The sequence below is a fragment of the Euleptes europaea genome, chromosome 16 (assembly GCF_029931775.1).
Source record: "Euleptes europaea isolate rEulEur1 chromosome 16, rEulEur1.hap1, whole genome shotgun sequence".
In the NCBI taxonomy this organism is placed as follows: Eukaryota; Metazoa; Chordata; class Lepidosauria; order Squamata; family Sphaerodactylidae; genus Euleptes; species Euleptes europaea.
In genome coordinates this window covers 33,716,637-33,860,815 of record NC_079327.1, presented here as the reverse complement: position 1 = coordinate 33,860,815, position 144,179 = coordinate 33,716,637, and the positions used below count along the sequence as shown (strand labels likewise).

Below are 144,179 nucleotides of genomic sequence, written 5' to 3'. Positions count from 1 at the left end.
CAATGCAGCAGAATTATTTGCCCCAGAGGAGGTTGCCCTTCATGTCTCTGTATAAGTCACTGCTCTAGGCTTGCCTGAAGTCATACCTTCATTGGTGTAGGTTTCTCTTAAGAGTGGTGATGGTGAAAAGTGCTGCCAAGTCACTTATGGCAACCCCTATAGGGTTTTTAAGGCAAGAGAAGTTCAGAGGTGGTTTTGCCATTGCCTGCCTCTGCGTAGCAACCCTGGACTTGCTTGGTGGTCTCCCATCCAAGTACTAGCCAACCCTGCTTGGTTTCCAAGATACGACAAGATCAGGCTAGCCTGAGCCATCAGGTTCATTGATATTGCAGGGTGTGAGAGAAGTGCTTCCAATTTTAATTATGAAACAATGCTTCAGCTATCAGAAATCTGGGAAACAGTGGAACTAAAAATTAGCTTTGTTCCTGGCTACAAATGGCTTTTCTATTAAGTCTGTAGCCTTAAATCTAATACAAATAACAACATAAACAATCTATCATAATTGGAACAAATAGGTTTCTGGTAAGGCAGAAGTAAAACCTTTTTTTTTTAACTAGTAGTCCTTATATTTTAAAAGCTGGTTATTGAATTCAGGTATTGCCCTAATGGAAGCTCATTTGGGTAGTATTGCTTAGTGGTTGGAATGGTATGAATCCCCATAGACAAAGTCATAGAATCATAGAGCTGGAAGGGGTCCATCCAGTGTAACCCCCTGCCCAATGCAGGATCGGCCTAGAGCACTGGTTCCCAACCGGGGTTCCGCGGACCCCCAGGGGTCCGCGAGAACTAAATTAAGGTCCGCAAAACAAAGTTATAAACCCATAATAAATTAATATTTTCAATTAAACATTCTCTATTATAAAAATGTATTCAAATATTATTCTAAGTTTAATGTTTAACTAACAGTTATGATTAAAGTTTATTTTCAAATTCTCGGAATTTTTATTTTGAACCTTGGGGTCCCTGCACCAAACAAAAAAGTCCTAGTGGTCCCTGGTCAAAAAAAGGTTGGGAACCACTGGCCTAGAGCATCCCTGACAAGTGTTTGTCCAGCCTCTGCTTAAAGACTGCCAGTGAGGGGGAGCTCACCACCTCCGTAACTAGCTGATTCCACTGACATCAATCAATCTTAATTTTAAAAAAACAGTCATAGACCAGCACAGCTCTTCACAATTTACCACTAAAACCCTTAGTATTAAGCTCTACCCACAGGTTTATACAAATAGTAAAAAAAAGTTGTTTGCACTCTTTGCAAACTATATATACTACCCTTTAAAATTATTGACCTACCGATGTCCACTGTCAACTCTTACCGTAAAAAACTTTTTCCTAAGATCCAGCCAGTACCTCTCCACCTGCAATGTAAACTCAAGATGTTGGTAAACTACAAGTTTCATTGTAGGCAGTTTAAAAATCAGCACCCGATAAGGGGGAGGGGGACCCTTAGTAACAGATAATGAAATCAGACCTTGTTTTTCTAATAAAAACTGCCTTCTAGTAAAAGTAGTTTGCTATTGTGTGTAAACTCTCACAATTTCTTTGCCCATGGGACAAAACATTCTCTTTGGTCTTTGTTTTTCAAGAACACTGTGCAATTAAAACCAGACCTGAGTGGCTGTTGATTACCTAAGGAAACAAAAGTTGCTTCTCACATGTCTGTTGTTGTTTGTTTTAACTAGAAAAGTCTCTGCAGGGAAATTTCCCCTCTCCTGATTCATTAGTTTAAGTTGCCATGAAAACATGATAAAAACTAGTGATATATAATACATAGCCAGTAAACAAAAGAGACCAGCATAAATACACTAGTGACCCTCAAACTGCACCAGAGTGCAGATTTTCATACTAAAAAATGCAACTAGCAAGTGATTGTTCCCTTTTACTGATGAAGGGAGCTTTGACTCTTGAAAGCTTATACCCTAGAAAATCTTGTTAATCTTTAAGGTGCTACTGGACTTAAATCTTGCTCTTCCCTTTTCCTGTATGAGAAAAGTGCGATCCTAAACAGAGTGTAGTCAAGGGGCTTAGAATGGTACTATAATGAAAACTCAGTGGTGTTCTGTGGGTTGCTGCTTTTTTCCTGGCAGAGCTACAGTGTACTTAGCTGCATATCAAGTGGAAATTCAAGAATTGCAGCTTCCCCCCCCCCAAAAAAAAAAATCATTGTTTTTTTGTATTTTTCCATGCCAAGGAAAATGTCACGGGATTAATTTTTGATTGCCATACAATAGGAACCCTGCCAGGAAAAATAGGTGGCAAAATTTAGGTATCAGCCACTGACATGCAGAAGTGGCTGACATACAAGGCAAAGTCCTGTATATTTGTAGAAAAGGGCAAGAGTCCAGTAGCACCTTAAAGACTAACAAAAATATTTTCTGGTAGGGTATCTGAAGAAGTGAGCTGTGGCTCACGAAAGCTCATACCCTACCAGAAAATATTTTTGTTAGTCTTTAAGGTGCTACTGGACTCTTGCCCTTTTCTACTACTGCAGACAGACTAACACGGCTACCCACTGTGAATTATCCTGTATATTTCGGTTAACTTAGGAAAGAAAATCAGAAAAGTGACATATTTCAATATGTGGGGGAGTCACAACAGTATTTACCAAGTTTCCACGTTTAAAATACTGTAATCTGTCCTCCACTGAGTTTCATGTCAAGCTGACTAAGTTCGCAAACAATCGGAGGGGGGGGGAGAGAGATAACATTCTGTTGGATCCTGAACATTACATCCCAAATTCTCCTTGAGTACATATACTCAAATTCATGCAGATCAGCAACATAGGTGATGAACTTCACTCTAATGAGGCCACTTCCTCTCATTATATTATATTAAATAGGTATGAATCACCATTCTGCCATGGAAGCTTGCTGGATGACAGAGACCCAGTCACACACTCTCAGCCTAACCTACCTCACAGGACAGTTGTGATGATAAAATGGAGGACAGGCGAATGACGAAAGCTGCTTAGAATTGCTGTTGAAAAGCAAGGTATAAATGAAGCAAAGAAACACGGACATGCATGGTAAATGTGTTGTGTAAGGGTGCCATCATCTCTTTCTGGCAGGGCTCCTGTGCCTTAATAGCTGCATGATAGACATTTAACAGGTGAAAAAATTTTTTTGCTGCATGAAGGATACAGCAGTTGGGCAAGCAGTACCTGTTTCATTTTTGGCCTATCATGCAGCTATTAAATGCTCAGCATCTTGCTAGAAACAGATGATAACAGCCATATATGAAATCTCTGTCTCAAAGCTTAATCGCCTGAGCTACCGGACCATCTACTATGGCCTGCTACTGTCTTCCGATGAAACGACAACGGAAACCAAAAGAGAAAATTAAAGGGTGAAGAAGAGGTTACAGGACAAAAACAGGTATGAAAATCGGTATAGAAAGTTATTCCTCTCCTCCCATTAACTCTAATAAACATTTTCCTACTTTGATAAACACCATCAGCTGTGAAATGACTCAACCCTATCCATGTGTTTAATAACAGCTTGCTAAAAATAACTAAGAGGGACTTTGTTTCCCCCCCCCCCCCCAAGAACCTTTCCCTGTTCAACAACGCTACTGTTCTCTGCCCGTAACTCACAAATCTGGGGACGCAAGAAGGCACTAAATAAACTGCTGGGGAAAAGAAAGAAAAATTCAGAGAAGCACACTGTTAGATAACAGCTGGTCAGCACAGCAGTTAATTATGGGGCAATAAGAAAAGGAGGGCAAACCAGAGCCCAATCCCATTGTAAACTGAAGCAGCCAAGCAGGGAAAGTGCATTTACTTCTCAACAATCCTGAAATGAAAGTGCTCGCCTGCTGATAACAGTACCCGCTATGTTCAGTTCACTGGTGCAAATCTCAGAATGAAGAAAGATTTCGAGTGATTCTGATCAAGGAAGAAACCTTCCTACAAGGCTTCCTCTTCTCATGAAGAACAAATGCATTCTGCCAGCCGTATTCGCTAGATCTTTTTTAGTATCTATTTTCGGTTCTAATGTAAATGAATAATCTGTAAAAGGTATAACAGTTTGCACAAATGTAATCTCTTGGGTGACTCTTTGGGACTAGGGTTCCCAGGTCCCTCTTCACCATCAGCAGGAGGTTTCTGGGGCGGAGCCTGAGGGGGGCGGGGTTTGGGGACGGGAGGGACTTCAATGCCATAGAGTTCAATGGTCAAAGCGGCCATTTTCTCCAGGTGAACTGATCTCTATCGGCTGGAGATCAGTTGAAATAGCAGATCTCTAGCTAGTACCTGGAGGTTGGCAACCCTATTTGGGACAGCGTTTACACTTTGGTGTTCCACTCCAGTACTTGGCTTCTGAGGCTTCCAAGTCAATTAATTATTTTGTTAAATCAGCACAAAAGCCCAGCTAAGGCAGGATTCCTAGGCACGCTTAGGAACGTGCCCCGTCGACCTCAGGAGGACTTACTTCTAAGTAAACAGGAATCAAATTGAACTGCATGAGGACTAAGACTTCCAGTGCCAACAAACAAGAATCGAGGGGAGGTTGTACTGTTTGTTCCAGCAGCATGACAACATAGACCATGACATTTCCCCACTGATGTTTTGAGTTTGGCACTAAAATGGTATGGAGTCAGAGGTGAACACTACAGTACCTAAATGTGCAGATTGTTCAGCATAGTAAAATCCCTGGCAACGACTGCCAAAAGGGTCTCTCCAAGCTGAGTGCGTAGTAAATATTAAGCAGATGATATATTTTAGTTTTAGTGTCACATTGGCACCTATTAGTGTCGTGAAATATGTGAGGATCTCACAATATTAGCAAAGATCCAAAGTCCCACTACTTTACCACAGCCTAAATATTTACATTGGTGCAAGAGCTAGAGAGGAGAGAGCTGTAGAGTTATTTATGGATGCATGGATATTTTTATATGTTACCCTTCTGTTTCAAAAGCATTCTAAACAACCTACAACAAAATAATATAAAAAAGAAATATTATTTACCCAACAAAATCAACAAACATTAGCAACAAGCAAAAATAACCAGGAAATCCAGGTCCAAGGCCGTGACTTGAAGGCACTTTCCACCACCAAGACTGCCTCTTTTCAGATGGAAAAGAGAGTTTTTCCCAAGCCCATTCCAGCCTAGCAGCTTAGAAGGATATCATGGCTGCTAGTACCACCAAGGAATATTAGAGTAGCTAAGCCAAGGCAGGCAATGGCAAACCACCTCTGAACATCTCCTGCCTTGAAACCCCCACAGGGTTGCCATAGAAGTCAGTTGTGATTTGATGGCAAAAAAAAAAAAACATTCAAAAGCTGCTGAGATATCCAAAGGCACCAACACTCCTCCACCAGCTGCCCTGTGAAGGTCATGTAACAGGGCAACCAAAACAGTTCCTGTCCCAAAGCCAAGATGGAAACCACACTGCAAGGGATTAAAATAATCAGATAATTCTTCAAACAGTTCCAAAAGTTGGATGGGCTCCCCTCCCCCACACACCATTCCTATACAATTCTAGACCCAGGTACCCTGCACCAGCCAAAGGATCAGGCAGGTTTTATTTCATTATTTATTTAAACATTTCCACGCTGCCTTTCCACCCAATTCAAGTCCCCAAGGTGACAAACATTAAAACATTATAACATGCTCAGGATAGCAAATATTAATATTTTACAGCATAAAACTACAACACCGTAATCAAAAGCTAAACAGTATACAATTACAAACTAATCAATTTATAGCTAAAACAACTTAAAGCTAAAACAAGTGGTGCACAACATTTGTCATAGGGCCAATTGTGTACCTGGGGAAGCCACAATCCTTGATCTATGTTATAACATTTTGTTGTCAAGGTATCCTATTTATTTTGAGACATGGTAACGTTTGATAAGAATACAACATGAAACAAATATGAATAGCTAATGTGGTATAATGGAACTATGACCAGGGGGTCCAGGTTCGAATCTGCACTTAGCCATGAAGCTCACTAAAAGGGCCAGTGACTCTCTCTTAGCCTAACCTATCTCACAAGGTTGTTGCGAGAGCAAAATGGAGGAAGGGTGAATCACACATGCAGTCTTGAAAGCAGGCTGAAAACATGATAGATATATTTATAACTCATACTTCAATATTATGTCCTCCAAACTTATAAATGTATTAATTGTTTCAGTGCTCTGCATTTTCTTCCTTAATGTCACCACTGTTACCTACCCACTGGCATTATTAAATATTGCATTATTGATATTGCTATGGCTTTTGAGGGGGATGTAGAATGTTATAATATAGCCCAATCTTGTCAGATCTCGGAAGCTAAATGGGGTCAGTACTTGGATGGGAGACCACCAAGGAAGACTTTGAAGAAGGCAATGACAAACCACCTCTGCTTAATCATTTTGCCTTGAAAAACCTATGGGGTCACCATAAGTCGGCTGTGACTTGATGGCACTCTACACACATACTTCTAATATGTTCGGTGGCTCTCATTTTTCCTTTTGTAGAGCTTTATTAATTTAAAGAACTGCATCAAGAACTCAGTGTCCATGGCCTCATTGCCCCTTTAGCTTCCTGACCCATACCTCCTTTACCTCTCCACATAGGCATAAACTATGGGGGGGGTGAGGGGCTCGAGCCCCCCCTGAACTTGGCCGGGGGAGGCTGAGCCCCCACTCCGGGCAACCACTGCCCACATGAGGGGCTCTGTTACAATGGCAGCTGAATCACAGTCCTGTCCTACCTTCCCGTTTTATCATATTACAATTTCCACGATTCTTTGGAGCTTTGTTCCTGTTTGCTAGTATGTATCCATGTGTTTATTAAGAATTTATACACTGCCTTACAAGACTTGTTCCTATGGCCCAAACAAAGGATCTTACCACTGAACTCTGCAGGTTTGTTCTTACCCACAACTTTGGGGAGGAGTTATACCTTCAAATCGGTGGCACAGCCATGGGCACCCTCAAGGCTCCACAGTATGCCAACATTTTTATGGCAGATCTAGAACAGCATTTTCTGAACGCCAGTCCATTGGCACCTCTCCTTTACTTCAAATTCATTGATGACATTTTCTTTGTCTGGACTCATGGCAAAGAAGCCCTCAGAAGATTTCACCAGGCTTTCAACAACTTCCACCCCACCATCAATTTTAACTATGAATTTCTCTGAACAAGAAATAAATTTCCTGGACACCACAGTAAGGATACACAAGGGACGCACAAGCACCACATTATATTGGAAGCCAATAGATCAGCGAACATATCTACATGCCTTCAGGTACCATCCCAACCATATCAAACAGTCCATTGTCTATAGCCAAGCTCTAAGCTATAGTCACATCTGCTCCAACCCCTCAGACAGAGATACTCAAAGGAGCTACAGCGAGCATATTGCAACTACAATATCCTTCTGATATGGTAAAAAAAGATGATTGGAAAGACCAGAATGATACCCAGGCACAGCTTGCTAGAAAACAAACCCAAAGAAAATGACAATAGAACTCCTTTGGTGGTCACATACAGCTCGCATCTCAAACCAGTCCAACATATTATTAATGACCTACAATGAATGCTGGATTGTGACACTTCCCTCTTCAGAGAAGAGAGCTTCTAATGCAAAGCAAAGGCCAGGCTGACAGTAACAAAATACTTGGAAAAGACCCTGTGAATGGCTCTCTTATGATATGGAAATGGCAAAAGCATATTGTGACGTCTGTTGCTTAGCAGCAAATAACATGAATGTTCCTTTTCCAAACACATCAAGAGACAAGGATGCACATAAAACTTGCTCAAAATGGCTTCTCAAACTGGAAGAAGTCACTGTTCAGATTTCATACCCATCAGAATTTTAACTTACACCGTGCAGCTGTCCAAGCTCTGTTAAAGCAAGAGTAAATGTACAGCGCAAGTTTTCAGAAGGCCAGCAGAAGCAAATGCAAGGTGCTGTCAGGGCATTGCAATATACCTCTATCATGTCTCCCCTTAGCCACCTTCTTTCCAAGCTAAACAGCCCTAAGCATTTTAACTGCTCCTCATAGGGCAGTCACTCTAGCCCCCTGATCATTTTGGTACTCTTTTCTGCACCTTCTCAAACTTTGCAATATCCTTTTTTAGGTGTGGTGACCAGAACTGTACACAGTATTCTAAGTATGGTGTCACCACAGATTTGTACAAGGGCAGTATGATAGCAGCAGTTTTATTCTCTATTCCTTGTCTGACTATGGCCATCTTCTGAGGAGAGAGGAGATCCTGGGACAAAAGCAGACAGATATGCACAAAGTTTGCAGAGATTTACTACTTAACTCGTGCTACCGTTACTAGTTTTTGTGTTTGGTTGTTTGGACACATTAAACACAGTTCTTCAAAAAAGTAATCTACAGTTCCATCAAGCAGAGAGAGCTTCTTCTTGCTTCCATAAAGGAGAGTACAAAGCGACTGCGGAACAACTTTGAACAGTTCTGGTCACAGCCAGTCATGACAGCAAAAGACTACGATTTACTGAGTCTTACTGTTCCTAGGTGCAAAAAGCCAGCACAACGTGTTGATGCCGGATGTGATCCTCACCAGTGGGGAGGTGAAGGAAAATTGGGAAGGATAGGTGGGATATGGCAGGAGAGGGTGCTTGTGGGAGCAGCAGAAGGGGTAACAGGATTAGGAGAATATTTTATTTTACGTTATTTTAAAAATGTAAATAAAGAAACAGTTGGCGTCGTTAATTAAAAGTTAAAGTTGTATTGTATTTCAGCTGTTGGAAGATCATTTGTTGAAGCCCCACTAAATTTCTGGGAAGCCCCCCCTAAATTTATGGGGAGCCCCTCCCTAAATCCCCCATGGCCCTGCCTCCATAGATAGTGGCAACAGAGGCCCCACCCTGTGATGTCACTGGCTCCTCCCTATGATGTCATAGCAATGCCTCTGGCCCAGCCCCCCCCCCAGGAAATTGGAAAGTCTACGCCCCTGCCTCTCCAGCTGTATTTCCTGTTCACTCCCTTCCTACAAAGAGCCCAAACAGCTCTTTCTCTTCCTGTTGTAAGATTATCCCATTCTCCATTCTCATTGGTTCCTGCTTCCATTAAATGCTTACCAACTTCATCACAATTTTCTTTAGGCAACTACCTTCTATACCCTTCTTCAGGTTTTTCCTGCTGCTCAGCAACCCAGTCCCCACTGTCTCCTTTCCTTCAGCTAGCCCAAATACAGACACATATGAAGCTGCCTTATACTGAAGCAGATTATCAGTCCATCAAAGTCAGAATTGTCTACTTGGGATGGCAATGGCTCTCCAGGATCTTGGGCAGAGGTCCTTCACACCACCTCCTACCCAATCCTTTTAACCGGAGATGCCAAGGATTGAACCTAGGACCTTCTGCATGCTAAGTAGGTGCTCTACCATTGAGACAAAGTCCCTCCCCTAACCTCTTTCCTTAGCCCCCTGGCCCTCAGCTCCCACACTGTCTGGTGGTCCTTCTCATGGGTTGAATGCTGCTACAACCCATTTAAACTATGGGGCATATATACAGCTGTACTGCCTCAGAACAAAATGGAGAAGTCAGTGCTGGGAGACAATAGTCCCTGGCTACCCCTTCCTCCCAAGACAAGCAATGGTAGCAGGAAGGGGCCAGTGGATAATGTTGGGCCGAGACTAAGACTCCATGGTTTGACAGCAAAGGGACTTTGCTCCTCCTGCTGATTGGTCCTTTGTGAAGACACAGGGGAAAAGAAAGGCCTGAGATTTCTCTCAGTGGTGTTGGAGTGGGAATGCAACAGAAATCCCCTAACATACCAGAGCAACCGCAAATTATATAAAGTCTGAGTGTCACAATATCCAGGCAGGCATAAATGACAGAGGGAAACCAAGAGCTCTCTGCTAATGGGAAAAAAAATACTTGCGGTAGGAAAGGGAGGGGAAACACAGCCCACAGCTGCCTCTTGTAAGGTGCAAGTGGCTGATCGCCATGGAGGAACTGAAAGTTTTTTTGAGATTCTATGAATGCTACTAAATAAACTGCAACAGGAATTTGGAAAAATAACACTGTATGGGAGATTCCTGTCCTTGAGCTCATAGGTGCAGAGTCATTCTGCACTGCAAGATACGAGATCTGCCCTGAGGAAAAACTTGTCTCAAAAGGATACTCTAGAATGGTGATGCTGGTCAAGATGATCCACTCAGACACAAGCAATGAAAGAAGTGACACCAAAGTGGGGAAGAAGCCATCATCCTTACTTTAGCCATCCTACAATTATAGTTACTACTAACTTTTTCTTTACACTTTATGACAAAGAAAATGTAGATACAGAAGGGGCATTGCTTTTGTATATGGAAATGCTTTTCCTGTCTGAATGATGTTCTTATTAATAATTAACAGTCCGTATTTCTTGAGACATCTGATACTTAAGGCTGTATATATGATGATCAATGCAATAATAGGACACTGAAATTGTGGCATGCACACAGCCCTGCCCTAAGATGGCCTTTGAAACCCTGAACAATAATTATTGTTGTGGGATTCTCCAAACACGGCCACCCCCAAATGAGCATACACAATGACTGTTATATGGTTGCTCTGACATTAACAAGGCAATGCTAAATAGAATTCCACCCATTGACTTAATAGTTAGAATGTTGTATCACCACTTAGGATAGTGTATGCATTTCCACAATTCCTTTTTAACAAAATCTATGGAGGTTTATTTTTAGCTGTTCCATTCTAGCAGTATGTCCTTGTCCCATGGTATAATCAATACATATCTTGCCTCCAGAAAAAAAAAGAACATGCATAATTATCATTGCATCAAATATGTCCAATTATCTTAGCAATGACAACAAGGATGTTTGAGCCTTCAATATCATTCTATTCATCAGTACCAACTGTGACTGTTTTACAATCAAGGAATGGCTATAACGATGAGAAATGTTATTACAGTGATACTGTCGACAGTTCATGCGCTATGACTGTGCATTTCTACAAAGCGAGCCACTTAATAAGCATTACTCTAAGCAATTATTTTATCCTATATTCTAATAGCAGTTGGCCAAATCTGAGGATACTTAAATCCTGTGACTGGAGCTGTGAACAGGCAATATAGACCTTTCTACAAACCTGAACAACGCCCCAGGTTTGCAGAAAAATGTGAAATTGAAACAAAAATACATCGGGGGGTGTTTAAAAACCAAAATGATAAATGGAGCATCTGTAGCTTTAAGCAATGGATTCCCTCAGTGATCATTGCTAGGCAACCACAGCATTCCAAACTGGGTTCTGTCAGTAAAAGGCGGGGGGGGGGCTTTCCATACCTATTTTAGCCTTTGAGAGAGAACTCCTTGGGGCCAGGCCTGACTAAGGTTGCCAGCTCCAGGTTGAGAAATTCCTGGAGATTTTGTGGTAGGTCTGAGGAGGGCAGGGTGAGGCCTCAGCCAGATATAATACCATACAGTCCACCCTCCAGAGCAGCCATTTTCTCCAGGGGAACAGATCTCTGTCATCTGGTGCTTAGTGGTAAGGCTGGGAGCTCTCCAGGCCCCGCATGGAGGTTGACAACGAGAGGCCTGGCAGCAACCTCTGGGTGTCTTGATCCCATCTGACTTGCATGACTGCTTGCTACTGTTCAACAGCAGTGTGGTATAGCAGTTAGAGCTTCAGAGTAGCTTCTGGGAGACCAAGGATCGAATGCCCATTTTGCTGTGGAAGCTCACTGGTGATTTGGGGCCAGTCACATACTTTCAGCCTAACCTACCGCACAGCGTTGTTATGAGGAGAAAATAGGACGAGAGGCTAATAATCTAAGCGGCTTTGGTTCCCACTGCGGAGAAAGGTGGGATAAAAATGCATAATAAATATAGCTGAAGATGGGAGACAGAACAAAAGTAGATTAGTGAATGGCGGAGAAGGCAAGAATGTGGCAGGGAAAGGGGAGAGGTTATGGGGGTTGACAGGAAGAGGGAAAGGAAATAGTTTGGGAGATGATACAGGTGAAATTGAGATCCCCCCCCCCCCAGTCCTTGAGAAAAGTGCTTGAGGGAGTCCCACCATGCAAGTGGGCCTGGCCAAGTACAAGTACCACACAACTGGGCCATAGTTTTCCTAAGCAGAGGCTGCTGGGGGTGGGGGAGGAGACCTGAATACAAAGAGGCAGATAAATGTAGGTTATTACACCCTGCTGATGTTGCTTCTCCCCCCCAAACCTCACCTCCCAAGTCCCCCCCCCCCAATCTCCTGGCATTTCCCCACCAGGAGGTTGGCAACCCTAAGGTGAGAAGGAAGCAGGAAAAGGGGAGAGGCTATGGGGACTTTTAGGAAAGGGGAAATAGTGGGGGAGGGGAGAATGAGATGCCTCCCACAAGTCGTTGGAGGTTCTTACTTATTTTACTGTTTTATCTGTAACTCCAGTCATTTGTTACACATTCAGTCCTGTTTCCCTTCTCTTTGTTTGTAAGCACAATGTGACTTCACATAAAACACGTTTTGTATTATCCCGGGTTACATCACCCCTTCTGGAATTATGGACGCTCTCACCCAAACACGTGCTCAAATGAATGCCTAAGAGTCGCATGTTGAAACGCCTGCTACGTAACACCTTCCTGTGCTAGCATGCAGTGACAGAGGCACTGGTTGCTAGATGAGTCATCCCTCAGCACAACTTACAGCATTTCAATCTGCCCTGTAGTTGATCAGCAAATTTACAACTTCTAGTGGGAGCAAACATGGATTTGGAGAAAAGGATTTGGAGAAAAGCAGAGTAGAAAAGAAGTTGAAAATTTCCTTTCTGTCATTTAAGGCTGATTTTTTTTTTAATCAAGAACAAATAGAGGGCTTTCTCATTCCCATTTATTTTATTTGTATTATGCTTTCCAGTTCTCATTTATTTTATTTATATTGTGCCACCCAAGTACATGATGTTTTAAAGAGTTCTATCCCAAGGACTTTACAATACAAATTTTGATCATGGAAGAGATTGACTTAGAGAGGGGAAAGTGACAAAGGCCATCAAGAGAAGGAAGGAATAAAAGAGACGAGGATGAATATGACAATGTTGTCACAGCATGTGAATCTGTCTTATGCCCAGTTAGATCCATCTGGGTTAATATTCTACTTTACCCAGATCGCATGTTCAACAAGGCTTACCTACCCCCCCCAAACCTATTACCTGAGACCATTATTGAGTTGCTTGGTGCTGAACCTGAGACCTGTGACATACCAAGCATGTGCTGTGCCACTAAACCACAGTTTTCCCCTGTTTTGAAAACAACTGAGTCATAGAATTGCCAACTGCCTAGAGAAGATAATGTCCTCTCTATTCCTTTACCATGTGATGCTATTTACCTCCATGCAATGAAAAGCTACACATTGCACCTCTATTAAAGGAAAAGGACATTGCTCTTCAGGACTGCTGGCAAGCCTATGCAGTCGCAGGTTTTCTTTCGGCTGGAAATGGTGCCTGAGGATTTCAGTCAAAGTTTTCCCAGAAAGAATGAGTTTTAGGGAAAACATTTGCTGGGGAAAATTGTCAGCAGCACCACATTGGTGTCTGAGGTGAGGGCATTCCAAGCACAGGGACAGTGAAAGAGACCACATAAGAAAGCCGGAGACCTTCACGTTCATAAATATTGATCACAAACCACTTGAGCTGTCTATTGCTGACTTCAGCAGCTGTAAAATTATTTTGGCCCTTATCTCAGTCATGTTGTAATTAATACCTATGTAAAGCACTGAGTGCTCTGAAATACAACATTTTGTGATGTATGCTACACAAATAACAAATTATTTCAGTGGCAGGTTAAATGGACAGAGCACATAGCATGTATAAATGAAGGTTTCTAGATACCAGCTCCTTTGCAGGGTTGTCCCACATTCCATCATAGCTCCACGGAATACAGTGCTAGAATCCTTATACCTTCTGTTATGCCCTTCCTTTTTAAATTTTGATTTGGCAGATCTAATTTTATCATAGAACAGTAGTGCTCAAACTTGATCAACCACAGAACCCCCTATTTTGACACGAAACTTTTCACAGACCCCCCCCCCCCATCCCTTCTCTTATTCCTCCTTCATGGGTGCCCACCAAGTGCCATACAGCTCCTAGACAGAGGGAAAGATCAGTATCTGGTATTCAGCTGAAAACTGCCACAGACTATTATTGGGGAGAGACATATTTACTTAATTAAATATTTATAACCTACTTTTCTCTCCAATGAGGACCTAAAGCAGCTTATAACACCACTTTCCCCCTCACAAAACAGACTATTATTGGGGAGCGACATATTTACTTAATTAAATATTTATAGCCTACTTTTCTCTCCAATGAGGACCTAAAGCAGCTTATAACGCCAATTTCCCCCTCACAAAGGACTCAGGGAGAGCCTAGAGTACTCTGGCAGACCACAAGGAGTCCCTGGATTCCAGTTTGAGAAATGTGAGCACTAATGGTAGAGTCTATGGGAGTGAATGCTTGGTTTCTGAAATCAGTTTCTCTCTTAACAGCTTGACTAGGCATTTAGCAGTAAAAGAAGACAAAACATCTCTGACTGAACTTGCTTTAGAATTATATTGTGCAAGTAGGGGCCCGCAAAACTCCACTGCAGATCCCTTTGGCGCCCGGTTGCAGCAGCCAAGCCCAGAATGGATCCTCAGCCACCACTGCTGGGTTCTAAGGGGGTAGGTTTGGGGGAGATTTAACCCTCTGTTTGTTTTTAAAAACTTTTTGGATTTTTCTGCAGACCCAGGAGATCTCCCGAGTCTGCAGAAAAAGCCCATTGGGGCAAGTGTGTCCCCATTTGTGAATTTAAGTATCTGCAGGCAGAAGGCACACGTGGGGATTAGAGATATAGTTGCAAAGAGGATTGAATTTTAACAAGTACAGCTTTTATCTATGCATGATCAAACTCCATCTTCTACACATCTGTGGAAAAAACAAGAGCCCTACTCTCCTTTGCTTCTGGTCACTCGAAATTTCATTAATCTGGTTGCTTTCTGTCATTTGCATGGATTTTGTGTGAACAAAATTGTGTGAACATTAACATATTATGTGACAAGATCAAAGTCTAGAAATATTATGTGACAAAATCAAAGTCTAGAAAAGTTAGAAAAAGGTCTAACTATATCTTTGCTCTTCATCATTATTTTTTGCCATCTATTGGCATTTATAAATGACTGAATTAACTGTATAAATCGTAGAAGGATTAAAATTCTAAAGAAACATTAACTTGACTCTGCCATTCAAAGATTTGCTACTGGTGAGTTGTGAGAAATTTTGCCTTAAAGGTCTAGACCTCCTTATAATAACACTTATGCACATAGAAACAATGACAATCATATGATAATCATCTGGTGACTCTTAACAGATATTCCTGCCCTACAAAATGCTCCTTGAAGCATGACTTAAATGAGTCACTGATTAATTATATTTCGACAATACTATTCACACTACGTCAGGCTATTTCCAAAACAAGCATGTAAACACATGTCAGTTGTTAAAATCTAAAGAACGTCAGCTGCAGGGTGACTTCTCACATGACTTTATTGTGATTTATTAGGTTTATTTCATACTTCCCATTCAAGAATCCCACCTCTAAAGCTTCCTGCACTGGGTGTGTGTGAATTGTTGAACATCATGCAGGCATTTATATAAGAAGGCACAGCAAACCTTTGCCATCTTCACATATAGTCATCTGCATAGTATCAGGCTGAATCTAGTTCACAGAGATACAAAGGAATGCTCCTTCGTATCTTAACAGAGAAGCATGCTACTGTGTTCGCAGTACTTCCTGCTCTTATCCAACAGGAAGCAGGAGGAGATCTTGCTAGGACATTCCAATGTTCTTCCTTAAGCAGGGATACTGCTGCACATTACCAAGTATTGACCCCACTTTCTTCAGCCATGTAATCTACACTTCTATAATTGTACCAATGATTGTTCTGGACTGATTAGCAGTTTGAAACCTGTTTTGTCAGATATACAACCAGTTCACAGCATGGCTAGATGTCTGCAGCAATGCACAACTGCTCTTACTTATGAGTCTCATACTAAAAAAAAAGTAACAGAATTCCCCCACCCACCCAGTCCTGAAGGGTTATGGGCAAAGGGATGGAAAGAAGGAGACACAGCTCACACTTGGAAAAAGATAAACTTAGAAGATAACGATTCTGGCCACCACCACTCAGGCGAGTGGTGGGGGAAACATGCTGAGGAGGCAATTGGGTCACCATGATGTCATTTCCAGCATACCCTGGAAGGGAAGTTATCACACTGATTAAACAATGCAGTTTAGGGAAATGCTACAGCATCACCACTTTGCGATGATGTCACTTCTGGTCACACCAGAAGTGACACCAACTTGTTGCTAGCAATATCATGACAACACCAGTGAGGGCCCCTCCATGATAAGTCTCCCACTGGTTGTAAACTTTGGGCTGGCAACTCTATGACAGGTGAGGAATTATCATTAGGAAGCAATAGGAGGCGACCACAAATGCAGAAGAGAACACAAGATGGCAGAAAGCATTCCATCACTATAATTGGCCCTCCTCCCTTTTCATGGGTCGGTATATTTTTATATATGTATGTTTTGATTATTTTATACATATTTACCTGTATTTTACTACTGTTTTGACAGTTCATCACCTTGGGGGCCCTAAGCAGTGCCGAAAGGTGGCATACAAATATTTTACATTAAAAAAAAAAAGGAAAAAGAAATCAGTAAAGAAAGATGTCAGTGAGGTAAAAAGGAAAATCAAGACTGCAAGGGGAAGCACAGCGATGGTAACATCAGAAATGAATATGGGTGGTTCTGTCATTCCCTTCCCACACAGGAAATTGTGTGAGAACGTTTTGTTACTACCTTCTTTAAGTAGTTGGAATTTTGTTTACATTCTGTGACATCACAACACTGGAACCAATTCTTATTGGCAGCATCATCGCAAGATCAGTTGCTACAACACAAAACGGAATAGCCTTCCTTTTAAGTCTCAATTTTCAGAAGTTTAATGTTCATAACCTCAGAGGGCAGATGAGGTAGAAAAAAGGGGGGCCAGGATCAAAGAGCACACGAAGAGGGGAGGAAATTAACCATACATTCACCAGCACAGATGTTTCCAAGGGGCTTATTTTTAGACAATAATAAATTGCTTACCACCCTATGTATTTTCTAATATTGGTTTTATTTGCAAAAAAACCTAGAAGTGGAGCACATTTGAAGAGACACTCCTAAAAGGCAGCAGGGTTGTTAACCCTCATCAGATAGAGGCCTAAGGGACATCGCCTTCAAACAGAATCAGAGGTCTTTCTGATTCTGCCTATCTCAATTTAAAACTTCAGCTGGCAGGGTGGTCATCTTCTCATTCAAGAACAAGCCATCTCCTAACAGTCAGCACTGACTGGGAAAACATCTACATCCTTTAAGAAATATTAGCATTTTTTCATCATAGAGCCTTGGTCTAGCAGTTTTGGGCACCACAATTTAAGACAGATGTAGACAAGCTGGAACATGACCAGAGGAGGACAACAAAGATGGTAAGGGGTCTGGAGACCACGCCCTATGAGGAAATGTTGAAGGAGCTGGGTATATTTAGCCTGAAGAGGAGAAGACTAAGAGGGAATATGATAACCATCTTGAAATACTCGAAGGGCTGTCATATAGAGGATGGCATCGAATTGTTTTCTGTTGCCCCAGAAGGTTTGACCAGAACCAACAGGTTGAAATTAAATCAAAAAAGTTTCCGTCTAGACATTAGGGAGAATTTTCTAACAGAGTGGTTCCTCAGTGGAACATACTTCCTCAGGAGCTGGTAAGTGCTCCTTCCTTGGAGGGTTTTAAGCAGTGGCTGGATAGCCATCTGTCAGCAGTGCTTGGCTGGGCTCAGCTGTGTTGAGCTTGAGGCTCTGCTCCAGGCTCCGTCCTTGTTCCTATTGAACTGTGCTTTGGGCCAGCCAACCACGGACTTGGTGGTGGGGAATTGTATATAGGGTTGTTTTGCCGTTAGCCAGTTTTTTTCCCCTCTCCCTCTTCCCTGTTAGTTGAATAAAGGGGTTGATGTTGGAACTCTTGTCTCTGGCCATGTGTACGACCTACACATACATAACACTTTCTCTTTTGCATGGCCATTTTGTGGGTTCATAATGCTGCCTAAGAATGCTTGTCTAGTTGTGACTTAAGTATAATGTATATCAAAGTATAATGAACCAGGGCTTATTTGGGTGATGAGTAATCCAAATCCCTCCCACTTTTTGGGGAGGAGCAGTCCCTCAATTTTGAGTGTTGCAAGGGGAACTCAGGGAGGTATGCGTCAAATTCTAAGACGGGAGATAGCACATGAAAATGAGTCTATCCAGTGGGTGGATAAAAGCGTGTATGAATCAAAGTCTGAACTTGAGTCTAGCCAAGCAAACTGGACTGGTTTTGGCATTCTTTTATGCTCTTGTGTGCACTTTGATCCTGGCCCCCTTTTTTCTACCTCATCTGCCCTCTGAGGTTATGAACATTAAACTTCTGAAAATTGAGACTTAAAAGGAAGGCTATTCCGTTTTGTGATGTAGCAACTGATCTTGTGATGATGCTGCCAATAAGAATTGGTTCCAGTGTTGTGATGTCACAGAATGTAAACAATGTAACAAAACGTTCTCACACAATTTCCTGTGTGGGAAGGGAATGACAGAACCACCCATATTCATTTCTGATGTTACCATCGCTCTGATTGATTGATCTCGTCCTGCTGGTGTGGGCTCTCTGCTACTAGAAATTTAGCTGCCTGTTTGGTATTAGTTAATTCCTCTTTTAGTTCCTCATTCTCTTGTCTCAGCTGCTTCTATTCTAGCTAAGGCTGCTTCTTCTCTGTGTTTACTTACTGCTGAGGGACACTCAGTTTGGCTTGCTCCATGCTGAATTCTCTCTGGTGACACAGGGCTACTCAACAATATTATGTAACCAGAGAGAAATGAATGTCAAACAAAAACACAAAGAAACAGAGATCAAATCTGGAACATTGATGATGGGAACAACAAATATAGTTTTACCAATTATATCGACAGCTAAAAGATTCCTTAATGAAACAAGTGAAGCAAGAACAGATCAGATCGATATGCTGGAGAAGCAAGCAAGGAAACAGTATGAAATAGGTGGTAGTTAAATGTGCTTGGGGGAAAAAAACCCATGCAAGGTCAGTCTGAGGTATAGGACTTTGCATTCACGTCCGCAGTGAATCACATCTCCTACCTGCAGACCAATTGAAAGGCGCCACATTAGCATTCTCAAAAAGAGATAGCAGCAGCCCCACATTCTTTTCCCATGAGATATTTTTGCCCTGAGCAACATGGTGTGATTCATAGGGCTTGGTCCTACTGGGAGACCACACATGTGGTTTATGTACCTCTTGTTCCTTTCCATGATAAAAACTGTTCAAAGCATTAAGAGCCAAGCAATTCCCTTGAAAGTGGTTCCAGATTCAAGCAAAGTGACTTCAAGGCTTATCCATCCTCACAAGCAAGAATCCTATTAGACAGAGGAAAGAGATCCATTGTGGTAGAAGAAGAAGCGTTGGTTTTTATATGTCTACTTCCTCTACCACTTAAGGCAGAATCAAACCGGCTTACAATCACCTCCCCTCCCCACAATAGACACCCTGTGAGGTGGGTGTGGCTGAGAGAGTGTGACTTGCCCAAGGTCACCCAGCTGGCTTTGTGTGTAGGAGTGAGGAAACAAATCCAGTTCACCAGATTAGCCTCAGCCGCTCGTGTGGAGGAGTGAGGATTCCAAACCTGACAAGACTATATTGTATTTTTGCATACTTTCAGATGCTAGGGCCTTTTTAATCTTTTGGTCCAGCTCTGGTGTCCTGTGGCTGTGACAGATATTGGGTAATTTACATTGTAATTGCCATATTGGTACAGTTATAGTCACTGAGAGGAGAAAATGATCTCCCTCTAGATAAGGTGATACTTGAAATTTTTCGACCGTGGCTAATAAAGACTCACAGACTAGCATATAATCAATGGTGGAGAATTTCCGACCAGCTGTGAATGTAAATTCACCAGGGTAGTCTCCATGAAGGGAGCCATTCAGAATATATAAATTAAGCCTGTTTGCCAGTTTTGAAAGGCAAAACCCTGCAAAGTTTGATCCCTAGAAAGGTGTGGTATGATGTTATTTGGTGCCTCGTCCTCTGAGGAACTGGGGATCCACTTATACTTGTTATAGAGAGGGGTCGTCCGGAACTAGTCTTGCATTTAGATCCCCTGCCAATAAATTCTTGGGTAGTGGTCTAACATGAGAGTCATTACATAACTCTCTAATGCTTGCCAATTAGCGGTTAAGGCATTATTTATTTGGGGGGGGAGGTAGACGTTAATTGCTAATAGCCTGTCCTTACCAAAATAAAGCAGTACTGCCATGGCTAGGTGGTTCAGAGGGGGCAATGCAACACATTCCATTTTTAGCTTAGTTGATACAAGAATACCCAGACCCCCCCTTCAGCCTCCCTGGCCCCTTCCCTGAGGTTGTTGCCACTTTATATGAGTGATATCCATCGAGCTCCAAATCCTTGGTAGTCCATGTTTCTTGGATTAAGATTATATCAAAATCCTGTGAAATAAAAGGGTTATCTGGACAACGGTGAAAGCATTGGGCCCAGCCTGTGATATTCCATGAAAATATGGCTAGCAGTTTTGGAAATCTCCTGGCATGCTGTGGTCTCCTTTGTATGAAGTTGCAGGGAACTATCTTCAGTTCTTAGATGAATGCCATTTTCTAGGGACTTATTTTGTGCTTCCAGTGTATTAGGTGCTGCATAGACAGTATCGCCCTCCTCTCTTGTAGTAATACTAGTGTCTTTCGTGCAATGACCGGCCAGTAGGGAAGAGTGTGAGAGCACCCTTGTCAGTAGGGAAGAGTGTGGTCGCACTCATTCCCTGTTGGGAATAGTGGAAACCACCCTTGCCAATGGGCAATCATGCATTCTGTATGTGCAGTCATGTATTGTCTATGGGCAAGTGCTGTTCCTAGTTTTAGGGCGTTCCCTTTCACCAGAAGATGAAGACTTTTTTGTTTTGTCTGGGATTCCTCTAATAATGGTTACTTGTCCTCCTTCTGGTGTTGTTTATGTGTTTTAATTGAAGTATTTTATAATTTTAAATGTATTTTAATTGTTCACGTTTTAAATTTATTTTTAATGTTTGCCACCTTGTAAACTCTGGTTGGATGGAAAGGTAGAATAATTTTTTAAAAATAAATATATATGATCTGGAGCTAAACAAGTTTGCGTTTCTTGCATGAGAAAATTAATACTCTCCATAAATGTGCAACTTGTTTTTGCTACAGCTTGCTAGTAGTCTATGGACTGAGGGCAAAACTTGCCCATGATTACACTATATCACCACATATTGATGTTACTGAAGAGGTCTGAGAACAAGCCTTTAAAAGTTTTTATGTATAACCAAGTTATAGATTAGAAATTCAGGTCACATTTTGCTCTAAGATTTGGAATAAATGGCCCTAGGACAACAAACCCATGGCTGTCCTGACTCTTATCTTATTCTAATTATCACTGGGCTGTTTCAGTATCAAGGGTTGTCAGCTTTTAAACTAGTCCCTCTAGCTGTCCCTTGATCTGCAATCAGTTATCAGGTGATGTTGTTTAACTTCATGCCATGACAAGCTTCAACAGCCTATTTCCACTAATTGAAAGGACAGGGCGTGTCCCCTCCTTGTTCAGGTGGCAAATTTATTTTCCAAAAATATTCTTAAAAAACATATGGGTGAACATGGAGGAGAATGACATAAGTTGCCTTTGGTCCCCATAGGGAGAAAGGCAAGATATAAATAAATAATATTGCACCAATCTAGCCAGTAAACAGTTACTGTATAAAATGCTGTACCAATGTTTGCACTGTGTGAAATAGATCCCCAAACAATTCTGAAACTACTTGTATCGTTGCAGATTCATTTGACATACGTTTTGTCATTTCTAGCTGCCATTACTGCAGCAATCCTCTACACACCCTTCCCTGCGAGCAAATCCCATTGAACGCAGCGAAACGTCTGAGTAAAGACACGGTTACTGTAAAGTACTGATTTAATGATTATTTTCCGTGGATGACATGACCACATAACCCAACCCAGAATTGCAGACCTCTGGGGGTGAATTCCGTTTCTGTCAGGGGAACTTCAAAAGAGGGTGCAAATATTGCAAAAGTAGATCTGAGGAATATGTCAACGCAATGTTCTTGTAATCAATTTCTTCTTGATTTCACTCCTGCTCTCCAATACAGCCTTCCAACCATTCAGGGGGAAAAAAAGATGTGTGGGGGAGGTGATTGTGAGTTTCCTGCATTGTGCAGGGGGTTCGACTAGATGACCCTGGGGGGTTCCTTCCAACTCTATGATTCCATGTGCCCACAAACAAAAACCACCGATACTGGTTATTTTCCTTTACCTCGGTTGAGGCAAAGACCTGCCCGTGTAATACTACTATTCCCATCTCCTCCTCCTTCCACAGAGAAAAACGACAGTGGGTAGCCGTGTTTGTCTGTCTGCAGTAGTAGAAAAGGGCAAGAGTCCAGTAGCACCTTAAAGACTAGCAAGAATATTTTCTGGCAGGGTTATGAGCTTTCGTGAGCCACAGCTCACTTCTTCAGCTACAGCTAGAATGTGAATCCATCTGTCTTTAAGTAGACACTTGAGCTCACTCTCCTCTACTTAAAGACAGATGGATTCACATTCTAGCTGTATCTGGAGAAGCGAGCTGTGGCTCACGAAAGCTCACACCCTGCCAGAAAAGATTCTTGTTAGTCTTTAAGGTGCTACCAGACTCTTGCCCTTTTCTACTACTGGAAAAAAACATACATGCTAGAAAAAGTTGAAGCCAGCAGGAAAAGAGATGGATTGACTCTATAAAGAGATGGATTGACTCTATAAAGGAAGCCACGGCCCTCAGTTTGCAAGATTGGAGCAAGGATGTTAAGGATAGGACGCTTGATTCGTTTCATTTCAGAAAGCTTTTTATATGCTATTTAAACCAAGGTTTATAAATCAGCTAGAATGTGAATCCATCTGTCCTTAAGTAGACACTTGAGCTCACTCTCCTCTGCTTAAGGACAGATGGATTCACATTCTAGCTGTATCTGAAGAAGTGAGCTGTGGCTCACGAAAGCTCACACCCTGCCAGGAAATATTTTTGTTAGTCTTTTAAGGTGCTACTGGACTCTTGCCCTTTTCTACATTTGTCTTTAAGTATAGGAGCGTACTTATATACTATATTTCTATACTATACTTAAAGACAGATGGATTCACATTCTAGCTGTATCTGAAGAAGTGAGCTGTGGCTCACGAAAGCTCACACCCTGCCAGGAAATATTCTTGCTAGTCTTTAAGGTGCTGCTGGACTCTTGCCCTTATCTACTAGAGAAAAACGAGTTCGTGGGACAGAGCGGCCGAAGAGCTTGTTGACATAGCGGGCTAGAGCGTCGCCCCGTTTAAAAAGCCGGGCCTCTCTGAACGCCTGGCCGACCCGGTTGGGAAAAAAGGCCCAGCCCGCCCAAATCTGGCGAACCGCCTGAAAAAGTGATTGGGAAGAGAGCGGGATGATCGAACTCGGGACGCTTCAGCCCACAGAAATAAAGGCTTCTTGTATTTAAAACAAACAAACAAACAAAAAATACAAAGCGCCCTCTTTGCCCTTACCAAAGATGGCGGCGTTTCCACTCGCTGTTCTATCTTGGCTGGGGAGGAGGAGAGTCGCCGGCCCTTCCCTCCCCCTCCCGCGCTCCCGGCGTCCTTTGCGAGGGGGCGGTGCGTGGTGCGCGCGCGCCGAGCGCTCGACCTACCGCCGCGGCCGGCGCCAGCACGCGCCCCGACGGGGGGGGAGGGGCGACGCGGCGCGGCCAGAGAACCGCTTCGGGCCGAGCGGGGCCCTCGCAGGCGGCGACGGGATCCTCGCGGCTCTCTCGGGAGGGGGGCGGCGCGATGGCGGCAACGGCGGCGCAGAAGCGGGAAGCGTCTCCTCGTTCCTCCGGGTCTCGTCTCCTCCCTGAGGCGGAGAGCCCTTGGCTCGGGGCGGCGCTGCGACTGCTCATCGCGCTGGTCCTGAACGCGGCCCGGGCCGAGAAAGAAGGTAAGGGAGGCGTGGGGGGGGGGGGGAATGGGGCAGCTCTTCTCACACACCCAGCTCACTATCCAGAGCAGGGGGTTGTCAACAAGGGGGGGAATTGGGACCACTGTTCAGCAAAGGGCGATGTCCTGTAGATTATGTACTACGTGTAAAATTGTAGGGTTGTTTTTGTTTTGTTTTTTTTTTGAGTTTAGCATTTTTTTTTAATTAGGCTATTTTGGGAAGGGGGGATTATCCACTGTTCAGCAAAGTCCTGTAGATTATGTACTACCTGTAAAATTGTAGGGTTGTTTTTGTTTTTTTTGTTTTTTTTTTTTAGTTTAGCTTTTTTTTTTTAATTAGGCTATTTTGGGAAGGGGGGATTATCCACTGTTCAGCAAAGTCCTGTAGATTATGTACTACCTGTAAAATTGTAGGGTTGTATTTTTTTTTTTTTGAGTTTAGCATTTTTTTTTAATTAGGCTATTTTGGGAAGGGGGGATTATCCACTGTTCAGCAAAGTCCTGTAGATTATGTACTATCTGTAAAATTGTAGGGGTTTTTTTTTGAGTTAGGTTTTTTTTTTTAATTAGGCTATTTTGGGAAGGGGGGGTTATGTTCTGAACCGCTGTGACTTTGTTCCTACCCTCCAGTACCATTCCCCCTCTAACCTTCCGTGATCTGCCCTGCCTTGCCTTTTGAAGACCAATATACACAGTGACAGTACATATCCTAGAACCCACTTATCTCAGTAAACCGCTCCTCCAACCACACAACCGACTTCCCAATTCTCATTTCAACCAACAATGGGGAAAGGGGGGGAACGGAGCAAAAAAAGGTTGAGAGCCATTGATCTCCATCCTCTCTTCTACTGTGACTGACACCCCCCCCCTCGTCCACCCAGTTTCTGTTCTCATTTTCACGGGCGTTTAAATGCCTGATCTCATCAGATCTCGGAAGCTAAGCAGGGTCGGCCCTGGTTAGTATTTGGATGGGAGACCAAGGAATACCAGGGTTGCTGTGCAGAGGAAGGCACTGGCAAACCACCTATGTTAGTCTCTTGCCATGAAAACCCCCAAAAAGGGGTCGCCGTAAGTCAGCTGCAACTTAAAGGCACTTTACACACACTCACACACGGGTGGGCAGATGCAGTTCCCTTCCTTTAGCCTCGCTCAGCCCTTCTCCCCTGGTTGTTTAGGTAGTGCCTCTTTTTCTTCTCTCCCCTTTGGGGCTGAATCTTTTTCCTGGTGTCTCTCTCCCCACGAGTGCTTGCCTTGGCTACATGATACGGGCCGCTTCTGCCCTCCATCCACTTTCTGCATTCACATATGAAGTTCCTGATTCTTTCCCCGTCTCTTCCGAAGCTCTGTGACCTCCCCTCTTCTCTTTCCTTCTCTGGGTTCTCTCTAGAGCAGGGGTGTCCAATCTTTTGGCTTCCCTGGGCCACAAAGAAGAATTGTCTTGGGCCACGCATAAAATGCACTAACACTAATGATAGCTGACTCATAATGTTTTAAGTAAGTTTACAATTTTGTGTTGGGCCGTGTTCATAGCCGTCCTAGTTTGGACAAGCATGCTCTAGAGCTTCCCGGGTACCTCCTGCCCTTCCTTTCTTCTTTCTTTTTCTGCCCCTTCCCTCTCTTCCCCACCACTCTGGATCCATCTTGTTCCCTCTCCGCCGGGCTGCCAACTCACTGCCTTGCTCCACCCGCCTTGGGACCTGTCATTTCGGGGCCTGGCTCTCTTTCCTTCTCTCTCCACCCCCCTTGCTTCGTGGCTGGCCACGGAAGTAACTGCTGAAGCGCTGCTACTTTGTCCCTACTCACCCCAAATGTATTCGATAGTGAGGTAGAGATGCTGTTTTTAACCGCTTTGTCTTTTTAAAACGCTGGAGTCAAAAATGGGACACTACTCCCTCACCCGGTCAGGAACAGCCATCCATGGCCAAGGCTGGATTTGGCTTTCTTGTTAAAGTGCCTCTTATCTCAAATATCTATCTCGTGCCCCCTACAAACTATGTATGCCTCAGCAACGTTACCTGTTGCTTTCTTTCTTGTTGATTCTTCTGAACATCAGGGTATATTAAAAGAAATCCAGAGTGCTATGTTTAATTTGGGGGGGGGGTGATGTCTCTATATGCCTGTAATGAGAAATGCTTTGGAGGAACCTCTGGAAAACTTTACATGTGGAAATACATATAAACTAAGGCTTCTCCGCTTGACTGTAGAAATTTTGTACTTCCTATGCTGGTGGCTATTGAAGCACACTGGGAAATTCAAGCCTATCAATACAATTTTAATTTTGGGAACTGGTTTGGGGCTTTGTCTGCCCTTTTGCAGCACTTCCAAGACCAAGCAAATGTTAGTGATGGGCTTTCGGCAGATGATAACCAATGCACTGTAAAGGGCAGCAGAGAAGTGCTTTTAAGCTAGGAATTTTGGCCACTGAAGGAGAATTATAGCAGAAGGACTACTGGTATGTCAAATACATTGCTAGATAGATGTGAAGAGGATCCATAGGTATTTAGCACCTCACTTGCAACAGTGTTAGTAACTTTATAAAGACAACATTAATACTAGGCATTTAAAATGACATTATATGATAGCAGTAGGTTCTCTGAAAACCCATCTCCTTACTTTTAGTTCACATTTTTGTCTTGGATCAGTCTGCATTGACCAGCAAAATAAAAAAGTCACAATGTGCTGACATTTTTTGTTTCCCAGTTATGCAGTCCATAGTGTTGGTGGCGAATTGGTATAATCCCTTCAATGGTTTGTGTGCATAGACACTACTTATGTTGTAATCTTGCTGCTTCATCCTGTCAAATTGTGCCTTCATGTTTAGCCTAAAACTTGCAAGGTCAGCACTAAGTCTTGCAGTGTCACTGGCAGACTTTCATGACTTACAAAGATTAACATCTGCACTCATTCTGTAACAATTATCAACACGACTGGCTGGTTGAAATTGTTTTGTTTTCTGTAAGTAAGGGAGGTGATTGCTCTCTATACTTAATGTGGTTAAAGTCCTTTAAAAAATAGAAACTGTATGAGCAAGGCTTACACTTACTTGCTGCCTTCCCAGTGTCTTTCTCTCTAAGGATAGGCCATTTATTTAGGCAAAAGATCTTAGGTTCTCTGCACATGTGTGCATGCTTGCCATGCAGCTCTTATTAAACTTCTGACCTGTGGCACCCCATGGCTTCACTGGATACTTGCCCTACAAGCATGCTCAGCCTTCTGACAGCTACCTCCCTTCCAGTTTTGCCTCTCCCTTTTTAGTGCCCATGGAGGAGGAGGTGGTGGTTGTGGTTGTGTGAGTTGTGGTAAAAGTTCCTCCCAACGAATGCTTGTGTGTTGCCGTCTGGTTTTCTCACAGCCTCCTTTGTACTTGTGTCTTGACAGTTTGCCCCCTTCAGTCTGTTGTCAGTGCTTATGTAGGAACTACCTATGATAGGATTTTGGTTGTTAGATGTTTCAAGTATGAGCTGCTAGGAAATGGATAGGGTTCCAATTTTATCAATTTTTTGAAGTATAGTTTAGATCTGCACACATGCGAGAGAGGGGAGCGGAAAGCTGAGAATTTGGATTTCTTGCTGTGGAGAGCCGTAGCCTACGATCTGATCAAGTGTTCAGATTTATACTATCTGAGAAGATTGAACTTTTTGTTAGAGCTGTCACTGTATTCGTAAAGATGTCAAAATGAAAGTTTGCACCAAAGTAGTGGATTAATTGAACTCATGCTGCTGTCAACTAGTTCTGGTGAAAAATCCCTTACTCTGAACAATGCTCAAACTTTATTTTTTGTCCTATTCTATCTAATTAAAAAGTAGCTAAATTTTACTGTGTGTGTCAGTTTTCATGTTTTAGAATGCCAACCTGAATGTAACTGTTGTTGGCTCATAGATGAGGTGATAATTATACTTGAGTAATGTTTAGACATTTTACTTTCCATTTACAAGAAAGTTGAAATGAGAGTCTAGGCCTTTTGCTGAACTCTGCATCAAATATTGTGAGAATCTCATGTGGCCTGGAACTGCAGGCTGGCTGTATGCTGTCGTTTGGTCAAACGTATTTGTGGTGATATTCTGAAAATGCTCTTCAGTATTGGAGATTCTGAGACTCTTCAAAGTGCCTTGATTGCACTCTCACCTGCTCTCTTCATGTGCCCTTTAAAACTATCATGATTTAATTTCTTTCACTTTTACAGTGACTCTCTTGGTCTCAACATTTGTATATAAGTTGGGCCTGTAGAGCCCTGTGGATTTTGAGAAGCAAGTGCCCACAGACGTTCTCTGTGTGCAGTGCCTTGTTAGCTGAAAGTTTTGCTGGGTTTGCAGTGTAAATGCCTATTCATATTTCAGACTGGCAGCTTGCCACTTGCCTGGCTGTCTGCAGGGAACAGCATTTGCCCCCAGGCAAGCTGCCAAGTGGCAAGTACACAACTCTTCCTCCATCCTGTTTACTCATGGCACTCCCACCGGTAACCATAGTGCTTTCTCTTCTCACGCCCCATTCCTGTCCTCCAAGGTGAATAAATGCAACACTTTCTGTTTTCAGTGTGTGTGTGAAGTGCAGTAAAGTTGCAGCTGACTTACAGTGACCCACATGAAAGAAAATGAGACCAGCCAAGGAAACTTGGTGAGGCTCAAAAATTGCACTTCTTCCTCTTGTACACAATTGAGGAAGTCAAGCAACTGGCTTGAAATGGGGTGGGTGACCACCTTTGCAGTACATATTTGCAAAGCTTTACTTCTTGCAGTAGTTTGTTGTGGTTCCTATGAACCTGATTCATTACTGCTGCAACAGTAACTTCACAAATGCAGTAATTTCAATGACATTTCCTGCAGTATGTATTTCCTACAGTATGTGCTGAATCTTGCTGCACTTTAAAGCTCCTACTATATCTTCACAAAAGAAAAAAGTTAACTTTGAAAAACTGCAGCCATTGTCTTCGTTCTCAAATTCTATATAAGGGAGCTGTACCCAGGAATATTCACTGCCAAGGGACAAAGATGCAGTGCTTCTGAAAACTATTTTATTTATCCTTCTAGCCCAGTGGTTCCCAAAGTGGGCAGTAGCACCCCCTAGGGGGCGGTGGGATTACCCCTGGGGGGCACTAAGAGGCAAGAGGGCAGCAGGGGGGCGCTAGAGGTGGGCCCCTTCAACTGTGTTGTTCATTAATTTACAATCGATCGCGCTGTAGCACCATGCTGGCAAATTTGGTGGAAACTATCAGAATTTTTTTCCAGACTGAAGAGATGGTACCACTGAATCAAGTTCATCAGTTTTGTTGAATAAATTTCAACTAAAAAGTTTTAATTTGATTTTGAATAGATGTGCAATTAATTGTTACTGTTTTGAATTTTTATTGTTATTATCTTTAGTGCGTCATGCAAACTCCTATTTTGAATACTTTTTATAGGATAGGGTAGGGGGTGCTGGGGTTGAGTTTGTGGAACCAAAGGGGTGGTGGCCCAAAAAGTTTGGGAACCACTGTTCTAGCCTATTGCCATTCTTCTTTTCCTCTCTTCCCCACTATCTGAAAATGGTGGTTAAACCTGTAGAAAGGCACTCTGTGTGTCTGTGCTGTGCCACAAAAACAGTGTTGGAGAAAGAAATTGACCAGTAAGTAACTTTTACAACTTACACTTAACACAACACAGAAAAGTATCTCATTGATATCTTTGAACTCCTAGAAATATGCTACTGTGGGAAAGTATATCTAAACTTTCCCTACCCTAATTTCTCCAGCGTAGCCAAGGTACTCCAGGTTAGATGCTTCTCAAAAAATATATTACTCATTGAAAGATCTCCAAAAGAGACTGCAAACCATTTATTGAGTGATTCTTGTTGTGTTCTATATTGTCATCTGCTTCTTTATGGAATACCATGTTTCTTATGAAGACTTCTAGCCAGCTCCTGGCTTCTGTGCAAATGACTGTGTTCTGTTGAGGGGCTTGTCTGAGTTGGCTGGCAAATATCCAAGGCTAATTTTTAGCAGCTATTGAAATCTCATAGTGGCAGCAGAGGGCAGTAGAAACATTAATATATGAAAAGCGTAAAGCTTCCAGACTCCTTATACAACTTCTTATGTATGACTATACTCTCTCCTCTGCATATGTGTGCTGAACACTTATGGTTAAATAACGTTAAGCCATGTTTAAATAATGCTGGTAGACAACTGAAAAATTCATATGATCTACTTTTATAGTGATATGTTTACTGAAAGATCACCCCACTGTATGACATGAGATATTCATGAGCATACCAAGTTGCACCTGTGAAAAGAATTAAAGTTCCACCTTGTCTGTCCCTTCATATGCTAATATATTGCTGTTGGAAAGAAAATTAGTGTAGGTAAAGCACTGAGGGGGTGCTGCTGCGGGGAGGCAAAAAACCCACGTTCAAGGGGTGGAAAAATTTCCACCTGTGGAAGTGTTCAGCTGTATGCAAGCCATTGAAATGATCATTCTAAACATACAAGTGGCTTTTACTGACTAGGATTGAATGGGCTGCCCATTCCTGAGAGGGTGGATTGATCAGCGGCGGCCAGGCAGCCACGCCACCTTTTCAGAGGCTTCCTGGACATTGCAGAGGGAAAAAAGTAAAAACGAAAAAAAGGGGGAAATGCCCCATGGCGAATAGCAAGGCTGTGCCACCAAAAGTGACATCATCAAAAGGTGGCACAGCCCCGCTGCTGCTCAAGGGGGCATTCCCAGGACAAAAGGGGCTAGGAAGCTGACTAACATAAACTCCGCCCCTTGGAATGCCCTGACGCTGGCGCAGCCTGCCACTTCCAGGATTTGGGTCCTGGTGCGTTAGTGGCGGAGGCCTGTGGTGCACCAGGTTGCCCAGACACTGGCATGTGTACCACCCAGTATGGCGTAAGGGCCCGTTATCCTGGGTTAAATGGGCACTTACACCGGAGTGGAGTCATGCCGGCTCCTATGGAGCTTTGCCTCCCCCCCCCCATGTGCTCTAAGTGAGGTGCTGTGAGAACATGATTGCTATTTGAAACTAGTCTCCATGTGGATGGTGGATTTTGGGCCATTTTTATATTCTGAATATTACCCCTGCAACTGAGAGCGGCTGTGTGTCCCATTGTATTGCATGGGTATCTGGTTATCTAACTACTCTGTATCAAAACTCGGGCTTCTGAAAGATTCGTTAAACTGTTAGTTATTGTACGTTCCTATGCATCATTGAGAAGTAAAATTTCTTGGGAGTTATATGTGTGAATCTGGGCTCTGTGACATTTGTGAAAACTGGCAAATTCATATCTACAATGCTTGAAAGAAAATACTGTAGTAGATGGAAGAGGTCATTAGGACAGGGCCTGACAAATTTTCTTTGGCTATAGGAGCCAGCCAAGAAATTTAGAAGTAGATTCTTTTTAACCTTCAGGGTTTCATTTATTGATAACCATTTTTTAAAATCACTGCTACAACTAAAGCTAATCCCAAACTCTTTAGTCTCTTGTAATTATATTAAAGCTATGACAGAAGTGTTTTAGGACATAAATGTAATAGTACCTCTGGTTGTCATTTCCACAAGGTTGGCCTTGGCCGAACTTCTCTGGTTTCTCATAATTCCATTATTACTTTAATAAGCTGCATTTAATCGAATGTTGGAACCAGTATAGCAGGTAACTAGTTAAGAAATAAATTCATCCACTACCACTGAATGTTGTCATGTTTATATATAAACAAGCAATGACAACAACTTCATGCATGTCTGACAAAAATAACAACATCACATTTTGACGATAGCCAAACTTTGGGCTTGGTCCAGTCATGTTTTTTGTTAAATCTTGGCCAATTCCCCTTGTTATTAGAACCCCTGTTTTACATGGCTTTTGCCCATACAGGTTCCATGATGCCAAACTTGGCTTTTTTGGTGGTCCAAGAGGTTGATTTCCTTTTTCATCAGTGTACAAACTGATTGGATCTAACCCTTTGTACATCCACTGAGAATCGCTAAGAGATTCTACACTAAAATTGTTGCTGAAAATACTAGGAGCCCTAATAAAGCCTCTCACTGTTATGGCAACTTGGTGCCTGGGATTTGTTGAGCCAAGATGTGCATCTGAGTGGCAAATCCAAGGCAAAACCTCCCATTCATAAATGGCCAATAACCCCCACATGCAGAGTTTTGAGAATCTGGATGGGGAAAATGTGCATCTGAGTGGCAAATCCAAGGCAAAACCTCCCATTCATAAATGGCCAATAAGCCCCCATGCAGAGTTTTGAGAATCTGGATGGGGAAAATGTGCATCTGAGTGGCAAATCCAAGGCAAAACCTCCCATTCATAAATGGCCAATAAGCCCCCATGCAGAGTTTTGAGAATCTGGATGGGGAAAATGTGCATTTGAGTGGCAAATCCAAGGCAAAACCTCCCATTCATAAATGGCCAATAACCCCCCATGCAGAGTTTTGAGAATCTGGATGGGGAAAATGTGCATGAATCAAACATGGCTTCCCCCCCGGGCCCCGACCTCCTCCTCGCCGCTGCCTGTGCTCCTTCCTTCCTTCCCTCCCCGGCCGGCATGCCGTCCGCCCGTCCTCAGCGCCTCAGCCTCCTCCGCCAGCCAAAACCAGCGTGAAAAATCCCGCCCGCTGATTGGGTGCCGCCGCCCGCCTTGGCACCGCTGGCCCTCGAGCGCCGCGTGCAAAACCCGGCCACGCTGGAAGCGGAGGGAAAGGGGGGGAGGAGGAAGAGGAGGGCGCTTTCCAGAGCCGCACTCAAGGGCCCGAAGATCCGTATGCGGCTCGGGAGCCGCGGTTTGCCGACCACTGACCTAGTTTTCAGTGAGATACATGACTGTCCTGAGACACTTCATTCAGTTGTGTTTGCTGACCCAGCTTTAAACACAACCCCCCTAAAGCTCCACAATTTTATTCATAATCCTCATGGAGCGGAGTCTTCCCACTGCAAAAGTGTTCTGAAGGGAGGCTCCAAGTCTACATTGCTGTTCTTGAGAAGGCAATGAGGGAAGTAAAAGGCGACAGAGTTGCCAACTGGCCCGGAGAAAAACATCTTTTTAGTAGATATGTAATATGTGGAAAGACAGTTGAAGTTTTTAATGTCATGTGGCAGTAAAGCACATTACCTGGAATTTGCTGCAGGTCAAACTCCTAAGACGCCTCAGTTAAAGAGACAGGTTAGTTTTCTCCAAACCAGTTGGCAATCCTAATTGCTGGAGCCTGCTCTGTGCCAGCCAGTGGACATCTGATCAGGCACCTACAGCAGTGACGTCTGCTCACCCTTTGCTTCGCTTTCTTGCCATTTTGCTCTGTTTCCAGCATGAGACAGTGTGAGATGGCCCAGGAGCCTGAAGGGCAAGTTGTCTGTGGAGAAAGGAGAATTATCTCTCTCACACTGTCCAACTTGTTTTCATGGGAAGGGGGTTGCAAAGTTTATGAGGGGATTTACTCTGTTTTCTCTACTATCAGCTTGCTAACATCCAGGCAGCTGCCTGGGTTGTGGGATCAAAGCACAGAGGATGTGGAGAAAGGTGTTGTTGTATGGGGGGTGGGGTGGCGGCTTTACTTCCATCCCCATCATAGGATCGATTATTTGGCTGTTATCATCCCCAGAGAGAATCATGGTGGGCCAGTGGCCTGGAATGCTGCCTTTCCTAAGCCTATTTGCCTGGCCCAGGAGGCAGCCAGGCTGGTGAGGATACTGCTGCTGGTTTGGTCAGGAACTGGGCTCCGCTTCCAGGCATAGACCAGTGGTGAGGTGCCTGGCCTTGCCACCCTCTGTCTGGTCCCACTGCATCCATCAGGCATGGAGGAAGGCTGATGGGGAGGTAAGCAGGCTTGAGGCCACTGGCCTCACTACCCTTTTCCTGGGGTACCATTAGTTTGGGCAGTAGGCAAGCAAGCTGCTGGGTGGAAAGCAAGTGGACTGATGAGGATGCCTTCTTGCCTGTTCATCCTTGCCTGACTGGCCCCACAGGTGATTGTCCCTGGCTGTGCTGATGGAGGGCAATTCCCAACAGGAGCATTCAGACAAGGGCAAGTAAAGAAAGGCAGCCTCAACTGTGCACAAGTTGCCCTCCTTTAGGAGAGACAACAGGCCCCTTCTGGCCACTCCCACCTGTACCTGTTGTCCGTTATCCAGTCTCTCTAACAGTGACCTGTTCAGTGCAGAAGCCATCTCCAAACTGAAAGTCCACTTTCCTATAACATGGGGCAGGAGCTGGGAAATGTATTGGTAGTTATCACTCTGCTCAGAAGAGCTGCAGGGGATTATTAAAGAGCCACATGTGGCTCATGAGCACAGAGCAAGCATCACTGGTGTAGGGCATGCTGTGTGACCAGCTGCTTGGAAACTGTCCTCTGTGGCAGTTGAAAGGCTGCTTAAAAGATCTGGGTTTGTTCTTGTCCAGGCTGTAAACGTTCCCACTTAGGATGACATTGAGAGCAGCTTTAAATATGTAAATATTTAATATGTAATATGTGCAGACTCTGCCCCCTTCCTTTTTTGACGATTGCTTTACCATCAGTGATGTACATGGTTGCCGTCTGCTTTATTAATGCCTACTGGTCTGCTTCTTAGCTTGTGTGTTAAATATGCAGGTTTGGTTGGACTTCCCTTTGAATTGAGGAGAGTAATAATATGCCAGGAGCCCCATGGCACAGAGTGGTAAACTGCAGTACTGCAGTCCAAAGCTTTGCTCACGACTTGAGTTCGGTCCCAACGGAAGTTGGTTTCAGGTAGCCAGCTCAAGGTTGACTCAGCCTTCCATCCTTCCGAGGTTGGTAAAATGAGTACCCAGCTTGCTGGGGGTAAAGGGAAGATGACTGGGGAAGGCACCCCGTAAACAAAGTCTGCCTAGAAAACGTCGGGATGTGACGTCATCCCATGGGTCAAGAATGACCTTGTGCTCGCACAGGAGACCTTTACCTTTTAATAATATGCCAATCTTCAAGCTGCCTTTGGTATGGCTGATTAGAAGTAAGCTGTTATAATTGTGAAACCTCCTAGATCTCTTGTTGAAGAGTTGTCTGTTCCTTGTAGTTAATTGTGATAAATAGTCTCCCATTTCCTGTGGAATACCACATTGTTTCAGATTCTTATCTTGCTCCACTGGGTAAGGTTTTTGGTTGAGATCCTGAATTGGTGGATTGAAGGCGGGGAGGCTGACTGAAGATTAATTCAAATGAATCTGAAATAAGTGTGTTGACCAGGGATGGGAGAAAGGAACCTTCATTATAAATGGCATTGTGTACCACCTTTCCTTATTGTTTGGCCTTGCAACTTGTGATTAATTGTTGCTCCTGAAATGTTAAAACACATTTATAGTTGTGTCCCTCAGTTGCAGGCAGAAAGTGTTCAGTCACAGAATACAAACATGCAAGCCTTCACATGTGCTAAAGGGGAAGGCATACTGGCTAATGTGTACCTTTGCACTATTCCTCTACAAAGGAGTATTCCTCTACAATGTTAAAAAAAAAAACTTTGCTACCTAGTGATTCTTGAGATGGCTTTCTGTATAACTAGGAGAACCCACACAACAAAGTGGAATAAAACCACAAGACTACTGACATGATTGGTCAAGAGAATAAAGGAGAAGAAAATCAAAATGGGGAAAAGAAGAATTGGCATCTAACCCCATAGCACATTCCTGTCCTTGAGGGTTGAAAGTCCTTAGGAGGAGTGCTGGGCCCTGCACTGGCAACCGTGCCCCTTGCGCTGGCAAGACTGGCATGGATACTGGTGTCAGGCCTCTAACACTGCCCTCTTCATGCTGCCCTGGGATGCCGGCTCAGTCTCCCACCGGCATCCTGATGGTGCACTTCTGTGCACTGTTTCCCAGGGGGCATTCCTGGGGTGGTCCAGGGGAGGAGCCACCTTTAGGCGGCTTCCTAAGTCCTTTCAGGCTGGGAACGCCCCCTTTGCCCTCACCTCGATGTACACCACCTTTTTAGGTAGTGTATCCCTGTGAAACCCTATGGAGTAGTTCCTCGGGGCTCAAGGGTAAAGGCAACATTTTTAACTTGGGGGAGAGGCAGAATCCTCCTTTGGAGGTGGCATGGCGGCTCTGCCTCCAGCCACCGGCTCAGCCCTCCCCCTTAGGAGTGGGGTATCAGAGAAGGTGCCAGGTGAACAGATGTATATAGAGTTCCACACAGGAGATCTCATGGCAGGATTGGTGGCAGGATGTGCATTCAGATGCTAACCAGACTCTGAGCAAAACAACCGTTGTTTATAAGTCTCAGAAAGGTAATTAATCCAAATGAAATTTCTTCTCATTCTGAACCAATTAAGCCACTTCTGGTGTGTCCCCCCCCCCCCGATAGCACTGTGATGGCTATAGCTGCACACTTTCCATTTCACTGTGCTATTTTTAAATGTCTGTTTTTCTCCGGGGTGCGGGAGGGGCAGCAAGGGGCGGGAATGACTCAGCAGGCGCATATTCTGACTGGCAACTTGACCAACCATAACGCTTTGCCTGTCTTTGCACCGCATGTGACACTTCTGTGCATCGTGTTTTCCCCCAATCACATTGTTCATTCTTTGACGTGGGGAAGGCTCTCATTCTGTAGGACGGTGGGCACTATTTGCTTGATCCATTCTGGCTGTCTGTCATAACCCCAAAATGCCTTGCTTACAGCTGATGTCAATATAATGCCTTGCTTGCAGCTGATGTCAGTATAGCAGAAAGTGGTCTGGGGGGATTGAGAATAGTGGCACACTCATTTTTGGCTTTATTTTCCCCTCCCACCCAAAAGACTGGTTCCCTGGTGGGGAAAGCTGAAGGCTTTATTTGTAATCTCTAAGGCAGGAAGAGCTGCCGTGCAACTTGCTGTGTGTGTTTGTGGGGGGGGGGAGTGGGCAGCCAGCAAGTCAGAGGCCTGTCTTGCTGTGCTCCTTTTTCTTCCTGCAATAGACAGCCTGCCTGTTTTGAGTGGAGGCTATTGGACTCCCAATGGAGTCTGATGACCGGTTGACAGAGATATTTTTCTGAAGCAGGACAGTGTGAGGCTTGATGAAACACTCCCTAGAAAGTTCTGAAACTAGGATGCTGTGAGACCAATGGTTTGCTTCCAGTAACTTAACCAGAATGATGTAGGAGAGCAGTGTTATAGGTCAAAGAAATTAGACCATGGTCTCTTTGACTTGGGTTCTACTGTATCATGAAAAGTGCCACCTTTGCCTTGGACCCTAACCATGTACCATATGGTGCTTGGCAATACAAGTCTGGTGGCTATTCTGTGGACCTGAGCAAGGCAGCAAGAAGGCTGGGGAGAGCTTCTGACAGCCACTGGAAATTAGCAGGGCAGGAAGGTGCTGATACCATCTGCCTGGTGAGGCCTAATCTCTTGTTGACAAAGACAGCAGGAGAGAAAGGTAGTGAAAGCAATACAGTTGAGGTGGTGTAACTGTTCAGTTTCATTCTGTTAAGTGCTTGGAGAGCTTAACAAAAATACGATTCGTAAATATTAGGGTGGATCCAAATGTTTGTGAACTCTGTGCATCTTGTGGACCAGAACTTTCCTGCTGCAGCCCCCTACATTCCCTGAAAAAAATCTCCCTAAATGGGTAGGTGCAGTATATGAGGCTGTACTTGGAACTGGTGGAAATTACTCTCTCCCCCCCACCCGTGTTTTTGCAGCATAGGCACTTTGTCTCTCACTCATTGTAAACAAAATTTTATTTGAAAATACATGAGTGCTTTTAACTGGCTGCCTATAGAGAACATTATTAGTATTTCTTGATTTGAACCTCAGTACTTTGCACATTAGGATTGGTAAGTAAGACTTTTTCCAGGAGCTCTCATTTGAAACAAACAAAAAACCCTCAAGTGTCACAGTGCAGGACAACAAAAATTCTGCTCTCAAAGGGATTTCCTGGATGATGTAAAATTTGTATTATTAAACGCAAGACAAAGTGGAAACATGGATATGTGCAGTTAATTGGGGTCATGGCAAATAGCTGCATTTCGATTTGTTTTGAAAAAGCTGGCTTATTTTGTGCATATCTAGAACGATAGGAAGTTGCTGAGCTATAAATATAAACATAACATTTATGGCTTCATTTTGAAATGAAATTAGGGGTGGCCTAACTTTTTCATGGCTTTAATGCAAAACATTTTTCCTACTTGGTGTTTGGATGTGATTTTATCTGAGACCTTAAGTTGTGGTAATGTTTTTTACGTGTCAGAACACTCATGTACTAAGAACTCCATTTGTGGTTTTGTGTGGTGAGTTTTTTTAAATCAGTATTGCGGCATTGAAGGAGAGTGCTGAAGTTGTTAGTATTAATGGAATCTGGTTATTGATTGGGTAATGGTGGCGTGCAGTTCCCCCCTGCTGTTGGTATAGCCATCTTTGGAATCTATTTTAGTTCTGATCACAGCAATTACTTGTGTTTCAGTATGATTCTTGTATTCGCACATACTAGCACTTTATCTTGTCGTTTTATAAAGAGAAAACTGATGTAAAAAGACAGGTTCTTCATCTCTGTTTTGCCACTGACTTACTAAATGTGGGGATGTTTTGTGTACTTCTGTCTTCAAATAGAATTGCTGAATTGTTACTTGTATATGTTGGCCTGAGTCAGAATTCACTTGCCCTGGATCAGGAGGGCGGTTCTGCCTTACTCTGCTCTGTTGCTCTTAACAATTCAGCAAGTTGCTCTTAGCTAGTTTGAACTTGCAGTCTGCCATCTGCTACTGGCGTGTGCTTTATCAGTCCTTGATTAAAGAAAATAATGGAGCTTCTGACTAGTCTCTCCACTAATTCATTTTTTGGGTGGAAATGGATTTATTGGTCAATCCTTTTTTTAGCAAAAACAATTTTTTTTCTTGCTCTTCACAGTTTATATTGTGAAGTCATTTGATAAGACTGAAGTCATTAATCAACTTGAGAAGCAAGGGTTAAGAAGAAAATTAATTGTGAAGACATGGCAACTAGAAAGTGCATGTACAGTATTCGGCATCTTCCATGTACATTAAACTAATGTTGTAAAAGACTAACCAGATTACAGCAAGCCGGTGTGCTGTTTAGCAGAGGTAGGAGCCGTTTCCCCTTATGTAATACCTCCAATGTTTATTCTGGTGCTCACCTGCTGTTTTCCCAGTGTAACGCTTCCCTAAAGCAAAATGCCTTTCCTGTACATCATTGGAGCAGGAGGCATCATTTCTGGACCTGCAAAGGACACCTATTTGAAAATATCTGTGTTCAACATAGGGCACTTGGCTAAGAACCTCCCAGTGTTTTTGTGGGGGAAAAACCCCATTTTATGTTGGCGGTGCTTGCTATACTTCAATATTCCAAAAGTGCCTGCAAGTTCAACTAGGTTGGGGACTCCGATACTAGAAGCAGCATGGAAAGAAAAACTACAGCCACTGGTCTTGGGCTGAGGGATTTTCATAGGACACAGGTGAGCATTTAGCTGGAAGCAAATCAACTGTTAAGCAGTTGTTCGCTGTTCAAACTAGATCAGTGATTTACAGGTTCTCAGCATGAACCGAACAACTTATTTCTGGCATTGTCCAACTTGAACACATCAATTTCGTACCGACAGTTGCATGAAGTTTTGCTTTATCTCCCTGTAACCTCCTACCTCCATATTATGTATTGGGTTCACTACAGTGAACTCCACCTCCAAAATCAATGAACAGGTTTAAGGGTAGTTGAATTTTACTCACTGAGATTAATGGTTCAAATTGCTCCCATATTTGAAACCCTCCAGGTATCTAGGTGGCATTTTAAGACTGCTGTTCAAATTAGCTTTTGAAGACAAAGAATGGGTGTTCCCTTCATGAACTTCCCATTAGTCCCTTGCTCTTTGATCAGCCACATCAGCACTGTGATAATAAGGTAATGTAAGAATTTGACCCCAGCTAAGTGCCATTTTATGTGCCATGTAAGATCCTATCCAGTTGCAAGCCAAATCAAGGGTAACCTATTTAGAAAGTTTTTTAAATTTTATTCATAATATTTCTATCCCACCCTCCCCCTATCAAAGCGGGGCTGAGAGCGGCTCACAATTCAACAACAAACAGTGAGATATAATTTCAACAAAACAGCAACAAATGATTTACTGTCATAGTCAGTCTAAAATTTGATTACCTTCCAAATTCCATAAAAAATACATAATGATGACGCTTCTCTTTCCCTTGATGGAGTGGAATCTAAGAACAGAACAAAGTGGGGCCCTGCAAAACTTGGGGGTTATCCTATTCCCCCCCCCCAACCTCTTACATTTAGCAAAAAAGAGCAGGGCTATGGAGGGGGGAGGCTTCACCCACCCACCTTGAGCTGCTTCAGGTGAGCTAGTGAGATTTGGGAGGGGAGGAAGGCCTCCCTAGCTCGCTGGCTGGCTGGCTCAGAGAGCCTTCAGGTGAGCTGGGGGAGGCCTCGCCTGTCACTCGGCCACCCACTTGCAACAGCTTCTGGTAAGCCAGAAATGGGAGGGGGGGCTTGCTTGCCTGCTCGCCCACCCACCCAGGGCAGCTTTGGGTGAGCCAGCAAGAGCGAGCCTGTGTACGTTGGGGGAGGCCCTTGCTCACCCACCCATGAATGAGCCTTGCTCGCCTGGCCCCAGCAGGGATCCCTGTGGCGCCATCACTTCAAAGGTAAGAGCATTGTCTGCACATATGCAGACACTTTTTTAAAAATCAGGGGAAGCCCCTTGGAGTACCCCAAGTTTGAAGAAATATCTCTTTGGGGTGAGTGTGCCCCTGTCTGCGGATTTAAGTATCCACAGACAGAAGGCACATTTCACTATTAGATATATAGAATAGAATAGACTAGAGAACACCAGTTGCACTTTTTAAGATATTACTTGTTGAAAGAGCATGATCCTATGTTGGGCATTATGTACTTTAGCAGATGCTAGAATGGAACTGGACTCTTGATGATGACCACTTCCCCTTGTGTAGCATTTAAAAAGAGGTTGAAATTTAAGTTAATAGTAGATGAATGATTAAAAAATAGTTTCTAATTGTAGGATTTTGGTCTTTCAGCATCTTATAAAATTTAAATCAAGCCTAATAGGCAGCTGAAAGGTTAATTTTAAAAGCCACATTGTCAGACCTCAGTGTAGAGGGAGCTATGTTCTTAGGGGTAAGATATGCAGGTTGAATACCTTCAAGTTCTAAAGGTGTCAAATAGTTCAGATTTTACATTAAGATTTAGTTCTCATTTGACTCCGAGCCAAATTCTAAATTTAAATGCAGCAGAGTAGGCCAGATTTCTGAACAGGTATTGTAGGATTATGAAGTATCACCTCCCTCCATTAAAAAACAACAACCCCAAAGGGGTAGCCACTCATTGAATGTTAGCTACAACAGTACATTGACATAGAGGCACTGTAGAGCAGGGCTGGACAGACTTCAGCACTGAGAGATCTTCTTTATACCAGAATTACAGCGTCTAACCAGCCAGAGCCAATTTCAAAAAGGCTCCTTTCGTGGGATGGAGTTAATCACAATTACTTGTTGCATCATGTGTACATACACAAAGTAATCTGCAAGTACAAATTCGCATCTGAGTTACTATGCAGCAAGACATCAAACATCAAACCCTAAAATGCTATGCGAAGACCTGGTCACAGGCAGCCAATTAATACTACTATCTCACAGGTGACAAGCACAAAGGCTGAGTAGTAAACATTTATTTGCAACTTTTTAACAGCATGTGTGTTGGTATTCTTTTTTTATGCCTGCATCACAGAGGATCATTTGTAGAGTGGCCAGCCAGGCAGGTTGCCATAGGGTCCATTCTTACAATAGGGAAATCTTTCTGGAATTCAGCATGGGCAGGGGGAGGTTTCTACGCTGGTCCTGAAAGATGTTTCAGTTGGAGACTTTCTATGGTTTCTCAATCGGGCATTAGGAGATCTTCTGTCACCCAGATTGGGGTCTACCAGGAGATTGTGATCTTCCTACCCCAACATAGAGTAGCTCTGGGTATGCAGTTAGAGCTTATCTGTGAGCACTCCAGTTGTAGAGCATGCTTGTAAGGCAATACAAGAGTGTGGCTTGCATATGCAGTAAATCTCAGCTAACAGAAGGTGTTCCTTGCATTTCAGTGGGGTTTCCTTGCCCCCTTCCAAATGCCACTTGAAATACTGCTCCTTGGGGACAGAGAACCCTCAGGAACAGCACAAGGTGGGAGTTGGGGTCTGCAGTGGGATGGGGAAATCAAGAAACGTCTCTGTTCTGTGAACAGAATTTTATTATGGGGTCCAAGCCTGTGCCTTCTGGGAGAGGAGGTCAGGGGAGTGACAAGAGTTCAAGCTCATACACCTGACTGTCAGCCTGGCTTCAACCCACTAAAATAAGAAGCCAACTTTCTTAACCTTACCAGCAAGAAACCAGTTTTTAAAGAGATCATTAATATTAAGGCTGTAGGGAGCCAACAAGAAGTGGGGACTATCCGGTGTTTTGCGCAGTGTGTTGCCTATGACTGTCTGGCAGCTGTTCTCTTCAGATTAAGTTGTCTGATCTGAAGAAGCTGACTTTTTCAAAGCTATTATAAACTGGTCTCACACTTCGAATGATAGCTGTTTCAGCATTGTCTTGTGGGGCTGGCGGGCATCATGCTGGAGAAGTAGAAAATAATCCCATAGAAACATTCTAAGGATGCATCTGTACAGTCTTAACAGCAAAGATACTTTTAGGAGTGGGAGTCCTTGTACTAGATCTGATCATAGTAACCATAGAGAGATGAGTTTTGCATGTTAACTACCAGATGGTTTGCCTTCCTGATGTGAAGCTTGCAGATGTTGGGTGCTTATTATGTGTGTGTGTCAAGTGCCGTCAAGTCGCAGCCGACTTATGGTGACCCCTTATGGGGTTTTCAAGGCAAAAGACTAACAGAGTTGGTTTGCCAGTGCCTTCCTCTGCATAGCAACTCTGGTGTTCCTTGGTGGTCTCCCTGCTTAGCTTCTGTGATCTGACAAGATTGGGCTATACCATGTTGCCTTCCCTCCCAGGCACTTATTAGATGCCTGATATATTAGTCCTGGTACACATAAGAGGCGCTGTGACTTAAACAGCCTTTTCCACCACCACATGCAGTATAGCATTTTCAGTGACAACACCTGTTGTTTGCAGCCAGAACTGCAAAGTTACAGTGGAACAGACCTTGCGTGGATCAGATGATTAGAAAGAAGGATTTAGATTTAAGTCTGGGGAACAGGCTGGAAGAAGCCAAGCCTGGGTAAAAGAGATGGGCGCCACTTGAACCAAAATAGGTCTAGACTGCTAGGCACTTGAAATAAAAAAAAATCTAAAGGGTTGCAGAGTAGCCTTTAAACTGATGTAGAGAAAGTTGACTCTTGAGAAGCATTTGGTTTGGGATGGATGATATGAATGTTCTACACCTAAACTAATGACAGGGCAGAGTACAGTAATGACTATATACCAACAATACAGCCCGCTAATAGTCAAAAGTTATAATAGCAAAGGGTCAAATGAATAAAAAAGGGGGAAAGATATATAAAATCTCCTAAGATTTTAAATTATTGCACACAATCCATACATAAAACACCACCACTGCCATACATAAAACACATCATAAGAGACCCATTCATAGGTTCTTTTCCAAGTATCTTGGTACTGTTGGCCTGGCTTTTGCTTCACATTAGAAGCTCTCTTCTCTGAAGAGGGAAGTGTCAAAATCCAGCAGTGGTTGTAGGTCATTCATAATATGTTGGACTAGTTTGAGTTTTGAGCTGTATGTGACCACCAGAAGTGTTCTATTGACATTTTCTTTGGGTTTGTCTTGTGGCAAGCCTGGGTATCATTCTGGCCTTTCCAATAATCTTTTTTACTATATCAGCAGGATATTGTAGTCACAAAAGTGCTCGCTGTAGCTCCTTAAAGTGAGTGTCTCTGATTGAGGGGTAGGAGCTGCTGTGATTATAGCATAGGGCTTGGCCATAGACTGTTTGATATGGTTGGAGTGGTACCTGGAGGCATGAAGATATGTTTGCTGATCTGTCAGTTTCCAGTATAATGTGGTGCTTGTGTGTCCCTCGTGTATCAGTACTGTGGTGTCCAGGAAGCTTATTTCTTGTTCAGAGAAATTCGTAGTTAGATTGATGGTGGGAAGGAAATTGTTGAAAGCCTGGTGAAATCTTTTGAGGTCTTCTTTGCCATGAGTCGAGACTCAAGTAAAGGAGAGGTGCCAGTGGGTAGGAGTTCAGAAAATGCTGTTCTAGATCCACCATGAAAATGTTGGCATGCTGTGGAGTCATGCGGTGTCCGCAGTAGTTGTGGATGACAAACCTGCAGAGTTCAGTGGCAAGATCCTTTGTTTGGGCCATAGGAACAGTTCTTTTAAGGCAGTGTATAAATTCTTAATAAACACACAAATACATCCTAGCAAACAGGAACAAAGCCCTAAAGAATAATAGAAATTGTAATATGATACAACAGGAAGGTAGGACAGGAGTGTGCTTCAGCTGCCATTGTAACTGAGCCCCTCATGTGGGCACAGGTGGCCCCGGGGGATCAGCCCCCCTGGTCAAATTCAGGGGGGCTTGAGCCCCTCAGCCCCCCCCCAGTTTACATCTATGTCTGCCACACCCACACCACCAAAGTACTGTTCTTTTAATGTGGTAGATTTACCACTGTAATGTTGCTATTGGGGTATACCTACTGCTGTTAACAAAAGAAGGGGGGAGGGAATGGCAGACATGAAGGGAAATGAAAGAGGAAATCAAGATGCGGGCAGGGAGGTGTGTGAAAATCGGCACCTTCTGGTTCACACTTTTTGCAAACCCACCCTCACTCTGATCTTATAGGAAAGACAATACCAATGCAGGTTTGAGGGGGAAATGCAGCAAAGCCAGAAAAAGTGGCTTCACCAAGAGTGGGTGAAAAATGTACTGAATGAATACAGAGCAAGTACAGAGGGGCAAAATCAACTCTTGGTATCAGTCTTCACTGTGAGAAAGTAGATGAACTGATGTTCTTAAAAAAGTAATTGAGCCATGAGTATCTAGATAACAAATTCAAATAAAGACCATGAAAAATACTTGTTTGTAAGGCAAGATAATAAATTCACAATTTATAAAACTTAGAAACAAGAGTTGTTGGTGCATTTCCTTTTGTGTCTACACAGGAGAGGCCTGGTAGTGCTTGTGGGATGTGCCCACCCACGGAGCTTGAGGTTGCCACAACTGACAAACTAACATAAACCTAGATTAGGGAACGTCTTAATCAGTGGTTCCCAAGGTTTTTTGGGCCACCGCCTCCTTGGTTCCATAAACATCTCCATTGTCCCCTACTCTACCCTATGAAAAGCATTATTCAGAATAACTGTTTGTTTGTCCCACTAAGGAAGATAATAATATTCGAAACAGTAAATTAATTGTACATTTATTCCGGATCCGCTTAATATATCTTAGTTTTATTTATTCCACAAAATTGTTGAACTTGATCTAGTGATACACACATGAAGCTGCCTTATACTGAATCAGACCTTGGTCCATCAAAGTCAGTATTGTCTACTCAGACTGGCAGCGGCTCTCCAGGGTCTCAGTCAGGTGTCTTTCATATCACCTACCTGCCTCGTCCCTTTAACTGGAGATGCTGGGGATTGAACCTGGGACCTTCTGCATGCCAAGCAGATGCTCTTACCACTGAGCCACGACCCCTCCCACCCTGCCATTTTGTTGTGATAGTATCTTGACTGCTTGCAGTCCTGTCTGGGATCAGTTCCTTTGCAGGCAGATGGTTTGTCCTATCTGACTGCTCACAAATGCTTTTGGTTAGAGTTACACATCTTCCATTTCAAATCTGTTATGCCCAGAAAGGGAGGAGATTTGAGTGGTATGTCTGCCATGGATACTAGCAGCTCTACTGACACCCTCAAAACCCAGTCTGCTCAGTGAAGAGGGGCGTGGATGATGGGTAAATCGTCTGTCAGTCACTTGCATGAGGTGCTAGATCCAGGAAAGCCTTCCAGCTCATGTAATAACTAAGGATCTTTAGTTTAAAAGAAATGAACATTATGTTGGGGATAGGTTTATAGTATGGAAACAGGATATCTTTCTACTCCTCTCATGGTTATAGAACTTGAAATTCACTCAGTGAAATCTGAAGCAGATTGAAAAGTATTTAAAAGTATTTTTAATACACCACTTAATGTACAGGTTTTACTACCACAAGATGTCTGGCTTCTATCTTTAATTGCTATGGTATGCTAATAGGCCCTAGGCTACCCTGGTATACCCAGCAAGGTGTTCATGACTGGAGGTAGTGTGCAAGGATGGAACACTGCTCTATAGCCAGAGACAAAAGACATCTCCTGGCCTATATCTTGTTTTTGTTAATGCTGCAGAAAGCTGGCTGGGCTAAGTCCAGACTTGTTTTACTCTGCTTTCCCCAAGAAGACACTGGAGGTAAAGTGCAAACAAAGAGTCAATGGACAAGCATTTAGCATTTCTATAGTCCTCCTGCAGTAGAGGGCACAGACCCTGCCAGATCTCATCAACTCCATTCAGATGGACTCCTAATCTCATCCTGTAGCCAGCCAAGCTACTCTGACTCACCTTTTCAGATCCTATCTCATGACTCACCTTTTCAGATCCTATCTCAATGTCCAATTCTGTAACTCAATGCTTGGGTACTTAAATCTCAAGTATCTAGACATTTCTGATAGCCTTGCATCCTGGCTCTATTTTTCTGCACCCTCCTAATCCAATCTCGAGCAATCAAGCCTTTGGCACTGGCAACCCTAAGGGGTGTGTTGGGAGGTCAGGAGGTGGGAACAGAGGAGGGGAAGGAAAGGGGAGCAGGTGACAAAGAGGTGGCTTTTGGGAGAGGTGAGAGGAGCCGCTCTAGATGGGGAGGGGCTGTGGCTCAGTAGTAGAGCATCTGCTTGGCATGCAGAAGGTCCCTGGTTCAATCCCTGGCATCTCCAGTTAAAGGGACGAGGCAAGTAGGTGATGGGAAAGAGCTTTCTCTGTCTTAGACCCTGGAGAGCCACTGCCAGTGAGTAGACAATATTGATTTTGATGGACCGAGAGTCTGATTCACTATAAGGCAGCTTCATGTGTTCAATTACCAGCCATTCCCAGACATTGCTAGTGGCTGTAAGACATACTCTCCAGCTACATTTAGGGGTATAAATGTAGCCTTTATTTGCCACAGCAAATTGCTACCAGTTTTCCTGGATCCAAAGTGAGCCACAATACTTGCATGTTTTGTTTTCCTTACTAGTGGCACTGGTCATTACTTGCCTTTCACTCAGTTGCCTCTATCTGGGACCTCCTCTTCAGAAGGTAACTAACCCCCCTGGGAACCTCATATCATAGCACAGGCACCCAATACTAGAAGCATTTGCCTGGCAATAATATATATGCCTGACTATGCCCTTTACAAATCTTAATCCAAAACGCATGGGGAACTTGCCTTTGTGGGATCTGGCCAGTCCTGCAGAGTCAACTGCCCCTCAACCAAAATAATAAAACATGTTTAGAATGAACATCTGGCAAGAAAAAATTTGAAATATGACAAGGGCATATGCAATGGTTACTCATGTTTGAGTTTTAAAACAGCTTTTCTGCTACTCCCCAAGGTACCATGGGGAACAAAGTCTTATTTAATCAAGGTTGATTTGTATTTGAGCAAAGTTTTGTTGTCAGCCCCTTCATATTACTGTTGCAGTCTGATTATTTCCCCTTACTTCACTTTGCATTCTTCAAGACTGACCATTTCCATTTTTAAAAAACTGCATTGAGGTGGCTTAAACCACCTCTCCCATTTGAATACTGGGGGTGGGGAAGCTGTGCTTTTCAATGTCTTGCTCTCATCCCACTGTCCTCCTTTTCTTTTTAAGTATGTACACTACGCATACAACATGGGTTCAAAACAACACTAATAATAACTTTGTTGGAATATGTACAAGAAATTATGAAGGTTAAGTTATGAAGGGATGTTGTATTTTTGAAAGTGATAATATGATAATTGAAGGTGTGTCTGGTGCCATGAGACTGCAGCTCATGGTGTGAGCCACAGGATGGGATTATTTAAACAGAAGGTTTGTGGGAGATTTTTGGATTGTGTTGAGAATTAGATGGTTAAGAAGTGGAAAGGAAGTAAAATTGGGCTGTGTTTACTCATGCAGCAACAGGGAGAGCTTTTCCACCTATACATTTATACATGTGTGTATATATATCTTGATTGTGTTATTTCTACTGGAAGTCGTAGGAATATACCTACACGTTATGATTCCTTTTTACAATGATTTGTGTTCTCTGTATGGGTACAGAGTAATGCTGCCCCCCTTGTCGACCATAACCCAAACCTCCCTTTTTCTCATGGAATAGTTGCTCCTTTTTCTTGCAGAATTTCTCCTTTGGTCTGCCCCAATTTTTATATGGTGAGGCATTTTAGTTATGGGTGCATCATACATTCAGGTTTTTTTTGTTTTTTTTTACTAATTTGGTCACTGTTGATTTTGTGTAGAATGGGACTCAGGCAACCCATTGCATCCCTTTATTCGAAGTCAGTTTAAGTCATTTTTAGATGCTTTCTTCCTTTTTGAATTATGTACTGCAAGGAAAATGTATTCAGCTTGTGTTTATATGCTTCAGGCATCATGGAAGGGAGGACTAGCCTCAGAGATTTTTTGATCTGCTCCCTTCATTCTCAGGTTTTTTTCCCCTCTTTGCCTTACCACCACTGCTATAATCCCCCAGGGAACCTCATATCCTTGTGTCCAACCCCTCAAACCTTTACTTTGTGAGTTCTGTATGTGTTGGGCATTTTGTGTGTACGTGCAAACTAAATTGACTGTTTTAATAAAATCCTTAAAATTCATAAAAGCCTCTTTATTAGGAACCTTTCCATTGGTGTACTCATCTGGCGTATAAATTGGTTTAAAGATCCCCCCAGATGTTGCAAAACTCTATCAGTCTCCAGCTAATTTCCCCCAATGAAAGGAGACCCCTGTGCATGGTGTAACAGATTGACTTTTAAAAGATTAATATAAATTGTTGAGGATAAGGCTGACAACTGTTTTGGGCTGTGATGGCTACATGAAACCTTCACATTCAAAGCTAAGGCTGTTGCCTTCATGCCCTGCTTATAGGCTTCCTAGAGGCATCTGGCCAACATCCTGTGCCTAGCAATGGCTAGAGTAAGGTGAATAGTTGATCTGATCCAGCAGGGTTCTTACTACTTAGTTTTAAGTTTTATGGTTGATCTGTTCATCTTGATTTAGGTACTTGACATGGAAAAAGTTGGATCACAGTATCATAATTCTTGCTAAGTGAACAGCGCTAATTCATTTGATCAAATCTTTTAATTCATGTTTCTCTCTCCTTTCACAGCTTTCATCCAGTCAGATAGCATAATAGAAGTTTTGCGCTTTGATGAAGGAGGCTTATTACAGGTAAATATTTTCCATAAAACAAAACATGCCTGTTCGTTATTACTTATTATCCTGCTAAAGTATGTGCAACATTTTCTTAATGAAAAAAAAAGTTTGCAACATCAAGTCTGCAGGTCAGATTTTCTGTTTGATCCTTGTAATTTACTGCATTTATTATTTAATCTATAATCTGCTTTTGATAAAGCCTTAGCAAGACTCTTCTCTGCACACTAGTTGGCTAAATTTGGCATTTCTAATGAACAGAGTGAACCTGTGCCAAAAAGGCTTCCCTGCTACAGGGCTGTAGGCTTCCCTACGCTAAAATTCCCAAGTGAGTTCCTGGCACCATAATTCTTTGTCATGCAGCTTCTGTGTACCACTTTTTAATCTTCATCCCCCTCTGGGTAAATCCATTCCTCTTTGTTCATTATGGATCTTCTGGATCTTGAGTGCAAAGAGAGTGATGAGCAATCGATTTGTGTAGTGAAGTTGTGTCTTCAGGATGTCGTTGTCACCACATGAAGGGCATTCTCAGTCATATCATATTAGTCATATGTTTGTGCATTAAGTGTTCATCTGAGCTCACTTAGTGGTCACTGAAATTTTTAACTACTCATTTTCAGTAAATTCTGATCTAGTTCCTTAAACTATCAGGATAGGGATGAGCCTATTCAAGTATGTTGGATTCAGAGTTAACGTGGTTTTATTGTCCTCCTTATTCTTTTGTTTCCATGTTGCTGCTCTTGGATTTATTTAGGAAATAAACAGCACACAAACTCAATATTATTCACAATACTCCTACTTTTATAGGTTCAAATTTTCAAAATTTTCACACAGTATAAATACTCCCTATATTCTACTATCAAATAAATATACACACATACAAATATTTCTCTTAACTGTGGCAATGTCCATAAGACAAAAGAGACTCCGAGTGTCAGTTCCAATGAAAGTTGGTATTTGTAAGTTCAAAAAGGACGCTGAAGACAAGTGCAGTCGCGTCAGTGAAGATCCTGGCAGCGTCCTGCAAGTGCCCCAAGGCTACTGGTACTCTTCACCTCCGACGGGAGGAGGAGTCGGGAGACCGGGAGGTCCCGGCGTGGCGGATGTGAGCCGCGCTCCGAAACAAACACAGGGAAAGTTCTCGCTCAGAGGGAGAAGGGCATCTTCATTATGGGTGTTTCCTTTTCCTCTTATCTCGGGAGGCAGGAACCAAATATTTAAATTTTTCTGACCTCTGATCCGGAAACGCTTTCGCCAATCAGCTTCATCAGCACAGTTTTAATCATGAACAGATTTTCATACACAGTGACTTGTGTGGTGTCGACCCGACAAGAACCCTTTCTTGTTTCCAAGAATTTGGATTTATAGCACACGCATCTTGGATTTATAGCACACGCATCTTGGATTTATAGCACACGCATCTTGGATTTATAGCACACGCATCTTGGATTTATAGCACACGGATGCAGAGAGCACTGGAGGCACATGGAAGGGGGGGAAGAAGACTAGGCACAGTGATTGAGAGCATACACACTAGCTTGTTGTATAAAAGGCAACCTAACATGCTTTTAATGAGTACATCTGAATGTTATGAAGCTGCCTTGTCCAATAATTAGACTTTCTAGCTCAGTACTGTGTATTGTGACTCAGCTTGGTTCTCTTGGGTCTCAAGCTGAGAAGTTCTTTCCTGTCTTTTGCTACCTGAGATCCTTTCACTGGAGATACCAGAAATTGAGCCTTCTGCACACAAAGCATGATCATCTGCATTCAAAACATGTGCTCTGCCACCAAGTTATGTCCTCTTCCCCTAAACTGATGTACTTGATGTGGTGCTGGAAATGTCAGTTGTGAGTCTGGTGTGCTGAAAAGGCTCAGGTAATTATCTTGTAGATACATAGTCTCCAGCATTTTCTCACTCAACTTCAATAGTAGCTAAACTAATCTCAGTGTTCTACCTCCGTAATATTTATTCATTTAGCATGAATAGAAGAAGAGGAGTTGGTTTTTATACCCCGCTTTTCTCTACCTTTAAGGAGTCTCAAAGTGGCTTACAATTGCCTTCCCTTCTCCTCCCCACAATAGACACCTTGTGAGGTAGGTGGGGCTGAGAGAACTGTGACTAGCCCAAGATCACCCAGCAGGCTTCATGTGGAGGAGTGGGGAATCAAACCCGGTTCTCCAGATTAGTTTGCTGCTCTTAACTGCTACGTCCTGCTGGCTCTCAGAACACAGCAGAAACTGGCTAATCCAGTGGATGCTAAAGTTGGAAATTGCAAAGTGAGCTGGGTAGTTTTTCAAGGGCAGTTTATATGGTGTTTGATCCACCTATGTTTTCTATGCATTTAAGCATGCTTTCTGAGCTTTTGTCCAAAATTACCAGGTACAGCTTTGTAGGAGTCTGTGTGCATAATCATACTAATGGAGCATATTATGTAAGACCTTGTAGTTACTGCAAACACTGAGACTATGGCATTCATAACATCTGTGGGGAGTTTGGAATCTGGCTGCATGACAGTTGTATATGAAAAAGCTGGCAATGTTGACAGGTATTCAGGCTGCAGTTAAGTCATGGTTCTGGGCTAAGGGCCAAGTTTACTGGGTTGGTCTTTTTTTTTTTTTTGGAATTTCTAAGTTTAGACTTGCCCACTGTCATTTGTCATCATTACAGCAGATGTAGTCTTATACAATTGACACCTGGGAGTAATCTGAGTAGGTCACATTCTAAAGAATTTTGCATAAGAAGGTCTGTTTGTATAAGGATGGCACATTTCTGGGCTTGAGGTACCAACAGGCCCTCCAGAGCAAAGATGCAGATGAGCTGTTGAAGCAGAGTACGAATTTTCTATTTCTGCTACTCTAATGTAATTCTTACATCTACTTAAATTCTGACTCTTGGTGGCATAGGTAGCACCTTGAATAGGCTTTCTTTTTAATGCTCATAATGACTGAAACACATAGCTTGCATGGATGCCCCAAGTAACCCATCTTTGCTTATTACTCAGCAGCCATGTACCTCAGCATGTTAATGTGGAATTAACTAGTAATGGTAGCCAGAGGGGACTGATACATAATGACAAATTCTCACTAGTAGTATTAGTTCTAGTTTGGTGACTGACAGCATTTACAAGACTCTACTCTCCTGTTCAGCCTTGCCCAATAATGGTATATATCTGCATGAATGCAGGGATCTATAAACACAGGTTGCCATCCTGTTCTGATAAGGATGACTGAAGGATAGGATTAAATCTGCAAACAAATGCTTCTTAAAAACCATTGAATCACTGAGCAAAGAGTAGAGACCTGAAATCAAAATGTTGGCTGATACATTCCTATGCATACCACCTAGTCAGCCCAAAAACATACATGTTCACTCAGAAATAAGTCATGTTGAGTGGAGCTTATCTCCATACAACTGTACATAGAAGGGCAGTCTAAGTGGCTAACTTCTGCAGCTGCCTTGTGCTGTTTCTGGAAGGGATAAGAAGCAGAAGCTGCTGCCCCCTCCCAACCGTCTGGTCCTCATCGGTTGTGCCTATCTTTCCAGAAAAGCTGTTTGTTGCTTAGCAAGGCACCAGCTTCTTTGAAAGTGACTGCTAACTGTGCCAGTGTCAAATGGCTTCTTTGTAAAGATACCCAGAATCTCTGAGGGACCAGACAGATTTTTGTGGGGGAAGGGGGAGTAGATAGAGGGACATGCAACAGCAGCTTCGGGGTCTGGGCCTTCCCAGAGAAAGCGTAAGGTAATTGGAAGATTGTACTCCTGTGTGCAGTAACATGAGGGTAATCAACATGGCATTCAGTGTAAGTTGTTTCCTAGTAAATATTCAGAGGATTGGACTGTCTGTTCAAGCTCTCTTCCAGTCGACACATGTGCAGTTAGCAGGGCCAAGTAAGCAAAGAGGAATAGGAAATGAAGGCTGGCATTTGAGAGGGAAAGTCCGATGGAGGAGTCTTAAAGTAGGGGAGAGAAAGAATAGTGCAGAGTGCAGTAGGTAACCTGGAGCTCCTGAGATTAAAAATCTTCAGACTAGACGGTCTAGTTTAATTTGTGGTGCTTGCTTACTCCTGACCCTTATGTATGTTTTCCTGGAAATAAAGTTCCACTAAATTCAGTTGGGCTAAAGCTCAAGTAAGGGTACCTATGACTGCAACCTTAGGGAGCAATCCTAAACAGGTCTGCTTGGAAGCAATTCCCATTTTATTAAGTGAGGCTTAATAAGAGGAAAACCCAACATGAATAAGAGGAAGACCCAACATGAGATGGATTGACGCTATAAAGGAAGCCATGGCTCTCAGTGTGCAAGACCCAAGCAAGGCCGTTAATGATAGGACACTTTGGAGGACATTGATTATAGGATCGCCATCATTCATAGGGTCGCCATGAGTCGGAAGCGATTTGTTCCCTGAGTGGATCACAGCAAAGAACCCACCTGTCTCTCAGAGTGCTGGAGAATACTGACTTAACATTGTACCAGGTTTTGGTCTTGTAAAACTATAATCCCATTCTGGGATTTTCTGCATAAATCAAGTATTATTCAGTTTGTGTGTTTACATTGAAGCATCTTATATCAGACTAAGAACCATATTTTCATTATTCAAAGGTATAATAGACAAATGTGTAGCTCTAGCTATTCAAGAGTTTTGTACTAGGAAGATGTTAACTTTGTAGATTCAACCTTAAATTGTGGCTGCTGCTAGGAAGGGAAAACAGGTTTATTTTGGAAGGAAGGGGAAGTTATGGTATGCTAATAGACCCTGGTACACCCCTCAAGGTGTTCAGGACTGGAGCTAGTGTTCAAGCGATGGAACAGTGCTGTTTAGTCAGACCAAACGGGTCTCCTGGCATCCATCTTGGTTGTGCCAATGCTGCAGAAAGCTGACTGGGCAAAGTCCAGACTTGTTTTACCATGCTTTCCCCAAGAAGACACCGGAGGTGCAGTGCAAACAAAGAGACAATGGACAAGCATGTAGCATTTCTATAATCCTGCGGTAGAGGGCACCCGCCCTGCCAGATCTCATCAACTCCTTTCAGATGGATCTCCAATCCCATCATGTAGCTAGTGTAGCCCTCTTACTCACCTTTTCCAGACCCCATCTTAATTGCCTAATCTTACCTTATCTCCTTTTTCGAGAAAGTTACTACCTTGCTGGATCGGGAATGCTGTAGACATAGTTTATCTTGATTTCAGTAAGACTTTTGATAAGGTTCCACATAGTATTCTTGTTGACAAATTGGGAAAATGTGGTTTAGATCCTATTACTGTTAGGTGGATCTGTAACTGGTTGACAGATCGCACCCAAAGAGTGCTTCTTAATGGTTCCTCGTCCACTTGGAGATAAGTGAATAGCGGAGTGCCTCAGGCAGGGGTCTGCCAACTGCGGCTCCCGAGCCCCATGCGGCTCTTTGGCCTGTTGAGTTTGGCTCTCCGAACTTGGTTCGGAGTCCCTGCTCTTGCACCTGCTCGCGCCGGCAGCCGGGCTGCGGAGCTGGCGTGCCTGAGAGAGAGAGAGAGAGCAAGACAGCGCGGGCGAGCGGGCGCTCTGTCTCTCTCCCCCCCCCCCTGCCGTGGAGAATGGCCGGGTCCCTCTTTCTCTTGGGAGGCTAAAGCCTCCCCTCCCGCCGTGCGATTGCTGGGCGGGCGGTTCAGCGGTTCCTGCCCCCCCGCTTATCAGCTGTTGGGCGGGGCAAGCTTCCTTTGGTAGACCTGGCCTCTGGCTGAGTCCCATTGGGAGGCCATGTCTACCCACTGGCTTTCTTGGCGGTAGACCTGGACTCCGAGAAGGGGGAAAAGTCCCCCTTCAGAGGCCAGGTCTACCAATTGGCTTCTATGGGCCTCCGGAGGCCAGGTCTACTGCCAAGAAAGCCAATGGGTAGACCTGGCCTCCCAATGGGACTCAGCCGGAGGCCAGGTCTACCAATAGGCTTTTATGGCGGTAGACCAGGTCTCCAGACGAGGACTCCGGACGGGGAAAGGACAGGGACTTACAATTTAATTTTTTATCAATAAATAAGATCACTATTAAGTATGATATCAAGTTTTATTCAGTGTACCTATAGTTTAATTAAGACTTAAAACTTTAATTAAAGTTTATTAAGTTAATAAACAGTGTACCTACCTATATAGTTTAAGTTTTAAGAAATTTGGCTCTCAAAAGAAATCTCAATCGTTGTACTGTTGATATTTGGCTCTTTTGACTAATGAGTTTGCCGACCCCTGGCCTCAGGGATCTGTCCTGAGCCCTGTGATGTTCAACATCTTTATAAATGATTTGGATGAAGGAATGGAGGGGATGCTTATTAAATTTGCAGATGGTACTAAATTGGGAGGGGTAGCAAATAAAGTAATTTGGGCTGCATTTAACCCATGCAGCATCAGGGAGAGCTTTTCCACCCATATATTTATACATATGTATGCATATATTTACATATATATAGATTGTGCTATTATTTCTACTGGAAGTCATAGGAATATGCCTATGTGCTATGATTCCTTTTTAAAATGATTTATTCTCTCTATATGGGTACAGAGAAATGCTGTCCCCCTTGCCTGTTGTGTCCCAAACTTCCCTTTTTATTCAAATTACTATAGGTCCCATATTGGGTAGAGGCAGAGGAGCTTTCTGATAGTAAGAAGTGCTTAATTTTGGATTTTAGATTTCTAACCTTGTTGAAACATGTTGAATCATTTGAAAGATTTAGTCTAATGATCCTAAAAATACCAGTGCTGCAAAATATGTGGTGATGGATAACCAAACTGTTATTTTCATTCATATGTGAGGGTTGTTTTTTTTAAAGGTAGTTGGTTTTCTGGATTCAATCTCCTAAGCCTTTTAGCTAATGTAAGGGTCTTTTTTGTTACCTGGAGCTGACTGTTGCCTTCATTGCTTCAATCGTCTCCTAACTCTTGTGGAATCCCTTGTAGTGATAGCTAGAAGCAAAATTCTGTCTGTCAACAATCAGTCTGAGAAATTATTATCTGAGGTTGTCACAAATTACTTCGTATTACTGTAGGACTAATTGATTTCTACTGGCTGCTAGGCTGTTTCTAGCTGCAAGATTTTTTCAGTGTATTTGCATATCACAGTATTTCATGATAGCACAGACATTTAAAGACAATGAGTAATTATAGAAAGTGTCATATCAAATTTCCTCTGACTTAGTTACATAGTAACTGAATTATTCAGATAGCTTTGTTCTGTCTTGATTCACTGATTTAAAAAGACAGTTAAATTGTGTCAATGTCACATAGCTACTTAATGCATGAAATGTGATGGAAGCACACATCCAGGATTAATTATGCATCTTTGTACCTAAACTTCTGCTTCATAATTGGCTTTGTTTGGTTTTCAGACATTAAATTAGCAATCTCAATACATAGAACTAATGGTATTTTGTTCATAAAATGCAATGAACTCATTAACTGCTTCACAACTTCTTTTTAAGAAGTTGTCTTCTTACCTGTCTTTTCATAATACCTGTTTTTTCACATACAAACTGTTTTTTCACATTTTTAAAAATCTAAAATTCTAGTGATTGTATCCCGCATATGTTCTGTGGTGAGGTGAGGGGACACCCCAGCGCCCTGTGGCTTTTTATGCAGAAGCGTCCAGTGACCCCCTCTTCACCAGTTCTAGCTTTTGGAGGGTTGCGGGTGCTGTTGGCTGAACTGGAAGGCAGGGGAACAGTCCACAGCTGATGGAAGGCTGATCCAATCCTCAGATTCCTGTTGCAGAGGTACTTTGTCCAGGTTAAATATTGGCCATTTTACCTGTTTTCCTGTGTACAAGCTTTTTTTTTTTTTTTTTGAAAGAAGTGCTATAGGCCAGTGCAGATTGAAGACTTTTGGAGTGCTGACTCCTATGAGCTCGGGCTAGCATTCAAATCGGTTACCTGCCTATTGTGTCACTATTATCAGGTAATGGCAAATATTGCATGGAGCCAAGAATTCCACTGTATAGGTGGCAATTTGGGGCTCAACTCAGGATGTATACTTCATATGTTGAAGGTCTTGATTGCTTATGCTTTGATACTAAAGTTTGCAGTTTTTTCTTTTTAGACCGAGACAACTATTGGCCTTGGTACATATCAGCAGAAAAGGTAAGATACTTTTTATGATGTATTCATTTATTTTGAGTGAACTACAGCAATCCTGCTATAATTTAAAGTTTTGGATACTTTGTAGTGTCTGCTAGAAAATAATTGTACATCTTACAGATACAATTAGTTTAATCTAAGCTGATCAACACAGTCAAGAATATTATGTGCATATTGTGTGTGTTAATTGCCGTCAAGTCACTTCCGACTCATGGCGACCCTATGAATGAAAGTCCTCCAAAATGTCCTATCTTTGACAGCCCTGCTCAGATCCTGCAAATTGAAGGCCGTGGCTTCCTTTATTGAGTCAATCCATCTCTTGTTGGGTCTTCCTCTTTTCCTGCTGCCCTCAACTTTTCCTAGCATGACTGTCTTTTCCAGTGACTCTTGTCGTCTCATGACGTGACCAAAATACGACAGCCTTAGTTTAGTCATTTTAGCTTCTAGGGTCAGTTCAGGCTTGATTTGATCTAGAACCCACTGATTTGCTTTTTTGGCAGTCCACGGAATCCGTAATCCTCTCCTCCAACACCACATTTCAAAGGAATCTATTTTCTTCCTATCAGCTTTCTTCACTGTCCAGCTTTCACATACATAGTAATAGGGTATATGATGGCATGAATTAATCTAGTCTTGGTGGCCAGTGACACATCCTTACACTTCAAAATCTTTTCTAGCTCCTTCATGGTTGCCCTTCCCAGTCTCAATCTCCTTCTGATTTCTTGGCTGCAGTCTCCCTTTTGGTTGATGGTGGAGCCAAGGAATAGAAAGTCTTGAACAATTTCAATTTCCTCATTGTCAACCTTAAAGTTGTGTAATTCTCCTGTAGTCATTACTTTTGTTTTCTTGATGTTCAGCTGTAGTCCTGCTTTGGCACTTTATCTTTTAACTTTCAGCAGTAGTCGTTTCAAATCTTCACTATTTTCTGCCAATAATGTAGTGTCATCAGCATAGCTCAAATTATTAATGTTCCTCCCTCCAATTTTCAATCCACCTTCATCTAAATCTAATCCTGCTTTCCTAATTATGTTCTGCATATAGATTGAAGAGATAGGGAGATAAAATACATCCTTGTCTGACACCTTTGCCAATTGGAAACTATTCCGTTTCTCCATATTCTGTTTTAACTGTGGCCTCTTGTCCAGAGTACAGGTTGCGCATTAAAACGATCAGATGTAGTGGCACACCCATTTCCTTTAAAACCAGCCATAGCTTTTCATGATCCACACAGTCAAAAGCTTTGCTGTAATCTATGAAACACAAGCTGATTTTCTTCTGAAATTCTCTCGTATGCTCCAGTAACCAGCGTATATTTGCAATATGATCTCTAGTGCCTCTTCCTTTTCTGAAACCAGCTTGAACATCAGGCATTTCTATGTAATAAATTAGCAGTGCAGTCCCAAGTGGACTTAAGCCCTTTTAAGTCCATTGAAGTCTGTGTGCTTAGGAGGGTGGAACTCCATGTAAGACTGTACTGTTAAGTTTTGTAAAATTGCTAGGTTCTTAGTGATATTTTCCAAGGGAATCTGGCAGCTCTTGGTAGAGGTAAATTTATCATAATAGGTTTTATGTTAACTGTCACCTCATGATCATGTTCAAATACCTGTGGATGTGGTGAAATGCCCAGACTAAATTATACCAAGTTACAGAAGATCCCACAATTTGAGTTAGCATGGATGTGTTTTAAGCAAACAGAAGGGGTTAACTTGGAGCCACTGATATGGTATCCTGCTCCAAGATATTGTGCTGTTGTCTTCTACCAGGCAGGTGAAAGGAACTTCTCATATATAGTTGATCAGTCCTGTCATTTGATTTGCTTGTTCACAGCAAAAAAAAAAGTGGTCAAACAGTTCAGCAGTTACTGACCAGTGTGGCAACAGTAAACTGTTTTCTCTTCTGCAGGCATTTCTCCTGCAGTCTACTGAGTTAACTCTTTCTGCTTCTACCATAAACAGTTAATATGTACTACAAATGTGAGCTGCATTGCGTAGAGCTGCCAAAGGGCAAAATCTTAAATTAGGCGACTTTAAATATCTCCTGCCTGTGGCTTACATCTTCTCCGATGAGGCTGCCTTTTGTAAAATAGATTTAACAGTGGCTTTTTCCCAAGCCCTTTGTATCTGTAACTGTCAGTTTGCTTCCAAAGAAGCAATGTAAATACTTTGTATAGTTATGTCTTCAAAAAGAGAAATGTGTGGTTAATACAACTTAAGTTGATTTACTGTGCAGGATAACCATTGTGACAGTAGCATATCTGCAGATTGAGATGAGTCATACTCTGCCTCCTCAGTTATTTGACTATGGGAGGGGAATTGTAGATATGGACTAATGACCTGAAGGTGGTTTAGACCAATTCAGTTGCACCAAAGCATTTTTAAAGTATATTAACACTTTAACAAGTTAGCATTCATCTGGAGAAGAAATTCTTGGCCTATGGTTAGAAGGGGCTATGTGCTATTGAAGGAGGAGTAGATGGATGCATTTAATGTGTATTTTCCATTTTCTTGGCTGGCTAGCGTTACTTAATGTCAGAAATTCATGACTGGTCCTCAGATATATCTTGTAACTTCTAATCTCTAGCTCCCTTATGGGACTGGGAAAGCAGCTTCCAATAAACTGTTCCACTGAATTGCCTGAATAGAACAAAAAATATGTCAGTAGGTTACAGGAAGCAGCAGCATGTTGTATTGACTATAGAGCACCCTGCAAGCTGTCTCCTTTACTACCTTTAGCTTTCACTAACCATCTGCAATTCAAATTTCCTAGTGAACGTTTCCAGACATTGCTTGATATCCAGCCTAGCTCACCTCATGAAGTGGTGAAAGACATCCCTTGTATTGGATTTCCCACAGATCCTACAACTTTATTTGCATTTTTGGTTTTAAGTGTTGTAAGCTCCTTAGATTGCATAGGGCTGGGTAGAAAGTAAAATACTTTCGTAGTATTGTTGTTGTCAATGTTTTCTGACCACCACCCAACCCAGAGTAATTGATAGTATCTCTTCTCCTGTCTCCACATGCTGTCTTCCAAGCCCAAACTCTGCTGCCCTGTGTCTCTCTCTTTCTTGTCACAGCTCAAATTTTGATTAAAACATGTATCTTTGAGTTGTCAGCATGATATAAATTTTAGGTTATTTAAATGTGCCAGAGCAAACTGCCAGCTAGTGTATATGAATATTTAGTTTTGAAATAGACAGCAAAATGCAAACTTGGCTATGACAGAGGTTTCACTTCCTACTTATTTCTGAAATGGTAAATTTGCATTTGTGAAGGCATATGAACAAATACAATGAAAGTGAGACACTTTCAGCCGCTATGCTAGCTTGCTACCACCTCTTTTGCATCAAATAGTATTTTAAGAATGATGGGAGTCTACATTTACTTTTGTAGAAGTTGCTAAGCAGGAAAAGGAAAGAGTAGTCAAATGCAAAATGTTGTGGTGCAAATGGACATTGTTTGTTAACAGATTGGGAGCAGGTGTTGCTCTATATATAAACTATATTCAATCAATATTTTAAAATCTTTATCTCTTGATTTGTATTTCGTTTTTTGTTAATCTCTATCCATCCTTTCATGGTCAGTAAAATGAGTACCCAGCTCGCTATGGGTCAAGCGTAGAAGACTGGGGAAGGCAATGGCAAACCACCCCGTAAACATAGTCTGCCTAGTAAACTTCGTGATGTGCCGTTACCCCATGGGTCGGTAATGACCCGGTGCTTGCACAGGGGACTACCTTCACACACACATACATATATATATTTTTTGAACTTCACGTGTTTTCTATTTCAAACAGTTATTGAAAATAGCTAAGACATAGTTAATTGCAGGAACATAAATGACAATATGTTTGGTAGGCCATTTGAAGAAGAATGGGGAGGGCTGATAAGACAAGCCTGTATCCAGCATGGCCAGTAATCCCCCACACTATCACCTTAATTGTTGTCATCCTACTTCTCCAGGCCCCACCTTCCAGTGAGATAAAAGGAGGCGCCTACTGTAGCCACCTTTACTTATACCAGGGGTCGGCAAACCGCGGTTCTTTGGCCCGTTGAGTGCGGCTCTCCGAACTTGGTTCGGAGCCCCTGCTCTCGCGCCGGCAGCTGGGCTGCGGAGCCGGCATGCCTGAGCGAGAGAGAGAGAGCAGGCGAGCGAGTGCGCTGTCTTCCCCCCCCCCTGCCCTTTCCCTTGCCCTCAATGGTTGGGAGGCTAAAGCCTCCCCTCTAGCAGCGCGATTGCTGGGCGGGCGGCTCGTCGGTTCCTGGCCCGCCCCACCCGCCTATCAGCTGTTGGGCGGGGCGGGCTTCCTTTGGCAGCGTGTCCCCGGCAGTGGCACTGGGCCACGGTGCCTTCTGCGGCACTGACTCCGTTCCCCCGTCATCTTCTGGGCCTGCGGGTCCCTGTAGGGAAGAGGCACACTTTGGAGCCAGCAGGGGCTTGTCTGGTAAGTGGAGGGTGGCGAGAAAGGCCCGGGGTGCGGGGTGGGGCCCCCGCCCCGGGACACACGTAATGGTACAACTCGGGGTCGTCTACTGAAGCTGGAGGGAGGGAGATTCAAAACTGATAAAAGGAAGTATTTCTTCACACAATGCATGGTTAAATGGTGATGGCTGCCCCAGGAGGTGGTGATGGCTGCCAACTTGGAGGGCTTTAAGAGAGGAGTGGACCTGTTCATGGAGGAGAGGGCTATCCATGGCTACTAATCAAAATGGATACTAGTCATGATGCATGCCTATTCTCTCCAGGATCAGAGGAGCAGGCCTATTATATCAGGTGCTATGGAACGCAGGCAGGACAATGATGCTGCACTGGTCTTGCTGGTGGGCTTCCTGGAGGCACCTGGTTGGCCACTGTGGGAAGACTGCTGGACTTGAAGGGCCTTGGTCTGATCCAGCACGGCCTTTCTTATGTTCTCATGTGTTTACTGTGTCTGTGAATCTAGAGAAAAGTTTGCTCACATTGTTCACATTAAGTGTTTGTCAGTCATTGTCATGATTTAATTTTATGGATACCTTACTTACCTCAGAGGCCATGTCTACCCACTGGCTTTCTTGGCGGTAGACCTGGACGAGGAGGGGAAAAAGTCCCCCTTCAGAGGCCAGGTCTACCAATTGGCTTCTATGGGCCTCCGGAGGCCAGGTCTACTGCCAAGAAAGCCTATGGGTAGACCTGGCCTCCCAATGGGACTCAGCCGGAGGCCAGGTCTACCAATAGGCTTTTATGGCGGTAGACCAAGCCTCCAGACGAGGACTCCGGATGGGGAGGGGGAAATGGCAGGGACTTACAATTTAATTTTTATCAATAAATAAGATCACTATTAAGTATAATATCAAGTTTTATTCAGTGTACCTATAGTTTAATTAAGACTTAAAACTTTAATTAGTTTATTAAGTTAATAAACAGTGTACCTACCTATACAGTTTAAGTTTAAGAAATTTGGCTCTCAAAAGAAATCTCAATCGTTGTACTGTTGATATTTGGCTCTTTTGACTAATGAGTTTGCCGACCCCTGACTTATACAATGTGTGTCCCTTCTGTTTATCCTCTCTTCAGTCAGGCAAGTATGATTGACAGAAGCGTTCTACAGCTTCTGCTCCATCAAAAGAAGCTGAATCTGATCCTGCCCCCATACAGGGGAAACTGCACCATAAGTTTCCTCATTTTGTGCTTGGCAGATATAGCAAGAGGCACCCATCAGGTTACTCTCTGCCCTACATCTGCAGCCACAGTACTCTTTATTTCACATGGACACCTGGGAAGGGAGGCGTTTATGTTGCTACTTCTGTTCTGAGGGGTCTGGCATAAAGTTATCTACCCCAGAGTAGGGAGAGAAGAATCCTCTCACATATGCATAGTTGTCAGGAAGTGAGGAAGAAATGCTTATGCAAAATAAAAGCATTGTTGCTGTATCTGTGGGATACATTTATAAATCCTTCCCAGGAAGAGGCAAATGGAAACAGCCCTTTCTGCTGGCAAGAACCTGATTAGCCGTGCGGCCTACACAGGAACCGCGGGCAATGAAATTATGGCAGTTGGGGTCACTGGGGGGGGGGGGGAGACCTAGCATAGGTGAACCTGCTACAGTCACTGCGGTGGTCACATTCAAGGCCAGTTCTTGAAGCAGTATTCGTTATACTCTCCTGAATTCGACTTCTTACTGGAAAAGTATTGGGGCCCCTATGCTTCCTTCCCCGCCCCCCCAGACCTTAAGGTTTTAGATTCTGACCTTATGGAAAGTAGTCTTTTTTTTTTTTTCTCGTTTTGAAACTGTAAAGTGTTGTCTGAGGAAAGATTGGCATTATATTCGGTTTTAGATTTTGAATTTAATATTTTTATTAGATGCCCTTCAAATGTAATCTGGGTTTAAAATATGTCAATATAATACAAGCATATTAAAGTCTACACTCATAATTTCTCAGAACTGATCTAAGACCTTCTGTTAAACTCATTCAGTGAAAAACCAGCTTTTTGTGTAAAAGAATGAACTTGGACAAAAATGCTCAACTTTTGAGGTCAACAGTTACAAATATTACACAAAGTCATGCATTGTATAAATGATTTACACTGTCAGCTAAACTTTCTGACTTGGAAGAGGAGGGCCAGAGGAGGGGTGGCAGCTCTGGTGGCAGGTAATAGGCTGCAGTTTTCTGACTCTACTGTCAGGAGGGGTCTTCCTTTTCCTCCTTTTTCCTTCCTTAGCACTGAGCATGAATTTTTGAGGACTCCTTGTTTGCCAGCGTATTTCTGGTTCTTTAGAAAAAAAATTCTGGCTGAAGATTCACCTCTTCCATCTTCTCTCCTTTCTATCCCATCCCCCCTCCAAGCCTTCTCTGGCTCTGCTCTTTGATTGTCCGTTCTTTTCTTTCCCTTTAATTGAACTTCCAGGTTTTCCCTGCCATGGCAAAGGCACACTGCAGTTGATCAGAGGAAGCTTCCAGAAAGCCAGCAGGCCCTGCCGGAGAGGAGTCTGAACAAATAATTCCTAAGCCACCATGTAGGAGAGCTCTGCAGCCAACGAGCTCAACACTTGTGGCAGCAGATCTCCAGGGAGGAAATTCAGACTGTGAATCTTTAGGCTCCACATCTGAGGAGGAGGCTAGGACTGATCTCTCAGACTTTGGCACTGAACAGAAAAGCTACGATCCAACCCCAGCAGGAGCCAGTAAGCCATTGCACCAATCCAGGACCTGACAGGAGCAAACAACACAGTTGGTGGTGAGTCCTTCCATGTAAGAGGCCCCTGAGTCCAGGAATTAGGAAGATTACTTATGGTTCCCAAGAGGGTCAAGATGGGCTACAGCAGTTTGTAGCCAGACTAATTACAAAAGGTGCCTTGCCAGGGCAGGAGAAACAAGGAAAGGTGAAATTTTCCACCCCATTCTCTTCGGGAGGGAAAAAAAGCCAGGCTTAGATGTTGATCTAAAACCTCTTCTTGTTCCAAAGACATCCAAGAAATTTCTCCCTGACAGCCTTCTCTGTCAGCCTCTTCCAATGCAGGTAAGCTTTAGGAAATGGAAATGTTGCTGCGTCACATGACTCAGAGGGCACGTTTGAAAAGAAAGGGGAGCTTTCCAGTGAAGAGATCTCTGTTCAGGAATAGCAAAGCAAGTGCTTTCTCCTTGTGGGGGGACTTCTTTCCTCTTACTGGTAAACCCATGAAGATTCTGGAATTATCAGAGAACCACAGAGACCCCTAAGGAAGATCTGAGGCTCGGTGCAGAGGGATAAGGGCTTTCTCAGATCCTCCAACAGCATGTTATTTGAAGAGGAAATGAAAGAGGAGTGGATGTCTTCCCCTAGCACACAAGCATCAGCTGGATCATGCATTTAAAAAGTAAGCCTAATTCAGATACCTTCTACTGAAACACTTATGACTCCTTTGGTTTCAAGAACTGTGGTTCATCTGCGTGGCTTCTATGCAGTCCCACATTGGGACTGTGCAGGCGCAGGCCAGCCTTGGATAAGATTTGTCAGCTTCTAGCAAAAACGAAAGTGAAAGTGTTCCCCTCCCCTCGGGGCATGTAGCCTTCCCGCCCAACGGTCACACGACCCAGGGGGAAGGAGCACTCTGCCCTCCAGTTCTCTTTCTGCTGCCACGGAGAGAGAACGTGTCTTTAGCTTCTCTTTATTATGGAGTCTATGAAGGCTCCTCTCTTCAAGAAATAATTAAGTCCGACTGTCACAGAAAAACTGCCTTCCTCATGTAAGAGCTGTGCTAGATCACTCAGAGGGCATTGAAGACTCGGACTGATCACTTTTACATGGAGTCCTCTGAGGTGACCTCCACTTTGAGGAAAATTCCCCGTTCGGAAACTCGGCAAGTCATCCGAGGAACGTCTGGGCAAGACAAATCCTCCCTTCGGACCTCTAATCGGTGAAAACCCTCATTAAACCGGACAAGTTTTCTTTCCCCCGTCACTCTGAACGCGGAGTCGCGTTGGCGCCAGCCCGCGCCAGCACCACATCGGTACCAATCGGCATCTAACTCACCTCGGCATCTCCCATCGTCGTCGATGTCTCTTGGCACCGAGCGACGACGTCTACGGAGCTTGAGGAAACGTCTCATGATTCCCTGGTTAACCCCTCTGCCTGTTCAGAGCAGGTCCCAGGATGAGCAACAGCTCCACACTCAATTCCTTTTGCAGCCGCATAAGGGTTTTGCTATTCTGACTCTGGACAAGCGGCGCCCACGGCTTCTCGGCGGCCACAGCCTCTCGGCGACCTTCTTGGCGCCCACGGCCTCTCGGCATCTACGCTCTTGGCACCTACGCTCTCGGAACCTACATTGCTGAGGCAAAGACTCCCCCTGGAGACTCTTCCAACCAAGGTCTCCTTCTACATTCCGAGTCCGATGCAACGGCTACTCAGGTCTCTGACTCGGAATGCCGCACCTCGCAACCCTCACCTGTGGACATTGCAGGAGATACTATGTAAAATTGACCCGTCTGGCTAAGGTTCTAATATATATTCCCCCCCTCACGTCTCGGATGATGACCATCATGGGTATATTACTTTCCTCTGAAGCAGGTCCTGTGGTCCTTCTGATGATACAAGCATTTGGAGGTGGTGGATTCTAACCTGACCAAGCCATTTTTGGTTCCCTCTTCAACAGAGGAATTGAGAACCTTTACAAGATCCGCTGTGAGGACGGTGATTTTCCGTACCAGTAGCCTGTCCCAAATTTTGTGGTGGTCGAAGCCCTGTCGGGCAAATATAAATCGTGTTCACATTCCTTGCCCCTAACCGGGAGGGACGCAGACTGGAGACTTTACCCAGAAAAGTTTATACTTCCAGTGCCATTGGCCTTCACATTTCTATTTCATGGCAATCATGGCCAGATACTAATATGCCCTCTGGGATGGAATTCCATCTCAAATTAGTATTCTACCAGAGGATCAACGCCCATCACACTACACTGCTTGGAGCATAAACATGACCTTCGACAGACAGCAGTTTATTTCAGCACGTCACGCAAGGTCATGTTTTTATAACATTTCCAAACTCTTGATACATCGCTGGGAATACCTAGTGCGGTAACAGCCTAAGGGGGTTACTGCACTTTGTATTCCCAGTGATGTATTAAGAGTTTGAAAACGTTATAAAAAACATCGCTTTAAAAGGGTTTTTGGATGCCACTGCTAAAAAATGGTTGGAAGACGTCTTCACAGCTAAAGGTGCCAAACAAAGTGTGAACAGTATATTTTATAAGTTTCAAACTCTTAATGCATCGGTGGGAATACATGGAAAGTGCGAACAGTATTTTTTATAACGTTTTCAAAATCTTAATACATTGCTAGGAATACTAGTGCGGTAACAGCCTTACTTAACTAGTTTAAGGTGTTAGCAATCTGCAGATATATTATACTCGGGTACTCTGCGGTGATCACCTGTTCAATGTTGAAAATTAGAATCTCCTCAATGAGGAAGTCACTGAGGTTGGAAATGTTAGTGTTTTCATAGTTTAAGCAGTAGAGCCTCCACGGCCTGGGGAAGTATATCTAGATCAGCAGAAATAGCTGTTTAACATGTATGACAAACATCACTGTAAAAAAAACAAGGGAATGCTCTTTGGGAATGAGTGCCTGTTTGCTAGCACGGGCACCTGTGACCAGAAGCATTTGCCTCACAAATGAGACCTTTCACATGATGTCTCTTTTCTAGCTTTAACATATATGTTTCACTATGCCCTTAAAAATCTTAATCAGAAACGCTTCAGGTACTTGTCTTTGTGGGACCTGGCCAGTCTCATGGAGTCAACTGCCCTCCAACCACAAAATTAAAATGTGTTTAACGTGAAGTTGGCAAGAAAAAAATTTGAAATATGGCAAGGGCATGTGCAATGGTTACTTAAGTTTGAGTTTTAAAACAGCTCCCCATGGTACCAGGGGGAACCAAGTCTTATGTTAGAAAGGTTGTTTTGTATATGATCTAAGTTTTATTATCAGCCCCTTCTTGTTCCGTTTGCAGTCTAATTATGTTTCCCTTACTCCATTTTGCTTTCTCTGACTATTCCCTTTTTTTTTGAAACAGCATTGAGGTGGCTTAAACCACCTCTCTATGCATTTCAGTCTCTTGCGTTCATCCCACTAATCTAATCCCCCACCATCCTCCTTTTCCATTGATTGTATGTACACTATCCATACAACATGGGATGCTCAACACAATAGGCTAAATGCAATAAATTATGAAGATTAAGTTATGAAGGAAATATTGTATGGTGGAGAAGGTATTTTGAAAGTGATAATATGATCATTGAAAGTGTGTCTGGTGCCATAAGACTGCAGCTCACAGTAGCCTGTGGTTCTTGAGCTTCATTCACCTACATCCACTCGGCCCCTATGGAACTTTCCATTTACTCCAGCGGAACTGACACATGGTCAGTATATCATGCAAACCCATGTTGGTTATAGAACTTGAAAGTTCAGCCTATTTTACATGAGTACTTGGAAGACAAGAGCCCCGTGGCGCAGAGTGGTAAGCTGCAGTACTGCAGTCAAAAGCTCTGCTTACGACTTGAGTTTGATCCCGACGCAAGACGGTTTCAGGTAGCCGGCTCAACATTGACTCAGCCTTCCATCCTTCCGAGGTCTGTCAAATGAGTACCCAGCTTGCTGGGGGTATAGGGAAGATGACTGGGGAATGCACTGGCAAACCATCCCGTAAACAGTCTGCCTAGTAAATGTCGGGATGTGACATCACCCCATGGGTCAGGAATGATCCGGTGCTTGCACAGGGGATCTTTACCTTTACTTGGAAGACATGACATAAGTCATGCTGGTATCCATAGGTCCTCTGCCTTGAGGTGATGTGGAGAGTGTGTGATAAGTGGTACAGGGAGAAGATATTCAAGGCTGTGAAGACCACCTTCCCTCAAGTCCTGGTACTTTTCCTGAAGATAACCTGACATGAAGTCTGCAATCAAACATTATCCAAAGATACGCAGCCATGTTGACATTAATGCTTTTGCTGTATGAGAGAGTACTTTGGCATTTTCACATACAATCTTTTCTGTAGGGAGTATCATATTTTCTGCAGGTCCTCAGCTGCCCTTTGAATCTCTTTTTGACATCTTGTTGAAACTGCTGACAAAAGTATTTTTTTTCTGGTTGTGTCACCATTTGTAAGGAAGGTCTCAGAATGGAGCCTGTGACTGTGCACTTTAATTTGCAGAGGGCATTGTGCAACTACTTGTGTAAGAATCGCCCTTTAGCAAGTTGGATGCCATGTTTGTCACTTGGTCACATGCCAGAGGAAAGAAGGCTTCTAAGTTGTCTCTAAGCAAATGATAGAATTCATATGCATTGCCTATTAAGAGCAGAGCCTCAACATGCCAGAAGGCATCACAACACATTAAACTAGGAGTGTATCAACCAAAGCTGCATTTGATAGTGTTTGATATCGGTATAGGATAGTTGTAAAGCTGCCGGATGGGCATCTGCAACTACATTTATCAGTTGTAGCATTGCTGCATTGTTTCAGCTTTCATGGCTTTTGAGACACATGGTTCTACAACTAAACAGTCAAACCATGCCTGCATTTTAAACCACAGCTTTTCAGCATCCTATTCAAAAAGGATGTCCTTCTCCAAGTGTGAATGTAACATTGGGGTTACCAAGGAGGTTAATTCTGCTTGAAGCATGAAGGACATCCTCGCCTTACTCTGCTGTTCAGCAGGGAATGAATGTCCTCTTAACGGAGTCGTAAAGAGCAACATATGAATTTTTTTTCTTTTTACATAAATATATATAATTTCCCTTCTCTTAAAATTCTTCATCTTGGTGGCTTTCAACTTTGTACTTTTGTGTGTGTGAATATAGATACGCCCAAGTGCAGCTCCATTTTTGAACTGATAGTAGGTTTCAAGTGGAAATCTCTGAACAGGAGAAGGAGAGTGCCACCTGGCGGCAGAGAGAGAGAACTTGGCAGCCGATTTCATGTCTTCAGAGCCCACACAGGAAGCCAGCATGTTCAGTCAATCAAGGCTGGCCTTTATCCTCCCCGCAGAATTAAACTTTGTGGTAAGCCCAGTGTTACATTCCATGTCATGGAAAAGTACTGTTGTAGTCAGTGGTCACCAGCATTCTTTTATGGAAAGCTCTGGGCACTTAATCTTCAAGGAGGTGATCTTGCTTAGTGTTCTTTTTTTAAAAAGGCACAGTTCACATAGCCATTTAAGTTTGTTCAGCCCAATTGAATTTGCAACAAGTCTCGACATGTGTTAGTGGAGACACTGCTATGCTCAATTGCACTGTGCATTTATTCCATATAACTTTCTGCATTTGGTATTGGTTCCCCATAGTCTAGCATTCTTGTGTGGCCATGATAAAAATTCATCCTATCGGTCACAGATACTCATTGTTTGAGAGTGATAACCACAAGGGCTACTAGTATAAAGGCATTATTATGTACACATGTTCGGAGTACCCACACCACCTCTGTCTTTGCCAGAAGTGATTCAGTAAAACTTCGTTATAGGTTTTTACCTCAATATAAGCCTGCAGACACCTTTGGAATTGACACAAGGTGATGGGTGCAATCACAAAATGGCTGCCACAGGAGGTGGAGCCAATCACATAAGTCAGAGAATGAGGTTATAGATAACTCTATAATGTATAGCTCTTCAGCATTTCAAGCAGAAGCTTTGCTTAACAGGATGCCTTCTTAAATGAATATATTGTTTAAAAAATATTTTTAATATTGCTTACATGCAGCTTTCAGTTATGCAGAGAAGATTGGTAACCGTTGCTGAAACAATATGTTTTTGAATCTGCACAGCCCATCTCCAGTCAGAAACTCTGCTAGGCAAAAACTACACCTGGCCCTGCTCATTTTCTGAAAACACTTGACAGATGCCATGAAAGTTGTTGACGAGTGCCATGTGCCTACAGGCACCAAGTTGGGGACCCCTGACTCAGTGCATCTTAAAATAATCCACTGAGAACTGTGTTTTCCAATGTGTGGTGATATTTTGATAATCAATGTTAGTGTGCTTAATTTTAGAGTATGTTTCGTTCAATTCATGTACAGTCCTGGTTTGTATATAGACTTCTTCCATACAGTCTCCACTTCAGTTGGGAGAATTAGTTGGGGAGGCAGAGCGAGAGGGGATAACTGGGATTGATAACCTATGTATACCAGAATAATCCTGGGTGAAAACTCTCAATTGAACAGGTGATGGTACAATTAAAAGGGTTTTATTAAAGAATAAAATAATAGGAACAAGAAAGATATTGTAAGCAATGAACAAACACACACACACAAGGCATACAAGAGCTAACTAAGAGAAAAGAGGAAGTTGGATGGGGTTTCAGGAATGTGTGATAGTTACCAATCTTGAAGGGACGTCCAGGGAAATCAGCGGTTAAGAGGAAAACGACCAGCATTTCTGGGAGCAAAAGGAAGAGCACACGCACACAAGCTGGGGTGCATGCATGGATCCAGAACACATAGACACTATGAATGGCCAAAGGACCAATATTTATACCCCAATATGTGTCCTGAGGAGGAAAGCTGGCAGGAAAGCCAGAGACAAAGAATCGATTTCTTTACCAGGGTCTGAACAAAGAGATAGGAGAGCCTTGATGAGTCGTCAGGACCCAAGAGAATGCCTCGGCTATTCTCTTAAATACTGATTGATTGCTAGGATGGGTGCAGATAGGGTAATTAATGGTCTGCTCAGAGCGCTGATTAAATCATCTTAGGGTGACACAATGGAGATTAGCTAGCCCCATTGTCCAGCCAGGCACACCTGAGGGCCATGGGGAAAGTACAGCTGCCAACTGCCTCCCTGCCCAGGCTTGACACACAAGATGGATCCCAAAACTCTCTGACAGGTATCCATTTTGTGGAGAACAGTGTCTTGTTCTTATGCCAGTCTTTGGCCCCTGTGCCTTCATGGCATCCCTTAGAGGGAGGAGGGGTCCGACCGCTTACAAATACCAGTGCCGGAAGTTCATGTAGAGCTAATCTTTATTGCTTTTTTGCTATGCCAAAATAAGTTAAGGGAGAAATAAGTTCAACTGGTTTGTTCATGGATGGTTATGTTAAGGAGACCCATTGAGGAATTACCAGTCAGCCGCTTCTGATTGCAAGCCGTTTGGGAATGGACTGTGTTGCTTATGTTCTGTTGCCGTCTAGTCTGCTGTTGATAAATATTTAGTACTAGGAAAATGCTACTTTGTCAATGGCTGCGTTTCTAGCACTTGTGAGTTAATAATAGAGGGCATACATCTAAGCATGAATGAAAAAAGTGTTTCTTTGTTACTTTTATTTACACTCATTTTGTTCTCCCAGCAGTGTATCAATGTATCGAGGGAATTGCAGACCGATTCGGTTTGAACCACCAATGCTGGATTTCCATGAACAGTAAGTTGTACTAGTTAGTATTGCCAGTTGTTACTCTTCTCCCCCCCCCCATCAAGTCATAGCTGACTGAAGGTGACCCTGTAGGGTTTTGAAAGGAAGAGACTTTGGGAGGTGGTTTGCCAATGCCTGCTCCTGCGTCACAACCCTGGTATTCCTTAGAGGTCTACCATCTAAATACTAGCCAGGGTCAGGGCTGAGAGTGTGTGACTGACCCAATGTCACCTTCCGTGGCGCTAGTGGGGATTTGAGCCTGGGTTTCCCAGGTCCTACTCTGACACATTAACCACTATACCACACTGACTCTCAGCTGATACTACAGTTTCAGAAATTAACTCTTATTTGAAGAACTTCTGCGTTGGTGGGCGGTGGGGGGTGGGGGATGATGCTTGCTGTTAAGTGTTCAGAACCATGGCTGTGTAAGCAGTACATTTCATGGACTCAGGCTCACTCTGTCAGCTAGCTGGAAAGTGATAACAAAAGGTTTATAAGTAGATGAACACTGCTGTCAGATCACGCTAGTAGCAAGTACACGCACTGAGTTTCAGACAAATTCCCTGAATTTTGATTTGAAGAAAAAGGTAGCATGTAGGGGGAAAGGTAGAAGACTTAAAGGATATGTACTGGACAAATGTCGCTGTGCTTTCTCTGACAAATTGTTTCTTTGGTGAGTGAAAGCTAATATCATACAGTTTTCTAAGGGCATTTTTATTATATAGAGAGATATTTAACAACTTCAAATCTCAGTAAATACAGTCACATAAATACACATTTCTTATCAGTTCTGTAAATCCAGTGTGGTGTAGTGGTTAAAGTGTTGGGCTAGGATCTGAGAGACCCAGGTTCGAATCAGCACTCTGCCATGGAAGCTTTCTGGGTGATCTTGGACCACCCCCAGGCTAACCTGGGCTACGTGGCTGCTGTGAGGATAAAACAGAGGAGAGGAGAATGATGTAAAGCACTGAGTCCCCATTGGGGGAAAAGGTGGGGTATAAATAAAGTAAATAAAATAAAATCCATGGAATGGGTTCAGGAAGAAAAGGTTCATACCACTTGTCCTAGTCCATGTTCAGTTTTATGTATGTTTTTAATGATATTGGTTTGTGCATTTTAAAATTATTGTATAAGACCATAGGCCATTACAATAGAACAGCAAACTACTACTAGCAGTAGTCCTCGATCAGTGAGATGAGCAAACAATTAAGATGCATCTTAACTCTGAGACAAGCAAACTTTAAATTATTATATTTGCAACCACTGGTACCATGAAATTTCATTTGCATTCATTGATACTCTAAGTACAAAAAGATTGCACAGTTGAAAATAGCAAAATATAAATGGATTTCTCTTTTACAAAAACTCAGAGAGGCTTCCAGCTAACTAAAAAATAGGGCCAGTGAACTTGGCCATTGTTAATTTAGTCTATAGTCTGTCAGATTAGAAATTTTCTCTATCTTCCAGACTTTGTTGTTGTTACCCTTTGTGTATAATGAAAATAAACCATAGATTCACTTGTATGTTGATAACCATCACTTACTCGGGCAGCATCCAATCACTAGTAAAATAGTGGTCACATTGATGCAACGTCACTTAAATATAATTCACAGTGGGTAGCCGTGTTAGTCTGTCTGCAGTAGTAGAAAAGAGCAAGAGTCCAGTAGCACCTTAAAGACTAACAAAAATATTTTCTGGCAGGGTATGAGCTTTCGTGAGCCACAGCTCACTTCTTCAGATCTGAAGAAGTGAGCTGTGGCTCACGAAAGCTCATACCCTGCCAGAAAATATTTTTGTTAGTCTTTAAGGTGCTACTGGACTCTTGCTCTTTTCTGTCACTTAAATATGTTTGTAGAAGCCAAAACACTGTACTGTTGGGTACATTAGAATGATTAACAGTTGCAAGTTAGACCAGTTATAGAATAGAGAGAACCTTGATTCCTGCTATCCGTAACAAATTTAGTCTGTCATAACACAGAGTATTTTGGTAAATCACTCATCTGCATATCATTGCCCACTAATCTTCTGGTCTTTTCAGCTGGAGCAGTTGGCTTAATTGATATATGCTTGTTCATACTTTAGTTTTTCTAGTTCCGTGTACTTATACAAATCTTTATTACACACAAGAAAGATTGAGAATGCTTGTGCATGTGCAAAACTGAGTTTACCATGCAAATACAGGACAGGTTTCCCCCCTACCTCTAGAATGTTGTTATTGTTGTTGCAAAGTGCAAGCGTTCTCTGTGTTAAATGGCACCAGCAAGTGTACACTGGTCTAGTTTTAGAATATTATTTGACTGGGCTTGAGTTGAAAGCCAGTCTACTTCTCTGAGCTGCCTGTCCTTGGCCACAAGCAACCACTGTGAAGCTTTTTGGACCAGGAAAGCATTAGGTGTTCTGTTCTAGAAACTGTCGCTTCACACGAGCTACCAAACTTGGGACCTTCTGAGCAGATGCTCTACCACTGCAGAAGAAGAGAGGATGATTTAGTTGAATATTTAGCCTACTCCATTGAGCAAGGTTTATTTGCCATTTTTAAACACAGGGTAAAAAAAATATTATTTTTGAATGCTAAACTGTGCAGCAAACGTTACTCTAATGTAGCCCTGCATTGTTCACAATGCATTGTGAAACATTGTGAACAATGCAAGTCCAAGCTCTGCTTGTTGCTGCTTGCCCAGTATATAGGGTTTGCCAACCTCCAGATACTAGCTGGAGATCTCCTGCTATTACAACTGATCTCCAGCCAATAGAGATCAGTTGACCTGGAGAAAATGGCCGCTTTGGCAATTGGACTCTATGGCATTGAAGTCCCTCCCCAAACCCCACCCTCCTCAGTTGCCGTACCCAAAACCTCCTGTCAGTGGCAAAGGGGGACCTGGCAACCCTACCAATATAACACAAACATTTACAGAATTAAAAAACAAAATACAGTTCTTGTTACAGTGCGTTTCCCTAGGAGAGGAGAAAAATAACATGTCAGCAACATTTATTTATTGGTGTACTGAACTGTCTTCATTCTGTTTTTATAACCATACAAACATGTGGTGCTAGGCAATTGACAAAACATTTTAAACACTTTCCCCCCTTGCTCTTTCTTTTTAAACAGGCCAGTTGGGATGCCAAAAATGGAAAAAGTTTACTTGCATAATCCCAGTTCGGAAGAAACTATTACATTAGTATCGATATCTGCAACAACCTCACATTTTCATGCATCTTTTTTTCAGAACAGGGTGAGTCAACTCTGCCTTTTGAAGCTGATTTTATTATGCAAGCTTGTTTTACTCCATAATGACTTAAATAGCTTCCTTGTTAAATGTAAAGCTTAGCCAAGATTGTGCTAGATGCGATTCAACAGTGGAGGCGGCATGAAAAGTAAATGCCAAGGGGCATTGGCATTACTATGACTTGCAAGATTGCAGGGGATGCCCCCTTTCTTCCTACTCTAATTGTTACCAAAGCACTTGCAATTTAAATACTGGTTTACAGTACCCTGGAGGCATAGATGAATCTCTGTTTGTAAATATGTTCCATTCTAACCTGGATTGTGCTTTGAGTTTTATGGAGCAAAGTAGCGCCAGGGGCTTCAAATATGCCCAGCAAAATTTTTCTTTCCCTTTCCCAAATGTAACATCTGGCCTGAAGAATATTTTTGCAGACTCAAAGTGTGTACACCATATTGAGTCTCTGGTTGGCGCCACTGAATGTATGGAGTATGTATAATCAGATTCCTGCGGGCACAGTTCAAAGCCAAACTCACGGTTAGAAAATTCTTCTGAACTAATCCAGGTTTTATGAACCTTGACTAAAGACCGTGTCCTCAGTAAGAAGGGCAACTGTATTTTATTTTTTTTATTTATTTAAAATGTATATCCTGCCTTTCCATAACATGTTTAAAGCAGCATACAAAATTTAAAACATCATACTCAATCTCTGAAATAACCAGTTCAGGGAGGGACAGATTCAAATTCCTCCTCTCACTCACCCTCATCCTAACTTACCTCACAGGTTTTTGTGAGGTTACAGTGGAGGTGGGGAGACTGATATACGCCATTCCTTGGAGTGTGGGATAAAAGTGTATTTGTTTCTTGTTAATTAATTAATTAATTGTTAATTAACAACTGTTAATGAAGAAAGGTTGAAGGAGCTGGATATGTTTAGCCTGGAGAGGAGAAGACTGAGGGGTGATATGATAACCATCTTCAAGTACTTGAAGAGCTGTCATATAGAAGATAGTGCTGAGTTGTTTTCTGTTGCTCCAGAAGGTGGGACCAGAACCAACGGGTTGAAATTAAATCAAAAGAGCATATGTCTAAACATTAGGAAGATCTTACAATCAGAGCGGTTCCTCAGTGGAACAGGCTTGCTCGGGAGGTGGTGAGCTCTCCTTCCCTGGAGGTTTTTAAGAAGATGCTAGATGGCCATCTGTTAGCAATGCTGGTTCTATCATCTTAGGTAGATCATGAGAGGGGGGGCATCTTGGCCATCTTCTGGGCATGGAGTAGGGGTCACTGGAGGTGTGGGGGGAGGTAGTTGTGAATTTCCTGCATTGTGCAGGGGTTGGACTAGATGACCCTGGTGGTCCCTTCCAACTCTGTGATAATTCATAGAGGTAGTATCATCAAACACCTTCAGGAAAAGCTAACCAAAATAGAGATTTTGTCACTGAAAGAATAACAGAGTTGGTATCAGGTGAATGTCTTGAGAAAGGCTATTCTATAAATGTGGTTAAAACCAGCCCTTTGCATTGTGCCTTGAAGTATCCTGGCATCCAGTGCAGTCTTTCTAACACCAGTGTAATTTAGGTCAATACCATTCAGATCCCTGCTACATTTTGAACAAGTTGAAGTTTCTGGGAATTATTCAGGGCTGACCCCATGGGAGAATATGTTAAGATAATTAATCTAGAGGTGTCTAGGGCATGGATAATTGCTGCCAGATCCCCACTCTACTGGGAGGGATGCAGTGGACATGGCAGTTGAAGCTGGTAACAGGTACCACACACCGGAGAGGCCACTGGAGACTGTATGGTCAATGCTGTGAGAATTCCCCATCCACAGGCCTGCTGTTTCACTAGTAGTGCTAACCCATCTCAAACGGGCAAAAAAACCACTACCCGAGAACAATGAAGCTCCAACCAGTAGCAGTAACAGCAACTCTTACTTTTTTTCTGGATTCCTCTTCAGTGTATTGTCGAAGGCTTTCACGATCAGAGTTCATTGGTTCTTTCCTGACGTTTCGCCAGCGGCTGTGGCAGGCATCTTCAGAGGATTAACACTGAGAGACACTGTCCTTCAGTGTTAATCCTCTGAAGATGCCTGCCACAGCTGCTGGCGAAACGTCAGGAAAGAAAATACCAAGACCACGGTCACACAGCCCGGATAACCTACACGAACCAATCATCTTCAGTGTATTTAACTGAAGTTGATAATAATTTGTTCTGCATGTTTTTAAAGAGATGTCAAAGAAGTAGTTTCAACACAGCTTCTGTAACATGGTGCTTGAAAAGGCCACAAGTCAGACTACCTCTTGAAATGAGCTTACTAAAGCAAATAGCAACAAAAGGGTTTTTAGTTAGGCATTTGTCTCTGCACAACTGATACTAAGTGAACACTGGGGTTGTCACCACTCTTGCTTCTGTTTTGTTGTTCTACAAGCGTAGTATCACTCGGAAGAGCCTAAAAACCCAAGTGGTGATATCTTTGGACGGGGAAGGAATCTGGAAAGATTTATTGGTTCTTTCTGCTCTGAAGATTCAAATGAGAAAGCTAGGTGACCCTGAGGCAGTTAGTGCATTTGAAAAAGTATTTTACTGTGGGATATTTCCATCATGGCTTGTGGCTAGAAACTCTGCTATTCTCGCATAGCAGATGGACTGTATGTTATGAACTTTTCAGCCCAAGCTGTTTTATACTTTATTTAGATAAGGAGAAGTGATTAATTCGTCTACTTCTAGCAACACTATATGAACTACAGATCTGAATATACACTTTCATGTTGGGAGGGATAAATCTAAAGCATAATAGTGATCAGATTCCTTAGAATAGTTCTTGCATATGGACAGGAGAACAGATAAGGCAGAACTGTAAGCTTTCTAAATTCTTGCAGTTTTCTTAATTTTCAAATAAAAGAAAACATTACTTCTAAGCTTCGTCTGCTACCACTTTGTCTAAAGAATGGCACCAAACGTTTCTTTTAATCACTGGGGAGTTCCCTGCATGCAGATCAAGGGCAGAATACTCAGAACCCCCCCTCAGTATTTTATATCAGTTCGGCATGTACAAAATCCCCAAACCACATATGATGAATTAAGAGTTCTAATTGTTGCTCACTTTTGCTATGTAAACTGTTTTCAAAGGTGGTATACAAATATTATAAATAAAAACAAAGACTGGGCCTGCACAGAGGCCTCTGAGCACTACTCTGGATCGGTGCCTCTCCACAGGTCAAGTATGACTCATGCTAAGAAGGAAGGGAAGGATATGGCTGGGTTTTGCTAGGGGTTGCCCATGGCTTGTAGTGCCTGTGTAGTTATTGGTTCCTTTTAGTACAGCTCTTGAGACCTGGTCTCCCAAAGAAAAGGTGAGCCTGCCTTCCCCACTGGTCACCATCTTGCCAGTTTTTGTGCCACGTCATAGGACCCATAGTTGCCCTGATGAATCACAATGGTGAGTAAAGAATGTACCATGAGGTTGCTGGCAACTTTTGTGCAGGCTGCTGCTTGCATTGTCCTCCTCTCAGTCTAGCCATCATTCTATGACTACACAGTAGTCTAGTAGAGTGTAATTGGGTTTGGCAGATTGCAGCTGGTTGTTTTTTACATGAGGGTGTGTTATTTTTAATGGAGCTCTTTGAAACTATTATCTGCCCCCCTCCCCCACCACATTTTGTTACCTGCCTCGGGTTCTTTCTTTATAAGGGAAGAGGCAAACATAAAATATTTTAAACAAAAAATGTCTACCTAATGGAGGGAGCAGCCTGTCCAAATGCCTGTGGGCACTAAAACTCTGTACTGAACCCATTTGCCATCCAGTGCCAGACACTAAGCTTCCTGGTAGGCAATTGAACTCTGAGTTTTCTTTTCAAAAGCAAAGTAGCCAGAATGGAAAACCTCAGTTGAAAAAAGAGAGGGTTTATATACATTAACTTTTGATTTAAAAAAAAATTGGGATGAGTTTTATACATAATTTTTCCAAATCTTGTGAGTATTGCAGTAGCAAGCAAATGACAAAACTGTGCACGTTTATTTTTTCAGTAGTTTACAAGAATATTTAAACTGGGGTGGATCCTGTCCCTGTCTTACCACTCAACTGAGCAAAGTTTATAAAATATTTATGCCTCACCTTTCCCTTTGGCTGAAGTTTTGAAGTCTTCTTCTAAATTAAGTGGCTCTTCTGTGGGAGCCACTTAAGTTGGAGGAAGGCCACATGGAGGAAGGTTGAATCCACCCCACTGTTGATCTTTGGAAGTAACTTCTGCTTTAAAGATTCTAGGTAGTTTAAAGTGATGGCTACAGGTCAGGTTTTTAATGCTAGTTTTCATTGCTGTTGTGGTCTAGATTCTCAAAGGAAATACTTCAGGACAGATGCAGTTAATGCTGACTCTGCTGCAGTGCATCCTCCTTTTATTTCAGTGGGGTATTCATAGAGGGCTCCTTTGCTGCTGCTCAGTGTTCGTGCAGAAGTGTTGGCCTTACTGTGCACTTGATATACTATGCCTCCCCCTCAATGAACAGCACATCATGATAAGCCTGGTGCTTTTGTCTTTTGTTGCTTGCTTTTCAGAAAATTCTCCCAGGAGGGAACACATCATTTGATGTAGTTTTTCTTGCAAGAATGGTGGGAAATGTAGAAAATACTTTATTTATTAACACATCTAATCATGGGGTATTTACTTACCAGGTAAGGAAAATGCAATTTTAATACTTCCTAAACTGTTGAAAGTAGAAGAGAAAAACCTATTGTTCATGCCCTGCATACAAACAACTTGTATCTGATTCAGATTTCAGCATTGTCTGTGAAGATGAAACTTTTAGTTAAATGGGTATTTTCATGATATTAGATCCTGTTGGATATTCCTGCATTCTTGGGTTGAGATTGCTCATGGGGTAAGATGTCATTCAGATGGAGCACACTTATAGAATGCTATAAGACTCCAAGAATATGGGCCATTATACTGTTTATCTATTGATTTATTAACCTGTTTATATTCTGCCTTTTGATTGAAAAGCAGCCTCGAGGTTGCTAATGAATAAATAAAACGGCTAATGTCCACAATTAGAAAACCCAAAAACAGTCAGCAGGAGATCCAGTACAAATAGTAAAAGATACAAATAGCCATACAAATAGGAAAAAAAGCAGGAAAACTGGTAGAACTATTAATAGATATTCATATTAGACAAGGGCCCTGAAGTTCTCTTTGAAAAGCACAACTTTAACCTAGTGATGAAATATTGTTAAAGAAGGGCCAGATGGATCTTCACATGGAAGGGGGAGTTCAGTGGTCTTTCTGCCAATGTTGAGAAGGCTGTTTCTTTTTGTGGCCACCTTCTCAGATGGATTGGGGGCATGAAGAAGAGTATCCAAAGCTAATCTCAGTATATGATCCACACCTGAGACTACTGTGTATTGGACAGTATCATGCATCGAGCTTTTCAGTATTTTGTACACACTGTTCTGAGAGGCAGAAATGAAAAGCCAAAGGTCCAGCAGCCCAATGCGAGCAGTATAATCCTAAGAACACATTATTGGGGAGGAAGTCCCATTGAATAGACAGGAGTAGGATTCTCAGTACAGCTGCTTAGAGTGCAGTGTAACACAACTTGTAAACAGACCTGGAAGAGTTTGATCACATCCCACTATCAAAATGGGATTGGCATAATGTGTTTAATTTACAAGAAGTAGTAACAGTAGTTGACGTACTGCAATGACTAAAGATGGATTTCAAGTACAATATAAAAATAAATAAAAGATGATGGGGCAGAGGGACATCTAAATTGTAAAGTAGGTTTTTTTCCAAGGGTAGTGTCTTATAATTAAACCAAAAGCACTGCTAAATAAATGAACTGATCTTGTGCATAATCATGATTGTCTGTATCCCATGGTATTAGTGTAATTATGGAACAGAAGATGTCAAATTTTATAATAGGCCATTTTTTTAGAAGTTCTAAATCTGGATGCAAGAAAGAAAGATGTGCCAGAGAGATGCTGTAGTTGACACTGGTACAGGGGGTACAAATCAGCAAAAATTAGGCGTATGTTGCTTGTATGCTAATCAATTTAGATGGACACCACTGTTAAAATAAAGCTTTCCAAAGTAAATGTAACATGGGGGAGGAGATGAAAACATACATTGCAACACTAATATTTTGTTTTCCTTATTAACAGGTGTTTGGTGTTGGAGTACCAAACCCCTACAGACTACGCCCTTTTATAGGGGCAAAAGTTCCTGTAAATAGCAGTTTCTCTCCTTTAATAAATATCCACAACCCTCATAGTGAACCCTTGCAGGTAAGCATCATGCAGCACTTTCATCTCATCAATTTCTTGTTAAAGTACAAATGCTGTTTTTGTACTTGATAAAAAAGTACAAATGTTCCTTGAATGTTCTCTTTCATATGCTTCAAATGAATTAAAGATATTATTCAAGTGGAAGTGACCGATGCTCTTCCTCTCCATTGCACTTAACTACAATAAACAGCCTTATCTATGCAAGTTTATTAGGTGAGAATGGGCAAAAAAGGAGGGGGTAAAATTCAAGCAGACTCTGAAGACAATACAAGCTTGAAAAAAATCTTCTCGAGCAACAGGAGCAGAGCCTTTGAAGAGGAAGCAGAGGGGAGAGCTAAAATGGTTGCAAGGCAGACACGAGGCTCAGAGCAATTCCAAATTGCTGAAGGTTTTGCTATAAAGCAGGATCACTTGACCCTCTTAGCAGAGCAACAAAAAACTCTGTTTTCCAAATTGGAATCTCTTATGGAGCATATAACCCTCCCAACGTAGTGAAATAAAGGGAAGTTTAAAAGTAATAAAGGGAAGTTTAAAAGAAGTTTCAGCTATAGCAAACACAGCAATGGAGATAGCACTTAACAGATCCAGTGCCTGCAACAAAATGAGGAATTAAAGGCAAAAAATCAAGAGCTTGAGGACAGAGCACGCTGGAATAATCTGCGATTTCGTGGATTTGCTGAAAAAGTGGAAGACAAAGATGCATCTTTATTTATTGCTACCTATCTAGCTAAAGATGGAATCTCTCCAGTAATTGAACGAGCCCACCGATCAGCCCCTTACAAGATATTCAGAATTTCCTCAAGATTCCATTGCTTGCTTCCTGTATCGTAGATCGAAGGAGAAATTTCTACGTGTGGCACAGGAAAAGGGTTTCTTGCCTTTTTAAGAAACCCAGATACAAGTCTTTCAGGATATATCAGCAGAGAATTCGGAAAGGTGACAGCAGCTTAAACCAATCAGAATCTTTGAATAAACACGACATCAGATACGAATGGGGTTTCCCTTTTAAACTGATAGTGAGACATAAAGGCACCTTTCTTAATGAATCTCAGAGCATGAAACGAGTGGAAATCCTCACATTAATCCCCCCTCTAAAATAGTGAGAAAGGAGCCAACAAGGAAGAGAATACTCAAACCTGGATGACAACAGAAGATGGTTAAGACCCTTTCTGAAAAACAAACATGCAACTTGAAATGTAGCCTGGGTCTATAGCAACCCTTACTGTTTTGTCAATTGTACTTCTAGCTACAATGTGGCTCGAGGTTCAATTTGATATACCTGTATAATATGCGTAATGGAAATATCTGATAAATATGTTATAATATAGTAGCTGTTAAATATGCAACTTTTAAAGATAAACTACACATAAAGTGGTGGGGGGGCTATGTTGGTCATTCTTTTTCCTCCATCAAATACACCATTCCAGATAAGGGGCATTTGTAGCCTCTTGGGAAATAAATTATTTCCACCTCTGGTGTTATTTATCTTTAAGGAGGTGAGTTATCCCTTTCCTCCTATAAGTCGTGTGTAAAAACAAATTAATGCTATTAAGGTTATTCCTAGTACAGATTTTGCTTAAAGAAAGAGGCAATGACATATGTGTGTTCCCTAGCTGGAGATTATCATTGCAACCTAGTAGGGGTAATTACTACAAATGGAGTAAGTACATGCCCTTCAAATCAAATGGCCAATACTAGGAAGCTTCTTACCCTTAATTGCAAAGGGCTTAACAATCCTATAAAAGAATTACAGATGTGTCGGTCAAAGAAAAACCTGATGTCTTGGTCAAAGAAAAACCTGATGTCTTGTTTTTACAAGAGACACACCTAAAACAAAATTTTCATCCTGTTCCGAAATCCTCCTGATTCCCTTTCCAATATGCTGCTGCAGGTAGCTCAAAATTGAGGGGGGTTGCAATCTTGATCTCCAAAAATTTTAATTTTAAAGTTCAGGGTATTTTAATAGACAAACAGGGTAGATATATCTTTGTGAAGGGTAAGCAAAATGATCACAATCTAACCTTATGTTCCCTTTACTCTCCCAATTTTATTACCACCATAGTATTTAGACTTAAGTCTTTTAATAATGGGGAGGTAATTGTAGATGGCGACTTTAACTGTGTTCCCAATGTCAGCTTGAACAGGTCTAAATCTAAGCTGAGAGGTACTCAGTGAGGAGATAATGAAACTGCTCCATCCAAGATTGTAAGAGTCCTTTTGATGTCTGGAGAAAACTCCATGGCATGGAAAAAGACTCCCATGAGCCTCTCAAATGTTACAAGCTGATATTGATGGTAAAGCATGGTCAGACCATTCATGGGTATCATGTTTGATGTCTGGGAAAGAAAATTATGGAAAGGGACCCAATTGGAAGCTGAATAATTTGCTCTTATTGAATGAAAAGGTATTTTGCTTAAAGAAAGAGGCAATGACATATGTGTGTTCCCTAGCTGGAGATTATGGAGAATGAAAAGGTAGTTAAGATGTTCAAAAATCACAGAACATTTCAGGTATAATAAAGGCTGTGGGGTTATTCCCTCAATTGTATGGGATGCATTTAAGTCAGTTCTTCAAGGAAAACTCTTCTCATTAACATCAGCAAAAAAACAGAGAAAAGGAAATAAATGAACTAATACATACCATCAAAGTTCTGGAACTTAAACATAAGCAAACTGGGAGCAAAAAAACACTCCGGAAACTGTATCAGGAAAAAAACAAATTTGACCTCCTGGAGACCAACAAAATTCAAAAATCATTACTCTATTTAAAGCAGAGCTATTGGGAAAAAGAGCCAAGAGCCAGTAAATTGTTAGCCAGAACAGTAGCCCAAGGGCAAGAAATTAATTTAATTGGAAGAATAAAATACTCTAATGGTCTATTAAAATTTAGCAATGAAGAAATAGCCAGTGTTTTTGCAGGCTACTATTCAAATTTGTATAAATCTGAACATCCTAGCATAACAGATATTAAACAATTCTTGATGAAGCATATTAAGCATGAACTAAAAATAGAACACAAGGAATATTTAGATGCCTCAATCCATGAGGAGGAGATTAAAACCACAATAAAGTCTCAAATGTAATAAAACTCCTGGAAGAGCTGGGTTTACAGCTGAGTTCTATTAAAAATTTAAAGATCAGTTAGCTAAACCTTTTTATGAGATCATGCAAAAAGGTATAATCCCACAAACCTGGAAAGAAGCAATAATAATTGTTCTGGCAAATGAAGGTAGAAATGCAACTTTAGAATCTTCTTACCATCCAATTTCCCTTCTAAATCAAGATGCAAAAATATTCACTGCACTCCTGGCGGCCAAACTTAATAAATTTATCCACTATTATATCAAGGAAGGCCAAACTGGTTTCATTCCTAAATGTCGGATAGCTGATAAGATATGTAGAACTCTAAATATGATAAACCACTGCCAAATAGGTGACAAGGAGGCAATTCTACTCTTAGATGCAGAGAAATCATTTGATCACTTAGAGAGAGTGTTCTTACTTTCTTATTTATCTCATATAGGTTTTGTGGAGGGCTTCCTCTGGGCAATCTCTGCTATGTACAACTCACCAACAGCTCAAGTAGAAGTGAATAAGTTCAGATCTAGAGAAATAGAAATACAGAGAGGAACTCGACAAGGCTGTCCTCTCTCTCCCTTGCTACAGTGAGGGAAAAAAGTATTTGATCCCCTGCTAAATTTGCCCATTTGCCCTCTGACAAAGAAATGACCAGTCCATAATTTTAATGGTAGGTTTATTGTAGCTGTGAGAGACAGAATAACAACAGGAAAAACCCCAGAAACCCAGAAGACAAAAGTCAGAGATTGATGTGCATTATAATGAGTGAAATAAGTATTTGATCCCCTATCAACCAGCCAGATTAGGGTTAGGGTTCTGCTGTCAACAGAAGCAATCAATCCATCAGATTCCAAACTAGCCACCATGACCAAGACCAAAGAGCTGTCCAAGGATGTCAGGGACAAGATTATAGACCTGCACAAGGCTGGACTGGGCTACAAGACTATTGCCAAGTAGCTTGGTGAGAAGGTGACAACCCTAACCCTAACCATCAACCTCCCTCGGTCTGGGGCTCCATGCAAGATCTCATCTCGTGGAGTTGCAATGATCATGAGAACGGTGATGAAGCAGCCCAGAACTACACGGGGGGAACTTGTCAATGATCTCAGGGCAGCTGGGACCATAGTCATCAGGAAAACAGTTGGTAACACACTACGCCGTGAAGGACTGAGATCTTGCAGAGCCCGCAAGGTCCCCTTGCTTAAGACAGCACATGTACAGGCCCGTCTGCAGTTTGCCAATGCACATCTGAATGACCCAGAGGAGAACTGGATGAAAGTGTTGTGGTCAGATGAGACCAAAATCGAGCTCTTTGGCATCAACTCAACTCGCCGTGTTTGGAGGAGGAGGAATGCTGCCTACGACCCCAAGAACACCATCCCCACCGTCAACCATGGAGGGGGACATATTATGCTTTGGGGGGGTGTTTCTGCTAAGGGGACAGGACACCTTCACTGCATTGAAGGGACGATGGACGGGACCATGTATTGTCAAATCTTGGGTGAGCACCTCCTTTCCTCAGCCAGGGCATTGAAAATGGGTCAAGGATGGGTATTTCAGCATGACAATGACCCAAAACACACGGCCAAGGCAGCAAAGGAGTGGCTCAAGAAGAAGCACATTAAGGCCCTGGAGTGGCCTAGCCAGTCTCCAGACCTTAATCCCATCGAAAATCTGTGGAGGGAGCTGAAGGTTCGAGTAGCTACACATCAGTCTCGAAATCATACTAACTTGGAGAGGATATGCAAAGAGGAGTGGGACAAAATTCCTCCTGAGATGTGTGCAAACCTGGTGGCCACCTACAAGAAACGTCTGACCTCTGTAATTGCCAACAAGGGTTTTGCCACCAAGTACTAAGTCATCTTTTGCAAAGGGACCAAATACTTATTTCACTCATTATAATGCACATCAATCTCTGACTTTTGTCTTCTGAGTTTCTGGGGGTTTTCCTGTTGTTATTCTGTCTCTCACAGCTACAATAAACCTACCATTAAAATTATGGACTGGTCATTTCTTCGTCAGAGAGCAAACGGGCAAATTCAGCAGGGGATCAAATACTTTTTCCCCTCACTGTATTTGCCTTATCAATAGAGCCATTAGCAGAAGCCATATGTTCTAATGGAGACATTACTGGCATAAAAATCAATGGATTACACCACAGAATTAGTCTATATGCAGATGATATAATCCTTTACATAACCCATTGTACATCTACTATTCCAGTAATAATGAACATTTTACAAACATATGGGGAATTATCAGGCTTCCCAATAAACTATGCCAATTCAGAATTAATGCCACTGAAGGTAGCACAGTAAACAGAAGATTATATTAAAGTAAAATACTGATGTGAATGGAATCCCATATCCTGGAAATGTCTAGGGGTTAATATTTCCCCAGACTTAGCTCCCTCATATAATAAGTGGCTGAGAGAAATCAAATCTATTGTATCTGAGGGCGATTGGATATCTATTTGGAAGATGTACTCTCTTAAATCAGTTTCTACAAATATTAAAGAACTAGCATATAAAATTATGAGCCAGTGGTATCTCACGCCCTCTTGTCTTTATCATATCACACCAGGGCGCTCAGGTATATGCTGGAGAAGCTGTGGCAATCTAGCTAACTTTCTGCACTGCTGGTGGGCATGCCCAAAAGTTACTTTATTTGGGGACAAGATCTTGAAAGAGATAGAATTAAGCACACAAGTCCCTTATGATGCCTTAATTGTCTTATTAGAAAAATTTGATATACAGAAAGTCTCGACCCTAAAAAGAACTGATTTCGATACTGCTTCTGGCAACAAAATTTCTGATTGCCTCATACTGGGAAAAAATTGAGATACCTTCCATGGGGCAGTGGTGTGAGAAGGTGTGGAACCTTTTAATATTAGATATTTTCACAACAGTAGCAAATAACTCATTTTACTCTACAAACTTTTAAAAATAGATGGCCGCCTTTTCTAGAATATGTGCAGAAGGGGGCATCATGAAGTACCCATGAAACGATCATGATTTTCATTTATTAAGTTCTGCTAAGTGAACTCAACAAATAGTATGATCTCTGTAAAAAGCACTAATGGATAATAAACCAAGTATTGAAAAACATCTCAACTGTACTAGTATATTTAATCTACTGTTGTTGAATTTTATTTTTTTGTTGTTACTATAAGCTAAACTTTAAAAAGATACTATTCAAAATTCAAAGTAGAAGCTAAAACATTTGCGTTATTTGAAAAGCTGCATTTGGTTATACATGTGAGAAAGGCCTACTTGTCAAATGGAAGCTTTACATGGATAATGGGGGGTGTTTCTGCATTACTTCGAAAACGTAGTTTAATGTTTGGCTCTTCTTGTAGGTGGTGGAAATGTATTCAAGCGGAGGTGATCTCCACCTAGAGCTTCCAACAGGCCAACAAGGTGGTACAAGAAAACTATGGGTAAGTGGTATAAAACACTAGTCAATATGATGCAAGGCTTTAAATTTACCTAACAGTGTTATACACACAATGAGGAGTTCCACAGAATACTCCCCAAAGCTGTTTGAAGTGTGAGCTCATACCACAAGCTGCCACTGATGAAATGCATCAATACTAGAGAAACGATTAGCTTTTTTTCTTATTTCTGCAACAAAGAAAATGACATATGGCTCCTAAATTGAAAGCCAAATACGCTGTGACAACCAAGCAGTCTTTTTTACAAGTGAAAGTTAAATGCAGGTAGCTGCCTTCTCTCTTGCATTTGTTATTCTCTACTAGTGTAAATGGAAAAGTACTCTGGGTATATAATGACTTCTCAGCAGCTTTTGAAATCAGTGATCATGGTATCCTTCTAGACTGCATGTTTTGGTTGGGACTGGGAGGTGCCATTTTGGGGTGGTTTCGGTAGGTTTCAGAAGGTGGTGCTGGATGGGAGGACTGTTGCTCTCCCTCTGGCCTGGGGGATCCTGCAAGACTCCACCATGCTGCTTAAACATGTATATGAAACCTAGATGAGGTCAACTGCATATTGGTGGGCTGTCAGCAATATGCAAGTAATACTCTGCTCTATTCTAGTGGATTGCAGGCAGGCTGTTGAAGGTTTGAACTGGGGCATGGAGGCATTTTTGGGATGGATGAGGGCTAATAAATTGAAGCTTATTTCCTGCAAGACAAAGGTGCTACTGGTGAGTGAAAGGACTGACTTCAAAGGAATTGAAGTGTTTTCATTTCTGAATGGGGGTGCGCCCAGCTCAGAGAGCAGGTTTGTAGTTTGGGGGTGGTTCTGGATCTCATGTTAGATAAGTAGGTGGCAGTAGTGGCTAGGTGGGGCACCTGCAGTCTCTCCTGGGTAAAAAAAAAAACAGTTCTTGACACTGTGGGGGCATGCCATGGTGAATCTAGATTAGATTACTGCATTTTGGGGCTGACTTTGGAAAGAGTGCCCAGGAACAGAATGCTGCAGCTAGGACTGCTGACTGTAGTAGGTCATAGGGACCCTATCACTTCTGTCTTGGCCCATCTACACTGGCTTCCTATTTGTTTCTGGACCCAGTTCAAAGTGCTGGTGTTGACCTTTAAGCCCTGAGCATCTTAAGACCTACATACCTTAAAGGACTGCCTGCTTCCATATGCACCTAAAGGTAAAAGGTAAAGGTCCCCTGTGCAAGCACCGGGTCATTCCTGACCCATGGGGTAACGTCACATCCCGACGTTTTCTAGGCAGACTTTGTTTACGGGGTGGTTTGCCAGTGCCTTCCCCAGTCATCTTCCCTTTACCCCCAGCAAGCTGGGTACTCATTTTACCGACCTCGGAAGGATGGAAGGCTGAGTGAACCTTGAGCCGGCTACCTGAAACCGACTTCAATCGGGATCGAACTCAGGTCGTGAGCAGAGTTTGGACTGCAGTACTGCAGCTTTACCACTCTGCGCCACGGGGCTCTTGCCATATGCACCTATCTGACAAATTACGGTCATTTTCAGGGGCCTTCTTTGGGGTGCCTCCATCATCTCAGGCTAGACAGGTGGCAGCCCATGAAAGGGCCTTTTTGGTCATGGCACCAAAGGATGGAGTTCATTCCCCAGGTTGAATGTTCCACATTATCACTGCCTTTTTCTAGCAGGTGAAGATGTTTTGTTTTGGTGTTCCCTTAATGAACAACCTTCTTCCTGTTAGTTTTACATGTTTTATACACACATTGCTTTTGAAGTTGATTTTAATGTTCTTTTAACAGTGCAATCCTAAGAGGGGGGTGGTTAAGAAGTGTCCAGGAAAGGCAAAGCCTCGCCGCCTCGTGAATGGCTTCTCGGCCAGAAAAAGGAAGGCAAAAAGATAATTTTAACAAAAACCTGTGAAACTCCTCCATAGGGTTTCATGGGGCTACGCCTACCTTTTTGTAATTGTAACTCAGTGCCGGTTGAAGGGGGTGTTCCCAGGCCACAAGGGCTTAAGAGGTGACTAAAGCCAGCTCCGCCCCTGGGGACTCCCAGTTTGATGCTGGTGCGAGCCCTTGCATCAAAAAACCCCACTGCTGTCGAGGATGCGCTGTCACCCGTGGCTCGTGCTGCCACGCTGCTCCCCAGAGCCGACATAAGTGGTCTTCGCTGGTGTTAGTGCCAGTTTAGCTGGTGCAAATGGCTCTAATGCCGGCACTGGATTCAAACTGGCTCCCAAGCTGGTTCGTTCACCCCCATTAGGATTGGGCTGCCCCAGTTTGCTGCCTTGAGGGCCCTAATTTGGTGGGAAGGCGGGATAAAAACATTTTACATAAATATACATCCTTCAGTCAGGTAGCCTATTTTCACTCCACCTTTGGGATAATGGCATTTCATCTCCCCTTTATTAGTAGAAAAGGGCAAGAGTCCAGTAGCACCTTAAAGACTAACAAAAATATTTTCTGGTAGGGTATGAGCTTTCGTGAGCCATAGCTCACCTTTATGTAGTGGCTTGTGCTTGAATGTTAAATCGTAGAGTCAGTTGACTAGGATTAACGCAGAACAGAAATCGGTCTCCTTCCCTTTCTCACCCGCTAACCTATGTCCTGTGATCGATATGAGTCAAGGCTGTGTGTTAGAACTCAAACCTCATTTCTGTGGGATCTGTTTTTGTGAACTGCAAGAAGTACTCACAAGTGAAGTTAAGCCCTGGCCTTTGGTCCTTGTATCCAGCCCACCAGTACGATCAGTATTGTCTCTTGTTCTGGCAATGTACCAGAATCATCCTCTGGCATATATAAAAAAATCCCATTTCCTCTTCTCTTTTTTTGTCCTGCTTGACATTCAGCGATATGGAATTGATGAACTGGCTATGATAGGGGTGATTCAGCTCTTTATATGGGAGAAAGGAGAATAGCTTTTACTCCAAGTGTCTCCAAATGCTTTCCATTACTGCCTTATTATAGAAGTAGATGACAGCCGTTTGCTGGGAGAAAGTAGAAGGCTGCAGGGTGGGACACTGAGGGGGAGGGCAAAACTCACCCTTTCAGTGGCTTGTTGCTAAAAGCATTCCTGATTGAGGCATAATGCAAGTCATTTTATGCATATGATGTGTGGTCCTTTTATTCTTTCTCCCCTCCTCAAATGATGGAAACTTTGCTTTCTTAATTGTCTTATTCTGTGCAGGATTTTCAGAAAGATTAAATGCATAGAGAGAAAAACCATATGGCTATGTCTGGAAAGTGGGATCGTGAATGGCTATGGGGGGGTTGTAGCTTCACTCTGCAAACAAACCCATATGGTGTTTGTGTGTGTGCATGTGCATATACGCTAATTTACGTGCCTTTATGAAAAACGCTGGGGGGAAACATGAAAGTGCTGTAAGATTTTTATGTGGTTGCCATTATCGAAATATAGGAGACAAAACTTTGGTGTATTTGAATAAGTATATTGGCAACAAAACTAGTTCAGCTTGCCATGGAAAACTTCTCTACTGGTATTTGTGTCTCAATAATCCACAAGTTTGATTGTGAACTAGCTGTGTATGTGTACATTGTGCAAATTGGTTGAGAAACTTGCTTAAATCTCAACTTTTTAAAGCAGTGAACTAAAAGAAGAAAACTACTGAATACTTCCATTGCATAATAGATGGGTTTATTAGACTTGTACAGGTACTATAATTTTGTATCTTTGTCTGTTTTAATAGGAAATTCCTCCATATGAAACTAAAGGTGTTATGAGAGCCAGTTTTTCTTCAAGAGAAGCAGATAATTACACAGCTTTCATTCGAATAAAAACAAATGCCTCGGACAGCACAGAGTTTATTATTCTTCCAGTAGAGGTAGAAGTTACAACAGGTTTGTACAGTATAATTGTTCATCTGCTCAGTTTTTTTTCCTGTACTGCAGTAGAGGGCAAATACTCATTCTGTTCTTGTCTTTTAAAGCCCCAGGAATTTATTCATCAACTGAAATGCTAGATTTTGGTACATTGAGAACACATGGTGAGTCATACATTGAATATACCAGTATCTTCAGATTGAGGTGAACTAGTTTACTTCACAAAAACTGCATAAGAGACCCCAGCTCTTTTTCCTTTGTATTTTAGACCTTGCATAGAAAGAACTGGGGGTGGAGAGAGAAGGCTGTACAGTGCATAAATCTGTATTTACCAGATTATCCCTGGAGTTTGTATCTTGGGTGGGGTACAATTTAAAGTAAAAAGAAATGAATGAATATTGAAAACATAACAGGGCTTGTAGTAAACATAAACTCAGACTATAGTTGTGTCTGACTGCCTTGATTCTAGGATCACTATGGATGGGCCATTCCCATGATTCTTTACTTAATTTCCAGTATAAATAATTAATGAACTCAAGCCTCAAAGCTTTTGAAGTACATTTTTCTCAGTAGTATTACATTACTATGCACAAGGGTGGGGGGAATATCTCTTAAAGGCTTATATCTGAAGAATCCCGTAACCTGTTGGCCAGGAATTAAACCAGTGTTTAAGAACTAGCTATATTCTATAAATGGTTATTTATGTGAATTTAAGATATTGTCGAAGGCTTTCATGGTCAGAGTTCATTGGTTCTTGTAGGTTATCCGGGCTGTGTGACCGTGGTCTTGGTATTTTCTTTCCTGATGTTTCGCCAGCAGCTGTGGCAGGCATCTTCAGAGGAGTAACACTGAAGAACAGTGTCTCTTTTGTCTTTTGCTGATCATAGCATCTGTTGTATTTTCTTGGTGGGTTTAAACACTGTTTGCAGGTTATGTTTTTTCACTGATAGGATGGAGAAACTTTTGAAAAAACATAACCTGCAAACAGTGTTTAAACCCACCAAGAAAATACAACAGATGCTACAATCAGCAAAAGACAAAAGAGACCCCCTCACCTCTGCAGGAGTATATCGTATACCCTGCAGTTGTGGACAAGTTTACATCGGGACCACAAAACGCAGCATACAAACAAGGATAAAAGAACATGAAAGATACTGCAGATTTGGCCAGCCTGAGAAATCAGCAGTGACTGAACATGGACTGACACAAACAGGACACAGGGTCTTATTCCAAGACCCTGAAAGACTGGACAATTCTACCAACTATTTTGTCAGATTACACAGAGAAGCCATTGAAATTCATAAACATCAGCACAACTTTAACAGAAAAGAAGAGAGTTTAAGAATGAATAAGGCTTGGCTTCCTGTCCTGAAAACCTCCAGACTACAAAGACTACAGTCCACAATAGCCATGCAGATTAGTCTTGGATTTCACACATTAACAGATCACTTCAGGATACAATGGTTCCATATTAATATACCACACCCTCATTATCTTGATACTTACAGGACAATGATTAGCACATTACCTTTGATACTTTTTGCAGGACAATGATTCAGCTCAAACCCAACCCCTTTCTGACTATATATTACTCTTCCTACACACTTGACACTGAGAGACACTGTCCTTCAGTGTTACTCCTCTGAAGATGCCTGCCACAGCTGCTGGCGAAACGTCAGGAAAGAAAATACCAAGACCACGGTCACACAGCCCGGATAACCTACAAGAACCTATGTGAATTTAGTTTAAAATGTGATTCCATTTTTGCACTGGCAGTGTATGACACCTTTGTATGGGAGACCTGTATTAATAGCTTTCACTTTGAACAGGGGTTCCTTAACGCAAGGGAGGACATACATACCCAGTTTACCCAGATAGAACCAAGTGTTGAGCCTAGTAATGCTGGAGCTCCCTGTGCATATTGGAGCAGTTGTGGAGTTTGGGATCAAAACTGTAATTTTAGGCAGGTTTAAGTGATGATAAAAGCAGATCTGTAACCTCTGTGTAGCCCCTCCAGGCAAGAACAAGAATAGAGGGATTCTTTGATCTGTATACAAGTTAATGACTTTCCTTTCCTAACTGGGCCAGAAGTAGCTAAACACTCGATGACAGGAATAAAATATCTGACAGCAACTTAAACAGGTTTCCTTTTGTGCAATTTATGCCTTAGTCCCTTTTTATTGGATTTTAACAGATCTGCCCAAAATTTTAAATCTACACTTGCTAAATTCAGGAACAAAGGATGTACCAATAACAGTAAGTATTGTCTCTTCAATTTCACAACCTCATCATATTTTCATTTTTTTATGCATCTGAAATAATATAAATGCATTAGTTGTCAAAGACTGAGCTCTTGAAATCTGATCTCCCTCACCACTCACTATATGGTTTAAGCTCGTTGGAGGATGCAGTTCATCTTCTCCAGACTTGGTGGCCTCTTTTGATATAATCTTGCTTGGTTTCAAGGGGAAACTTGTCAGCATTGGACACTGTGATGGAATAACAAACCTCTGTGACTAGAATGACAGCAAGAGACTGTGGTCTTTCTCCTTGCCGTTTTGGCTCAGGTGGGTGGGGAGTAGGCTAGGATAGGGGTTTAATATTTTACTTGCCTGTAACTTGTATTATAAACTTGTAATAAACTTTAAATTAAGAAAAGAGATGGTAGTCTGGTTTAGCTTAAACTCTCCAATTCCCCCTCCCCTGTTTGTATTCATTTTCAACTTCCTATTCAAGAACAAAAACACTTTTTAGAAGTCAGTTTGGAAACATTGTTTGCTGTCAACCAGGCTCTAATTTTCATAGTAATCCTTGGTTATTACTTTGGGCTTGTAATTAAACAATTAAACAATTCTGGTAATAAACTGCAACATGGTAAATTCCATGAAATTCCAAAATGGCCATTGGGCTTTCAGCTAAGTCCTTTAGGTGAAAGCATACAAGTAACTAGTAACTACCTTCACACTGTGCTTTTACAAGTACATGAGTGCATATTAATTATGTTCATGAAAATCTGTCGTTCAGTGCCATGATTGAAAATGTATACACAGAAGGTTTGCAGTGCGATTAATCTCTTCTTAAACACTTGAAACTTCCCAACCGATCAAGTCACTGATATGAATCTACAAATATTTTTAAAAGTTTTCCTAGTTGTCCTCATTCCTGTTCTCATGTGTTGCTCTAGATCTTGTAGCAGGAGTGGAATAATATGCTTATGTTTGCTGCATTTATGAATAGTATTTTAAATCTCTTGTAGCATAACTTTATTTTGCCTCTTCCCCCAAAGAGGGTATGATGATCATCCAACGTCTTCGGGCAGCAGTGGTGGGCTGTTCCTTGTATTTTACGCTAATATCCTCTGATCCTGCTTAACTTTAATTAGCTGAATGAAGAGCTGTTTTTGGCTAGCGCTCATACTCTAAGGCACCAAAGCACATCCCTCAAAATTTGGCATCTATAACAGTAAAATTATTCTTCTGGCATGCAAAAGGTTTTAGTATGCAGGGGGCCCCCATATAAATGTCACCAGTGGATATTTGTTCATTCTCTACAGGAAACTCTCAGCCTTAACAAACCTTTCACAAACTCATCTGTCTGTTCTGTTCTTTCTCTGCATTTATATAGTGTAGAGAAGTATGGAATGACTGGCCATGACAATCAGTGAGTGAACATGAAATCACTGTAATGCTACTGTGGCAGAGAGAATGTTGATGATTCTGCTCAAAGGCTTCCTTCTTTACCCTTTGGTAACAAAAGTGGGATGTGTTAAGTTATTGAGTGGGGGTTTGTAGAGCCATTCCTTTTGTGCTGTGTTTTTAAAAGTGGGTTTTCTGATATGTTGCCCTCATTTTTGTTTAAAGGGTATTGTCTGTATGATCGGATGGCAAGTTCTACTGTTTGATTACTGCTCTGGTTTCTGCTGCCACCGTGAATTTTAAGTGGATTGGAGAGCTATCTGGTGGCATCAGTTGAAGGCTGAAATGTTTCCTCTCATTTCCATATAAATATGGTGGGGTCAGTGCAGGGATACGCATCCCCCTGAAGTTTGTTCTACCTAGGCTATATGCGAGGAAGAAGCCAGTTTCAAACTTCGTCCTAATGTCATAGGAAACGGCCAGTACTATACTTAGTAGGCATTTAAACTAGATACTTGTAGAACTACATTTTGCTGATACTCTAATGTTTCTGTGCCAGAAGGCTTTATTTTACTTTATGATGAGCACCCCTTGATATTAATCTATACTGCATTAATAGAAACACAGCAGTTACACCTCCATTATAGCACTTAAAACTTGTGTCGTTATACACAATGTATAAAAGAAGATCTATAACCAAGCTGAAAATATCCGTGTGGATCTTTAAGGAACATTTATCTCCCTGCTGTTCAAATATTAATTAGTTGTTCAGGAGAAGTCTGGTGCTCATACTTTTAAGCATCTCTTTTGAAAGTGGTCTTTTAAGTAGTCTTTTGCTTTTCCTCCTGTATGTTCAGATTTTTCGATGTGTACCTTCTGCTGGAAAGGAGTGGTATTGGGGGGCAGAAAAAAATTAAATGTTGTGGGTGTTGTTTGTTTTCTTCCCTCACACAGAAGGTCTCCATATGGTTGAACATGGAGGCAACATAAACATCACTTCTGTAAAATTCTATAGGTAGACCTGTAGCAGGATTCTTGTCACCTTTTTGATTATCATTAGTAAAGGTAACTATGATAGCTGTGATATTCTGTTGATGTAATTTTGGAACCGGTTGCAATAGAAATTTTCACAAAAATGATACTACTTTTTTAGAAGAACATTCTAAAGCTCAGAAAGTAAACTGAAACCAGGCTACTGAATGCTCCGAACTGTTACAGTTTGATATATTTCTGTGAACCGTATTTTTATATGAACCCATAATTTCTGACATGTGATGGTGTTCTAATTTCTTTCCACAGTGTTGTAATTATTTTATAATGAGCTTCATATTTTAAAATCGGTATTTTTCACACCATTATCACCTGTGTAGTTGGTTGACATTTTGGCTAAATGGCATTTCTGCTTCTCTTCTAGAGCGTCAGACCCACACCACAAAATGAAGCTATCACAGTGCATTTCAAGCCAATAACACTGCGAGCTTCTGAAAACAAATATACCAAAGTTGCAAGTATTAGTTTTGATGGTAAGTGCTGATGGTGCCTAATCATTTAAATAGAGGAAAGAGAAAATCATTTCTTTAAACTGCATACTCTCCATATACTTGTGTGTGCATGCTGTTTGTATGGCTAGGATTTTTGTAACTTCTAATGATACCAAGTGATAAGTACATACATGGTTTCATTTTGCAAATAGTTGTTTGGAGAGTAGTTTGCAAGCTACAGTGATCTATGTTTTCTTCGTAAAGCAAAGATTTCTTTGGTTCATCTTAAATTTTATTGTTTAACCTTGCCGCTCAATGTTTGTCCAATAATAAAGAGAAAATATGGTGACACTTATTTTCTCCTAAGGAATAGTGAAGAGGTATTGTTGAAACTGCTTAGGCTAAACAAGCAACCGCTCTTAAGGCAGCCCTGTGTTCAAACTACAGACCTAGCCTGAGGTTAAGTGCTAATATTTTAGTTGGATAGCCTATTGTCATAAAAGTTGCCAAAGTGTTTCCACTGTTGAATTGTATTAGGTCTTCATCAACTAAAGGTTTAACAATGATTAGTGTTGCTAGAGCAGGGATGGGGAACCTCAGGCCGAGGATATTTTTATGGCCCTTGGGATCTCCGGGGCCCTGCCGTGGAGGCGCGGTGCAGGGCAGCCCTCCCTGAGGGTGTTCCTGGGGCCATGGCTTGCAGGGGCGCTGCGGCGCCCTTTGGACCTCCTCTCGCTGACTGATGGCTGTTGGTCGGCGAGAGGAGGGGGAGGGACACTTCCCCCAAGCCTGCCCCATATAGCTGCCGCATTCAGGAACGCCAGGGCACACTGTAAGCCCCTCTCACTGCCTGTCAGCTGTTGAGCAGCAAGGGGGGGGAAGAGGCCCGCAGCTCCCAGCGTCAGAGCATGCGTTCAGGAGCCGATCGGGCTTCGGGGGGGCTTTTGTGGACTCGGGGGGGGGGGAGGGCATGGAGCCTGGGGCCAAGTCTCGTGGGGCCGGAGGGTGTGTGTGTGGGGGGGAAGGCTTTTCTCTCTTTCTCTCTCTGTCTCTTTCTTTGTCTGTCTCCCTCCATCCTTTTCTTTCTCCCCCTCTTTCCATTTCTTTCTCCCTCTCTCCCTTTTCCTCTTTCTCTGTTTTCCTTCCTTCCTTCCTTCCTTCCTTCCTTCCTTCCTTCCTTCCTTCCTTCCTTCCTTCCTTCCTTCCTTCCTCCCTTCCTCCCTTCCTCCCTTCCTCCCTTCCTCCCTTCCTCCCTTCCTCCCTTCCTCCCTTCCTCCCTTTCTGATTGACTGCAGGCTGCGCCCCCCTGGTGCCTCATTTGCTTGGGCCCACCGCTGGCTGCCCTCCCACCTGGGAGAGGGGAAGACCGGGAGAGTGGGGGCGCCCTCCAGGCTTTCTCTGCGTGGCCTCCCCTGTGGTTGCCAACCTCCAGGTGGTGAAGGAAAAATCAGACACTTCTGTACAATTACCAAAAGATGAGAAATTCAGTACAGGAATCCAGCCATAAATGATGCCAAATATATTCTGGCTAAACCTTTACAGTATGTGGTAATGTAACCACCAACACCATATATTGCCAACAAACAAGTGTATTTTTTCTTATTTACAGGATATTTCAACAGGTAAGTTCACAATTAATTCCTTTAACAAGTAAGTATTTACCCTCACAAGCAAGGAACATCAGAAGAGAGGCTTATGCCCTAGACCACATTTGAGGCAATCTGCCACATAGACGCCTTCCTACTGCAATGGGAAGAACTGAGGAAGAATTGGGCTTTGTTCTCCCAAACGATCGTTTTCTCCTTCAATAGCCTGCTGTGCTGCAAAGAAAGAAATACACCTTAAAAGGACATTTTTAAGTGAACTTTGCTTCAATACTTACTTGTTAAAGGAATTAATTGTGAACTTACCTGTTGAAATATCCTGTAAATAAGAAAAAATACACTTGTTTGTTGGCAATATATGGTGTTGGTGGTTACATTACCACATACTGTAAAGGTTTAGCCAGAATATATTTGGCATCATTTATGGCTGGATTCCTGTACTGAACCTCCAGGTGGTGGCTGGAGACCTGGCAACCCTAGCCTCTCCCCCCCACCAGGAGATCTACACCTGGTATGGCCCCCGAATGATGTTATAAATGTGCAAATGGCCCTTGGCAGGAAAAAGGTTCCCCACCCCTGTGGTAGAGTAAACTACAGGTTTATTTTATGTGCACTTAATAATACTGTTTATGCTTTTTCGTATATATAGCATCAAAGGCAAAACGACCCCTACAGTTTTCAGGAAAAATAACAGTTAAAGCAAAAGAGAAGAGTTATTCAAAACTTGAAATTCCATATCAAGCAGAAGTATTAGATGGGTAAGATTGTATTGGAATGGATTTGAAAAAAGCTGTCTTAGGTTTCTAAGCTCGCACATAAATTTCTGCAGATTTATAACTAGCTACTAGCATGGTTGTCATTAGCAATTAAAAGGCTTCCAAACAAGACCTCACTGTCACAGGAGTAAAAATATAATAGATTTTGCTTACTTATATTTTCATCGTTAGCCTATGCTAAGCTGGAACAGGTTAAGTTAAGTTGAAGAAGAAAATATAAATAAGCAAAATCTATTATATTTTTTTCCTTTTATTATTATATTCTAGCTTTAAAGATAAACTTTTGATTTGAACAAGGTATAGTACATAGGGTTGTACAGGATGGGTTGTACAGAATTTGGGTTGTACAGGATGAATATCCCTTATCTGGACTGCTTGGGACCAGAAGTGATCTGTATTTTGGGTCTTTCTGTATATTGGAATTTTTGCATATACATATTGAGATATCTTGGGGGTGGGACTCAAATTCATTCATGTTTTATATATACTTCATACACATAGCCTGAATGTTATTTTAAAACAACATTTTAAATACTTTTGTGTACATTGAACCATCAGAAAGCAAAGGTGTAACTATCTCACCAGAATACCTGTATCAGCTGTTAAACGAGAGCAAGAACAAACGAACTGACGACGGCAGGCTTTCAGTCTCCACCTACGATGCAGTGTACACTGTATTTTACTTTTTAGGTGAGAGGAAACATGGAAAGCAGGCAGCACGGATCTGCCTACATGCCAGCTTGAAGGGTCCGGTTTTGGGATCAGTCCAAATGTGGGATGTCTGAATAAGGGATAATCTACCTGTACTGGATTTCCTCTCATTAACAGCTGAAATCAGGAATACAGATGTAGAATTGGCAAACTTTAAGCAAACGAATGTGTTAAAGCGGGTGGGTAAACAAGAGTTTAAATTAACACAGAGCCTAACTACTTTTGTGGGGAAAGAGTTAGTGGTTTCACTTCTTTTTATACCTTCCTTATTTTGAAATAGGTACTTAGGATTTGACCAAGCGGCCACATTATTTCATATCCGTGACAATCCAGCGGACTCTGTAGAAAGGCCAATCTATTTAACAAACACATTTAATTTTGCCGTCCTCATTCATGATATAACACTACCCGAAGAGATCGAACCAATATTTAAAGTAAGTCCAATAATGTATTAGATTATTTTGTTAAATGTTATGTAAATTGTATTCAATGTTAACTTTGATTGTATTTATTCACTAACCTAGGTACACAACTTCAGCAAACCAGTTTTAATTCCACCTAACGAATCTAGATATATTTTCACACTTCATTTTGTGGCTTCCTTATCGTCTCTTCATATTGATAACAATATTTTGCTCATTACCAATGCTTCTAAATTTCATCTACCTGTACGAGCATACACTGGATTTTTAGATGTAAGTATTAGACTGCTTTAAGAATTCCTCTGTTTTTAAAGTACAATATGTAGGATGTATTTCTGCATGATGCATGCTGAACACTAAGCTGAACCAGATGAAGCCAGTCTAAATTGCGGGGTGGGGGGAGCCTGGTTAAAAACAAGTTGATTAAGCTCAACAGATTCTTTTGAGGATGGTGAAAAACATCCTCTTTCTCCTTTGTTTGGGGAGTTTGGGTAGAAACTAAACTTAACAAGGAAGTGAGTGTGTGCTCACTTGTGTGGTGGGGGTGACAAAGGACAAGAGAGAAAAAATAATTACTACTTGGTACCATAATACAGACAACTAAGCTACGTCCATGTGGTTTGGTTGTCTATATAGAATCATGGGAAGAGCAAGACCAACGTAAGTTTTGGTCCATATTTGGATTCTTTTATCAATGTTTCTCATCTCTGTAAAAGTGAAAATGTGTCCAGCGTTCCTAGATCTGTGAATTCCAGCTTTTCTTTCCAGCAGCAGCCAGCAGCCTCTGTGCAACCCAAGCAGGACATGTTGAAAACTATAGGTTTTGAAGTTTATGTCTTGATGCGGCATCTGATGTCCACAGCAATGCTGCCTCTATCATGATTTAGCTGTCATGCATAGAAGACTTTGGCAGACCTGTCCTCTGTGAATTTCTCAAAACCTTTTCTTAAAGCAATCTGAACCTAGCCTTCTAAGCTATCAGCTTTTTGCTAAAAAAGCAATGCCCCCAAATCTTCAGCCTTTCTTCCTATGGAAGTACTCCAAGCCCTTGATGACTTTAATTGCCTGGAGGAGGAGAACATTTTTTGAGATGAAATTATCAGTGTTTTTAACAATATTCTAATACAAATAGCTGCATTATATTGCTGATGATCTTTGTTGGCCAAACAGAAAACAAGAAAAGCGAGAAATGGATTAAGTCATATTTTCTATTTTTGCTATGCAAGCCAATGTAGAAAAATACTTGAGAACTGAAACTCATTCTACATTCTCAAATTTGACGTACATTATGTGGTAGTAGTACATGCAAGAAGCATGTTAAAATGCATTATTTTGTAGGCAAAATGTTTCATTGTGTGTGTTATAGGAACTGCTGTTGTAAGAGTTTTACATTAATCTGGCTGTATCTCACCTGGTTCAAGCATCTCAATTGGTAACTGGTAACTGAACCATATTTTAACGTTAGGGCCCAAATTGGAACTGAACCTGCAGACTTAAAAAATGCTAATGAGCCTAATTTTGTAATGGTTTGACTCCCTGTTATCTGTTAGTCTAAGTTATCTTGATGCCTGAGCTAGGAAATCCAAAGGCACCCCCTTCATTAATTAGCATTGGACAAAAGCCACTCAAATTTTTAAAGCTTGATCACCATTAAGATAAATGGGAGCTTCATATGAGTCCACTGTGCCCTTTACACAATTCTTATTCATCTTGGATGGGTCGCAACACTTGTAGCACTATTTGTATGCCTGGCATTCTGGATACTTGAAAGCTAGACATGAACTACTCATCCAGATGTTATAGAGGGGAGGTGGAAGGGGATATCATGCAGGAGCTGTTGCTCCTGTGAGAACAGGTGCATTTTCCATTAAGTGCTTGTATTCCATGTCCACATTTATGACTAGCAGAGCTGGGCACATTGATGTCTCGAAGCATCCTCAGCTATTTCTTGTTGCAGAATAATTGTTTTTCTACCAGCAATTATGTAATCAAGAGCATTCTACTAATTAAAAAATAAACTTCTCATGTTTCAACTGTAAATGCATTAAATCTTCTTCTGTTTTTCTAGTATTTCGTGTTGCCCCCAAAATCTGAAGAACGGATCATAGATTTTGGCATATTAAGTGCCACAGAAACAAATAGCATTTTGTTTGCAATTGTTAACAGCAATCCAATTCAGGTAAAAAAAGCCCAAAAATGTTTGTTTGTTTGTTTAAATGGCAATGATTTTATTACTAAAACTGTTCCATCTTTTTCAAGCTGGCTATAAAAAGCTGGCATGTAATAGGAGATGGCTTAATCATAGAGCTTCTGGCTGCTGCAAAAGGCAACAGAACTACAATAATTGCAAGTCTTCCAGATCTGGAAAAAGCCAGTTCATTGGATCAAACGTCAGTAAGTAACCAGCTTTCTTGGTGCTCCAAATACTAGTTGTTTGTACCATATGGACTAAAGGTGATAATTATATTGCTAAGCTAGCAATGTAAGCACATTTACGAGCAAGTGCCATTCAGTTCAGTGTAAGTGACTTCTGGGTTAAAAATGCATAGGATAACTTCCTATAGGATAAAAATGCAGGCATAACTTCCAGTAGCAAAAGGCTAAAAGTAACTGTCTTCATCAGACAATTCTTTTGCATTTAGGAAGCCTCCTACACAAAGGAATTTACTAAAGTCATCACGGAGGAGTACCCCTTATTTATCGAGCTGGATATTTTCTCTTCTTGCTTTATAGAGCTGAGCTGCCTGCAGTATATATACACAGTTTAAAAAAAACCCCAAAGTGATACAGAACCTCATAAAGAAAATAAAGAGATATGTAGCTGCTGACCTTATGGGATTTGAAGCAGTCATTAGCAATTTTTCCCTAGTCACTATCTTAGAGCTGTCCTTTATCCATTGTGAAATGTGAATAAAGGCAGCCTACTTCAGTGGGATATTTAAATGGTTAAAGATTACAGAGTATTTTCCACATTGACAAATGCTCCATAAATAACAGACAACATTATTTTGTGATACTAATTCAAGAAGCTAATCGGTTGCAACAAAAATAAGCAGGAATTTAGTGGCACCTTAAAGGCTAAGCAAAATCTTATTCTAGCATAACCTTTTGTGGACTAGATCGCATCTGATGAAGTTTGCTCTATTGGGCTGTCACCCACAAAAGATTAGGATGGAATAAAATCTTTCTCGTCTTTAAGATGCCAGTAGACTTCTGTTCGTTGTTTTATGCATTTCCATATTGAATCCTTTTAAGATAACAATTGATGTGACCTTTTGTTTTACATTGTGGGATAAGGCAGATGAAGCCAACATTTGTTTCCATGTTACAGGTAACACTGATGCCCAGTTCATATACTGTATTCAGAGTAAGACTTTTACCAAAAGAACTTGAAGGACTCCATGACGGTGCAATACAGATCGCAACAGATTATGAGGTACTCCTCAATGATATCAGTCACAAAATTAATGCGACTGGAAATAAATAGGAATCAAATTAAAGAAATACAGATTGGCTATGACAGTAGTCGGCAAACTGCGGCTCGTGAGCCGCATGAGGCTCTTTGGGCCCTTGAGTGCGGCTCTCGAGGAGGAGGACGAGGCGGCGCTCTGCAGCTCCTCCCTGCAGGTGGAGGCGGCGGGCGGGCGGCTGTCGCCTCGCCTCTGCTCCCCCCTGGCTGGTGGCCCTCAGCCAGGGGGCGGAGGTGCGGAGTCGCGGCCTGGGTGGGCCGGGCCAGCTGGCCAGAGGAAGGGCTGGGGAAGCACGCCCCCTGGAGCCGGAGGGCGAGGAGCTGCAGGGAGTCGGCTGCGGCCGAGGTAGGTGCGGGGCAGGGCGGGGACACGGGGAAGAGCGGGCTAGGAGGGGCTTCCTTCTGCCCCGCCCTCCGCTTCAGAGTCTCCCTCGCCGCGGCCAGGCTGGCTTCGTGGAGTCCGAGAACTTTTGGCCGGGCGTGGCTGCGGGGCACCTTGTGTGTGTGTGTGGGGGGTGCGTGTGCAGATGACGATAGCTTTTCTCCTTCTCGTTTGTGCATGGCCGTTGAGGCACGGGAGGTTTTGCCTTGGGTTTTCTGCTCTAGGTGCACATTACGGATACCTTCGTTCCTTTGCTCTGGTCTCCCTCTCCTTTTTCCATCTGATTAGAGGGCAGACTTTAGAAACTGGGTGAGTTTGCTCTGAGGGGGATCTCCCTTCAAACTGGCCTTTGCAAAGGAGTCTGAGAACACTAGAGAGGCTGCTTGTCCTGCCTGCCCCTGTTAGCTTCACCCGCCTCGTTTCTGCAGTTCAGGGCGCAGAAGCTGGGCCAGGACAGCAGAAAACCTGGGGGCTGGGGGGGGGGGAGGCGGGGGCAGCAGCAGAGAGTTTGTTTCTGCTTGCAGGCTGGGGTTTTGCTGGGAAGACCAGGGAAGTAGCCAGCCGTGTTCCACGGCTGGCTGGAGCACGCCCCCTGGAGCTGGAGGGCAAGGAGCCGCGGGGAGTCGGCTGCGGCCGAGGTAGGTGTGGGGCAGGGGGGGGACGCGGGGAACAGCGGGCCGGGTTTGCAGCCTTCTGCCCCGCCCTCCACTTCGGAGTCTCCCTTGCCGCGGCCGGGCTGGCTTCTTTGAGTCTGAGAACTGTGGCCGGGTGTGGCTGCGGGGCACCGGGTGTGTGTGTGGGTGGGGGTGCGTGTGCAGGTGACGATAGCTTTTCTCCTTCTCGTTTGTGCATGGCCATTTATGAATGGGAGGTTTTGCCTTGGGTTTGCCACTCAGATGCACATTTTCCCCATCCAGATTCTCAAAACTCAACAATAAGCCCCCCTGCAGAGTTTTGAGAATGCAGATGGGGGAAATGTACATCTAGAGAGCGGCAAATCCAAGGCAAAATATCCCGTGCATGAATGGTTGTTAAAAGGCGTTTTGGCTCTCAAAAGAAATCTCAATCTTTGTACTGTTGATATTTGGCTCTGTTGAATAATGAGTTTGCCGACCACTGGGCTATGATGTTAATTCCTGGTTTTGTTTAGCTTTCTCTACCAGTGTATATTTTTGAAATGTATGCATTAGTCAATATGTAACCTTTCAGGAAACTTCAAACCTAGAAGTCTTTTGATCAGTACTTTAATTTGATGTGTCTATTGAGTTTGCCTTGTGCAAATTAAGTGATGATAACCCCATACCTTACTCAAAATGATATCTAAGAATACCATGCCATGTTATTTAAAAGTAATACAAATGTGGGTCCCCTAACCAAAATTGTTATATAAGTGCAAACACGAGTTTACATGCTTCTTGAAAATGAGTCTTACAGAAGGTAGAAATCCGGAAAAAAATACCTTCAGACAGTGAACTTCAACTGGAATTTTCTTTGCTATTATGTGCATTCAAGTAGGGAACCTTCAACAACAAATGGAGAGCATCTCATTTTCACTTCTGTCACTATTTCCTTTCCCTTCCCTGAAAGCCCCCATAGCCTCTTCCCTTTTCCAGCTTCCTTCTGTCCATCCCATAACCCAGCCAACTTACCTTCATTTGCTCTTTTGTCTTCAGCTTTCCATCCTCCTGGCAACCTCTAGCTGGGAAAACTAAGGCTCTGTTGCTTGGTACTGGCCACCAGTCCTATTTTTATAGTGAGGAACCGACAAGAACTTACAGCTGGCACCTCACTCTTCCCTGGATCCCACTTCCACACTATTTATTCTTTCGCCCCTACTGACAACCCTCTTTCCCTGCTTCCTTCTCTCCTTCCCACCCACCAAGCAACCTAGCTTTTATCTTCCCCTCATCTACAGCTCTATTCATTATTTACTTCATTTATACCCTGTTTTTCCCCACAATGAGGATCCAAAGCAGTTTATATCATTCTCCTCCATTTTATCCTCACAACAACCTGATAAAATACATTAGGCTGAGAATGTGTAACTGGTCCAAAGCCACTTAGTGAGCTTACACACCAGGGCATCCCACACCAATTTTTTTCTTTTTTAGATTTTCAGATTTCTCAGCAAACATGGAGATTTTTCAGGTTTGTAGAAAGCTTTGTCTTGCCTGTTAATGGCTCCAGTCTAGGAATTTAAGTATCCACAGATTTGGCCATGTTGAGAATTAGATACGGTATATTGATTTCTGATTCTTAACATGTAGCAGATACTTGACCTAAAGAGAAGTGAAGCCTTCTGAGAATCTTAAGATCCAGTTTTTTTCCCATATATAATTGTGGTGTGGTGTGAGATAGTTTGACTATCTGGGAGACCCAGGTGTGAATCCAGTCTTCAGTAGAAGCTTGCTGAGTGATCTTGAACCAATGATACACTCTCAGTCTAAGCTTCCTCACAGGTTGGTGGTTGTGAAGCTAAACTAGAGGAGGAGAGATCAGTGTTGTAAGCCGTTTTGGTCCCCATTGGGGAGAAAAGCAGGAATAAAACTTCAGCTAAGGGTTTCAGTACTCATCTTGTAAAACTGAGTTTTAAAAAAGGTTTGAGGACATGTACTACTAGCACCAAAAACCAGATTTAAAATGTTTAGATGAATCCTCTTGACTGTTGGATCTAAAATGCTTTTTTCCCTTTCCACAGATTTTGACCATTCCTGTGAAGGCTGTAATTGCTGTGGGCTCACTTACATGTTCCCCAAAACATATCCTCCTTCCACCTTCTTTTCCCGTAAGATAATGTATTTGGAAGAATTTCTAACAGCTCCTTTTTGCTTATTCCTTGCCATTTTCTTGAACTATTTTTGGATAGTCTATATGGATAGGCCAGGATAGCCTGATCTCGTCAGATCTCAGAAGCTAAGCAGGGTCAGACCTAGCAAGTATTTGGATGGGAGACCTCCTAGATAGATTGATGGATCAATAGATGGATTGATGGGGCCGTCAAGTCATAGCTGACATATATGGGTACAGAGAGTAAACTCAGTTAAACTGTTCACCCATCCTGCAGTAGTTCTTATTGGCTGCCCAGCAGTAGCATGAAGTACCTTTTGTCATGGAGCTACTGGGTAGTCCCTAAATTTAGTTTCTCATTGATGCTTACCTGGAGAGTGATTGTATCAGTCTTAGAACTAGTAAGTGCTAGCTCTGCCAAGTTCTTCAAATCTCTCATGACTTCATGAGCAACTGCTGCTGAAATATGAGACATTTTCCCCCTAGGGATGCTAGTTGCTGTATTGATACCTGCAGTTCTCAGTGGAACAAGTCAGTACAGATATTGAGGACAGTTGCTTAGTGCTACTTTTGAGCCACTTATTCGAGAAGCTGAAAGCAACTAAATTAATTCCATGTATTTTTTTCATCAATTGCTATGTCAGAAGAATATTTAACCTTAAATAATGAAAACCTGTGCCAGTCATTTTTGGACCTCATCAGTAGGAGCCACAGCCCGATGGTGGAGCATGTGCTAAGCCACAAGAGCACTAGTTTCTCGAGTGCTGTGTTAGGCTGATAACGCATGGCCTTGTCCGGGGAAACTCTCAGGTTTGCAGCAAATCTACCATGTCAACACGCATGGCCATCTTTTCGACCCGGCCCATCCTGGAGTTTCCCCAAGTTTTTAAGTTGCTTTGTTATTGCAACTTTAGCCCAGGCCCCACTACAAAGGCAAGAGCTTGCCTGAGCATATAGCTTCTGGGTCAACTCCCGTTGGAGGCTAGCCACTGGCAGACTCGGCGGTGGCAGCAGCAGCAGCACCTTTACGGCACCTGGACCCCGCGCCCCAACTGTCCCCTTCCACCTGCTGCCAGCTTCTCCTCACCTCCAGTGGGATGATGTGGTGGAGGGGAGCAGAGCCATGATGCTGTCTCTGCCTGCCCCCCTGCCACCGGATTCCCTGCACCGACGGTGGGACGGCATGGTGGAGGGGCACAGAGCCATGCCGCTGATGCCCACCTCCCCGACACCAGATTCCCCTCACCTCCGGTGGGATGGCATGGTGGAGGAGCATGGAGCCATGCCACCAACGCCAGACCCCGCTCCTCTCTCTCTCCCCGGCAGCGCGCCTTATTGGTCTATGCATTCAATTTTTTGAATGCTTGATCGATAGTGGCGCTACAAAGGAGGGACAAACAATTCTGCAATAGACCCTACGCTATCGGCCTTAGTGAAGAACTACATGTTATGTGTAGTTCCATTATTCACACAGAGCATAAAAAGGGTTTCTTAATGTTCCCAGCTATTATCTATATTAAACATCCAGTTTTTTCCTACATTTTTTGTACAAAAAGTATAGAACATTTGCATGGGTAGAATATGTTGAATAACGTATTCCAGACATGCCTGTGTTGGAAAGACCTGAATGAAGAAGATTGCAGGGAAATATTGTTTTCTAGATGTCCCTGTACACAAGTTCCCATACACAAAGCAACTTAATAGCTGTTGTGCCAGAACACTGGATGTAACGATGTATATGGAAAGCAGTGCAACACTTATCTCTTTTTTTCCCTAAGGGCAAGAGTGTTCATCAGAGTTTAAGTATCATGAGCTCTTTCTCGCAGAAGGTAAAAATACAGCAGATCCGGTCACTCTCTGAAGATGTCCGGTTTTATTACAAGAGATTAAGAAATAATAAGGAAGATCTGGAGCCAGGAAAAAAATCCAAGGTTTGAGTTTAGTGTATTTTACCCGTGATTAAGCAGCTCTTCTTAAGCATATAAATCTTTCACTTTTTTTGCAGTCCTAAGCAAGTTTTGTTTAGTTCAAGTTGTGTCGTGCTATTTTTCAGATAGCGAATGTGTATTTTGACCCCGGTTTACAGTGTGGAAATCACTGCTATGTTGGATTACCTTTTCTGAGTAAATGTAAGTGATTTTAATTTCTAACTGTTAACATTTTTTGGCATTCTGAGTATTGAAAATACTTGGATGAAATGATTGTCTCTTTTGTAGCTGAATCAAAATTGCAACATAGTATGTCTATGCAAGAAGATGCATGGGATTCAGATTGGGATTTGCATGAGAGTTTATTCAAAGAATGGATTGGAGTAAGAGATCACTCAGGCCATCAGTGAGTACATTTTCAATTTTAATTGTTTTTCGTTGGCACTGTTTTTTTAAAGAAAACTCAACTGCTTGTTAAAATAATAAATGTGTAACACTTGGTAACAAGTGGTGAGCAAGCACAGAAAGAGAAACTGTTCTCTGAGTAGGCAGTGGAGCAATTCATAAGCTCCCCAAATGAGGTTAGTAACGAAGGAGCTTGGGCTGTAACGTTGACACTGAAGGACATATCTTAATTTACTGCAAATTGTCCTCATGGCTGAGGGGGAACATTTGTATTCTTTAAAATTATTCAGCAGCCTGATTGGGTCAGTTTGGCCTAAGCCCATCAGGGCTTGGGAGCTAAGCAGGATCTGCCACAGTCAGTACTTAGGTGGGAGACTATCAAGGAGACTAGGGTTACTCCGCGGAGGAAGGCAATGTCAAATCCCCTCTGCTCATCTGATGCCCGGAACAACCCGTGGAAGGGGGCATCATGAGTTGGTTGTGGCCCATGGACACTTTTGTTGTCAAATTGTTCAAGGTACCACCAAAGTATGTTTTAATAAACTAGATTTTGGTGCACTGAGGAGGTCCTATAAATGCTTCCATATATTAATGTTGGAATTATGATTAATTGAATTCTGGTTCAAATCACTTTTTGAAGATTGTTTAGGGCTTGGATACTATATTGTAGAAGCATCTAGAGCATTGGTTCAGTATGACAGGAAAGGCAATTGGTGTTGACTCCGCCCACACATGTGCATTGTTTCTACAAACTGACTACATGAATAACAGCTTTAACTTGGCCTGATGACCTCTGTGTTTGAATTCCAAGGAAGACTCTGAACTAGGTCTGGAGTCTGAACAATGTACTTAAACTTTATTTATTTACTTCATTTATAGTATGACTTTCTCACTGAGGCTCAAGGCAGATTACAAAATATAAAGATCAATTCAAACCAACAGCAAAGACCTCCAATAAACAATGCACTAGGACCCATAGAATTGGAAAACAATACAGACAAAAACTAAGGCAATAAAAACTGTCTAAGGCATCATTTAAAACATTAAATTTCCTTGAAAACATGAACTGGTACAGCATCCCTCAGATTACTTTAGAAAGTGATTTAAGCAAGTGTAAGTTTAGCAATTTTCATACTCTGTATGTAGAGCTCTTGTAGTATTTTAACAAAACCCATTTGTTTTATGTTTTGGTGTCAGTGTTGTGTCTCTTCCATCTGTCAGTCTTCACAGATCAATCAAATACAGAATATGGAGACAAAAGATTTTTTAAAAAATGAGTATTACATTGAGTGGCAAAGTTGACTGTCTATGATTTCTATATGCATTAAATCTTCTTTTTTTCCAGCATGGTGTAGTGGTTGTGGTGTGGAGTGGCGGACTCTAATCCGGAGAACCGGGTTTGATTTCCCCACTCCTACACATGAAGCCAGCTGGGTGACCTTGGGCCAGTCACAGCTCTCTTAGAGCTCTCGCAGCCTCACCTTCCTCACTGGGTGTCTGTTGTGGGGAGGTGAAGGGAAGGTGATTGTAAGCCGGTTTGATTCTTCCTTAAGTGGTAGAGAAAGTATAAAACATATAAAAACCAACTCTTCTGCTTTTTTCCGAGTTTCTTGATGCTAAATTATGTTGTTCATCTAGACTGAGTGCTGTGTTTGAAGTAGACACAGATCTTCAGAAGGCCGTGACATCCAAAATCACAGCAGAACTGTTCTGGCCCTCTTTACTTGGCTCAACACGCTATTTGGATTTCTCCCTTACCAACACAAACACTTCATCTGTAAGTCCTGCTCGTGTTAATGCAGCACTAATAAAAGTTAAGATTAGAAAAAGTTTCCTTCATTGGAGTATGAAATCTGAATTGAATTTTGTTCCATTAGGAGGAAGAAATTGTTCTAGAAAATCCATCAGATGTTCCTGTTTTCGTTCAGTTTCTTCCCATAGCATTGTATTCCAATCCATCAGTCTTCGTTGATAAGCTACTAGATCGGTAAGTGGGAGTCAGAGTACAATGTCTTCCATGGATTGGCTATCCAATCCATGCTGCTTTTAAAGTCCATAAGAGCAGCATAATCAGCTGCACTGAAGAGATCAGACCTTGTTTGGATGCCAAAGAGGCTGTGTCTGTGGAGGAACAGTGTATTGAGGGCAGAGGCCCTAAAGTTAATTTGAGGGGTCTGCTTCAGTCATGTACAAAAGTGTATGGGGGGGGGAGAGATGTAAAGAGAAAAGTGATGCCATGCCCCAGTGGCACTGAATCGCTTACCACTGTCCACAGTTATTCTCTCAAGACACTTCTTCCCCAGCTGGGGTCACCTCTGATACTGGAGCCTGATGGCGAGAAAAGCATCTCAGAGAAAGGGGTTTCACAGGAGGAGGGGTTACTTCGTGTCCCCATTGTTTTTAAACCATCTCCGCCACCTCTGCAGCTGAAGGACAAGTCTGTCACTGCTCCATCTAGTTTCAGCTTTAAGTTTAAAGGTTTTACGTTTGGAGTGTCTGGCTGAAAGACAACCTTTGCAAGCATCCATTTATTATACTACTTGTCTTTACATTACAAGTTATTACAATTAGGTTTCGTATAGCTGTATTCGGTGCTGTTAAAAAGCCTGCCATTTTTAACCCAGCAAGGTAATTCCACAGAACGTTAATTTAAATATTGATGCATGACATTTCCAAAGTTCATAACTATGCCTTACTACTGTATGTCATTATGTTTAGGTTCAATTTGAGTAAGCCAACTAATTTCAATCTGAAGACACTAGAATTTCAAGTCTTTAGAAACTGTGTAAGTAACTTTTTATCAACCACTTGTCTTTTTATCTGAATCTTAATGTGGAGCTGACATGGTATAGTAGTTGAAACCATTGAGTTGTGTCCATAAACTATTTGGATAGCCTGAGGCAAGTCACAGTGTCTCAGCCTCTCCCCCTCCCCTATCTGTAGTATGGAGATACTTCTGGCATACCATGCAGGACTGTGGTAAGGTATTAATAATCTTGCAATATACAAAGTAGCCTGGGCGCAGGAAAATGTGCATGTGCTGAGGCAGCCAAGTACAACTACCTCTGCTGGCTCCCAGAGAAGTACTATAATATGTATCTATAGTCACACTCCTTATTGAGACTTTTTTTAAGGAGCACACTATGTACCCAAAAATATAGTATGCAAAGAATCCATAGATTCCTAACATTAATGGCTAATGCCTCCAGTGGTCATTTAAGAATAAAGTCAATGGAATTTTGGTTTCCTCTTCATTTAATTTTACTCAGGGGTTCTGTGACTCTTCCCTACTAAGCCTACATTCTCAAGGGGCATCTTTTTTCCATACCTCCCTCATTAGTAGTCATGCCGTACACACACTGGCAGGGTCCGGGTACAATTCCAAACCAGGTCTGGCACCACATGAACAAGCCCTGCAATTGTGTTCTCCTTCCCCTCACTTCTGGATCTCCTTGAAAGGAACTTTGGTTTCAGAGTGGGAGAATTCTCCTTAATGCCTCTCCCATTCTTTCCTTTCATGTCTCTGTCTCCATCTCCCTATCTAAATCTGATTGTAAGCTCCTTGGGACAGAGTTCTGTCTTGTTCATTATTCTGTAAAAGTGCTGGCCACTTACAACATTGAGACAGTATGAATGAATTAAAAACAACATAAAAGCAGATAAGAAATTAAAATATTAACATTAAAATGTTAGTCTATTAAAATATGTGGCCAGCGCCTTACCACCAATAAAACAACCCAGACATATGGATTACAGTTCAAAGATCAACCTAAATAATTCAGCCTTGCATGACGTACAGTAACTAAATAAGTCCGGCGGGGCACAGGTGTCATGAGAGAGTTCATTCCACAGGGCAGGGGCCACAACTGAGAAAGCCCTTCACCTGGTGACAGCTAACCAAGCCATCCTGGGGCCAGGCACCTGCAGGAGGCCCCTAGAGGATGACCAAAGGGAGCATGGGGATTCACTGTTTTGTTTCAGTCCATTCAGAGAAAGAATAAATCCTTTAAATATGTAGCATTTAAGCTATCCATAAATGTAGGGATGGAGGAATTTATGTGAACTTACTCACATTTAAATTTTGTGTTCCTTGGTTAAGGGCCAGACTTTGCAGAGCTCCACAGGATTTACAGAGGGATTGTCACGGCAGCTGGTTTTAAATGTAATTTTAAAGCCTGGTGAGAGGAAATCTGTCAGAGTAAAATTTACTCCAGTTCTTAATAAAACCGTATCCTCGCTAATAGTTGTCAGGTACAGTATGCCTCCGGATTTGTTTGAATTGCACTTTAATTGTGACTTGAGGAGATCAGTCATGACTTTCATTCTAAATAAGCATTTCAACTGACTTCTTTTCAAAATGAATGCTTAAATATTAACACAGAGTGAGGCATGACACAATTTCTGATTGGGGTGGGGGGTTAGAAAGATGAGCATAGTAAGTATTTCTTTGTGTGTGTTTTTTCCATACAGAAATAATTTGACTGTAATTGATGCTATAATGGTTAAAGGACAAGGAACCATCGAAAGCTTGAAAGTTGCAGGGAAGCCACCTGGCCCCGGGAGCTCATTACGGTTCAAAATCACTGAAGCCTCACTGAGAGATTGTACTGAAAGTGAGTGTGAAAAGAGTGGGTGCGGAGGGTGCCTTCACTCACTACATTAAGAAGGCATGTGAGAGTTTCATTCCAGAGAGCCTTTGGTGGAGGGTGAGGCAGATTGGGCTGCATGGTCGTAGGTTTCTTTTTAAAAATTCAGTGTGTTTTTAATCTGCATATTAAAAAAATTCTCTGTGTTTAATCTGTGTTTTAATCTTGTTAATTGGACCATTATATTTTTTCTTTGCCACCTGCTATTGCATTGATAGCTGCCTTGAATCTGAGGCAATAAGGCGGAATATAAACTAAATAAATTACTTTAGCTCCAACAGGATCAATTACGTATGAATTATCATATGGGCCTGGGGAGGGAGCAAATGAGAGGGAGTGGCTTTATAAAGAACTATTGGAGTTGCACTGATACTTGTCTTTATTCAACAAACATCTTATATTATCGGGATCTAACCTTAACTCTTTTGTTTCAGAAACTACACTAAAGGAACCAAATTTTACGCTGAAAAGAACATTCAGAGTGGAGAACACAGGGCAGCTTCAAGTTAACATAAAGTCCATGGCAATCAGTGGATATTTATGTGAAGGATATGGATTTAAAGTAGTTAACTGTCAAGAATTTGCACTAAACGCCAATGCCTCTAAAGACATTGTCATATTGTGAGTTTGCCTATGTTGGAGATGGACATCGTTTTAACAATGCGGGAGACAGGGATAGACTTCCTATCTTAGGTATTATAGTAAACATTTATTTAGGCAATTCGTGTGTTACCTCTCCAGAAACCTGCACAGGGTGGCTTAATTATTAGAAAATTCCTTTCATCTTAAAAAAAAAGAAATTTGCAAAATTATTCTCTACTTCAGAGTTAGTACAGTTTATGTAAATAGCAACTATTACTGTAACCCAGTGAGGAACCAAAGTATGAAGTAAGTTGAACACGTGAAAGCTGCCTTATACTGAATCAGACCCTTGGTCCATCAAAGTCAGTATTGTCTACTCAGACCGGCAGCGGCTCTCCAGGGTCTCAGACAGTTCAGTTACTTAAGGTCACTTGACCAGCAGATAAAGCCATGTTTGTGTTTGTCACTTAAGGCTCAGCTAGGTGACATGCTGTGAGTTCCATGATTGAAGGGTTTTTTGGTGTGTTTTGGAAATACAGTTATTAGGTGCCTGAGGGCCTGATTCTGATCAGATCCACACGGTGCAGGGATGGGGGTCTTAAGCCTTCTCATGCCATTTTCCCTGGGCAGCCGCTGGTTTCAGGTCATGAAAAGGCCCATGGGTGAAGGATTGAAACTCACTTCCATGTATGTGTACAGTGGTCCTAATCACAATGTGGCCTCCACACACATAACTGCATTTTTTTAAAAAGTATGCAGTTCTGATCACAAAACTCCAAGCACCTAGTCTACTGCTTTATTAGGTACTCTTCAGCCTACCCTAGCCATAAACATTTTTTGAAGGCAGCTATGAGTAGGGTTGCCCTGACCTGAATAAAAAAAACAAATAATTGCCAGGCTAGCCTGATCTCGTCAGATCTCAGAAGCTAAGCAGGGTCAGCCCTGGTTAGTATTTGGATGGGAGACCACCAAGGAATACCAGGGTTGCTGTGCAGAGGAAGGCACTGGCAAACCACCTCTGTTAGTTAGTCTCTTGCCATAAAACCTCCCCCAAAAGGGGTCGCCATAAGTCGGCTGCGACTTGACGGCACTTTACACACACACGTAAATGAGGATTTTATCTTATGAAATTTTTCGGTCACTGTTCACCTTGATTCTTTTAAAACTAATTATCGCTGCTACATTTTTCTACACTCTAGGTTCTCTCTACTGCTATTTAAGTAATCTTAATGGCGATAACTGCCTAGTTACACATTGTTTTGAGTCTGTTTTTACTGAATTTGTCCAAGCTTTAGAACAGGCTTGAATTTATGTTTTCTATTGACTTGAAAAGAAACCATTTTATTTTCACCTATGAGGAATCAGGTCATGAAGTGCTGCGACAATGGGATTGCCTACAAATGCATGTACATCAACACTTGGAAGACTCAGACAAGAGTACTGATAACTAACATTGTTTAATATTGATTTGACATCAGGTGATATGAAAATTCCATCTATAGTGATCAATTTATGACATTTATTCAGACATGCAGGACACGTCGGATGCTACAAACAGATAATCACACTGTATGAATCCATCAACAGTTACCAAGGTGGCACCCTCTAATGTACCTAGTTACTAAACACCTAGTTACTAAAACAAAAGCAGCAAAAGTTTAATGTTGAGCCTCATCAGATTTGACAAATATTTATCCAAACGTTGCAAATAAATACTTAACCCTGCAAAGATTTTATATGTTTGGTCTAAGGAGCGTAAAATTGAATAAACTACTTAACCCTACTCATGTGTGTGTGTAAAGTGCCGTCAAGTCGCAGCCTACTTATGGCGACCCCTTTTGGGGGGTTTTCATGGCAAGAGACTAACAGAGGTGGTTTGCCAGTGCCTTCCTCTGCACAGCAACCCTGGTCTTCCTTGGTGGTCTCCCATCCAAATACTAACCAGGGCTGACCCTGCTTAGCTTCTGAGATCTGACGAGATCAGGCTAGCCTGGCAATTATTTGTTTTTTTTATTTAGATATGGGGGATAAGGTGGGAGGTGATAATGAACCCCCAGGATTACCATTGCCTAAACCGAACATGCGAGTGTGTGGTATTCTAATTAATGAATGTAACTATTCTCCTTCACTTTACAGGTTTACACCTGATTTCACTACTTCCAGAGTCATTCGTGAACTGACATTAACGACATCAGGAGGCTCTGAATTTGCATTCATATTAAATGCATCCCTCCCCTATCATATGTTAGCAACTTGTGCAGAAGCTCTGCCCAGGCCCAACTGGGAGCTGGCACTGTACATAATTGTCTCAGGAATAATGAGGTACTTCTGTCTTGTATCTTCATGAGGCAATGCTACTAGGCCATGAACAAAATAACAGGGAAATATGTCATTTTCTGTTAGACATAGAATTTCATAATTTCTGCTTGAGCATGCTAGTGTTACTTTTGGTGTGACACTTAATAACTGTGATGCCCAGAAGCTCCTGTTCTCAGGATTCTCTTATTTCAGTGCTGAACCAGGCAGTCTTCATGCTAGGCCAATACTGCCTTGAAAACTGCAAGAGTGTATAAAGGCTGTTTTTCAAAACCAGTTTGTCCTGGATTCAGTTGTTTCCATGACCACTATGTGCTGGGAGTCTACTTATACCTCAGAAGGGCAATGGAAACCAATAGTTAACAGGAGACAGTAGGGCTAAAAGTTATAAATGCTTGCCAGAATGAATGATTTGAACACATGAAGCTGCCTTCTACTGAATCAGACCCTTGGTCCATCAAAGTCAGTGTTGTCTACTCAGACCAGCAGGGGCTCTCCAGGGTCTCAGGCTGAGGTCTTTCACATCACCTACTTGCCTGGTCCCTTTAACTCACTGGTTCCCAACCGGGGGTCTGTGGACCCCCAAGGGTCCGCGAGAACTAAATTAAGGTCCACGAAACAAAATTATAAACCCACAATAAATTAATATTTTCAATTAAAAGTTCTCTATTATAAAAATATATGTTCAAATATTATTCTAAGTTTAATGTTTAATGAACAGTTATGATTAAAGTTTATTTTCAAATTCTCTGAATTTTTATGTTGAACCTTGGGGTCCCTGCACTGAACAAAAAAGTCCTAGTGGTCCCTGGTCAAAAAAAGGTTGGGAACCACTGCTTTAACTGGAGATGCCGGGGATTGAACCTGGGACCTTCTGCATGCCAAACAGATGCTGTAACACTGAGCCATAGCCCCTCCCCAAATTGGCTCCTGTTGTATAGCCATCAAAACGAGTCTTAGTATTGAAGAGCTGTGAAGCCTCATGTATGCAAGAGTTCTTTTACAGTTAAAGTATTGATAATAAGTATGCCACCCTGAGCTCCTTAGAGGAAGGACAGGATAAAAATATGACAAGATATCGCAGTGTTAACTCCTGCAGCGAAGTCATATGCCAAGCAAGGAGGCAACTAGTAACTGCTTTTAGAGTGAAAAGGCAAGCATTTAGTTACGTTAAGAACTGTCTGCGAATTAATTAGGGAGGAGTTGGGACAAGGTTGTGGAAGATCCAGTTTCTTGCTGCATATCCCATTTCAGCAGACCCAGTTGACTGGGAAATTCCTAGGAGAAGCTGATCCTAAATTAGTGTACTACTTGCTGAGTGATTAAAGCTTTCTCTGCTGGGAGTCCCCTGACTTAGGAATTCAGTTTTCGTGGCAGCTCGCCACTGACCAAGGCCCAACAGCTGACAAGTTACAGAGGCTTGTTTACTGTTGATCTTGTTTACTGTTTTAATCTTGTTTCTGAGCACCAATATTATAGCTTGCTTTTCTGTTTTAATTGCACATCCAGTAATACATGCATACGCACATATTAATAGTATACATGTCAATCGTGCTTAGGATGGGAGGGGGAGTGTTGCTGCTCTTGGTTAGCCAGCAAGTGATGGACTTCCCTTTATTTTCAGCACTAAGATTGCAAAACCACTGATAACCTGTCTTGTCTCTTGCAGTGTGCTCTTCCTTTTAGTCATTGGAACAGCCTATTTAGAAGCTCAAGGAATCTGGGAGCCATTCAGAAGGCGACTGTCCTTTGAGGCATCCAATCCTCCCTTTGATATGGGAAGGCCATTTGATCTCAGGAGAATAGTTGGCATTTCATCTGATGGAAAGTAAGCCCTCGCTTGTGAACGGAGTGTTTGCAAAGTAGTATTTCTCACCAGTGTATGTTGGTTTAATAAAGGAAGCAGCTGATGTGATAGTAATTTGAACAGAGTTGCAAGTGCAGCAAAAAAATGTCCTGTGGGATAAAAGTATAGGGCTGATGCAAAATGGCCTTTCAGGCTGTGTTATCTTGAAAAATAAGACAGATTTAGTTGCTCCCCTGAAAAGCAGAACATAAATATCAAGCAAAAGTCCCTCCCTCCCAAAAGGGTATCCCAGTATAGGTCATACATACTGCCAGATAATGCTGCTTCATGTGGTTGTTTTCATGTACTCTGAAGCTGTTGTGAAAGGAAATACGTAAAGGTAAAACTAGTGAATGGTGTGCAAGCAAGTAAATCTTAGTTTCTGCCAGGAAAAGTTACAGCTTGTGCATAAACTTGCCATCCTTTGGCATAGTTTGCACGTGCTTTTTACTTGAGTATTTATGTTCTCGGGTTTAAAAAGTAATATATGGAACCAGATAAATTTCAGGAAAACTACTACATAATACTAAGTGGGAGAGCTGAGGTTACACAGAAAAATACATTAATGGAGAAAGAGTAATAAAGGGGGAAAGTGGATCCAGGAAGGGTGACCTCATAGAATTAATAGAGTGTATATAACTTCATAAAATATTTTGAAATGGGATTTAATATGGATTTTGTTTGTCTTATCTGTGTAATAATTCTTTGTGGGTCGGTTCTAGTAGATACTTTGGAAAAATAACCTCTTTGTCTCTTGAAGCAAGTATATAGGGTTAATGCAACCCTTATACCTGCTTGTTCAATAGTGTTTCTGAAGTTGTATTGTTTAAATCAGTTCTTAATATTTCTGTATAGTTTTAACGCTTGCCAATGGTGTAGCTCCATCTTGCTAAACATTTGCCCTACAAGTCATCTAAATCTAAACCCATTTGTTTTGCTTCCAGCTTGAATGCACTTGGATCCGATTCTAACCACAGCTCCTCCAGAGGAATCTATGGACCAGGGAGTTCCTCATCACGATCCAATGCAGGAAGCCATAAGCAATACAATTCAACAGCAAGCCTACACAGCAATAGAAATTCAGTGGAGGCTGAGGCTGCGAAGTTTAAAAACAGTCCCAGTGTTGCTGGCAGGACTTCCACACAGACAGGATCTGTACAGTCAGTGAACAGAGCTGGTGCCCTCTTCCTGGACTCCAGTGCTGCAACTCAGAATCATGCAGCAAGCAGGAAATCGAGGGGGGCAAAGCAAAGTCAGCAATCAAACCAGCAGCATGCTCCAGTCTTACTAGAGCAACAGTCATCACCATCACCAACAGTGCCTCAGCAGCAAGGTGAGCAGACTGAAAATCCCCCGTTGCAGCTTCCAAGCCCTTCACATTCAGAGTGTGTCAGCAACACAAGGCACAGCTCAGAGGACTCTGACCTTGCTGGTCTTATAGAAACCATGGACAAAGACTTTGATCACCCAGAATCCCGTTCCCCAGATGTGTTTACAGAGCAGCCCCCATCTCCAGTAGCAAAAAACAAAGGTAATAACCTCCTGCTTTACCTGATGAATTCGGGCTTATGAAGAAATTTAAGGGCGCATATAAAGCTGCAGTTGTTCAGTGAACATCCACTTCCTCTTTCACCTCTCTAATCAAATCTTAGCTTTTGTACAATACTTGTAAAGGTAAAGGTCCCCTGTGCAAGCACCGGGTCATTCTTGACCCATGGGGTGATGTCACATGCCGACATTTTCTAGGCAGACTTTGTTTCCGGGGTGGTTTGCCAGGGCCTTCCCCAGTCATCTTCCCTTTACCCCCAGCAAGCTGGGTACTCATTTGACCGACCTCGGAAGGATGGAAGGCTGAGTCAACCTTGAGTTGGCTACCTGAAACCAACTTCTGTTGGGATCGAACTCAGGTCGTGAGCAAAGCTTTGGACTGCAATACTGCAGCTTACCACTCTGCGCCACGGGGCTCCTTCTTTCTTGTACATTAGATGAAATTCATTGTACAGAATACATAGTTCATAAAGACTTTTCAAATTAACTTACATCTGTTCTTTTGGACTAATAGTCACAGCTGCTTGATAAGGTTGGGAGAATAGTGCCAGCTCAGAGAAAGTGTTAACTAGCTTTCAGTCATGCAAAGTGTAGGTGGTGGGGAGGACGCAGCTTCTGGCCATGCTTTCATTTTCATTGTTGTCTGCCTCAAAAGATTGGTACTGTCTAATCAGGAAAACCCTGTATTTTATGCAGCAATTCTGTTTACTGCAAAGGGCTTCAGTGTTTCTTGCATAAAAGCAGCTGCTACTTTTATTTATAATAAAAGAAAAGAAGAAGAGAAAAGAAAAGAAGAAGAGTTGGTTTTTATACCCTGATTTTCTCTATCTTTTTAAAGAGATTCAAATCAGCTTACAGTTGCCTTCCCTTCTTCTCCCCACATCAGACACTGTCACGGTTCATGCTGTTGATGTGACTAAGCCAGGGGTCAGCAAACTCATTAGTCAAAAGAGCCAAATATCAACAGTACAACGATTGAGATTTTTTTTGAGAGCCAAATTTCTTAAACTGCTTATTAACTTAATAAACTTTAATTAAAGTTTTAAGTCTTAATTAAACTATAGGTACACTGAATAAAACTTGATATCATACTTAATAGTGATCTTATTTATTGATAAAAATTAAATTGCAAGTCCCTGCCATTTCCCCCTCCCCGTCCGGAGTCCTTGTCTGGAGGCCTGGTCTACGGCCATAAAAGCCTATTGGTAGATCTGGCCTCCGGCTGAGTCCCATTGGGAGGCCAGGTCTACCCATAGGCTTTCTTGGCAGTAGACCTGGCCTCCGGAGGCCCATAGAAGCCAATTGGTAGACCTGGCCTCTGAAGGGGGACTTTTTCCCCTCCTCGGAGTCCAGGTCTACCGCCAAGAAAGCCAGTGGCCTCTGAGGAGGGAAAAAAGTAAGTAAGGTATCCCTAAAATTAAATCATGACAATGACTGACAAACACTTAATGTGAACAATGTGAGCAAATTTTTTTCTCTAGATTCACAGACGCAGTAAACACATGAGAACATAAGAAAGGCCGTGCTGGATCAGACCAAGGCCCTTCAAGTCCAGCAGTCTTCCCACAGTGGCCAACCAGGTGCCTCCAGGAAGCCCACCAGCAAGACCAGTGCAGCATCATTGTCCTGCCTGCGTTCCATAGCACCTGATATAATAGGCCTGCTCCTCTGATCCTGGAGAGAATAGGCATGCATCATGACTAGTATCCATTTTGATTAGTAGCCATGGATAGCCCTCTCCTCCATGAACAGGTCCACTCCCCTCTTAAAGCCCTCCAAGTTGGCAGCCATCACCACATCCTGGGGCAGGGAGTCCCACCATTTAACCACGCGTTGTGTAAAGAAATACTTCCTTTTATCAGTTTTGAATCTCCCACCCTCCAGCTTCAGCAGACAACCCTGAGTTGTACCATTATGTGTGTCCCAGGTCGGGGGGCCCACACCGTGCCCCGGGGCTTTCCCGCCACCTCCACTTACCAGATAAGCCCCTGCTGGCTCCAAAGTGTGCCTCTTCCCTACAGGGACCCGCAGGCCCAGAAGACGACGGGGGAACGGAGTCGGCGCCGCAGAAGATGGGGCGCCGCGGCCCAGCGCCGCGGCTGGGGACACACCGCCAAAGGAAGCCCGCCCAGCCCAACAGCTGATAGGTGGGTGGGGCGGGCCAGGAACTGCCAGGAGCCGCCCACCCAGTAATCACGTGGCTAGAGGGGAGGGGAGGCTTTAGCCTTCCAACCATTGAGGGCAAGGGAAAGGGGTACCCGCCATTCTCCACGGCGGGGGCGGGGAGAGACAGCGCGCCCGCTCACCTGCTCGCTCGCTCTCAGGCGCACCGGCTCCGCAGCCCGGCTGCCGGCGAGAGCAGACGCGAGAGCAGGGGCTCCGAACCAAGTTCGGAGAGCCGCAATCAACGGGCCAAAGAGCCGCACGTGGCTCGCCAGCCGCGGTTTGCCGACCCCTGGACTAGGCTCTTAGAAAAGACCACTTCCTGAGAAATTAATATATATTATCTTATTCAGCCAGTCATCAAAGCAAGACTCAATGATTTACTTACTTTTAAAAAGCAAGTCTTTTTCTTGAAGTGTGCCAAATAAATTTATAAACAATGGGTTTCATTTTACCATTTATTTCACTTTAAATATATATCTGTGAATATTAACATACCTTTAAAACATGTCATAAAGTATAAACATTATGATTCTTTTACATGTTCATTTATGCAAGCAGTTTCAAACAATCTTTATAAGCAATTTCTCTATTTAGGTTTTCCAACCTTAAACCTGTAATGCACTTCATCCAGGAATATATCAGTTACAGAAAACCTGTCAAAAGATGATTAAATGTAAGGAAAGAAAGATTTGATTAGTTAAGGCATCTCAAACTCAAATCATTCTTCAGCATCATAGCAATATCTTAGGACAAAAGACATGCTTTTACCTTGCCATGTTATCAACTTTAGAAAGAATTGAAAGGATCCCTATTCTTGTTTAGGATAACCTTTTTCAGTAAACCTTTTCTGTAAGAACATAGAATCTTTTCCAATGTTTCTATGTTCTTGCAATATCTTTTTCTGGTATATGCAAAGGTCAGAAAATCTCTGGTTTCTAGTTTCTATAAGAGCTGAAGTCCAAAAGCTCTTTAAGTATTTCATGTTAGATTATATTCAGGAAACATGTTCTGAAGTCTATGTATCAGATATATGTCTATGCAAAGCTGAAGTTAGAGCTATGCAAGACTATAGTCAATTGATAATTTGTAGCTATGTGTAGCTTTAATATTCAAGAGTTCTTACTTACAACTCTGTTTTTAGGTCTCTCTGATTATGCCAATCTTAGAGAGAACCTTTATATGTGAACCTACAGTTCTGTGTGAGAGCTCAACAGCTCCATGGATTAAGGTCCATGTATATACTATACTGTGTATGTACTATCTTTGTAACTGAGTGCAGAAGCGTCCCCTGCCCTTTGGGGAAACCTCTGGCTCATACCCTGAGAGATATCTCTGGTTGATTAGAGAGATCTCTAATAGTATCTAAGAATCATGTTTCTAATCTCTTCAGTTCTGTGACATGGGTTTCACAACTTCCTTGTTTCTTAAGGAAAGCCAAACTGGACTATTTAGATCTTTTAGTGAGAACTCATTAATCCTTGCAGGAATTAATGAGATGTCAGTGTTCCAAATATGGAATGATCCAATACTCTTAAGCCCACAGTAAGATTAGTAGGTATTCTAAGAGCCTCCATCCTTATGGAATAGTCTGCAAGCAGTCATTTCAGACATCAAGCCTTAGCATGTCATCTTGAAATGAATCTCCTTCAAGAGGAGTCTTTCCTATTATCACAAGAAGTCTTGTGAAATGTTAGAGTCCCATCTCATGTAAGAAATGGAAGGATAGAATGTCATAGCCAGACAACCAGCGTTGTCCTCTACCAATCATTCTTCCAGGTTTTACATCGTTGAGATGTGTGGAGAGAGTGAGGTCAGACAACCGAAGCCATCTTCCATCAAGTCTTTAACTTCTACATCTTCACACAAGAGATGAAGAGAGTGAGGCGAGATGACCAGTGTCATCCTCCACCAACTCTCTCAGGTTTTACATCTTTGAGATGTTGGGAGAGTGAGGCCAGACGACCAGTGTCATCCTCCACCAACTCTCCTCAGGTTTTACATCTTTGAGATGTGGGGAGAGTGAGGCCAGACGACCAGTGTCGTCCTCCACCAACTCTCCTAACTACTGGCTGTGCAGCTCTCCCTTATATTCACTCCAGTTCAGTGTTATCTGATATGTGGGTGCCCCTGCACCTGTGGAGTTTGGGGTAAAGCACCAGCAACCTTAAAGTGCTTGCCTTCTGCACCTGTGGAATAAAGAGTTATGATACTTAACAAGGCATTAATACTGCATCCTTGTAAGACCATATTTGGACATCCACATCCTCTGTGTCTATTTTACTAAACCATAAACTATTAGTTTTTAGCTTCACAAGTACTTTATATACTCAATTTTAACATCATTCTCTTCTCCCGCACAAGACGCATTTAATCCATTCATTTGTAAATCAATAATATAATGTTAACACCTTTAAATCATAAAACATAATGATATTCCTACATTGCATTACACAACCTTGCCTTGACTAGCCTTGCAGTTTAGAGGGTAGAACTTTATTACACCATTACATCATACAGCATCTGCACATTTCACAATCAGCAGTGTCATGAGGCATATCCCTCTTTCCCCCTCTTCTTATCTGTCCTTACTCCAAGACTTAGGGGAGAAAGACCCTCAGTTAGTGGAACATATTCCAAGACAGTAAGATAGCTGGCTTATGTCCTTGCAGCTGTACGTTTATCTTATCCAGGTCAGGGAGGCTTTTATTCTTAACATTTGAGCTCTGTATGAATGTCTGATAGGCAAACTTCGTATTTAATTCACTGTAGCCTATGACAACACCTTGTAAGGTAGGTGGGGCTGAAAGAGTTCGGACAGAACTGTGACTAACCTAAAGTCTCCCAGCAGGCTTCATGGTTAGGAGTGGAGAAACCAACCCAGTTCTCCAGATTAGAGTCCACCGCTCCTAACCACTACACCACAGTGACTTCTAAAATGTACATCAGAAAGTAGATGTGATTAGAGAAGACTTGGAGAAAAATCCAGATTGAACAATATTTGTTGTTAAAGTGTTTTCATGTGGATAGGTTTAAACAATAATTTTCAGCAAGCAATGCAATTATTAAGTGTATTCAACAATTCTGTGCCAGAGGATTGCGTCTTACTTTACAGGATGAATCAGAAAGTGTTCCTGAAAGTAACTCTATATCTTGGGAGTAGTTTGCACACATTTACTTGCTAGGAGGGTAAAAGTATACGGGCAATGAGAACTGTAATGCAGAACTATTTCTGTGATCTTAGGACTAATGAAACTGTCCTGCTTTTTCTTGCATGTTGATTGGATAAGCAGTTTCACCCAGATTCCTTCAACATATACAGTAAACCACTTCAGCTTGGTTCTGGTCAGTATGTGTAGTCCTGCTTCTTTACTTAGTAGGGTTTCCAGGCCAGGAACAACCTGGAAGTGACAATGGGTAGCTCTAGGAATCGCCGGAATCCACCCTTTCCTAGGGCTACCCATTGTCACTTCCGGGACATACAGCTGCCGAGGCTGGCAGCAGGTTTTTCTTTTCTTTTTCTCCCGCTGCTGCTCAGAGCGGCAGCAGGCGCCGTCAGTGGGAAGCCTTTCGCCATAGTGAGAGGCTTGGCAACCTTATCACTTAGGGCCTAACTATGCAATGCATTTTTCCTGGGCGTGACTCATGGGTCAGGTTGACAGAGGGTTTTCTGCTTCCCAGACACACGAAGGCCTGATTCAGATTAGGACAGCAGGGAGAAGAGTCGTAGACCTGCCCATATGTCATTTTCCCCCAACTGCAAGTAGGCCCAGGGAGCTGTTGTTTGCCTTACTGGGGAAACTTAATGTGTACTGAGGGAGTACACGTTAATGTGTACTGAGGGAGTACACAATTTAAAACAGGAGAAAAACAAAGAAATTAAAAAAGGGGGGAGAACCGAGCTTTTTCTGCTCTCAGCAGCCAGCACTGAAACGTTCAATCTCTACTGCAAGATGAGGTAGTAAAAGGTAAAAGAGAGATCTACAAAATTAAAAGAAGGTGCAATGTTGTTTTTTTAAAAAGGCAACCTCTATTTGGAGTGCCTTCTTTATTTTTCCGTTGCTGCTTCTTTTCATTTTAAAACTAGGGACATGGTTTACAACCATCCTGTGTCCTGCTAGAGAGTTACAATGTCAGCATGCACCAGAGGGCCCCACACCTACCTCTAGGCTTGCCAACCTCCAGGTGGTGGCTGGAGATAGCCTGCTATTACAACTGATCTCCAGCCAATAGAAATCAGTTCACCTGGAGAAAATGGCCATTTTGGCATTGAAGTCCCTCCCCTCCCCAAACCCCACCCTCCTCAGGTTCCACCCCAAACTCTCCAGGTATTTCCCAACCCGGAGCTGGCAACCCTACCTACCTCGGAGTTGTCCAAATGTGTACTGAGGGAGTACATGTTAAGAAAAATAATGGCTCCGTGGAGCCATTTCAGGTCAGGAAAAACATGTGTGGGAAGCGGAAGGCAGAAAGCTCCTTGTGCACCAAGTGGCCCTGATCTGAAGGGAGGCCCATGCGCATCTGGGAAACACTGACCTCCCAGACCATGGTTGTCAATCTAACCTGACATATCTGGGGAAAATATAGTGTAATGAAATGTAGTTCCATAGCCATGTCCAAATTTACAGTAGTTGCCGCTAGTCATCAGAGGCACAAGAAAGCAGCCAAGGGCACCCTAAAGAGCTTTTGCTGAGTGGCTGAGAAAGGAGGGTAGGCCAGGCAAGGCTGTGCTGGAGAGTGGCCTCTAGTTAGCACCTGCCTGAACTTACATCCTCTTACATGACTGGAAGCTACTAAAATGCCTAAATGAAAGCAAAATTAACTTCACGTTTGCTCTGAAGTTGTAGATCTAATATATCAAATATGATTTAGGGTTTGAATGAAACATGGTCCTTCAGCAGTGAGGTACTGAGGTGATTTAGTGGCATGCAGAAGTAAGGGGGGCTTTCAGTCTCCACCTACGATGCAGTGTCACTGTATTTTATTGTTTTAGGTGAGAGGAAACATTGAAAGCCGGCAGCATGGATCTACCTGCATGCAGGCTCAAAGGGTACGGTTTTGGGATAAGTCCAGATACTAGATGTGCTTGAATGGCTGGATCTGCAGGCTAACTGAAGTTAGGACACGCTCGAAGCATCAGCAGGTGTAAAAGGAAAACCTTCCAAAAAGTTTTTAAGCACTTTATAGATTCCTGTGGAACGCAGGCTTTACGAATAGTTTTAGGACGTGTTTAAGTTAATAGCATATTTTGCAGCATTTGATCTCTCAATTCAAGCTTTGAAACTGCTTAACTAACAGAAAGATGTGCTATAGAATTTTGAAGAGTATTTAAGTAATACTGAGAGTTTATCTAGAAAATGATATGGACAAACTTATTTTTAATACCTTGTGGCGGAGCCGCTGGTCAAGACGTGGATCTTCTGTACTTTCTGGGTTTTTCATTGTTTTGTGTCACTTTTTGTAGCGCGCGCGTGTGTGTAAAGTGCCTTCAAGTCGCAACCTACTTATGGCGACCCCTTTTGGGGTAAGAGACTAACAGACTAACATGGTAAGAGACTAACAGAGGTGGTTTGCCAGTGCCTTCCTCTGCACAGCAACGCTGGTATTCCTTGGTGGTCTCCCATCCAAATACTAACCAGGGCTGACCCTGCTTAGCTTCTGAGATCTGACGAGATCAGGCTAGCCTGGGCCATCCAGGTCAAGGCTTTTTTAGCATAGGCATGCCTAAAACTAATAATTAAAACCATAAAGTTGCATTTTGTAGACTATAGCAGGGATGTCTCAATCGTGTGGTAATTGGCCAGTTCTTAGTTACCTTTCAGCACATTGTAGGCACACACAAAAAAACCCTCCATGCACATCAATAGCCAATGTCTATAGGGCATAATGTGAAGTGAGTAAAATCTCAAAAGTCTAATGGGCTTGATACCGCTGACATGAGAGAATACTATGAAGTGTAAAAGCTTGCTTAATTTAAGTGGAGTTTGAGGCACAACACACCAGGAAACTTCGGCACAAGCTTGTTGCAGTGTACTAGCACAACATTTGTGGGCTCGCTGTAGTTCCTGTAGGAGAGATTCCTCATGGATTTTGTCCCAGGAAAATCATTATGATGAAAGAATGCTCTTTTTTAAAGCGCACTAAACCTGTCAAAATTACAGTAGTTGCTAATTTGAAGCTACCGTATATACTCGCGTATAAGCCGAGTTTTTCAGCCCAAAAAAAGGGCTGAAAAAAGCCAACTCGGCTTATACGCGGGTCAATACGGTAGGCGAGGGGAGGGGGGAGGAGGGATAGAGGGAGGGGGAACTTACTGCCGCTGCCGCCGCCATCCCGCACGCCTTCTCTGCGGCCTGGGAGAGGCCTGCAGGGCCTGCCTGAGTGCAGGCAGGCCCCGCCCCCCCCCGCCTTTTTTGAGGCCTGCAGGGCCTGCCTGCGCTCAGGCAGGGCCCCGCTGCCGCCTCCGGCCTGCGTGCCTTCCCTGCCGCCACCTCCAGCTGATCAGCGGGCCTCGTCCTCCCGGTGAGTAAGGGGTTCAGGGGCTCTTCTCCCTCCCCCCTAGGGTGGTGCTGGGGTCAGAGTGGATGTGGAGGGCCCGGGAGGGGGTGGCACTGGGGTCGGGGTGGGTCTGGAGGGCCCGGGAGGCCGGGCGGGAGGGCGACCTGGGGCAGGGGCATTGTGTAAGCCGACCCTCGGCTTATACACGGGTGCCTAATTTTTCCCCATTTTGGGGGTAAAATTAGGCACCTCGGCTTATACGCGGGTCGGCTTATACATGAGTATATACGGTACCTTTTTCACTCCAGGGAAAGGAAAACCATTTCAACGTAAATCTAAGCCCCCGAAGAAACGGGAAGAAAAGGAGCGAAGAGGAAAGGGAAAGCAGCAAGAGGATGAACTGAAAGATTCCTTAGCGGATGATGACAGTTCTTCAACGACCACAGAAACCTCCAACCCAGACACAGAAGCACTTCTGAAGGAGGTAGCAAGTTTTACAAAGGGGCATTGTTGAGAAGAGCACTAAAATGGACAGAAAGAGAAAATATGCATTTTGTCCAGTATCTCCACTGGATCCTGAGAAACGGTGCTGACAATTGCATTTAGTTGACCCCCTTTAGTGGTTCTGGGGTAGATCCGCAGTGGCCGGGAGCGGCGCAGCTCTGCCTCCTCCTCCTCAGAGGCTTCCTGGCCACCATGGAGAAAATAAAAGTATTTACTAAAAAAGAGAAATGGAAAGAAGGAGGAAATGTCCCATTGCAAAAGAAACAATGCTGCGCCACCCAAAAAAGGTAGCGCAGCCACACTGCAGCTCGAGGGGGTGCTCCCCAGGGTGAAAGGGGTTTGGAAGCTGACCAACGTCAGGTGCGCCCCTTATAACATCCCGTCCCCCCATGCGTGTGCCTGCTGCCTCTTCCAAGATTTTGCTCCCAGCATGGCTGTGTTGGCAGCAGAGGCCGGCACAGCTCCCAGGCACTGGCATATGTGCCATCCAGGACAGCATAAGTGCCCATTATCCTAGGTTAAACAGGCACTTATGCTGGTGCGTGGTCACACCAATTACTATGGAGCTTCCCCCCCTCCCTTCAGGATTGCATGGTTAGTGATGTGTGTGCTGTCAGTTCAGTAATAGGTTGCCTGAATGGTATAGTAGTGTACCATTTTACTAGTAGCATATTTAAAAGTTGTGAGGAAGTTTATGCTAAAATCTCTTGGGCTGCAGGTTTGTGGGCCTGTACCTTTGCCTGGTTTCTGCTAATTCTGTGCTTGAAATTTATCAGGCAAGGATGGTTTTATGAAATTCCTGACCTACCATTTTTGACTAAAAAATGGAAACTTGTACACTTAATATAAGTTTTTTGTACACACGAAGCTGCCTTCTACTGACTCAGAACCTCAGTCCATCAAAGTCAGCATTGTCTACTCAGACCGGCAGCAGCTCTCCAGGGTCTCAGGCAGGGGTCTTTCACATCACCTACTTGCCTAGTCCCTTTAACTGGAGATGCTGGGGATTGAACCTGGGACCTTCTGCACGCCAAGCAGATGGTCTACCACTGAGCCATGGCCCCTCCCCATTTGTATGCTAAATGTGTTCTAGGCCCCTAGTTAGTGATGCTCAAAATGAAATGGTGGCCTCAGTCAAGTTAGCATGGAACTCTCTGCTAGCTCTTTTACATTTTCTAAGCACCAAAGAAATTTAGAGTGCTTTATATGGAAAAGGAAACTGCATTTATAATATCTTAGCTTAGCATGCCAGCTAAGCGAAGACTTGAAGTCACAAGATTATTCCCTAACCATTAAGACTCAGGTTGTTGTTGTTTTTAGGTAATTTGATGGAGTAACTCTGTAGCAAACATTGTTGCTTTAACTGGGTTGCCTCCTTCCTTAGAATTCTGTTTTGCCATGCAACTTTTCATTCCCCATTCTTCTTGGGTTTTGGTTTGATTGCTTGTAGGAGCCAGAAAAGCAAAAGGGAAAACTGCCAGTGCCAGAAAAACAGGAAAATGAAATACTACAAGTAAAGCAGAAAAGCAAAAAATCCATGATCAAGAAAGAAGTTCCCGCCGATGTGAAATCCAAGTAAGCAAAATAATTCCACACCCAAATTTCCAGCCTCCTGAGCTAGACGTTCAATTCAATTCAATTACGGTCATTGACCAGCAAAGCAAATATTCAAAGGAATTAACATTGATTAAAAAGGTAAAATATAACAATATATCTGTTCGTAAGATATTCAAAGGAATGAGCTAGTTGTTAGGGTGAAGTGGCTGCCAGCAGGCAGACCTGAGATTGTCAGTCACCTTTAGGAAGTGTGCCACCCGTCTGTACTTCTATGTTAGCAGGACTCAGGGGAGTGAAATGGTACCACTTAAGTGCTGTAAAAAGGGATGGTTTGTATGAGCTGAAGATAAAGGAGATAGTTAATTATTGAGACGTATGCAGGAAAAGGAGATAGTTAATTATGGAGACGTATGCAGGATTATAGGAGGTCCTCTTTTTTCCCTGGTAGCTGAGAGAAAGAGATCTAAACCAGGCCCTTCTGTTTTTGCTTTGTTTGACACTCAAAGCTAAGGAAATCAGATTTGGAAGGCCGGGGCCTGCAGTTGATCTGCCCTGTGCTTGATATACTCAGGATGTTCTCCCAGTGGGTCAGATTGGCTATAAGGAATAACTCTGTCATATATCATTCATACCTTTATTCTAGTTCCTGTGAGATACCGTGTCTTCAGTCACTGGAAAGTAAACAGCACAAAAGCTTTTCAACCAAGCTGGCCGCTCAGCATATGTTAACAAATGGGTTCAAACCGAGAAACTTTCAGAAAGCGAAAGGTATGTTCTGGCAAGCCTGTTATTGACTGAGCCACAGTTCTGAAACTTTATTATTCTCAGTCCTTCTTTTCTGGCTTGGCTTGTAAGTCTGAAGAGCTCTTGCCCTTACTAACCTGTGTGGTGGGCGTGTTGTCTGTTTGTTCTCTGTAGCTATCAGTGCAAAGCTGACGGACAGCAGGCCGTCGTCGCTAGCAAAGTTTTTCTCCAGTGGCTCCGGTCAGGAGCTAGGAAACACCAGCAGCTCAGAAGGGGAAAAGGACTCTCCACCTCCAGAGTGGGACTCGGTGCCAATTCACAAAGCAGGCAGTTGTAAGTATTTGTAGTGTGCCCCCATTAAGGTGATTCAGCTTAGGAGCAATGAATAAAGGGTTTGATTTCTGTGGCAAAGGATTTTTTTAATTGTTCCTTGTTTTTTAACCCGGTCCTGAGCAGCCGAGGATTGTCACAGGTCCCCTGGCACAAAGCAAAAGACTTTAAAAATAATCTTTCTTCCCCCCCTTTCCCCCCCAGCTCTTTATCAAGAGATAGGGAACATGCAAAGGTTATCGTATTTGGGCATTGATTGGGTTGCTTCATATTCTGGGGGTGGGGAAACACATGAAACAGAAGAAACCCAAGTCCCACTGCCAGTCTTTCTGGAGAGTGGGGAGGGATATTGTCTGCAGACCCACCCACCCCATCAGCTGAGAAAATCTCCCTTGTGGCAAAAAATCTCTCTGAACAAGGGGTCCTTTTCTGGGTGGAGAGACAGTCCATGGGCTCTAGTTAGACTGATTGCCTAAAAGCAGACTTCCTCCTCTAGTGCTGGCCCAATATATCCTGGCCCAAAGCTTTGGTAAGGAAAGGGGGGCAGTATTTGCAGGCAAGAGGTGCCATGCCGGGCATCCCTGCTCAAGTTTCTGTAGGATTCCAGTTTTCGGTGTAGTGCAAACCAAACAGAATGTGCAGAAGCTAGAGACTTGAGTAGGATTAGGCGGCTCAAGAACTTTTTAAAAAATGCTGTCAGTTCAACCAGTTTAAATAATAGACTGAAAAGACAAAGAGGTTAGGGGCGGGCTGTTATCTAAAAGTGAGCTAGCATTATAGCCATGGGTTTTTTTGTTCCTGAAATTCCCTTTTGAATTGAAGCACACTGGGCTATTAAAAAAAATGTTGTGTAGGATTTTTCTTTATTGTTATTATTTTATACAGGTTGAGCCTTTTCCTGCTACATACAGGAACTTCCTAGTTTAGCAGTCAGAGTATTGAAATTTGCACTTGTCTCCTAACACCACGTTTGAAAGATGGTGTGCTGCTCAGTTCTGTGTTCTCACAGTGGCATCAGAATAAATCTTTTTCAGGAAACGCAATGTAACCACATAAGATTGGTCTTGTGCATTGAAGCCAATCAAAGGACTAAAATATCACTCTGGTTCTAATTTCTCAGCTACTGACAGCCTTTATAAGCTGTCCCTGCAAACCCTCAGTGCAGATGCTTTCTTGAAACAACGACAGACCTCACCAACGCCTGCCTCTCCATCTCCACCCCCTGCATCATTGGCCTTTGTGCCACGGAGCACTTACAGCAGTATTGTGAACAATTGCAGGTAAGTTCAGGAGGCTGCTGTGCTAACAAAGGTCAGATTCCTCAGGCAAGACACTTGTCACTGTTTCTGCCATTACTAAAAAAAAATTGCATTTTGGACTCTTCTTTAAATTCTTTAAATTTGTTGTTATTGCCCTGCCTTCCCCACACTTCACAGTAAAGCACTGTATGAGGATTCCTGTGGGATGGGTGCATGAGGCCAAAGAGGGTCGCTCTATATTCTTTGACCACTCCACATTCTTTGATCACAGCCTGCCACACTTTCTTTTGGCTGCATTGAAGTGCAACTGCTTATTGAGAGTTCATAGCTCTAACAAGTTACATGGACTCCCTCTTTGTTTGTTGTATTGCTTATGTGGTGCTTTGGTGGGAATGTATATTGGCAGATTAGAGCCAAGTTGTTAAATGAGCTGTTGCGTTGTTGTTTCTTTGCTACTCTAGCTGTAGCAAGTGAAAACTCTGTTTGCACAGCTCTATCTGCCACAGCCGGCACTGGGACCCCCAGTGCACATGGGGACTCAAGATCTCAGTGCTGAGCTTTATGCAGTTTATGCAGAGAGCCAGCGTGGTGTGGTGATTTGGAGCAGTGGACCCTGATCTGGAGAACCGGATTTGATTTCCCACTCCTCCACATGAGTGGCGGAGGCTAACCTGGTGAACTGGGTTGGTTTCCCCACTTCTACACATAAAGCCAGCTGAGTGACCTTGGGCTAGTCACAGCTCTCTTAGCGCTCTCTCGGCTCCACCTGCCTCACAGGGTGTCTGTTGTGGGGAGAGGAAGGGGAAATGATTGTAAGCCAGTTTGATTCTTAAGTGGAAGAGAAAGGCGGCATATAAAAACCAATTCTTCTTCTTTTACAAAATACCCCTGGTAAGCAGAATTTGCAAGATTTCGCCTTTTTTTTTTTAATGAACTCTTTCAACTCAAAAGCTCTACTGTGACCAAAGAAAAGATACAGTTTCAGTAGAACTTAGAAGGGTGTTTGTGCGGCTGGCCAAAGGTTGATATCTGAACCTTTGCCTAAGGATAAGTCTTAATATGACAATAGAGAAATCGGCTAAAGGCAACAGTAAGTATGAGCTATGAAGATAATTATTTCAGGAAAAGGGTAAGATTCTTCTCGATAATGCTTCTGAATTCAAAAAGGAGAAGGGAGAATTTAATTCTTAGTAATCTGGTTGCTCGCCACCTCAGGACAATTGAAGGCAGACTTCCAAAAGAGAACTGAAACTTCTTGACTGAGGGAAGGGACATCCCATCCAAGTTCTTTCCCCTGCTTTTTGCAGAAGGAGAAATACTAGCTATCCTGCATACACTTCTCAGGTCTGCCTTGGATCAAACCGAGTCTTGGAACTGGATGTTTTCCTATTTAACAATGAAAAGAAAAATAATTTATAGGGCAGTCTTCCTATCACAGACCTCAGAACAGGCAAGGGTTGTGACTGGCACTACAATGGGTATGCTCTGGAACCTGGTATATGGGTGGTTTACGTGTGTGTGTGCTGAGCAGGGCCTATGCTTGTGGCCAGCAGCTGTAACAGAGAATACTGCCTTAAAATTAAGTGTCCCCTGCTGTCGGAGATAACCAAATCCATGCTGGAGAGCCATTGTGGTGTAGTGGTTAAGAGCAATGGTTTGGAGCGGTGGACTCTGACCTTGGGAACTGGGTTTGATTCCCCACTCCTGCATATGAAGCCAGCTAGGTGACCTTGGGCTAGTCACAGCTCTCTCAGCCCCACCTCCCTCACAGGGTGTCTGTTGTGGGGAGGGGAAGGGAAGGTGATTGTAAGCCAGTTCGATTCTTCCTTAAGTGGTAGAGGAAGTTGGCATATAAAAAACAACTCTTCTTCTTCTAAAACATAATTTAAGAAAGGTACATGTAAGCTTTACAAAACCATGGTCCCTTTGTTTGTTTTTGTCCTAGTGAACCAAAAAGCAATTTGCTCAGTGGTGCCAAACATAAGGTGGCAAAGTCAGCCTCACTACCTGGCAGGAATGGAAACCCTACCTTTGCTGCTGTAGCTGCTGGTTATGACAAGAGTCCAGGTAACACACTCTTGAACGCTGTTGCTGTCCTAGAGAATAATCATGACATTGATTCTTGTTTTGCTCAATTTAAATTCATTTTTACAGGTGGTAGTGGCCTAGCAAAGCCTTCGCCGCTTAAAACTGAGGCTTCTGGCGGTGTGAGTATGTCACATACAGCTGTTGACAGCGATGGCTCGGACAGGTAATTTAGACTACTCCGTCTAAAATAGGAAGCACTATTAACCAGTGTATGAGTAAACACTGCTTCCCCCCACCCTGAGTAGAATGTGGCAGTTAAAACCCTACCCCGTGTTTGTAAATAGCCCTGATCCATGTGTTATCCGTTTTTTGTTTTAAACTGGTGTAAAGATGCTAAATTTGGGAGGTGGGTTGTTTATCAAAGTATTGTATGTTTGCAGTTTGGCAGCACAAGGTACATTATTTCTTATGCTCACGTGACACAAAAAGGGAGAACCATAATTTTGTTTTGTTGTAATCAAGAGGAATTCATTCACTTCACTATGGCTGTGGACGTTGGCTGTAAACCTGTCAGTTCTTTCTCGTATATCAGTTCCGCTGGCCCAGATATAATTTATTTTACTCACAGCTGCCATGGTTTTAAAATTGTTTGCATTTCCAAACATTTGATTCTGTTATGTTTGGTTGGATATTGGCGGTAGCCGCACTGAAGTGACCTTAATAACAAAAACATTTCTCTCTCCTACTTAGTTCTGGTTTGTGGAGTCCTATAAGTAATCCTGGTAGCCCAGATTTCACACCCCTCAACTCATTCTCGGCATTTGGAAATTCTTTTAATTTAACTGGAGGTAAGTAGTATGCTGTAGAGTAAAAAAACTGTGAAATAACCTTAGCATTTAATGACTGGAAAAGTAGTTCTTAATATTTCTTGCATGAATAGTTGTTAACAAATACTGGGTCAATTCAAGGGCTGTTTCCTGTGGTGGGAGGTAACCTATGATTTCTGCCTCCCCTCACTGTGTGTTTACACTCTCTCTCTCTCTCTCTCTCTCTCTCTCTCTCTGTCCTACACAATGCCTTGCCGTCCCAGGAGCAGCGTTTTTGAAAGCTCAGTGGGCCATGGAGTGGGGGCAAGGAGGCAGGAAAGGTCTGTTCTGCTGGTGGACATTCCTTCCACTGATGGGAACACTACCTCTGTGTTCAAGCCATTCTATCTTGGTGTTTCCAATCTTTACATTTTTAGATTTTTCTCACCCTTTTTAAAGGGCTTGGGTTAAGTCACAGTCTTAGGGTTTAATCAGGAGATTAATCCACTAAATGTTTGGTTGGAACCAGTTTTAAAGAGTGCGGCTGAGAGTTAGGGAATACAATAAAATATTAAAAGATGTCTCATTATAATGATAACATGACAGTTTTCAGTTTTAACTGTTTTAGTATTTCAGTGATTTGGATGATACATGTAATAGTTAGTTTTTCATTTACTATTTTGTATCTGTATCTTACTGTTATTCAAAAAAGTTGTAGATTACCCTTGATGTCCATTTGGTAGAAAGTCAGATGAACCGGATAGATCTGTTTTATTTAAAGTTTTTTTTTAAAGGGTAGATGAACTAAAATGTCTTCTAACACTGAACACGGCCAGTCCTCATCTGGTGACAGTGACCATGACCTTGCTCAATAGGGCCATCCGATACAAGTCATGGTTGAGAGGTGGATTTTAAACCCACAGGCCAAGCACAACGCTGTAATTACTGCATCACACTAGGCCAAATGACTGTTTGGGGAGAAGCTGTTCAGATCACTCTGTGGTTATTGAAAGAAACCAAATATAGGAATTTCAGCTAGCAGTGTATGTCTCAGTTTTGGCAGACAATAGCAAAAGGGGGGGACTTAGCTGTCTCACAGTGTTCAAGCAGGTTCTTGAGGGAAGAGCTTGGAAGCAAATGGCCTATGGAGAAAGATAAGAGTTTAGATTGGTGACCTGAAGAAGTAGAGGGGTACGGTTAAGAAGCAGTCAAATTGAGTCAGTCTGTGGAAAGGAAAGAATGAAGGGCCGTGTGCCTGCCTTCTACTTTTAAATCCATTAGAGTCTTGTGCTGGCAAGAATTGGCAATCTAGTCTGTGCTGAATAGGCATCTCTTGTATAGGCAGTATAACTTCATTTAGGTATGAAATATACAAGAGCCTTTTCTCTTCTGTGTAAATGGACCCCCCCCTTGATATAGAACTAAAAGCAGGACTTGGATGGCTTTCTGCTCTGAAACAATACGGCACACACTCGTGCAATGTTGTGCTAGTGATTTAGAGCGGGCTAGAGCTTTCTGCCAAAAATTGCAATGACGTCTACTTTAGTAACAAAAAGCTTGCCTTCAAAACTGCCTATCCAACTAAAATGTAGGTATATTTAGCAGGGAGGGTTGGAGGAGTGCTCCGACGCTTTGGTTTTTGTATTTTTATGGAGACATTTTGTGGGGAAATAAAAAGCTTATTCCAGCATAAAAACTGTTTTCACAACCATTACTCTAGTATTCTCTTGGATATTGATAGTCATTGCCTCCTGCAATACGGTAATAGATAGAAGCAATAAAAATAGAGGAACTTGCTGATTGCAGAACACGTTGTCTTCAAAGATGAATGCTTCCATTTAAATTGTTATAGGAAATTAAATCTCTTGGCAAACAACTATAGATGAGACAAGAATGGTCTCAAATAAGAGAGCAGATAACGTTTATTTAGCAACTGTTAGAAAGTTCATGGACTGCCAAAAAAAACAAATCAGTGGGTTATAGATCAAATCAAGCCTGAACTGACCCTAGAAGCTAAAATGACTAAACTGAGGCTATCGTATTTTGGTCACGTCATGAGACGACAAGAGTCACTGGAAAAGACAGTCATGCTAGGAAAAGTTGAGGGCAGCAGGAAAAGAGGAAGACCCAACAAGAGATGGATTGACTCAATAAAGGAAGCCACAGCCTTCGATTTGCAAGATCTGAACAAGGCTGTCAAAGATAGGACATTTTGGAGGACTTTCATTCATAGGGTCGCCATGAGTCGGAAGCGACTTGACGGCACTTAACACACACACACACACACACACACACAGAAAGTTCAGAGTCCGTCCTAACCATTAAGTCTTGTGGCATCTTAAATTATTAATTAAAAACAAAGAAACTCAACACATCTTGTTAGTCTTTAAGGTGCTGCAAGGCTCTTTGTTTTAGTTTCAACAGACTGCTAGCCCTGTAGAATTTATTACATCTTTGAGTTCGCTAGCACTGGCCCCACATTTTTTTTAAAAAGCTTTATTAGGAAGCTAATATTGAAAGCAATCTGTCAAATTAGAATTGTTCTTCAAATGTGTGTTTCAAAGCCCAAAAAAGGTTGACCTAACTAACCATCTAACATTACAGTTCTTCATAAAGGAAGAAGCAAACCCTGTATGATTCAGTGGGACTGTTGCATGCGTGGCCCTTTTTAACTTGGATGTAGTAAAGGCTTCATCTTTCCTTTGACTGGAGATCAACAATGCTTATGAAACTGTTCCTGTTCACACACACTTGTCTGCCGAAAATCACATACAATCTGTTCCGCTTTTGAAGTCTTTCCCTTCCGTGTGTTATGTCAATATAATGCTGTTGCTTTTATCTATAGGAAATCTTGTTTCATGATACTGCATCATGAATGTTTCTTCTTCCTATCCCCCCTCCCCATGCAGAAGTTTTCAGTAAACTTGGGTTGTCCCAATCAGTTTATGGTCAGGATGTTCAGCGAAACTGGAGTGAGTTTAGTACTGTTCCTTCCTCCATCTGGGACTCTTCAGCTACAGTCAGGGCACCTTCCTGGCCCTCAAGTTCTGGATCCCCAACTCATACAACTTCAGTAAGTATATTTCACATCTCCAGCTTATTCATTCTTTGCTCATATGACTGAAGAAACACAGAGATGCACTCTGAACCGCTGGTCTAAATATGGCTTCAGTTGAAGGTGGGGGAGGGAATAGGCTGCACAGATTTCTTTGGATTGTGGCTAAATGAGTAGTGTGTCTGAAAAACATTTTGACAAGGTTTTCATTTTAACTGAATTCTGCATACAAGTTCTTCTGGTATCTTGAATGTAGCTATTTACACATTTTGGGTAGCGATGCATTGATTTGCCCAATGCTTTCAGTTTTTGTCCATAGCTAAGGTGTGTCTGAAACCCCAGGTTTTCTAGCTGTACACTCTAGTCCCCTCTGGTGATGTGCTCAATCTGTTGTTTATCACAGTACTGTCTCACTTGTCTCTTTAACCCATCCTTCTCAATGAAGCTGCCTTATATATATCAGGTATATCAAGGTATACTTGATCAAGGCTGTTAGTCATAAGACATTTGGAGGACATTACTTCATAGGGTCACCAAAAGTTGAAAGTGACAGCACATAAAACAGATATCAAGGTTTATTGATATATCTACTCTGATGGGCAGCAGCTTGCCAAGTTCCCGGGCAGAGGTCATCCACATCGCCTGCTAACTGGTCATTTATTTTAACTGGAGATGGAGGGGATTGAACCTGGGACCTTCTACATGCAAAACAGTAGCTCTAGCACCTAGCTATGGCCCCACTCCTCAGTGTAGCCCAATGATCTGTGTGCTGATAATGAAAGTTAAATTGCAGCCTGTTTATGCACACAGGAGATCTTTACTGTCTGTTCCTTCACAATCTTATAGTTGTTCAAAACAAAAATCCTCTTCCCATTGTCTGTTGATAATGTCCCCAGTTAATGTATCTGCTAGTGGGTCTTGCAGCAAAATAATTAGCGTTCAGTTGTTCTTCCCCGTTGTTCAGGTCTGCATTCACCTCTGCAGCTACTTTTCTAGGTAGAACATTCTTGGCCCGTTCTGTTGTAACATGGCATTCTGGGAATTGTAAGTGAAGCTATGGTAAATCTGTGGGCTCCACCCATCCAAGCAGCCATTTTTTATTTATTTTGTAAGCAACAATAATGTAGGTTAATGTCCAGTACATTGAAGGATTGGATTATCTGTGTGTTCTTTCAGTACCAGAGTAACTTACAGCTGTAAACTGATGTTCAAGGTGAAACCATGATGCAGGAGTCAAAACACACAGTCGTGTGTGTCCTGATGGGTTTACATTAATTCCCCTCCCCCCTTTGTCTCTTTTTATAATACAGTCTATCCTTGGCAATCCAAATGGCCTGTGGTCTACTAGCACCACTCCATTCAGCAGTTCCATCTGGTCAAGTAACCTGAACAGCACCCTTCCTTTCAACACTCCTGCTAATACATTGCCAAATATTGATCTTGGGAGTGAAAATTCACCTCCTGCTGCCCCAGCAGCTAGCAATCCTGAAGACTTGGGACAGGCATATAACCCTTGGCGAATATGGAGCCCTGCAATTGGAAGAAGAAGCTCAGATCCTTGGTCTAATATACATTATCCACATGAAAATGGTAATTAAGGAAAGCAAAGGGACTCTTGTCCAGATCTGATCATGGTAAATTTTGTAATATGCCAACTCCAGGAATAAAATTCAAAAGCGGTTTGCTACATTCCCCTTCCCCAAACTCCGTTACAAGCTTGTAATACATTCATCTCATGCTCCCTTTAAAGTTTATCTTGCAATTATGGTAGTGTGAGATTGCTGATCTGCTTGTGAAAAATTGAATGGATTCATCTGAGGCCACTGAGTCTTGTTTCTTTACCATCTGCCCTTTAATTTTTTTAAAAAAAACCTGGTTAAGACCCACAATGCAGTGATTTTAACTACCATGCTTGGTTTTTAATTTTTGTTTTCAGTATTATGCTCCAAAACATAATTTTAAAGAGCACTTTGTGCTAAAAATGCAGAGTATTTTTTTAAAAATAAGGCTGTCTTTGTTAAAGGCTCTATGAATGTAAAAATCTAGGAGCAAAAATGGCTGAATGTAAGAGCATTTTGTTCAAACTATACATTTTATGTGCTGTTTGTACATTTGTAAACCTGAATGCATTTTTAAGTTGAACTGAAATGTGCATAGCCAAGACTTGTGAATAAAACAAGATTCCTTGTGCTTTTCTTACCAATACAACTTTGAGTTGTTCTTGAAAAATAAATAATGCTTTTTTTCAATCCTGTTATGTTTTTTTTTCTGTGACTTCTTGTGGTTTGCATGCCAAATATTTGAAGGATTGGTTTTGTAGATTTTGATATAGGTGTTAGTTGTAATGGGAGGTAAGGCAGCATGGTATATGCCTAATCTTGTGAGAAATCGGAAGCTAAGCAGGGTAAGTACTTGAAAGGGACCAGCAAGGAAGACTACACACACACACACACACACACACACACACACACACACACACACTGGTTGTGATCATTGGGCAGCCTTCTTTCTAGTCATAGAGATTTTTGTACATGAGAAAACTGTCCATCTTAGGCACATTTGCCACAGAAGCAACTGGACTGTAGTGAACTTTAGGAAAGCCGTCTGCCCAGGAAAACAGTGTATAAAAATAGCCGTGCCTTGTATGTCTTTAAATGCCAGGTACAGTGAGTTTGCTGACAGGAGACTGGTGACAGCTGCTGCAGCACATCTATTTTGCTGCTGAGTCACCACAGCAAAACTACAGACATGCCCTGTGTAGCAATCGAAGCCTGTGTCCTTTTGCTGTAGTAGGTTCTGCGTGAAATAGAAGCAACATGCTAAGCCTTAGCACAATGCTTCAATAAAGCACCATAACTGGGAATGATGGTCACATCTATGATACTGAAAGTCGTGGATGATCTGATTGAAGTGAAGGAACGTTCATACTTGAAGGAAGAATCTGGTACGATTCCACAGTGATCAGGGTGTGTATATCAGTGGTGCCCAGCCATGACGCCCTCCGATGTTTTGTGGTGGCCACTTGTTCCTTCCCAAAAGCATCCCATCATCAAAGCAAACAGCCCTTTCTTTCCTCTGTCTTATTAGAGCAGGGGGTGCTTCAGAAGAACACAAGAGGCATCCCCTTAGTGTCTGCAGAAAGGCACTGTTCATAAACAGCTACCTCCGTGATAGGAAGATGGTTTGGTTGGAACTTAACTTTTGTGGGTGCAACATTTTGAGATTGGACGCAGCCCCCATTGCCGCCATTTTGTGATTTGTGGTGCCCACAACCTGCTCTCAATTTCAAATTGCACACAGGCTCAACAAGGTTGGGTACCCCGGTGCATATATTCAATGTTTTCATTAGTCAACTAACAGGGAAGGTAATGGGACCATGTTTAATAATTTGCTGATAAATTGAGAAGGCTTTTTATCACAAATAAGATGTGTGAAGTTCTGCAGGAAGGAGCTAAATAAATGCATGATTTTGTTCCTCAGGTGTGTTAAGACCTGGTAGTACTGGAACTTCCCATGTGGCCAGTGGCAGCAATGCATTTTGCATTGCTGCAAAGCCAGTTGGTGCAATCTACCTGGATTGCAACAGAGGGCAACCTAGAGAGGAGGAGGGCCAGGAATTCTCAGTGGCCAACAGGAACCCAGGTAAGGAAGAACAGTATTCTTTCCCCAATCACAGAAGGTGTTTTTTGACTGGAATGATTTTCAGGCTTTTCTGTGCTTGGCCAAAGACTATAAAAGCAGGTCTGGTTCTCAGACCAGGCCTTTTGAGAGAGTTTGGGGGCATAGCTTGGCTTTAGCTCCTGGTGCCTAATTCTTCCTCTGCGAACCTGGATCCTGGTGCCTCATCCTGACCAGCTGCATTACAACCTCCTGCTGGGGTTGGATTCCTTCCTGCCTGCTGCCTGGAGGAGAAGACATCGAAGGGTTTGCAATATCATCGTTTTCCTTTTAAACAAGTTATTGTATTTGCTAGAAGCCAGCAGGCCTTGTTCTGTTGGTTGGTGGAGGAGGAGGGGTTGCTAGTTTGAAGGAGTGATTTGATTATTTTAGGTGAGAGGCCCTCCTTCCATTTCTCCACTGCTTGCTGTTTCAAAATTGCATTGTTTGAATTTTGGGGCTTTCTCTGCTTCAGACATTTCTGGCTTTCACCTGAAAGGAAGGGGTAGTTTGATTATGGGGGGGGGGGTGCTTGCTTCCGTTTCTCCACTGCTTGCTATTTCAAAGTTGCATTGTTTAAATTTTGGGGTTTTCTCTGCTTCAGATCTTGCTGGATTTTACCTGAAAAGAGAAGATGGTTTGATTGTTTGTTGTTGTAACCATCATTTTCATTGTTGAATTTAGAGACAGCATGGGGTTTTTTTTGGAAGTTTGGTGACTTCTTGTGTGAACTTTGCAATCCTTTCCTATGGGGAATGGGGGCAACCCCTTTTGGACCCCATAAAATTGGACCCCCTGGCCCAATCTTCACCAAACTTCGGGCTTCACGCAAGAAGAGTTCCTTCAAGCTACCCTAAAAATTTGGGAACTCTACCTCCAAAAA

At 42.5% G+C, this 144,179-nt stretch overlaps 1 protein-coding gene across 2 annotated transcripts; it reads left to right on the top strand.

Annotated features, from left to right (window-relative positions):
- The first annotated feature begins 23,900 nt into the window (after positions 1-23,900).
- TMEM131 (transmembrane protein 131) lies at positions 23,901-141,321 on the top strand. 2 transcript variants are annotated; one of them, XM_056861747.1, is made up of 41 exons: positions 23,901-24,048; positions 49,330-49,391; positions 57,431-57,471; positions 72,258-72,329; positions 75,430-75,553; positions 80,105-80,221; positions 81,707-81,829; positions 88,265-88,345; positions 92,025-92,175; positions 92,265-92,321; positions 94,352-94,413; positions 97,207-97,315; positions 99,527-99,635; positions 100,645-100,798; positions 100,889-101,059; positions 102,855-102,965; positions 103,046-103,180; positions 104,118-104,222; positions 107,336-107,422; positions 109,203-109,355; positions 109,478-109,553; positions 109,641-109,758; positions 111,396-111,534; positions 111,635-111,744; positions 112,476-112,542; positions 113,857-114,008; positions 114,228-114,370; positions 114,838-115,024; positions 117,122-117,307; positions 118,971-119,129; positions 120,092-120,678; positions 129,665-129,840; positions 131,311-131,435; positions 132,061-132,185; positions 132,336-132,494; positions 133,612-133,771; positions 135,696-135,817; positions 135,905-136,001; positions 136,529-136,626; positions 139,494-139,657; positions 140,950-141,321. In XM_056861747.1, exons 1-41 carry the CDS (start codon positions 23,901-23,903, stop codon positions 141,235-141,237), a joined length of 5,610 nt encoding a protein of 1,869 aa, XP_056717725.1. In that variant the 3' UTR covers positions 141,238-141,321. The 2 variants fall into 2 exon arrangements, with proteins under 2 accessions (XP_056717725.1, XP_056717726.1); XM_056861748.1 differs by lacking the exons at positions 23,901-24,048; positions 72,258-72,329; positions 75,430-75,553; positions 80,105-80,221 and having other exon boundaries at positions 49,346-49,391.
- The last annotated feature ends 2,858 nt before the right edge of the window (positions 141,322-144,179 follow it).

Excerpts from the sequence above, each read along its gene's own strand:
- TMEM131 (XM_056861747.1), top strand. The coding sequence starts at position 23,901 with ATGGCGGCAACGGCGGCGCAGAAGCGGGAAGCGTCTCCTCGTTCCTCC. Across the intron at positions 92,322-94,351 it reads TGGTACATTGAGAACACATG|ATCTGCCCAAAATTTTAAAT; the intron begins GTGAGTCATACA and ends GGATTTTAACAG. Across the intron at positions 100,799-100,888 it reads AGATCGAACCAATATTTAAA|GTACACAACTTCAGCAAACC; the intron begins GTAAGTCCAATA and ends TCACTAACCTAG.